The following is a 144,179-nucleotide window of genomic DNA, read 5'->3' as shown; positions in this document are numbered from 1 at the left end:
TTTTTGGGTGGTGTTTTTTGTTTTTTTTGTCAATTTTTTATTTTCAATTTTCAAAACAAACACAACACAAAGAATCCTCCTTCTTTGCATACTGTAGAAAGTGTATCAGTTGGTTACAAAAGGCTTTCGTGCATCTCTTCCACAGTCATCAAGCATAGTTCATATTAACTCAAGTATTTTAACTTGTCAAGAAAATACAATGGTCATAGCAAACACTCTTTTCCAACAACCCAAGAGATGACTCTGCACTTGGTCATCACCAGATGGTCAACACAGAAATCAGATTGATTATGTGCTCTGCAGCCAAAGATGGAGATTCACTATACAGTCAGTAAACTTAAGACCAGGAGCTGACTGTGGCTCAGATCATGAGCTTCTCATTGCAAAATTTGGGCTTAAAATGAAGAAGATAGGGAAAAGCATTAAGCCACTCAGGTATGAACCAAATCATATTCCTGATGAATGTACAGTAGAGGTGACAAATAGATTTAATGAATTAGATCTGATTTCTTAGATCTATGGACTGAGGTTCACAACACTGTACAAGAGGTAGCAACTAAAACCATCCCATAGAAGAAGAAATGCAGGAAAGCAAAATGACTGTCTGAGAAAGCTTTACAAATAGCTGAAGAAAGAAGGGAAGTGAAAGGCAAGGGAGAAAGGGGAAGATACACCCAACTGAATATCAGAATTTCAGAGAATAGCTAGAAGAGATTAGAATGCCTTCTTAAATGAAGAGTGCAAAGAAATAGAAAAAACAACAACAATAGAATAGTGAGGACCAGAGATCTCTTCAAGAAAGTTGGAAATATGAAGGGAATGTTTCATGCAAAAATGTGCATGATAAAGGACCAAAATGGCAGGGACCTAACAGAGGCAGAAGAGGTTAAGAAGAGGTGGCAAAATTACACAGCAGAACTATACAAGAATGAGCTTAACATCCCTGAAAATCACGATAGGATGATTACTGATGTTGAGCCAGATATTTTAGAATTTGAAGTCAAATGGATCTTAGGAAGTCTGAGCAACAACAAAGCTAATGGAGGCGATAGTATTCTAATTGAACTATTCAAAATCTTAAAATAATGCAGTAAAAGTGCTACACTCATTCTGCCAGCAAATTTGGAAAACTCAACAGTGGCCATAGGATTGGAAATGGTCAATTTACATTCCAATCCCAAAGAAGGCCAATGGCAAAGAATGTTCAAACTACTGCACCATTGGACATCATTTCACATCCTAGCAAAGTTATGCTCAAAATCCTACAAGCTAGGCTCCAGCTGTATGTGGACCGAGAACAGTGGTGGGTTTCAAAATTTTTAGAACCTCTTCTGTAGGTGTGGTCTGCTTTGTGGGAGTGACTTGATGGCCATGTGACCGGGTGGGAGTGGGTTGCCTGCCATGTGACCGAGTGGGAGTGGCTTGGCGCTTAGCAACAAAAATGTTGGCTCAGAAACTCTGGCATTTGAAGCACCCAAGTCGTAAATCTGTGAAGTTATAAGACCGTTGTACCCCTAATCCCTTAGGAAAAAAAACCCAGGGGTGTTCAAACTTGACAGCTTTAAGACTTGTGGACTTCAACTCCCAGAATTCCTCCTCTCACTCTTCATCTTGATGTTGTGCGGAAAGGTGGGGGGAGGGAGCTGGAACCGGTTCTAAATGGCACTGTAGATTTGTGGAACCTCTTCTATAGAAGAGGTTAGAACTGGCAGGAACCCACCCCTGACCGAGAACTACCAGAAGTATAGGTAGGATTTCAAAGAGGTAGAGGAACTGGAGATCAAATTGCCAACATAAGCTGGATCATAGAGAAAGCTTGGGAGTTCCAGAAAAACATCTACTTCTGCTTCATTGACTATGCTAAAGTCTTTGATTGTGTGGATCACACCAAACTGTGGCAAGTTCTTAAAGGAATGGGAGTAACCGACCATCTTATTTGGCTCTTGAGAAACTATATGCAGGTCAAGAAGCAACAGTGAAAACCGGACACGGAACCACTGATTGGTTCAAAATTAAGAAGAGTTTAGCAAGGCTGTATACTGTCGCCCTGCCTATTTAATTTATATGCAGGACACAGCAGAGGTGGGTTTCTGCCGGTTCATCCCAGATTGGGTGAACCGGTAGTAGCGGTGGCTGGAGTCTCCGCCCATCTGCCCCTATGCTCCCCCCCCACAGATCCTGCCCTGGGTCTCCACAGGAACTCCGTCTTCTTTAAAGTGAGATTATTAAACCAACTTCTGCATTTCAAATGTCTGAAAGAAATTCAGCCAATTAAAGAGTTTATATAGAAATATTTGAAATAAATTATATGAAGGAAGACAATGAAATAATATACCAATATTAAACAATTTCATCACTGAGGGTTTTCAAAAAGAGACAGGACAGTCATTTGTCTGAAATGGTATTGGGTCTCCTGCTTGAGGAATAGAGCAGGAGTGTCATTTGATTTCATTGAGGGCTGCATCAGGGTTGTGTTTGACTTTTGGGGGGAGGTGTGGCCAAGGTGGATGTGGCCAGCATGATGTCGCTTCTGTCAGGGGGCGCCTATGGTAGCCCAAATGCTCTGCCAGCAGAAATGGGTTCACAAGCTCCGTTTTCAGATGGGACAGCCTCCTGCAACCCTCTGCCAGTGAAAACAGAGCTCGGGTGGGGGGGGGCACGCTCTAGCTCCTTTTTTGATGGCAGAGGCACTGTGTGCTATTTTCAGGTCAGCCACACAGGCCAGTTCTAAGTACCCTGCAGGCCGGATCTGGGCCTTGAGTTTGATACCCCTGGTCTAAGGTCTCCTGCTTGACTAGAAGACTCCCCAGCTCTATTCTGATTGACTAATGGACTGAGTGAATGGGCGAGATATAATGTGAGCTGAGGGGTACTCTATGAGGACCACCCATGAACCTTGCCCACAGATAATTCAGAGCTCCCTGGTTTCAAAGGGAGCATAAACGGCAAAAATACAGGACATCAAGGGAACTAGCAAAATTCATGCAGTTGTTGTTTGAAACTTCTCTCAGCCGTGGAGAAAGGCCCTTAGATTTACTATCTGACTTTTATCATTAAAACTGGCACAAACTACCAATACCTTCTCTTTTAACTTTAGATCAACTACAGTGTCATCAACCAGGTGGCTGAGCAAAATCATCATTTGCCTTTTTCATATCGGCTGACCCCAAACCAAGAACCTCCTTACTCAGCCATTGTCCAGCTGCTACTGCATTTCCAATGGACGTGGATTGGCCTCCTTTCTCAGGACAATGAAAAAGGAGAAAAATTCAAAAGACGTTTAGAAATTCTTGCTCTAAAAAATGGGATTTGCATTGTTCTCTCAGGAACCGTCCCAGAAGCAAATATACAGTCAAGTGCTGGAGACACTCTCATGCAAGAAAAAAGGAAAATGTTCATTTCTCTTATCAAGAGTCAAATAAAAATTATAGTATGCCAACTGGACTTTCAAGCCTCAGGAACGTTAGCAGTAATAATACAAAAAAATGATATGACTAATACATCCACTGTGGGAAGGGTGTGGATTGCAACAACTTTGTCAGTTTTCAGTGTAGGTATTTTTGACATCTTCGTTGATCTCCAAAATAAATATGCTTTGTTTTCCTTCCTCATCCAGAGAAAGAGAAGGACTCAGTATTATGACTATAAATCTTATGTACCTATGGTCATATCATATGGAAAGGAAGCATTCCAGTGTTCCTATTCAAGTCCTCTGTTATCTAAGAAAGTTTGGAAAAAATGCAGAGAAAAAGAGAACTGGGAATTCCCACCCCATGATGTGATTGCAAGAATCCTGTCTCAGGATTCCTCCAGTATTTTCCAAATAATTCAAGTTGTGGCTTGGATCCTCAGTGCTGCCTCTTCCTCCCAAAGGAGTAAGAGGAGAATGCAAGTTGGATACCATCAATCACCCCAGATTGTACAGCCATGGCAGGTAAGTCTTCTCCTTTGAGATTCCATTGATTTTCCATTTCAAGTTCCACAATATTAAATTAGATGTAGAAAGGGGTGAGATATTCCAAAGAGCAGTTGCTCAATTTGTGGTATTTGAGAGGGAGTGTCAACCCTGAAGCTGGCCTGACTGAGGCCATTTTGAAGGTTCAGTGTTTCCACACTGGAGTCGAGGGATAAGGAATGGGGAATGGATATAGGTGGGGTTTTGTAGCCAAAACAAAATATTTTCTCCTGGGAACCAAGGACATTCCCAGCGATGGATGGAGGGATGATGGGTCTAGTTATCAGGCAACCACATGACACCATGATTGGAGCATGTGACTGATTGTTGGGGAAGGAGATGAAAACTTTTACTTTTAATTAGGTGAAAACTGCAGGAGCATTTAGAGTCAAGTGTCACCAGCCTATATGCTTATATCGTATGTCCAATAAAACTGATATTTGAGGAACTTGCTTGCCTCAGAGTCCTGTATTATGGGCATATTATTTGGAACCCTGACATTAAACTGACTCTAAAAAATGTTCCCTAAGTTTTTTTATGTTTTAATTTTTTACAAACATATCAATGTGTGAACAGTGTGGCACCTGAGTGTCTTACATTTTGATACAAGTAAAATAATATTCATCATAGTTACTACAGTTGACAAGCTTATATAGTTCTAGTAATAATACACATATTTATGTTGTTATAATCTTCCATTATTTAGTTACTCAATATTTCAATACGTTATTTTTATGCCAATAATCATGTTCTGGGTATTGTTCCTTTTACTATCAATAGAATATTGATAATCATATTTGTTACATTTCCCAAATTATATTATTCCAATAATAATATACAGATTTATGTTAGGTTATAATCTTCCATTATTTAATTATTCAATATTTCAATTCAATTCAATTTATTAGATTTCTAGACCGCCCCCTCTCCCAGGAGGGACTCGGGGCGGTGTACAGGAATAAATTTAAAAACCATATAAACAGTCATATATATAGCTAAAAATGAATTTAAACAACCCCTGTACGAATTTATAAAAAAAAAAAAAAAAACAGACCCTAAAACCAATCCTAAAAATTTAGAGATAAAACTGAGGTGGGAAAGGTGGAATTAGGCCAAGCCGGCTAGCTGGAATAGGTGGGTTTTAAGTTTCTGACGGAAGGAGCGGAGATCCATAGTCATTCTAATGTCGGGGGGGAGGTCATTCCAGAGGGTTGGGCCCATCACAGAGAAGGCCCTTCCCCTAGGCGTCGCCCGCTGGCACAGCCTAGTGGACGGCACCCGGAGGAGTTCCTCTCTCTGTGAGTGAATTGGCCGAAGGGATGTATGGGGCAGGATACGATCCCACAAATAACTAGGTCCTGTGCCATGGAGCGCCTTAAAGATGATGGTCAACACCTTGAAACGCACCTGAAAAGCCACAGGCAGCCAGTGTAGCCTGCGCAGGAGAGGTGTTACGTGGGAGTAGCTAGAGACTCCTGAGACTGCCCGCGCGGCCGCATTCTGTACCAGCTGTAGCCTTCAGGTGCATCTCAAGGGGAGCCCCATGTAGAGAGCATTACAGTAGTCTAGCCGGGACGTCACAAACGCATGAGTGACTGTGCGAAGGGCACCCCGGTCCAATAGGGGACGCAATTGGCACACAATTGGCACACGTAATTGAACCTGGTGGAACGCCCCCCTGGCCACGGCTGTCACATGGACAGCCGGGTATCCAGAAGGACGCCCAAATTGCGTACCCAATCCACGGGGTCCAGACGTTCGTCCCCAATGGCCAGTGATGGAGTAAGCTGGTTGAACCGGCGCACCGGAAGCCACAGCCACTCAGTCTTGGACGGGTTGAGCTTGAGTCTGTTACTTCCCATCCAGATCCGTACGGCTTCCAGACACCGGGACATCACTTCGATAGCATCGTTTGGGTGGTTTGGGGTAGAGATGTACAGCTGGGTATCATCCGCGTACAGATGGTAATCTACCCCAAACCCACGAATGATCTCGGCCAGTGGCTTCATATATGCATTGAACAGGAGAGGCAAGAGGACCGATCCTTGTGGCACCCCACAAGAGAGCGGCCTCGAGGTCGACCTCTGCACCCCTGCCAATACAAATTGCACTCGGCCAGAGAGGTGGGAGGAGAACCACCGCAAAACGGTGCCCCTCACCCCCAACCCCTCCAATCGATGCAATAGGATACCATGGTCGATGGTATCGAAAGCCGCCGAGAGGTCTAATAGGACCAGGATGGAGGAACAACCTCCATTTCTGGCCCTCCAGAGATCATCCACCAACGCGACCAATGCCGTCTCCGTGCTGTGGCCAGGCCGGAAACCGCACTGGCGCGGGTCCAGATAATCATTTTCCTCCAAGTGGCGTGGAAACTGTTGTGCCACCACACTCTCTACAACCTTCGCCAGAAAGCAAAGGTTGGAGACAGGACAGTAGTTGGCTAACAGAGCTGGGTCCAGGGAAGGCTTCTTGAGGAGGGGCCTCACCACCGCCTCTTTCAGGGCGGCCGGCAGAAACCCTTCACTCAAGGAAGCGTTGACTAACTCCTGGAGCCAGCCTCGTGTGACCTCCCAGGATGCCAGTACAAGCCAGGAGGGACACGGGTCCAATAAGCATGTGGTGGCTCGCAGTCGCCTACGCAACCTGTCCATATCTTCGGAAGCAACAGAGTCAAACTCCTCCCAGAATGGGACCTCACGACCCGCCTCCGACGTCCCCTCCAGACCACTGGTAAGGACCAACTCGCTTCGAATCTGAGCGGTTTTGTCCTGCAGATACTCCCCAAATTCCTCTGCTCTGCCCTGCAGAGGAGCTTCCCGCGGACACTGTTGGAGGAGGGAGCGGGTCACCCCAAACAGGGTGGCAGGGCGGTTATCTGCAGATGCAATAACAGTGGCACAATACTGATGCTTGGCCACTTTTAACGCCACAAGGTAAGTCCGTAAATGGTCTCTCACCTGAGTTCGGTCAGATTCGGAGCGTGATGATCTCCATCTGCTCTCTAGGCGTCTCTTGTGGTGCTTCATCACCCTCAGCTCCTCAGTGAACCAAGGGGCCTGAGTGGTTCGCTGCCACAAGAGAGGCCGCAAAGGCGCCACCCGGTCCAAGGCCCCAGCGGCCGCACTATTCCATGCAGCCACTAGGTCCTCCGACCGGGTGTGGGTCAGGGCTACAGGAAATAGCCTGAACTCTGTCTGGAACCTGTCAGGTTCCATCAGGCGCCTGGGGCGGAACCATCTTGGGCAATCTGGTTCCGCCTCCCCGCGGTGGGGAGTAGCGGCTGGAAAGTCGAGCCGGAACAGTGAGTGATCAGACCATGACAGGGGGGTGATAGCTAAATCCCCTACTCCCAGATCACTCCTCCATTGGCCAGAGACAAAAATAAGATCCAGTGTGTGTCCTCCCTCATGTGTGGGGCCCTGAATTATTTTGGTCAGGTCCATGGCTGTCATGGAAGCCATGAACTCCCGAGCTGCTTCGGATGCCTCCCCTACCGATGGCAGGTTGAAGTCACCCATGACCAACAGTCTAGGCGTTTCAACTGCCATCTCGGCGATCACCCCAAGGAGCTCGGGCAGGGCTGCTGATGCATAGCGAGGAGCCAGGTATACAATTAGCAAGCCCAACTGCTTCCCTAGACCCCACTTCACACACAGGGACTCACAACCGGTTATCTGTGGCACAGTGGTCTGTCTCGGCTCAAGACCTTCCCTCACAATGGCCACAGGCACTAGGCAGGGGTGGTGGCTGATGAAATGTGAGGTAACCTGGCGGGCACATTTCCACGAGAGGGAGGCCTCCCTCGTGGCCCAGCCAGGTCTCCGTAATTCCTGCCAGGTCTGGCTCCCCCTCCGACACCAGGTGGTTAATGAGGGGGGCTTTGTTGACAACGGACCTGGCATTGCATAGCATCAGCCTCAGGCCCTGGCTCTGTAGGTCCTGACAACCTAGATTGCGGGGGTTGGGATATATGACCGGCCGTACCCAGAGGCCACGGTCTCCCAACCGGTGATGCGATCTCTGTCTACCCTCGCACCTGCCCCTCCCCACGACCGTTGAAATGAAAAGACCCTCTTCTGGAGTATCACTACTCCCCCCCTTAATGGCTCCGCTCCTTTCCTTGCTAACTCCACCCGCCGGCTTGGCACTGGTCCCTCCCTCAGCTTGGCTAACCCCTCCCCCCACCCTAGAACCCCCTAAAAACGAATTAAAAATTTAACTAAGAACCCCCTGAGGCCACGCCTCGCCCACCTCTCTGGATTAATGTATCCCTCATCGAGGTGGGCCCTCGTAAGAGCGGAGGGGCAGACCTGTGAGAGGGGGGACTCCCGCAATAGAATTAGGTCTGCCCTTGAGTACATGGCAGGAACGTACATGCTTGACCAGTCAACCTAAGACCACAGCTTCAACCCTTGAAGGTCCAGGGGCAGTCAGGGTTGTTCTCCAGGTGCTGCTTGATGGTACCCCTACCCCTCGGCTGCTTGCTGATTTTATGATAGTCCTGCCATTGGGGTTCACATTCTGAGGCATCCCCGCTGCCCATGCCCTGCTGTCGCCGCCGTTTGCTCGTCCTGCTCTCTCCCGGGAGGGACCCGTTGCAACCGTCGCCGCCGCCGTACCCTCGGGGGAGCTCCCCACCTTGTTGGGCTCGCGAGGGAGGGGGCCGCTGCATGGTCTTGTTGTCCCGCCTCCTCCCGTCGCTGGCCTGGCCGTGGCCGCCACAAGAGGAGCCGGGGCCACGGCGGTTGGGGAGGGCTCCACGGCAGCGATGCCCGAAGAAGCCAAAAATGCCGGAAATGCTGGTCCTATAGTCCCGTCTCCCCCTGCCACTGGCCGTTGCCGGCCCGTTGCTGGCCGCTGTCCTGTCCCGTGTCCTCCCGTTGACGGCCGCCGCATGGGGAGCCAAGGCCGTGGCGCCAGGGAAGGCCCCGCAGTGGCGGTGGCCGAAGCACCCGGGCGGAAGGCCCCGCGGTGGCGGTGCCCAAAGCAGCCGGGCGGGAGAAGAACGGCGATCCCCAAAGTCCTGAGGTCCGGAAAATTCCACCGCCACTCTCCCGCCTTACCCCTCGGGCTCTCAGCTGGCTGGTGTGGTTACTTTTGCCGCTCGGGGAAGGTAGGAAGCGTAGGAAGCGTTTCTCTCACCGTCTCTCTCGTGTCTCTCGCCGCCTTTCCCCTCGGGCTCTCGGCCGGCTGGTAGGAAGCGTTTCTCTCGCCGTCCTCGCTATAGCAAACCATGGTGAGCGATGTTAGTTCGCGTAGAGCGAGCGGGATAAAGGGCTCCGGAGGTAGCGAGCGGGGCCAGACCACATCCTCCTAAAGGGCTCCGGAGGTAGCGAGCGGGGCCAGACCACATCCTCCTCCTCAGCAGCCACAGCGAGACAGCCACAGCAAAATGTTATTTTTATATTATTCTTTTGAGATTGTCTTCTGGAGTGTTGGCTATTCCTGCCAGCTTAGTGTTGGATGCAAATGGGATGAGTTCCCCTTCAATTCCCTCGCCTAGACCTTTTTTGAAGATATTAAAGAGTGCTGGGCCTAAAATTGAAGCTTGGGGTACCCCATTGCTTATTTCCCTCCAAGTGGATGAGGTTCCCCAGAGGACTTCATGTTGAATGTAATTTGTCAGCCAGTTACAAAGCCACCTGATGGTGGTGTTACCTATTCCATGTTTTCAAGAATGGTTTGTTTATTTATGTATTTGTTTGTTTGTTTGCTTGCTTGCTTACTTACTTAATTATTTGCTTACTTAAGTCTTTAAGAAGATGCTGGATAGCCATCTGTTTGAAACAGTATAAGGTTTCCTGCCTAGGCAGGGGGTTGGACCAGAAGACCTCCAAGGTCCCTTCCAACTCTGCTATTGTTTTGTATTGTATTGTAATACAAATAAATGGGGACAGTAGGACAGGGATGGTAGGTATGCTGGTGCACTTATGCATGCCCCCTTTACAGACCTCTTAGGAATGGGGTGAGGTCCATGGTAGACAGTTTAAGGTTGAAGCTGTGAAGGTTTGAGGTTGTAACAAAGGAGTCAGGTAGAGCATTCCAGGTGGTGACCACTCTGTTGTTGAAGTCGTATTTCCTGCAATTGAGTTATGAGCAGTTTACCTTGAGTTTGTATCGATTGCTTACCCGTGTATTGGTAAGGTTCAAATAGGTGGGGACAAAGGAGACCCAAACACTGCAAAAAACCAACATGCTGAAGGTGATCAGTTTGGCTTCATTGGAGGTTCAAGCTGAAGAAGTTGTTCACAGGTAAGATGTCGTAGCCTACAATTTTGTCTACTATGCTTAGTTCAGACTGCTACTGGTGCAGTTCCAGAGCTGTAAATTCCTGGGGAATGACTGAAAGAAACTTCCCATGAAATACTGAATCAATGTTTCAGATGGCAGTGGTGATTTGAAGAGGTTGATTATTCAGAGTACCGCCATTCCAGAATAATAGCAAGAATAACATTGAATAAAGGCTCAAATTGTCATGTTTTTTTTCTATGTTTCTGCAGCTTCATAGCTTCCTGAGAAACTTCCAACATCACAATATTTCCAGAGATGGTATTTCTTTTGAAGAAAATGGAGTTTCTGTTGGTGACTTCGATATCATGCAGTGGACATCACTTTTGAACAAATCAGATGTGGGGTTGAAAATTGGGAATGTAGAAAGACAAGCCTCCTCGGAAGTCAAGATTTCTGTCAATCAAAGTACCATCCAATGGCCAACATTATTTAACAAAGTAGTTGAGGCTGCTTATATTTTGCTCCTCTATTTATCTCCATATGTAGAATTTTTTTCTCCTCAATAAGAAATAATTTTTATTGAGGCCAATTAAGATACACGATATTGCCAAAAGTATTCGCTCACCCATCCAAATAATCAGAATCAGGTGTTCCAATCCTTCCACGGCCACAGGTGTATAAAATCAAGTACCTGGGCATGCAGACTGTTGGGACAAACATTTGTGAAAGAATGGGTCACTCTCAGGAGCTCAGTGAATTCCAGCATGGAACTGTGGTAGGATGCCACCTGTGCAACAAATCCAGTCGTGAAATTTCCTCACTCCTAAATATTCCACAGTCAACTGTCAGCTGTATTATAAGAACATGGAAGTGTTTGGGAATGACAGAAACTCAGCCACAAAGTGGTAGGCCACGTAAACTCATCCAACATCAGTGTGTGATCTCACAAATGCGCTTGTGGAAGAATTGTCAGAAATTTCCATAAGCACACCTCTATACTTTGTGGACAGCCTTCCCAGAAGAGTTGAAGCTGTTATAGCTGCAAAGGGTGGACCAACATCATATTGAACACTATGAATTAGGAATGGGATGTCACTTACAATAAGTTCATATGCGAGTAAAGGCAGGTGAGCGAATACTTTTGGCAATATAGTGTAACATCCAAATAAGAGAACTTAAACCCTCATTAATTTATTAGATATTGTCAGAGTTTGTTGCACAAATTCAAATCCACAAAGCACACACAGATAACTGATTTAGCTGGATTCATTAATTTCTTTATATACATAAGTATAGATGAATAAATGTACAATACCAACAGGTGGTTCTTCCAAGTAAACACAAGGCAGGAGAGTTACAGGCAAACACAAGCAGTTAGTTTCATATCACCAGACAAACCCAGATAGACTGATAGTTTACTTCACAAAGCAGCAGACTACTTAATACTGCTAAGCCATACCCAGATTTCTTACTTAAGTTTACTTACTTATTATACGGATGCAGATTCAGCAATTGCAAGAAGGTTCCACACCTATTTGCACTATTCAGGTGACCCTGATGGCGGAGATAAATTCCAAGTGGCCTCAACAACTTTCAGAAAGGCTGCTAACTACCAGATGACTGCAAAGACTATAAATCTTTCCATACTCCACCATTCAGTCAGAACAGAAGAAGCTTCTGGAACTGAGAAGCACCAATTTGCCCTACATGTGTCTGCTTGCTTCCTGGGCGCCCCTTCTACGCATGCACCTGGCCTTGTGTGCTAGCACTTTGCTTGAATGCATGTGCCCAGCCACAAAAACGTGCCTAAATAGTATGGCATAGAGCCAGGGCAGGTGGGCAGGGGTGGTGATTTCCCCCCATGATTTTCGCTACCGGTTTGGGCGAACCAGTCTGAACTGGCTGAATACCACCTCTGATTTACATATGATGATACAATGGTCAGTTGTAGAAGAGAAAGATGGGGACTCTAGAGAAAGCTAGATGTTGGAGGTTTCCTGAGAAAGCAAAGATGGAGACAATATATCTATATCTATATATGGTATAGCATTATCATACCTGCTCTAAGGAGAAACACCTTTTGCAATGGAGCTACTTTCCTTTGGAAGAAAGAATAAGGAAATGAATCTGTTTTGGGATCTACAATGAAGATTGATAGAGAAAGAGAATGGCCTTTCATTTGCCCCTTGCTAGTAGAGTAATTAAAGTTCATGCCACCACTTTTTGACTGGTTTTGCTCAATGTGCTCCTGGGCTTCTGGAACCAGTTGATTTCAGTAAAACCTTCAAAGTTATATATTGCTCTGAAATAACCTTTCTATTTATGTTTAGATGGTGCCTTATTCAAGATGTACAGAAAGTTGCTCTCCAGGTTACACCAAGATTGTGAGAGAGGGGGCCCCAGTTTGCTGCTATGAGTGTTCTCTGTGTATGGAAGGAACATACTCTGGGCAAGAAGGTAGAGTAGGTGGCTCCAAAAATATCAAAAAAATCAGGATTCTATCAAAATTCTCTATTGCTTTTTGGGGGTATTTTATCAAGAAGCAAGAAAAACATTTCATTTCTTGAAGGCATCCACAAACTTTTCAAACATTGGGCACTATCAGCAAATTTGAATGAATGTGAGCATTAAAATAAATAATGAAATATTGCTGCTATCTATTGACTTGCTTGCTTGGTTTTAAGAAAGAAGTTTTGAGAGCTGATAATCACATTCATCTTCAGCCTTGCAAAAGAGTGTTGATAAATATAACTAATGTTGTGTCATATGAATATCCTTAGGCAGAATTATTATGTTATTCCTTCAAAATGAAGTAAATCATTTCTGATGTGGTTTTCATGCTCCTACAGTTGTAGAAACAGATACAGGCTAACCAATTTTTTTCCCAGATGCAGCCCATTGTGAAAAGTGTCCAAATGACCAGTATTCCAATAAGAAGCGAGATCAGTGTGTCCCCAAAAATATAAGCTTCTTATCCTTTGAAGAATTGTTGGGATTCACCCTGGCTTTCATTTCCATTGCTTTGTCCCTAACCACCGCCTTTATTTTGGGAATCTTCATTAAATACCGAGAAACTCCCATAGTCAAAGCTAACAACCGGGACCTCACCTACATTCTTCTGATCTCCCTCTTGCTTGCTTTCTTGACCCCCCTTCTGTTTATTGGTCATCCCAAGAAAGTGACTTGCCTTCTTCGGCAAGTCACCTTCAGTTTTGTTTTCTCAGTTGCCGTCTCTTCCTTGCTGGCAAAGACGATTATGGTGGTAGTTGCATTTTTGGCCACAAAGCCAGGAAGTAGGATGAGAAAATGGCTAGGGAAGGGCCTAGCCAACTCTATTGTTTTATCCTGCTCTGGTATTCAAGTATGTATCTGTATCATGTGGCTGGCAATCTTTCCCCCATTCCCAGATTCTGACTTTCATTCCCAAGCAGAAAATATCCTTCTTCAATGCAATGAAGGCTCTGTAACCATGTTCTACTCTGCCCTTGGCTACATGGGTTTACTGGCTGTCATTTGCTTCTTTGTGGCATTTCTGGCTCGAAAGCTGCCTGGTTCCTTCAATGAAGCCAAACTGATCACCTTCAGCATGTTGGTTTTTTGCAGTGTTTGGATCTCCTTTGTCCCCACCTACCTGAGCACCAAGGGGAAATACATGGTGGCTGTGCAGATCTTCTCCATCCTGGCCTCCAGCCTGGGTTTACTGGGCTGCATCTTTATCCCCAAATGCTACATTATTATCCTGAGACCTGCCCTGAACACCAAAGAACAACTGATGATGAAAACTCACTAAGGCTCCTCATGTTGGTGTTTATTTTTGTTCAGTTTACATCACATACTTTGAACTAATGTTTTATGTATTGTCGTTTATCTTTCTTCATTCCATGTGAATTTTGAATTCTAATAATTGAGTGAAATGTTGCTAAAACAACTCAAACTCTTTGAAATAACCATATCCTTTCATCAGATGAAAACTCATTAAGGTTCCTTATATATAAATGTAATTGTATATACTTTATGCAATGTCTATGTAATTATATATGCTTTTAACTTCCGATTGTACACCGCCCCGAGTCCCTTTGGGGAGAGGGAGCGGTTTAGAAATGCAATAAATCTAATCTAATCCTTATATTGGGTTTTATTTTTGTTCAGCTTACATTCAGCATTAAATCACATAGTTTGAAGTAATGTTTTATGTGTTGTTGCTTATCTTTCTTCATTCCATTTGAATTTTGAATTATAATAATTGAGTAAAAAGTTGCTTAAACAACTCAAACTATTTGAAATAACCATATCCTTCAATTGTCATAATCTGAATTCATATTAAATTATAACAATCACCAATGACATTAATAAAATTTCTAAAACCAGGCCAGATAAACTGTTACCAGAGATGTTCTGATAAGACTTTATATTAAATCAAAGACTATGGCTAATAATGGTGTCTGGTGTTTGTTCTTATGCATTGGTGTGCTGGTGTTATATATTATTTTCTGGGATGATGTTCTGACTTTTTTTTTCAAAAAATAGTTAATTTCCAATACTGTATATATTTGATTGATCTCTTCTGGCTGAATAACGTTAGATCACTCATAGTTAGATAAATGAGATAGATAGATACATGTGAGAGATCAGGAAAGAGAAAAATAGAGAAACAGATAACGTTCTATATATTAAGAATAGATAAAATATCAAAATGAACTTAAGAGCAACTTTAACCCCAGAGGGGTTTGCAAAGGTAGAGGGGAAGCCCCAAAGACTATATGGAGAAAGGCAATCTCCTGATAGAACATAGGGAAACCCCTTGGAGCCAACTGGAGAGAAGATGGTCATCATGGCCAAACCAAAGTTGTGACAGTTTGGCGAGAGACAGGAAGATAAAAATCAAAGAGCAACTTGGCTTCCCTGGGTGAGAAATCTCTAATCTTCTGCAAATGAATTTACCCTGATATAGCACTAGAAAACTGCTTCGCTATTTGCTTTCGGCTGCCATTGAAATGGGGAGGGGGGGCTTGGTGTTTGGGAGGGGAATATTAGGACAGGAGAGATTGTAAAAAGGGAGTTTTGTTCTCACTGACTACTGTGCATGCTGGAGACCGGTGCTTGGTGTTGGTCAAGGCCAACCATCCTGCATACCAACCTGATGGTGCTCCTTGAAGATGAACTCACATGACACCTTAGGGATTTGCAGATTGGACAGTGTGATGAGGGCTACTGGGGGGAGGGGGTTGGACACATATTGTTATGTATGATTTCACGCGCTTTTGCCTCAGACCTTGCTTTGCTTAGCTGCTATCTTTTCATAACTAGTAAAATTACTCTTAATTCTGCAAAATGGAGTTAAGTGGTTTCTTTCTTGGTTTCTGAGTGAGGCCAGTTTGACATTGGGACTTAAAAAAAGGGGTGGAGCAGGATTTTTGCTCCACAAGAGTAGCAGCAACTAAGCTTTCAGAGCTATTGACATGTCTGGAAAAGATTAACAGAGTGACTGTAAAAAAAAAAAACGGAGACTGAGCTAGAAAAAAGCCTAGACTAAGTTTTTTTAAAGAACTTTTAAAAAATCAAAGACTGCTAGGAATATGCTTCCTATTATTGTTGTTGGACTAATGTCGGATTTAAAACACTTTAGGAGAAGCCTTTCCAGCATTTAAAAAAGAACAAGGTCACCATCTATACTGACCAGAAAAGTGCATACAAAAGGGAAGTGACTGATGCAATATTTATAAATACTCCATAAAGACCCTTGTGATATTCAGAGAGGACATTAACCAATTTGAATGTGGAAGATATTCTTGGTGAACGTAGAAACTATACATCTATCTAGATATTACTTTGGGGGAAAGCTTAGGGAGCTGATGGGTTTTGGGGCCTCGATGGATTATGAACTTTAATTTGCAAAAAGACTCCCAAAGGACTACAATAGTAACAGTGTGGATACATTTAATGTGGACTATAAATTTGACTGCTGAAGGAAGAAGAAATGGAGGAAGCACTTACTCTTATGGTACATGAGTAATTGATTATCAATGATTAACACTTAATTATTAATTATTAAGTTTGAGATTGTGGGCTTATATTTACTGATATTTTTGCTAATATAATATTAGAGAGTTGAAGGTGATACACCAGGGAGTATGGGAAATAATTTTAAACTGTGTAAAAATAATTACTGTGTTTGCAATTTTGGAGAAGTACTTTTTGATTATCAGAGATGACAAGTACATTAAACCAGAGGTGGATTCCTTCTGGTCCTGTCTATTATGCCAGAAGAGGTAGTGAAAATCTGGTATACTGGACCAGTCCAGTAGTAATGGTGGCTTGGCCACACCCCAGAACCTCTGTCAGAAGCTTTTTTTAAGCCCCTTTTCCCTGCCAGTTCAGGCAAGGAAAAAAAGGGTTTCAAAACTAAAAGAGGGGGGGTGAGAGGGAGGAAGGAAGGGAAGGGGGAAATAAAAAGAAAGAAGGAATCTCACTTTTTAACCGGGATTCAGCAAAGTAGAAAAAAATGGTGTTGCTTTAAATCGGAACTGAGCATGCCTGGCTGTGGAATTCTGGGAACTGAAGTCCACAAGTCTTAAAGTTGCCAAGGTTGCTTTGCTGGCTGTGGAATTCTGGGAGTTGAAATCCACAAGTCTTAATGCTGCAAATTTTAAATTGAAACCTGCTTTAAATTGAAAAGCTCAAAAAGAAGTTTGCAAAGAGACATTCAGCAGTTTGTTTCGGAGGTCAACAGAACAAACTGGTTGTTTCTCTTTCTGAATGTATTCAGCCAAAATACTTGTCATAATGTCCCTTATATCTTCATCATCTGTCTCCACCACATTTTGAAATCTAAGGTAAAAGGACATTCTCTCAAATTCTATTTTCATCTGTTGGGTGTCAAGTTCTTTGTTCCCCTTCTGCACCCCTTCCATCCCCTCCCTCATCTCAGCCGTCCCACCCTCCAAAAGATCCAGTCTCTGTGAGTTTTTATTAATTTGGGCCTGGTTCTCTTTGATTTCTTCTTTCATCTCTTTTAATTGTCTTTTTATTTCCTCTTGTCCCTGTAGAAGTTGTTGAAACATTTGTTGGAATTCAGTCTCTGTGGTTCTAGGTTGCATCAAAGCTGTTATCGTTGATTGTGTACTTGGACTGGATGTTGTAGATGTTGAGGCAGAGGCAGCAAAGCCAGGCTTCCCAGGTGGTGGTTTTTTACGAGACATTGTTTGTGGAATAAAGAGTTCAGTCGGTACAGAGAGTGATCAGTCAGATAGGTAGAACAGCCAGGAGAGTCCAGGAGATTAAAGGTCCAAGCAGAAGGTGATTTTTCTTGTTACACTGGCAGTAAGATAAAGTTTTTCACACCAGGGAGTCCAAAAAGTAGCAATCAACAAGAGATTTATCTGAGTAGCACGGAGACAAAGACCGGAAACCTGAAGTTTTAAAGGTGGAGTCAATTTTCACAGTTCATAAAGACAACGGAAGTGTGCCATCTTGCCCTGGCAGCTTCGGGTTTAGAGGCATAACAAAGTTTTCAAAGTTTCCAAAATTTCCAGATCATCATTGCATTGTGGAATTAAATCCAAAATTTGCTTTTAGTAAGACCGTGACATCATTAGTTGGCTCTCCCCCTCCTCCTTCCCCGAGGGCTGAGAGCAAAATTGTTTCAAGTTGCCTGTCCGAGGGGGGGGGATCCCCCTCCCTCCAGCCGCGCTTCTCCGAGGCAAGCCGAAAGAAAGATTTAAACTGCTGGCAATTTCTCCAGATTAATAAAGGGAATGAAAGGGAGTTTTCGCCTCACCGCACTGCAACCGCGTCCTTCTGCTCGTTTATTCTTCCGACAGCCTCGCAGCGAAGACGCCGGTGCGTCTCCCCATCATGCTCCCCAGTGCCTGGAGCGATGCGGGGGGGCCCCCGGCCGCCGCCGATCCAGGGGATCCCCTGGGGTGCTGCCCCTCCGGCAGGAGCCTCTACGGGGCGTCCTGTGCCCCCCAAGGAGTGGGGAGACCACCGGGAAAGCGCGGGGCGAGCAAAGCTTGCCCGTCACCGTCAGCTGCCGGAACCGGAAACAACAGATGTGGTGGGAACTAGATCTGGTTTATAGAGTGAACTCAGCCTATGCTATAACACCATCTGGAGGCTTCCCTGAAGCCTGGCGGGGAAGTCTCTTTTCACCCTCCCCAGGCTCTTATAAAGCCTCTGGAGCCTGGGGAGAGCAAAAAAATCATGTAAAATGGGGGGAAGCGCTTGTAGTGCGCGTATGCGCACTGGGGGGTTGCACATTGCGTTATGGGTGCAGCATGCCCCCCCTGCGCTCCCCCCACTTGTGACACGTGAGCCAAAAAAGGTTTGCCGTCGCTGCTATATATAGTTAAAAGAGACTTGATACAGACCGTAGCCTGTCATTTCAGAAATGGAAACATGATTTATAATAAAGAAAAATGCATAATACAAATTATATTTTAAAAAAGAAAGAAAAGACCAGGCTTTATGACAATGAGACAACCTTTAAAATAAATCTTAATGATATATCGATACCACACTAAAAAATTGTGGGATTTGTGGGTTGCTTGTGTTTTTCAAATGCAGCCCATTGTGAACAGTGTCCAGATGTTCAGTATTCCCAATGAGAAGCAAAATAAACATGTCTCTGAAATTATAATTTTCTTATCTTATAAAAAAATTCTGGGTGTCATCCTGACTCTCTTTGTCATTGCTTTATCCATAACCATAATTACTGCCTTTATTCTGGGAATCTTAAATACCGTGTTTTCCCGAAAATACAACCTGCCCTGAAACTAAAGCCTTGCCACATTTTTCGCATGGGCAAAAATATAAGCCCACCCCCGAAAATAAGCCCTCCGGACAATCCCCCCCCCTCCGGCCAGGCAGAGCACCCCTCGCTGACTTAGTGGTATCCCGAAGGCGCCAAGCCACGGGAATGAGGTGGGGGCAAAGGCAATTGCGTTGCTTGGTGCTTTCGGGGTACCGTTAGGTAGGTTAGGGGCACTGTGCCCAGCTGAAGAGGGGGGCTGCCGGGTGGCTGCTCCCTTTCGACTGGGTTCCCAAAGAGCTGGGCACAGCCTCAGGGTCGAATGGCTGTGTTGCGCTGCCTCAGCAGCAACACAACAGCCAAGAGGTGACCAAGCTTACAAGCAGCCGCCCGGCAACCCCCCCTTTGCAGCCGGGTACAGCGTCGCTGACCGACCTAGCGGTACCCGGAAGGCACCAAGCAACGCGAGCGCCTGTTCGCCGCCCTCCGCCTCCCGCGGCTCGGTGCCGTCCACCGCTTGGTTTTTTTTTTCAAAGCACGGAGGATGGATGCTACTCTGGAAGTACGCTCTATGGTTGTGGGCTGCCCACCCACGGGTCACCATTAATGCTTTAGCTGAACCAGTCTGAACCAGTTGAATACCACCTCTAATCTAACCATTGAGAGAGATAGCCTCAATCACATCAGACAGAATAAGAAAGAAATATAATGGTTCATTGCCTAGTTCAAGAATATTGAACTGTTTTTCCACATTTGAAGCTTTAGAATCTCAAGAATAAGTTTTCAGATTAAGAAAACAAACAAACTTTCCCAAATTGTTCCTTTCTTGACTCTCAAATTGGGATTATTCTCCTGAGTCAAACAAAACTCTTTTCTCCAACTGAACACTTTTGTGGCAATGCTCATTCCCAATTCCCCTTCTAATTTTTACAAGCATGTATTATTTATTCTACTTTGGAATTTCCACCACCACAATTAGTTGTCAATCAATTTGATGACAAATGGGATAGACAGCACCTGATACTCTGATTTGTAACAGCCTCCTTCTGTGATGAGAGCAGAGGTTGGGGTAAAGCTGGGCAAATACTGTAGCAATCTGAAATTGCAGATATAACTTCCAAATCTGGGGGCAAACTGGACCTTCTTCGCTTTAATTGTAGACTCTGAGATTTAACTCTGTGCTGAAGAAAGAACTATAGGAAGGATCTCTTGGAGTGCATGTCAAATGTTGTTGCATATACAGCTTTTTCTGCTTCAGCTTCTGTCTCAAATTCCCTGTGCCAGTATGCTGGTGAAATGCCCATTTACGGTGATAATAGAAGAAAAGGAATGGTTCCATTACTACAAACCAGGAGACTACTGGATTACTGGAATAATGTCTGGAATCGGAGCTCGATTGTATGAATTTTCATTCTCCAAGTCTCCAACCCACCAACTGAAAAGGTAATTGTCAACACGTCCAGGATTCTGGTGATTGAATTTACCTGCTCCAATGTCTTTTCTAGGAATGATTTCCATTCCCCGATTCCTCACCTTGAGAAAGGCAAATTCATTATTGCTTTTCCCAATTTCCTTTAGAGGAAAGGCTACTGGGGAACATGGTGATTTTGTAAAAGTTCCTTTTATGTTCTTCCACAAGTGTCAGCCTCAACTCTGGGCACTGCCAACACTGTCCCACGATGACTCTTACCTGGATGGGGTTCTGTCTGCTTTCAGAATGATTACCTTGAGACTGTGGAGAGTCAGCAACCTGTTTATTCATATATATTTTATTTATTTATTAACAATAGTTAAACATTAAGTCCTAATAAAGTGATTGAACGAATACCTGAGAATAGAGGGAGATCTCGTGTATTTTCTCCCCACTGTTTCTTCCCCTTCCTTACATTTACTCTATCATTCCTACCACCCTCTCCGCTCTTTCTTTCCACCCTTTAACACTCTTGCCACTTTTGTGGCTTTCCTGTTCCTTTTGGTTTAAATAAAAGGGATACCTTAGAGTGGCAGAGTTGGAAGGGACCTTGGAGGTCTTCTTCGTTTTCCAGAACTGAATCAAATGCTTTCCTATATTCTATCCAAGCCATGAACATGTTGGTTCATCTTTTCTTTGAATTCTTTAGGATTAGCTTGTCAATCAGTAGTTGATCCTTTGTTCCTCTTGAATTTTTGCAGCATCCTTTCTGTTCTATAGGAAGCAAGCTATTTCTTTTCTTTATCAGCTTTTCATTTGTGGTTACTCCATCTCCACTTTCTAAGCTCTTATAAAATTGGGGCTGATTTGCCCTGAACTGTGAGTTTTCCTTGAACTGAGTTACTCGATTTTCATATTGTTTAATCTTTTCAGCAATGGCAACAACCCTCTGCTTCAGCTCTTCAATTACTACCGCAATCTCCTTGTTCTCCAAATTGCATCTTGCTTCCAGGCTGCTTTTGACCTGCTTGTTCTTCAGCTGACTTTGCCTTAGGTTCTTCAAGTTCCTCAAGTCTCCACGAAATTATCTTCAATTTCAACCAAATTTTCCACTTAGGCTTCCCCTTCTTGCCTTTTTGGTTCCTTTGTATTTTCAAACCCAATTGTTTGGTGGTTATGAAGACTGTTGCATACATCAGCTGGTTAGTTTCAGCTAATGTAGTGGTTTGAATGGTGTGCACAGCCTCATTGACCGTTTTTAATACATTTCAAATTCTTTCTGGTTCACTTGGTTCAGCTTCGGCAAATGTGCTCTTTCAGCATCTTCCATTTGATGTTGTTGTTGTTGTTGTTGTTGTTGTTGTTGTTATTATTATTATTATTATTATTATTATTATTATTATTATTATACGATTGTATCACAGCGGCCAGTTGATTCGCCGGATTTGGCATTGATTGCTAGTCGGGCCCCACCCAGGGGCCTAGGACGTCGTAACGTATTTTCGTAATATACGTGCAGATCCAAGCAGTGCAGCTTTTTGCATTTGACTGATGGTGATTTTGTCAAGTTTTAACTGTTTTAAATGTAATCCCAGTGCTTTTGGAATAGCACCCAGTGTGCCGATTACCACTGGAATTACCACTGCTGGTTTGTGCCATAATCGTTGGATTTCAATTTTTAAGTCCTGGTATTTCGTGACTTTTTCATGTTCCTTCTCCTCAACCCTGCTATCACCTGGTATTGCAATGTCTATGATTGTAACCTTCTTTTTCTCAACCAGTGTGATGTATGGTGTGTTAGGCGCTAGTACTTTGTCTGTTTGTATACGAAAATCCCACAGGATCTTGACTATCTGATTTTCGGTGACTTTTTCAGGCTTATGTTCCCACCAGTTTGTTGTTGTTTTAATATTATAATTTTTGCACAAATTCCAGTGGATCATTTGTGCTACTGAATTGTGCCGCAATTTATAATCAGTCTGCGTGATTTTTTTACAGCAGCTGAGTATGTGGTCAACAGTTTCATCAACTTCTTTGCAGAGTCTGCATTTAGCATCATCAGAGGATTTTTCGATTTTGGCCTTAATGGCATTTGTTCGGATAGCTTGTTCTTGCGCAGCCAGGATTAGTGACTCTGTTTCTTTCTTTAATGTACCTGTTGTTAACCATAACCAAGTTTTTTCACTGTCCACTTTATCTTTTATTTTTTCCAGAAATTGACCATGTAAGGCTTTGTTCTGCCAACTCTCCATTCTTGATTTTATCACATCTTTTCTGTATTCTTGTTTCGTCTGTTGGGCCTTCAGTAGATTTTTGTTCTTTACTTCGATTAATAGATGTTCTTGACTTTCTTTTAAATAATCAGCTAGTGCATGTTTTTCTTCTTCAACTATTTGCTTCACTTGTAATAATCCTCTGCCACCTGATTTTCGGGGCAGGTATAGTCTATCAGTGTCACCGCGTGGATGTAAACTGTAGTGCATTGTCATTAGTTTCCTGGTTTTTCAGTCCAAAATGTCCAAATCAGCTTGTGTCCAGTTAACTATACCAGCTGTGTATCTTATAACTGGTATTGCCCAGGTATTTATGGCCTTGATTGTATTTCCACCATTTAATTTGGATTTCAAAATTTTCCTAACTCTGTTGGTGTACTCTCTCCTGACAATATTTTTTACTTGTCCATGTTTGATGTTATCCAACTGCAAAATGCCTAAGTATTTGTAGGCTTCATTTTCATTGCATTTAATTAGTTGGCCATTGGGCATTTCAATTCCCTCACATGTAGTGATTTTGCCCCTTTTTATGGATACAGTGGCACATTTTTCCATGCCAAACTGCATTGAAATATCAGTGCTGAATACTCGGACTGTGTTTGTCAGTGATTGGATTTCTATTTCTGACTTTCCATAGAGTTTCAAATCATCCATATATAATAAATGTGAAATTTTTTCAGCTTCTTTGGTTGTTTGGTAGCCTAATTTCATTTTTTTTAAGATTACTGATAGTGGGATCATCGCGATGATGAAGAGAAGAGGTGAAAGTGAATCACCCTGGAAAATTCCTCGCTTGATATTAACCATTCCATAGTTCTCATTCCCTACTGCCAACTCAGTTCTCCATTGTTTCATCGCCTTTTCAGTGAAGGATGTAATATTTTTACTAATGCCAGTTGTTTGTAAGCATTTTATGATCCAACTATGTGGCAATGAGTCGAATGCTTTTTTATAATCAATCCAGACCATATTCAAGTTCGTTTTTCTTTTCTTACAATTTTCTAATATCATTTTATCAATTAGGAGCTGATCTTTTGTGCCCCTACTCCTTCTTTTGTTGCCTTTTTGCTCTACTGGCAAGATGTTGTTTGTTTCCAAATAATCCATAATGTTATCTGCAATAATGCCTGTGAGTAATTTAAAGGTTGTTGGCAAGCATGTTATTGGTCTGTAGTTTTCAGGTATTGTTCCTTTAGTTGCATCTTTCTGAATCAAGTATGTTTTTCCAGTTGTCAACCATTCATCAATTTGACCATTTTGTAAAATTTCATTCAGTTGCCTGGCCAACATTGCATGTAAACTGGTCAGATATTTGAGCCAGAAACCATGTAATTGGTCATTTCCAGGTGATGTCCAATTCTTTACTTTTTTTACTCGATTTTTGACCATCTCAGTTGTTATTTCTAATACTTGCATTTGTTTGTTACCAATGCTTTCCTCAAAGTCATGTATCCACTTTGCTTCCTTATTGTAGTCCTTTGCATTTCCCCACAATTCTTTCCAGAATTCAGCTGTGGCCTGCTTTTCTGGTTTTTGACTTTTGGTGCCACCATTCACATTAAGATTTTGATAAAAACGCCGTTGGTCTGATCGAAATTGTTGATTTTGTTTATACTGGATGATTCGTGCCTCATATCTTTCAATTTTTCTAGCTGTTGCTGTTATCTGCTGTTTTACAATCTCTACAGCTTCATTCATGTTTCTTGTATCCAATCTATATCTTCTGATTAGCTGATCTATGATTTTTCTGTTTTTAAGCCGTTGCTCATGCATGTTCTTTAAGTTGCTAGCATCTGCCCTTAATTTTTTGACTTTTTGTTCTAATCGGATTTTCCATTTTGGCTTTGATGCTTTTTCCATTGTGTGATTAGGTACTTTGATTTTAATGCCTAGTTCATTAGTGACTATTACAGCTGCACTGTACGTTAACTGATTTGTTTCCAAGATGGATCCCGATTCAATTGTTGAAAGCACTGCATTAACCCTTTTCATGATAGGACCCAAAATTTTCTTAGAAAATTTTTAAGAAAATTTTTAATTTTCTTAAAATATTATTATTATTATTATTATTATTATTATTATTATTATTATTATTATTATTATTATTATTATTATTATTATTATTATTATTATTATTATTATTATTATTATTATTATTATTATTATTATTATTATTATTATTATACGATTGTATCCAAGCAGTGCAGCCCTTTGCATTTCACTGATAGTGATTTTGTCAAGTTTTAACTATTTTAAATGTAATTCCAGTGCTTTTGAAATAGCACCCAGTGTGTCGATTACCACTGGAATTACCACTGCTGGTTTGTGCCATAATCGTTGAATTTCAATTTTTAAGTCCTGGTATTTCGCGATTTTTTCATATTCCTTCTCGGCGACCCTGCTATCACCTGGTATTGCAATGTCTATGATTGTAACCTTATTTTTCTCAACCAGTGTGATGTCTGGTGTATTATGCGCCAGTATTTTATCCGTTTGTATGCGAAAATCCCACAAGATCTTGACCATCTGACCGTCGACAACTTTTTCAGGCTTATGTTCCCACCAGTTTGTTGCTGTTTTAATGTTATAATTTTTGCACAAATTCCAGTGGATCATTTGTGCCACTGAATTGTGCCGCATTTTATAGTGAGTCTGCGTGATTTTTTTACAGCAGCTGAGTATGTGGTCAACAGTTTCATCAGCCTCTTTGCAAAGTCTACATTTGGCATCATCAGAGGATTTTTCGATTTTGGTCTTAATGGCATTTGTGCGGATAGCTTGTTCTTGCGCAGCCAGGATTAGTGACTCTGTTTCTTTCTTTAATGTACCTGTTGTTAACCATAACCAAGTTTTTTCACTGTCCACTTTATCTTTTATTTTTTCCAGAAATTGACCATGTAAGGCTTTATTCTGCCAACTCTCCATTCTTAATTTTATCACATCTTTTTTGTATTATTGTTTCGTCTGTTGGGCCTTCAATAGATTTTTGTTCTTTACTTCGATTAATAGATGTTCTTGACTTTCTTTTAAATAATCAGCCAGTGCATGTTTTTCTCCTTCAACTATTTGCTTCACTTGTAATAATCCTCTGCCACCTGATTTTTGGGGTATTATTATTATTATTATTATTATTATTATTATTATTATTATTATTATTATTATTATTATTATTATTATTATTATTATTATTATTATTATTATTATTATTATTAACAACTTTATTCATTAAACCTGAAACTCAGCCAACTGAACATTCAAAAATGCATTACAAATACCAGTGACTGGTGCTAATGGTTGATACGGTTTGCTGCCAGCGTCCTAGGTATCACCAAGTACCAATTTGTTGATGTATCTTGTAAAATTATTGGACATGGTGCCAAGTGCCCCGATGACAATGGGTATCACTGTTACATGCTTCCTCCCTAGGTGTGTAGTTTTGATGGCCAGGTTGCGATATTTCATGATTGTTTCTAGTTCTTTTTCTTCGACTCTGGCATCTCCAGGAACAGCAATATCATTAAACTGTACACTTCATACTTTTCTGCTTTAATCCATAAAGAATAGTCTCAGATAAGGAGAAATGAGACTTCCCCCTGTGCTCTCCCTTTTAGTTGTTAATTTTTCTTCACTTCCAAATTTCAGAAGACAAAATCCTCTGAAGCTTTGGTGCTTAACCTCCTCTGCTTCCTTTTTTCAATTTTTCAATAACATTCCCCGAATACCAGTTAGCCACTAATTCCGCTCCGGGGCCTTTTTAAAGAATAAGATCAGTTTTTCTCTTTCTCTGTGAGTTGGTCAATCACTCATCCAGTTTCAACACTCTGTTCCCAGCATCGCTCCTGCACAATAACTTAGTCCAGTTGCCCCAGCTTTGTAGCAGTCATTCAATTATGGCTGCTGCCCCCAATGCCAGTTTGAAGGTTTTTTCTCTGCCCTCCCAAGAAACTGCCGGTTCCTCTAGGTCATCAGAGCTGTCCCTTCTTCTCCCATGTCCCTCAAGGACAGGTTTTCAGTCCGAAGACGCCCCCCCCCCCAAACAGCATTTTTTCTGGCTGGGTTTCTGCAAGGCTCAGCAGAGCCTGCTTTTTTCCCAGCTGGTTTCATGGCTTCTGGCTTCGCCTATTTATCTTTTTATTGGAATTGGTCAAACAAAAACAAGAACAAGAATGAGAGAATAAAAAATACAATGACAGGGACTATATGCCTGTTGGTGCACTTATGCACACTCCCTCTACTGACCATTTAAGTATAAAGTAAGGTCCACGGAAGTCAATTTGTGACTGAAACTGAAAATTTGTAGCTGAAACAACTGAATCAGGTAGAATCATGCCTCACTTTGACAACTCTGTTACAGAAATCATATTTTTTACATTCAAGTTTAGAACAATTTACATGGAGTTTAAAGCGGTTGTTTGCACTCATATTATTGCGATTAAAACAGAAAAAGTCATTCACAGGTAAAACATTACTATGTATAATTTTCTATGCAATAACTAGGTCTGACTGCAAGCGATGCAGTTCTAAGTTATCAAAGCCGAGAATTTTGAGCCTAGTAGCCTAAGGAATTCTATTGTGTAGAGAAGAGTGTAAGAAGTGTAAGAGCACAGAAGAGTGCAAGATTTTTCTCACAAAGTACTTCTGAACCCGCTCGATTGTACTGATGTCAGATATATGGTGGGGTTTCTAAACAGTTGAACAATACTCTAAAATTGGTCTAGTGTAAATTTTATAAGCTCTAATTAGCAATACAATGTTTCCAGAAAAAAGCTTTGCAAAATTAAGTTTACAACTCTTAATGCTTTTTTTTTAGCAATGCTGTTATAGTGAACTTTGGAGCATAAATCATCAGTGATAAGTACACCTAGGTCCTTGACAAAGTGATCGTATTCTGCTAGATCAATGACACTTAGCTTATACTTGACATTCTGATTACATTTACCAATATGTAAGACAGAGCATTTATTAATCAAAATTTGAAATTGCCAAATAGATGACCATTCAGACACAGAGTTGAGATCACTTTGCAAAACAACAGAATTTTCTGTAGAATTGAATAATTTTATGTCATTGGCAAAAATAATGCAATTGCTTTTAAGTTGATCACATAAATCGTTGATATAGAGCAAAAAAAGATGATGAAATTTCTTACCTTGCAGTGACAACAACTTCTACTATATTCTTCCCTTCTTGTTGGCTGTTCATGAAGTCAACCAGAATCCTTGGCTCTTACCCAACATCACCCTGGGCTACAACATCTATCAGAACTTTTTCAGTGCAAGAATGACATATGAGGCCATGCTGGATGTGCTGTCTACAGGGCAGGAGAACGTCCCAAACTACAGATGTGGAAGACAAAAGAACCTGCTGGCAGTTCTTGAAGAGATGGATTCCGAACTCTTTGATCATATATCTAATGTCATGAGCATCTATAAAATTCCACAGGTATGAAGGCAAATGGAATTAATTCTAAGTTGTAAATTGTTCAGATTTGCCTAGAAGGCAGCACTTGTCCATATTTCTCCAAAATAAATTTCTCCAAATAAATTGAAAGTTAGAGAGTAAATATTAGAAGAGCTGAAAGATTTTAAATTCACAAAGTATGTGAAGTGTGTGCGTCTGTGTGTGTATTTACATACATATGTAGTTATGTAGTTCCTGTGATCAGTTGCCCCCCCCACCTGCCCCCACCCTATCCTGTCCTAAATTTCTGCATTTTTCAGCTCAGCTGATTCACGCAGCACAATGGATTTCTGTGCCTCAGCTGCTTTAGTTACCAGCACTGCTCAAACGGTAAGCTGTAGAGCTTGAAATTGGGGCAGTTTGTACTAGTACTACAGACTCAGCAGAGGGCTAGTACTAGTAACACCAGAAAGAGTGAAGCAGCTGGGTCAAAGGCAAAAGGACACTCAGCTGTGGATGTATCTGGTGTTGAAAGGAAAGTCTGATGCTGTAAAGATCTATACTCCATAGGAAGCTGGAATATAAGATCCATGAATCAAGGCAAGCTGGATGTGGTCAAACAAGAGATAACAAGACTAAACATCGACATCTTAGGAATCAGTGAATTAAAATGGACATGAATGGGTGAATTTAATTCAGATGACCATCAAGTATACTACTGTGGGCAAGAATCCCTCAGAAGAAATGGAGTAGCCTTCATAGTCAATAAAAGAGTAGAAAAAGCACTATCCCCAAAATGACAGAATGATCTCAGTTCGAATCCAAGGCAAACCATTCAACATCACAGTTGTCCAAGTCAATGCCCCAACCACTGGTGCTGAAGAGGATGAAGTTGACCAGTTCTATGAAGCACTACAGTACCTTATAGAAATAACACCAAACTGATCTCCTTATCATCATGGGGAGTTGTCAAGTAAGAAGGTCAAAAGATAACTGTAATAACAGTTTGGCCTTGGAGTACAAAATGAAGCAAGGCACAGGCTACAAACACTCTTTTCCAACAATCCAAGAGATGACTCTACACTTGGACATCACCAGATGGTCAACACAGAAATCAGATTGACTATGTTGTCTGCAGCCAAAAATGGAGAAGCGCTATGCAGCCAGTAAACATAAGACCAGGTGCTGACTGTGGCTCAGATCATTAGCTTCTCGTTGCAAAATTTAGGCTTAAAGTGAAGAAGATAGGGAAAAACACTAAGCCGCTCAGGTATGAACCAAATGATATCCCTGATGAATGTACAGTAGAGGTGACAAATAGATTTAAGAAATTAGATCTGATTCCATAGATCTATGGACGGAGGTTCACAATATTGTACAAGAGGTAGCAACTAAAACCATGCCATCGAAAAAGAAATGAAAGCAAAATGACTGTCTGAGGAAGCTTTACAAATAGCTGAGGAAAGAAAGGAAGTGAAAGGCAAGGGAGAAAGGGGAAGATACACGCAATTGAATGCAGAATTCCAGAGAATAGCTAGAAGAGATAAGAATGCCTTCTTAAATGAACAGTGCAAAGAAATAGGAAAAAACAATAGAATGGGGAGGTCCATCGAACTTTTTGAGAAAATTGGAGATATGAAGGGGACGTTTCATGCAAAGATGGGCATGATAAAGGACCAAAATGGCAGGGATCTAACAGAGGCAGAAGAGGTTAAGAAGGGGTGGCAAAGTTGCACAGCAGAACTATACAAGAATGAGCTTAACATCCCTGATAATCACAATAGGATGATCACTGACCTCGAGCCAGACATTTTAGAATGTGAAGTCAAATGGGTCTTAGAAAGTCTGAGAAACAACAAGGCTAGTGAAGGCAACAGTATTCCAGCTGAGCTATTCAAACTCCTAAAAGGTGATGCAATAAAAGTGCTGCACTCAATTTGCCAACAAATTTGGATAACTCAACAGTGGCCACAGGATTGGAAAAAGTCTGTTTACATTTCAATTCCAAAGAATGGCAATGGCAGATAATGTTCAAACTACTGAACTATTGCACTCATTTCACATGCTAGCAAAGTTATGCTCAAAATCCTACAAGCTAGGCTCCAGCAGTACGTGGACCAAGAACTTCCAGAAGTATAGGCAGGATTTCAAAGAGGCAGAGGAACTAGAGATCAAATTGCCAATATAGGCTGGATCATAGAGAAAGCTAGCGAGTTCCAGAAAAACACATCTATTTCTGTTTCATTCACTATGCTAAAGTCTTTGAGTGTGTGGATCACACCAAATTGTGGCACATTCTTAAAGAGATGGGAGTACCAGACCATGTTGTTGGTCACTTGAGAAATCTATATGTGGGTCAAGAAGCAACAGTGAGAAGTGGACTCGGAACCACTGATTGGTTCAAAATTAAGAAAGGAATTAGGCAAGGCTGTATACTGTTGCCCTGCCAACTTAACTTATATGCAGAACTCAGCAGAGATGAATTTTTGCCAGTTCGCCCCAAATCGGGCAAACTGGTAGTGGCAGGGGCAGGAAGCTCTGTCTACCTGCCCGGACACTTCTTTGCATGCTCAGAAGCCTCACGTGTGAGCACATGTGTGCATGTACAAGTGAACCGGTAGTAAAATAAATTGAAACCCCCCACTGGAACACTTCATGAGAATGGTGGGACTAGATGAATCACAAGTTGGAATTAAAATTGCCAGGGGAAATATCAACACCCTCAGATATTCAGATGATACCACTCTAATGGCAAAAAGTGAGGTGGAACTAAAGAGCCTCTTGATGCGGGTGAAGGTGGAGAGTGCAAAAGTTGGCTTGAAACCTAACATTAAGAAAAGTAAGATCATGGCGTCCGCCCCCCTCCATTCCTGGCAAATAGATGGGGAAGAAATGGAGGTAGTGACAGATTTAATTTTCCTGGGTTCTATGTGTTCTCCAACTCATCAGCTTCTTCTCTCCATTGCTGCTCTTGCTGGGAGAGCATCTTGAGCATTTTAGCAGGTGTGAGCTGCATCTTTTCTCTAAGTCCCAACTAGAAAGCACTGTGGCACAGAGAAGCAGCAGCCATGTTGAATGCTATTTCTCCCAGCCACAGCACTTTCCAGATGGGACTTAGAGAAAAGAGTCAGCTCACAGCTGCTAAATTGCACAAGACGCTCTCCCAACAGTGCAGAGAGAAGCATCCGTTGCCCCAGAGAGCAGAGATGGAGGGGAGCAGGCCCCAAAAGGCTGCTCGGCCAAGCTTTACGCATGATGGAAGCACACACACTAACATTTTTGATGAACCGGTGGTGGAATTATTTGAAACCCACCACTACTGATACCTCATGCTCATTTACAATCCATTGGGGTCTCCATAGTTCCTCCCCCCCAAATCCCGCCTTGAGCCTCCACAGGCACTGGGTCTGCTTTAAGGCTAGGTTATTAAACCAACTTCTGCATTTCAAATGTCTGAAAGAAATTCAGCCATTTAAAGAGTTTATATAAAAATATTTGAAATCAATTATATGAATGAAGACAATGAAACAATATACCAATATTAAACAATTGCTGTGGGGGAAGAGTATAACAAAAAATATTTCAAGCCCAACATATGAAAGAATCAAATAATCTATGAGAAATTAATGTGTTTGTCAGTTTAAAAAGATATTCCATGCGTGTATAGTAGAATTCTAGTGTTTGAGTGGCTGCCACAAAGAGGAGGAGGTCAATTTATTTTCCAAAGCACCAGATGGTAGAACAAGAAACAAAAGATGGAAACTAAGCAAGGAGGGAAGAAACCTGGAAATAAGGCATTGAGGGAAATTAACCATTGGAACAGCTTCCCTCCAGAAGTTGTGGTTGCTTCACCACTAGGGTTTTTTTAAGAATAGACTGGACAGTCACTTGTCTGAAATGGTATTGGGTCTCCTGCTTGAGCAGGGGGTTGGAATAGGGCAGAAATGTCACTCGATTAAATTGAGGGCCGCATCAGGGTTGTGTTTGACCTTGGGGGGAGGTGTGGCCAAGGTGGGTGTGGCCAGAATGTCATCACTTGTGTCAGGGGGCACCTGTGGTAGCCCAAATGCTCTGCCAGCAAAACCAGGCTCTGGAACTTAGTTTTCAGCTGGGATGGCCTCCTGCAACCCTCTGCCAGCCAAAGCGGAGCTTGAGGGGGCATGCTCTAGCTCCCTCTTCACTGGCAGAGGCACCATGGGCTGGTCTTTTGTTATTTACAGGGTCTAAGCACCCTGCAGGCCGGATCCAGCCCCTGGGCCTTGAGGTTGATACCCTTGGCGTAGGGTATCCTGCTTGACAAAAGATTTCCCAGCTCTATTCTGATTGACTAATGGACGGAGTGAATGGGTGAATTATCATGTGACAACGAGGGTGTGCTCTATGAGGACCACCCATGAACCTTGACCACAGATAATTCAGAGCTCCCTGGTTTCAAAGGGAGCATACAAGACAACAGGACAGAACGTCAAGGGAACTACCAATATTCATGCAGTTATTGCTTGAAACTTCTCTCAGCCATGGGGAAAGGCCCTTAGATTTACCATCTGACATTTATCATTAAAACTGGCACAAACTACCAATAACTTCTCTTTTATCTTAAGATCAACTACAGTGTCATCAACCAGATGGCTGAGCAAAATCATCATTTGCCTTTTTCATATCGGCTGACCCCAAACCAAGAACCTCCTTACTCAGCCATTGTCCAGCTTCTCCTGCATTTCCGATGGACGTGGATTGGGCTCCTTTCTCAGGAAAATGAAAGAGGAGAAAAATTCAAAAGACGCTTTGAAGTTCTCTCTCTAAAAAATGGGATTTGCATTGTTCTCTCAGGAACCGTCCCAGAAACAAATATGCCGACAAGTGCTGGAGACCCTGTCCTCCAAGAGAAAAGGAAAATGTTCATTTCTCTTATCAAGAGTCAAATAAAAATTATAATATGCCAACTGGATTTTCAGGCCTTTGTAATGTTAACCATAATAATACAAACATTTGATATGACTAATACATCCCTTGTGGGAAGGGTGTGGATTGCAACAACTTTGACAGCTTTAAGTGTAAATATTTTTGACCGCTCAGTTGATCTCCAAAATAAATATGCTTTGTTTTCCTTCCTCATCCAGACAAAGAGAAGGGCTCAGTATTATGACTTTAATTCTTATGCATCTATGGTCACATCGTATGGAAAGGAAGCATTCCAATGTTCCTATTCAAGTCCTCTGTTATCTAAGAAAATTTGGAAAAAATGCAGAGAAAAAGAGAACTGGGAATTCCCACCCCATGATGTGATTGCAAGAATCCTGTCTCAGGATTCCTCCAGTATTTCCCAAATAATTCAAGTTGTGGCCTGGATCCTCAGTGCTGCCTCTTCCTCCCAACGGAGTAAGAGGAGAATGCAAGTTGGATACCATCAATCACACCAGATTGTGCAGCCATGGCAGGTAAGTCTTCTCCTTTGAGGTTCAATTGATTCTCCCCTTCCAATTCCTCAATATTAAATTAGATGTAGAAAGTTGTGAGATATTCCAAAGAGCAGTTGCCCAGTTTGTGGTATTTGAGAGTGTCAACCCTGAAGCTGACCTGACTGAGGCCATTTTGAAGCATCAGTGTTGCCACATGGGAGTCGAGGGATAAGGAGAGGGGAATAGAGATAGCCTGGGTTTTGTAGCCAAAACAAAATATTTTCTCCTGGGAACCAAGGACATTCCCAGCGATGGCTGGAGGGAGGATGAGTGCAGTTACCCGGCAACCAGATGACACCTTGATTGGATCATGTGACTGATTGTTTGGAAAGGAGAGGAAAACTTTAAATTTTAATTAGGTGAAAACTGTTGAAACATTTAGAGTCAGTTTTCACCAGCCTATATGCTAATATAATATGTCCAACAAAACTGATATTTGAGGAACCTGCTTGCCTCAGAGTCTTATTTGCTAGGGGCATATTACTTCCTTATTTAATGATTCAATATTTCAGTATGCTATTTTTATGCCAATTATCAGGTTGTGAGTATTGTTCTTTTTACAATTTTTCCTTGTTCCTATTGTTTCTATAGAATATTGATCGTATTTGTATTTCACAAACATATATTTCAAATAATAATACACATATTTATGTTAAGTTATAATTTTCCATTATTTATTAATTAATTTAATTATTCAATATTTCAATATGCTATTTTTATATTATTCTTTTTGGATCTTGAGTTTGTCTTCTGGGCTGTTGACTATTCCTGCCAGGTTAGTTTTGTCTGCAAATTTGATGAGTTCCCCTTCAGCCAGTTACAAGGCCACCTGATGGTGGTGTTATCTATTCCATGTTTTCAAAGATGCTTTATTTATTTATTTGTTTGTTAGTTTGTCGAACATGTACAAGATAGCAAGTATAATTATGAACATGGACATGAACGAAGGAAATAAATACAAATAAATGGGGACAGTAGGACAGGGACGGGAGACATGCTGGTGCGCTTATGCACTCCCCCCTTTAGGAATGGGGTGAGGTTCACCGTAGACAATTTACAGTTTCAGGCTGTAACAACGGAGTTGGGTAAAGAATTCCAGGCATTGACCACTCTGTTGCTGAAGTCATATTTTCTGCTATCAAGTTTGGAACGGTTTACTTTGAGTTTGTATCGAATGCTGACCCTTGTATTATTGAGATTGAAGCTGAAGAAGTTGTTGACTGGTAAGACGTTGTAGCAGTCAATGTTGTGTACTGTGCTTAGTTCAGACCACAGGTGGTGCAGTACCAAATTAGCCAAGCCCCAAATTTCAAGCCTGTTCTAAGTATTCTATTGTGAGTAAAGGAGTGGAGTACTTTTCTCGTGAAATATCTCTGGACCCCTTCAATCATATTAATGTCTGATATACAGTGTGTATTCCAGGCAGATCAGCTGTATTCGAGAATTGTCTGGCAAAGGTTTTGTAAGTCCTAGTTTGAAGTACAATGTTACCAGAGGAGAAGCTTCGCAAAATTAGGTTAACAACTCTTAACACCTTTTTGGCAATGCTGTTACACTGAGCTCTGTGGCTTAGATCGCTTGAGATGAGTCCTCCTCGGTCCTTGATGGAGTGAGAGTCGTGTACGAGATTGTTTCCGCCCAACTTGTAATTTGTGCTCTGATTTTTATTGCCAATGCGTAGGACAGAGCATTTGTTAGTTGAGATTTGGAGTTGCCAAATGCGTGACCATTCTGACTCATGGTCAAGGTCACTTTGTAGGGCGACCTTGAACATATGAGAGAAATTTTTGAAAAAGAGCTGTAAATTCCTGGGGAATGACTGAAAGAAACTTCCCATGAAATGCTGAATCAATCTGTTTCAGATGGCAGTGGTGATTTGAAGAGGTGGAATTATTCAGAGCACCTCCAATCCAGGATAATAGCAAGAAAAATATTGAATAAAGGCTCAAATTGTCATATTTTTTCTATATTTCTTCAGCTTCATAGTTTCCTGAGAAGCTTCCAACATCACAATATTTCCAGAGATGAGAATTCTTTGGAAGCAAATGGAGTTCCTGTTGGTGACTTTGATCTCATGCAGTGGACATCACTTTTGAACAAATCAGATGCGGGGGTGAAAATTGGATATGTAGAAAGACGAGCCTCCTCGGAAGTCAAGATTTCTGTCAATCAAAGTACCATCCAATGGCCAACATTATTTAACAAAGTAGTTGAGGATGCTCGGATTTTGCTCTTCTGTTTATCTCAATAAGAATTATTTCTTTTGGAGCAGAAAAAAAATAATTCTTATTGAGGCCAATTGAGATAACTTCCAAATGAGTGAACTTAAAGCCTCATTAATTTATTACATATTGTCAGAGTTTGTTGTATAACTTCAAATCCAGAAGGCACACACAGATAACTGATTCAGCTGGATTCATTAACTATACATAAGCATAGATGAATAAATGTACAATACCAACAGGTGGTTCTTCCAAGTAAACACAAAGCAGGAGAGTTACAGGCAAACACAAGAAGTTAGTTTCATATCAGCAGACAAACCCAGACAGACTGATAGTTTACTTCACAGAGCACCAGACTGCTTAATACTGTTAAGCCACACCCAGACTTCTTACTTACGTTTCTGTATCCAATTCTTTGCACACACTCAGATCTCTTTAAGCTCCAATTGGCTGAATTAGTTGCTATGGCTATTCATTGGCTAACCTTGTTCCCATGTCTCTCCCAGTCATGAATATTTTAATAGATATCATTTTACTTTAGAGGTTTTACAATAATCCATCACACACTGGAACCTACTGCATTGCATTTCAGGATTTGCAATGTACATTATTAAACTGGAATATGTTGCTATTATTTATAGTACATCAAATTATCTTTTTTTCGGTAAGAGAAAATCCAGAATGTCTATGTAGATTCTCAGTCATGCAGGTCATGGATGTGCAAAAGGTGCTTTTTCAAAAGGCACCTGGACTTTGTTTTCCCTTGAAGATGTTTCACTTCTCATCCAAGCTTCTTCAGTTCTGACTGAATGGTGGAGGTTGGAAAGATTTGGAACTGCTGAAAAGACAGTGTTGTAAACAGGATATAGATTCAGCAATTACAGGAAGATTCCACCACCATTTGCACTATTCAGGTGACCCTGAGGGCACAGATAAATTCCAAGTGGTCTCAACAACTTTCAGAAAGTCTGCTAACAACCAGATGACTGCAAGAAATATAAATCCATCCATACTCCACCATTCAGTCAGAACTGAAGAAGCTTCTGGAACTGAGAAGCGAAACGTCTTCAAGGGAAAACAAGGATCAGTTGTCTGGGAGACAATCCAGAATATGAAGGGTTTAGTCCACTGAACTGCATAAGAGAAAGATATGATTAAGGATGTGGTGAGGAAAATGAGGGCAGCTTAAAAAGTCATTTACATGATACATACATATATGCATACATACATACATACATACATACATACATACATATATAGATATAGATATAGATAGTATAGATATATCTATATATATATCTATCTATACTACTCTCCCTTTATTTATTTATCAGCACAAATACAACATACACACACACACACACACACACACACACACAGATAAATTCCAAGTGGCCTCAACAACATTCAGAAAGTCTGCTAACAACCACATGACTGCAAGAAATATAAATCCATCCATACTCCACCATTCAGTCAGAACTGAAGAAGCTTCTGGAACTGAGAAGCGAAACGTTTTCGCAGTCGCCATCTTCAGGCTGGGTTTTGACCTTAAAGCGTGGTCAGAGCTGCTGTCTTTCTATAAATCATGGTGGGGTGTGTGGAGTGCTGGCTTTGTTTCAGTAAGTGGAATGATTGGTCGTGTGGTTGTATCATGATTGGTAGATTGGTGCTGATTGGTGCTGGCTGTGTGTCCATTGTTGTTTCGTGTTGTAATGGCCTGGGTGTTGGGTGGGGCTCATTTGTTGACTAGGGCTGGTTTCCAGATGTCTGCTATGCGGGAGGTAAAGTCATGTATATTCATGTTGTGGGGGTGTTTCTCTATTTTAATAGCTTCCAGAATTATTCTCTTGTTGAAGTGTTCAGTTTTGGAGATTAACCTCATTCCTTCAAAATTAATTTCATGTCTTGTAGCTTTAAGGTGCTGGAAAAGGGAGGCAGTTATTTCTTTGCTTTCTTTTTTACTGCGTTCTTGTGTTTTGTGATGCATTTATTCTCCTGTTTCTTTGTCCTATGTATGTTGCAGGGCAGATTTTGAATGGGATTTTGTAGACTCCTTGGTTTTCTAGCTGGATATTGTCTTTGTGGTTTCTTAAGATGTTGGCTATTTTTGGACAGTGTTGAAGGCTATCTTGATATTGTGTTTGTGGAGAATTTTGCTGATTTTATCTGTGGTGCCTTTGATGTAAGGGAAGAGGGTGATGCCGTTGTCCTGTTCTGTGTCTCGGTTTTTGGGGGGAGTCTCCCTTTGGATTTGGTTGGTAATTGTTTTTCTTTGGAATCCTTTGGAGATTAATATGTTTGTGAGTGTCACGATGTTAAAAAGTTTGCTAAGCCTGAACTGCCTAAACTGACACTCAAGAGTTAAACTAAGAAAGCTTTATTGCGCAGGTCATAAAACAAAGAAGGTTCTTATCTGAAAGTGATTTATTGCGCACGCGTTACACATTCCAAATTCCTCTCTTCTTTGTTCGGCAGCCAACTTTTGGCTGACGAAGCTTTTCATTATCAAAATGTAACCAATTAGTTATTTTCTGTTTCATTTACTTTTATTATTTTTTTATTTTATTATTAAAGTTTGTTTATTAATTAGAATATTTTCTTAAAGACTATTTCTTTTCTAAATATCTCAAAAGATATGCGGAAGGGAATCAGCCACGGTCCATCGATCTCCAACAGGGTGTTTTTTTTTCCCCTGACAACTTGGTAGCAGAGTTTTGGTTTTGATACCAGCTGAGATGGTTACAATTTATGGCTGTATTTTCCCTTCATGCTATCTAAAGATAACCGACTAAGCCTAATTAGCCATGTCGAAGAAGAGAAAGAAAAAGAAAGATGGGGCGAACACAGATGAATCAGCTTCCTCTGACAAAGAGGCTCCCTCGGACACAGAGAAGCAAGATCAAAACGTATTCCAGGAGCAACAAAGTGCCGAGCCAGAAATGGGGGAAGGAGTTACAGAAGGCAAGATCTACGGACTGAGGTCAGTAAATGTCCCTCATTATCAAGATACAATTAATGAACGGCAAAAGTCTAAACGGCAACTGCCGGCAGAGGAAAAATCCTCCCACGCAGAAAGCAAAGTTTATGAAATCTCCCCAGATGAGCAAGAAATGCAAAGCTATCTATATCAAATAGAACGTTTAGAAAGATATGTTAGGGAGGCGAGAGTGTGTTTTAACGAAATAAAGCGAAGTAGGAGAAGCTCCCCCACTCCCAAAATGTCTGAGGACGCCATCTTGTCTTCTTCAAAACAACAGCCTAAGACACACCCCACAGAGTTCACTGGTCAATTAGAACAAAGAGACATGTACACGTCACCGAGGTCACGTGGTCCCTTTGAGTCAATTGAACTTCAGGCCATGTATAGAGGGCTGCAGCCAAGAAGTGAAGCTGCACTGCCATCTGCTGGCGGAGAAAAATCATTACAGCAAAAGATGATGAGGTTTAAAGAATTAGCTATGAGTTTTACAGAAGCCCAAACTTTGCCCTCAAAGGTTAAGTCTTCAACACCCCCTGGCGGTGCGGAATTCTCCCTAGATGGAAAAAGGCAAAGCCAAAGGCGAATTCGAGGAAGCCAATTTGATGTTGCCACGCAAAGGCCAATGATGCAACCCCAGCATCCCCTGGTTCAACAACCAGCTTTGCAACCAGAGCAACAAATTGTTCCTCAGCAGGTATTCACAGTCACCCCCTTGACTGGTGAGTCCAAATTAAAGGAGTCAGGAGAGAATTATAAAGCCTGGGTCAGTGAAATTGCGCTCTTGCTTCGAAGAGAAGGCACATATTCCATGGTTTTTGATCCTCCCCGTCAACCCTGGACACCTGCAATAAGAAACCTCGAAAACAGAGCAATCACGACTTTACTCATGTCAATGGAAATTGAGATCCAAGGTATCTTTCCACCTGATGCAACTGCCCAAGAAATATGGGCTATTTTGGAAGATTGCTACAGGCCCTTTTCAATTGAATCTTCATGTTTGCTCATGTCTGAGTTCCATGGTTCGAAGTTGAAACCTGGTGAACGAATTGGTGGACATTTGACCAAACTGAAAAGAATGAGAAGTGAATTGAGACAAAATGGCCATGTAATCGATGATATCCAAATGATTAGCATCATCATTAACTCATTGAATTATGAATGGAAAGATGCTGTTGCAAAGATTAACTACGTGCCTATTGCTCAATGCACAGTTAACCACGTTTGCAGACTTTTAGTGGAAGACGAAGCTATCAGGTTAGCTACCCCACATCTGCAACGGCCTCCAGCATCAAAGGCTCCAGCCAGACGTCCCTTCCGAGGAAGAGGCTACGCTCCAAGGATGCCAAAATGCTACACCTGCAACCGTGTGGGACATGACACCCGGGATTGTCCCCAACGAGTTCCAGCTCCCGCCACGTACCAGCCCAGAGGAACAGATTCCAGAGGCAGAGGTAGAGGCGGAAGACAAGGTCGTCGTGGTCCAAGGCGTGATCCACAAGCTCCACTTGCAACACTGGCCATAACCAACGTTCCACAACCTGATCCAAAGTTCGACAGACGTCTTTTGTGGACTTTAGATAGTGGAGCAGCTGTGCACGTTACCCACAGAAGGGAACTTTTCACAGAGATGGGCGAACCAGAGCCCGAGTATCGAGAACTGTATTCCTTCACCAACCACACTTGCAAGGTTATGGTAAAAGGAACTGTTTACATTGAAGAGCTCGATACACACATCCCTGATGTTTATTACATACCTTCAGCAACCAGTAATTTGCTTAGTCAAAGTCACTTATCTAGAGAGTTAAAGTTCCAGGTTCACCACCTCGAAAAAGCAAGTTACTTAGTTAAAGATGGTGATATTGTTGCTGAAACCATGCTGATTGGTGGTGTTTATTACTTAAAGCCAAAGCCTAAAGGGCAAGCACAGGCAAGTATGCAAACTCCAAAAAGGCACAACGCAGACCCAGAGAGAGTTGTCCCAGAGAGAGAAAGCGTTACTGTGCCAAAGGCTCCTAAAGCCAACAAACAAAGAAAACAGCAACAGATTGCTCAAAGCAAGCCTGAGGGTCCTCATGAAACTGTTAATGTTGAGAATTCACTAACTGGTAAACCTTTGCATTCCAGGTGTATTCACAAGTGGCACAGAAGATTGGGGCATGCCAGTTTCCGTGTTCTTAGAAAGATGCCGGAGTTCGCAAAAGGTTTGGATCTAAAGGGGTGTAAGGTGTTTTTGGATTGTGCGGTTTGCAAAAAGGCTAAATCCAAGGCGGCTGCAGTTCCCAAACACGCTACACGCCGGTCAACACGCATTTTTGATTTGGTACACACTGACATAGTGGGTCCTTTCCCACCAACACTTGGTGGCAGAAAGTATTTTTTAACAATTGTAGATAATCATTCTAGATATGGATTTGTATATCCTATGAGAGAGAAATCTGAGACCTTTCAGATCTTTAAAGACTTTGCAGCGTTTGTTTCTACACAATACCAAGTTCGCATCGCCAGAATCCAGAGTGACCGTGGTGCAGAATTCATGTCTCAGCATTTCCAGGACTGGATGCGTAAGAATGGAATTCTTCATCAGACATCTGCTCCATATACACCGGCTCATAACGGAGTCGTAGAAAGAAGACAAGGGGTTCTACAAACCATGATGCGTTGTCTTCTAGAAGATGCCAATCTCAGTAACGCATACTGGGGTGAAGCAATCAAATATGCAAATTACATTGTCAACCGTACTTGGAGCAGTGTAATCAATCAAACTCCTTTCTACATGCTGTATGGCTACAAGCCTGATCTCAAGAACCTCCACATTTTTGGTTCATATGCTATGGTGAACACTCCCTTAAGTCAAAGGAGAAAGGGAGGTACAGTAGCAAAGAGACTGAGATTTATGGGTATTGATGATAATTCAAAATGGTACAAATTCATTGATACTAAACATGTGATTGTCATTTCACAATCTGCTAATTTTGAGGAAGACATTGACTGGTCCAGGATTCATTCCAATGATCCTGAAGTTTATTTTCCTAGAGATGGTGTTCCAGATGCCACGCAGCCTGATGACAATTCGCAGGCAGATGTTCCTTCTACCAGCTCTTCACAACCTGATGTTCCGTCTTCGCAAGCCGCGGATGCTGATGCTAGCGACGAACGTGAGGACGAGGATGATGATGAAGAAGAAGAAGAAGACTGGTCTGTTGTTCCTAGACGCTCCAAGAGGGCCACAAAAGGAATCCCTCCACAACGTTATTCATGGCAACTGACAAAAACACCAGTACCTATGATTTGCAACGTTACTCTTCCTCCAGAGACATTCACACAAATCAAACAGCTTCCTGATTCAGAACAAGACAAATGGTATGATGCAATGCAGGATGAAATGGACAGTTTGAAGAAACTTAATGTATTCACACCTGCAAAACCTCCAGCAAACAAGAAAGTCATTGGCACCCGATGGGTCTACAGAATCAAGAAGAAACCAAATGGTGAGTCTTTATACAAAGCCAGACTTGTAGCTCAGGGTTTCGCTCAACGTTATCCTGAGGACTACACAAACACTTACTCACCAACAGTCAGAACTGAAAGTGTAAAAATTGCTTTAACCACTGCAACTATTCTTGGTTTAGAAGTTTTTCAATTTGATGTGGACACAGCTTATCTACATGCAGACCTAGATGAAGAGATCTACGTGAGAAGCCCTCCAGGATTCCGAAAGCAAGAAGGGGATACCTGGTTCCTGAACAAAAGTCTTTATGGTCTGAAACAGTCAGGTTTAATGTGGTATTTATGTCTTACTGACAAACTAAATTCAATGGGCTTTATTAAGTCCGAAACTGATGAATGCGTGTTCACAAAAAGATCTAACAATGCATATGAGATAATTCTTGTTTATGTTGATGATATTGTTTATATTGGTCCAAATAAGAAAATGAGTGAGATTTTTGCTAAAAGTTTGCAGAGATACTTCACACTAAAATCTTTAGGACACATTAGCACTTATTTAGGTGTTCAAATTGAAAAGACACAGAAGGGGTTTAGTCTTTCACAAGAGGAGAAAATTGACCACATTCTACATCATTGCAACATGAAAGATGCTAGCACAACAAAGACACCCATGCAAACAGATTTTCACAACTTAACACATGAACCAAGTCCTGAGTTCGAGGATCAAACACTTTATCGTTCAGTCATTGGTTCACTATTATACATTAGTAGTTGGACCAGACCTGACATCGCACTTAGTGTTAATCTTTTATCACGACACGTAGGTAAGGCAACACAATTTTATTGGTCATGCATTAATAAGTTGTTGAAATACCTAAAACACACTAAACACATGAAGTTATTGCTAGAACCAACACACACTGATCAACCAAAGTTGATTTGTTTTGCCGACGCCGACTGGGCGAGCGACAAGAAGTCACGCAAAAGCACTTCTGGTTACATGATGTTCCTAAATGGTTGTCCTGTTTACTGGCAAGTGAGAAAACAGAGTTTTGTTTCATGTTCATCTACTGAAGCTGAATATGCTTGTGTTTCAGATGCTTGTAATTCTCTAACGTGGTTTGATGCTTTGATCACAGATATCTGGACACGTCCGATTCGACCAATCACCGTGATGGAAGATAATGTATCTGTTGTTTATATTTCTGAGTCACATTTTACAGGTTCTAGGTCCAGACACATTGACATTCGTTATCAAAACACAAAGCAATTAGTTAAGCAAGGTTTTGTTAAATTGCAATATGTTTCTACACATGATCAGATCGCAGACATGCTTAACAAACCACTCGCCGCAAATCAACACGAGTATCTGCGAAGGAAGATGTGCCTTAATTGATGATTTGATGATGTCAGCCCAGACTAGCAAAAGAAGGGGTGTCACGATGTTAAAAAGTTTGCTAAGCCTGAACTGCCTAAACTGACACTCAAGAGTTAAACTAAGAAAGCTTTATTGCGCAGGTCATAAAACAAAAAAGGTTCTTATCTGAAAGTGATTTATTGCGCACGCGTTACACATTCCAAATTCCTCTCTTCTTTGTTCGGCAGCCAACTTTTGGCTGACGAAGCTTTTCATTATCAAAATGTAACCAATTAGTTATTTTCTGTTTCATTTACTTTTATTATTTTTTTATTTTATTATTAAAGTTTGTTTATTAATTAGAATATTTTCTTAAAGACTATTTCTTTTCTAAATATCTCAAAAGATATGCGGAAGGGAATCAGCCACGGTCCATCGATCTCCAACAGGGTGTTTTTTTTTCCCCTGACAGTGAGAGTGTGTAATTCAGTTTTCGGGTGGTCTTTGTCAGCTAGGCATTTGGTTCTGTAGATGAGGGTCTTGGCTACAGAGTTGATCTGTGGAGGGTGGTGATGGGATTGTGCGTTTAAGTAGCGATTGGTGTTTGTGTTTTTCTGGTAGATGGTGTGTCTTAGGGAGCCATTGGGTTTTTTGTAGATTAGGACGTCCAGAAAAGGAAGTTGGCTGTTTGTTTCTATTTCCATAGTGAATTGTATTTTGGGGTGTAGGCGGTTGAGATGTGTGAGTAATTTGTCCAGTTTTTCTTTCCCGTGTGGCCAAATCACGAAAGTGTCATCAACAAACCCAAACTCTGGCTTAGATATGTTGATGACACTTTTGTGATTGTGTGTGTGTGTGTGTGTGTGCGCGCGTGTGTGTGTATCCTTATATATCTCCATATATGTATATATGTTTATGTATGTATATGTATACGTGTATATGTGTATGTATGTATGTGTGTGTGTGTGTATGTATGTATGTATGTATGTATGTATGTATGTATGTATGTATATATATGTGTGTGTGTATTGTGTCACAACCCCTGGTATGCCCAAATATGGGAGAGAGCATACTGCTTCCCTTTTCTGTCTATCGATTCACCCTAGGAGCCATCCAGGCAGAAAGCCATTTTTTTATGTTGCCTTGTTACATTTGTGTTGCATTTGGCAACAGGCAAATAGGCAACATACCTATTTCCCTGGCTTAGCTGATAAAGGAGGAGAGCCTGTGGCTTAGTGGCTAATACAACTGCCTAATATGTAATACAGCCCAGGTTAAATTCCCAGTAAGGGTATGGCTAGTTGATGAGAGCTAAATAGCTTGAAATAGAACTATACTAGTCTCCCTTTATTTATTTATCAGGACAAATGCAACGTGTGTGTGTGTGTGTACGTGTGTGTGTGTGTGTGATAGCATTCTCATTCATGCATTAAGGAGAGACACCTTTTGCAATAGAACTATTTTCCTTCGGAAGAAAGAATAAGGCAATGTTTTGGGATCTACAATGGAGATTGATAGAGAAAGAGAATGGCCTTTCATTGCAAGTAGAGTAATTAAATTTCATGCCATTACTTCTTGACTGATTTTCTCAATGTGCTCCTGAACTTCTGGAAGCCAGTTGATTTCACTAAATCCTCTAACTCATACATTACCCTGACTAATCTTTCTGTTTATGTTTAGATGGCACCTTATTCAAGATGTTCAGAAAGTTGCTCCCCAGGTTACACCAAGATTGTGAGAGAGGGAGCCCCAGTTTGCTGCTACGATTGTTCTCTCTGTATGGAAGGAACATACTCCGGGCAAGAAGGTAGAGTAGGTGTCCCCAAAAACAGAAAAAAAACCCCAGGATTCAATTAAAATTCTCTATTGCTTTTTGGGGGTATTTGATCAAGAAGCAAAAAAAAGCATTACATTTCTTGAAGGCATCCACAAACTTTTCCAAGATTGGGCACTATCAGCAAATTTGGATATGATGTGAGCATTTAAATAAATAATGGAAGATTGCTGATTTCTATAGACTTGCTTGCTTTGTTTTTGGAAAGAGGTTTTGAGAGCTAATAATAACATTCACTTCAGCCTTTAAAAAGAGTGTTGATTACTTTAACTAATGATGTGTCATATGGATATCTGGGCAGAAATATTATATTACCGAGTTTTCCCGAAAATATGACAGCGTCTTATTTTCTTTTGCCCCACGAAAGATGGCCTTGGGCTTATTATCAGGGAGGGCTTATTGTTTTGGGGTTACCGGCCGCTGCTCCCTTGCGAACTGACTCTCGAAGAGCCAGGCACAGCCTCAGGGGCGAAGCAGTTATGAGGTAAACATGCTCATGAGCAGCCACCCGGCAAATCCCCTCTCCAGCCGGGCAGAGCGCCATTCACTGACCTAGGGGGTATCACTAAGACACCAAGCCACGTGACGCTCTGCCCGATCACCAGCTTTCACGGCTTGGCACATTCGGGATTCCCCCTAGGTCAGTGCATCGAGCTCTGCCCGGCTGGAGAGGTGGGGTGCGTGAGCGCCTGTTCCACCCCAAGCCTCACCAACCCCTTCCGCAGCTCTCCCAGGGCACTGCCGCTGGCCACCACCATCTGCCGCCACCCGCCGCTGCCATGGTCTGAGCATAACTTCCAAACTCCAAAACTCAGGGCCCAGTCTTCCTGCATCGGCCGCTCTAGGAGTGTTCTCTATGGTGGGCCGGCTGCCAGACAGAGAGTCTTCCAGACAGAGAGTCTTCCAACAGCTGGGCCACTATAGGGAGCACTCCTAGAGCGGCTGATGCTGGAAGACTCGACCCCGAGTTATGGAGTTTGTAAGTTATGCTTGGAGCGTGGCGGCGACAGGCGGTGCTGGGTGGCGGCGGCCAGCCATGGTGCCCTGAGAGAGCTGCGCAAGAGCTTGTTGAGGCTTGGGGCAGAAGAGGCACTCGCGCAACCCCCCTCTCCAGCTGGGCAGAGCTCAATGCACTGACCTAAGGGGTATCCCGAATGAGCCAAGCCATGTTAGCTAGGGGGTAGGCAGAGCACCACGTGGCTTGGCACCTTAGTGATACCCCCCTAGGTCAGTGAATGGCACTCTGCCCGGCTGGAGAGGGGATTTGCTGGGCGGCTGCTTGTGAGCATGGTTACCTCATAACTGCTTCACCCCTGAGGCTGTGCCCGGCTCTTCGGGAGCCCACTCGCAAGGGAGCAGCCGGCCGGTAACCCCAAAACAATAAGCCCTCCCTAATAATAAGCCCAAGGCCATCTTTCGTGGGGCAAAAGAAAATAAGACGCTGTCATATTTTCGGGAAAACTCGGTAATATAATATTTCTGCCCAGCCAGGCAGAATGCCAGTCCTCAACCTAGCGGTATCCCGAAGGCAGGAAGCAACATGAGCGCCTTCCCCCCTCCCAGCTCTCGCGGGTTGGGGCCTTCGGGATATCGCTAGGTTAATGAGCGGTGCTCTGCCTGGCAGGAGGGGGGGGTTGTCCAGGGGGTTTATTTTGGGGGGTGGGCTTATATTTTTGCCCACGTGAAAAATGTGGCAAGGCTTTAGTTTCAGGACAGGTCACATTTTCGGGGAAACACGGTAGTCCTTTAAAATGAAGTAATCGATTTCTGATGCAGTTTTCATGCTCCTACAGCTGCAAAAACAGATACATGCTAACCATTTTTTTCCAGATGCAGCCCATTGTGAAAAGTGCCCAGATGACCAGTATTCCAATAAGAAGCGAGATCAGTGTGTCCCCAAAAATATAAGCTTCTTATCCTATGAAGAGTTGTTGGGATTCATCCTGGCTTTCTTTTCCATTGCTTTGTCCCTAACCACCTCCTTTATTCTGGGAATCTTCATTAAATACCGAGAAACTCCCATAGTCAAAGCCAACAACCGGGACCTCACCTACATTCTTCTGATATCCCTTTTGCTTGCTTTCTTGACCCCCCTTCTGTTTATTGGTCATCCCAAGAAAGTCACTTGCCTTCTTCGGCAAGTCACGTTCAGTTTTGTTTTCTCAGTTGCCGTCTCTTCCTTGCTGGCAAAGACGATTATGGTTGTAGTTGCATTTTTGGCCACGAAGCCAGGAAGCAGGATGAGAAAATGGCTGGGGAAGGGTCTGGCGAACTTTATAGTTTTATCCTGCTCCGGTATTCAAGTAGGCATCTGTATCATATGGCTGGGAATCTTTCCCTCATTCCCAGATTCTGACTTTCATTCCCAACCAGGAAACATCCTGCTGCAATGCAATGAAGGCTCTGTCACCATGTTCTACTCTGCCCTTGGCTACATGGGTTTCCTGGCTCTCATTTGCTTCTTTGTGGCATTTTTGGCTCGAAAGCTGCCTGGTTCCTTCAATGAAGCCAAACTGATCACCTTCAGCATGTTGGTTTTTTGCAGTGTTTGGATCTCCTTTGTCCCCACCTACCTGAGCACTAAAGGGAAATATATGGTGGCTGTGCAGATCTTCTCCATCCTGGCCTCCAGCCTAGGTTTACTGGGCTGCATCTTTATCCCCAAATGCTACATTATTATCCTGAGACCTGCCCTGAACACCAAAGAACATCTGATGATGAAAACTTTATTATAAGCAATAATAAAGTATATTATTTTATTTCCCTTAATATATTTATTAATATTGCTTACTGATGCAATATTTATAAATACTCCATAGAGATTCTTTTGATAATCACAGAGGACATTAACCAATTTGAATATGGAAAAGTAAATTAAGAAGAAAAATATGAATTTGGAAACTATACATCTGTCTAGATATTATTTTGTGAAAAAGCTAAGTGACTTGATGGGTTTTGGGGCCTCGGTAGATTATGAACTTTAATTTGCAAAAATACTCCCAAAGAACTACAATAGTAACAATGTGGATAAATTTAACGTGGACTATACATTTTATTTCTGAAAGAAGAAGAAACATAGGAAGCGCTTACTCTTAAGATTTATGAGTAATTGATTATTAATTATTAACTGTAATTATATATATATGTCTGTGTGTGTGTGTATGTATGTATGCATGTATGTGTGTGAGTGTGTGTGTGTATAGTATGCTGATATTTGTACTAATATAATATTAGACAGGTGATACACCAGGGAGTGTGGGAAATATTTTTCTTTTTTAAAAAAAAAGTTTTTTATTTTTCCTTTCAAATTCATTCTTAAATATACATTCTTATAATTGCTATTTAACATGTGTCAATTCATATCATTTTTCCGCCTGTATATTTACATTTTCAAACTGTCTGATTTCCCCTTCCTCTGATTTAATAATGTGTCATATGAGTTATTTGTTTTGTGCTTTATTCCTTTCTCTTTCTATTTGAATCTTTTTTCAAGCCAATCATAAAATTGCCCCCATGTCCTGTAGTACACTCCTTGTCCTTTATTTGCAATGTCAACCTATTCATTTCTGCACAATCCAATATCTTCTTTATTGTCTCTCCTTCCATGGGATTTTGTCTGCTTTCCAATTTTGAGCAAATGCAAATCTAGCTGTTGTTATTATTTGTACAATCAAATACGAGTCTTCTTTAGTATATTTCTCTGGTAGAATACCCAATAAGAATATCTCTGGCTTAAATTCTATGGGCTGATGTATCCTTTTCTCTAACCATGATTGTATTTTAACCCAATAGCTTTTTGCGTCTCTACATGTCCACCACATCTGATAATATGTTCCTGGTAATTGGTGACATTTGCAACATTTAGCTGATTTATCCTTAAACATTTTTGCTAATCTTTCCGGTGTCATGTGCCATCTATAAAACATTTTATGTAAGTTCTCTTTGTATGCTGTTGCCATTGTCATTTTATAGTTCCTTTCCCATAGTTGTTACCATTTTTCTAGTTCTATTGTATATCCAAAGTTTTTTGCCCATCTTATCATTGTTTCTTTAACCTTTTCTTCTTCTAAATTTATTCTAAGTAAATAACTGTACAATTTTTAAATCATTTTTTCATCCATTCCCATGAGTATGCTCTTTAATTCTGAATCTTCCATATTAAAACCATACTCTTTAACGTCTTTCTCAAATCTTGTTTCTATTTGCATTTGTTTAAACCATCCTATATCAATCCCTTGTTCTTCTAATTCTTTCTTTTGTCTTAGTTCTCCCTGTGCTGTTAGTATATCTTTGTACCTTATAAACTTTTTTGTACTACTAATATTCGGATGTATCAAAGCTTCTATCGTTGAAAGCCACATTGGTACTTCCATATGGTGTTTTTCTTTTACTTTTTCCCATGCTGCATATAAACCATTTCTTACATAGTGTCTCTGAAAATAACCATGTATTCTATTTTTCCTACAGCACAAAAATGTGTGCCAACCCAGTTGCATATCGTGTCCCTCCAAGGCTAATAACCTTGCATTTCTTAATAATATCCATTCTTTTATCCATGTTAAAGCGGCTGCTTTATAATATAATTCCCAATTCGGTGCACCAAATCCACGTCTAATCCTTGAATCTTGTAACATTCTTATATTAATTCTCGCTTTCTTTCCTTGCCAAATATATTTTATTATTATTTTATTTAGTTTTTCGAAGTACTTTTTTTCCAGTTTTATCAGTATTGTTTAGAATAAAAATAATATTCTTGGTAATATATTCATCTAAATTACCGCTATTCTTCTCATTGGTGATAACTGTAAGTTTTTCCATTTCTCTATATCCATTTCAATTTGATTTCTTAATTTATAGTAATTATCTTCTTTAATTGTTACACATCTCAAAGTCAACTGTATTCCCAAATATTTCAGTCTTTTTACTATTTGAATAGCTAATTTCTCCATTGTTTCTCTTTTCTGTTTTTCTGTTATGTTTTTCACTAACATTTTGGTTTTGTCTTTGTTAATTTTCAATCTTGCCACTCCTCCATACTCATCTATTTGTTCTAATTTGTTGTTCCTTATAGATGGTTTTAACCTCCCCAAAATCCATCATTTGCTCTTGCATTATCATAAATTGCCAATTTACATTATCAAAAGCTTTCTGTGCATCCAAAAATAACAATGCCATTTGTTTCCCGGGATGTACTTCATAATATTCTAATGCATTCAATATAATTTGTATATTATCTCTAATTTGTCTCTTAGGTAAAAAAAACTATTTTGATCTGAGTGTACAAATTCATTTAACAATCTTTTAAGTCTTTCCGCCATTATTGATGCAAAGATTTTATAATCCACGTTTAATAAAGAGATTGGTCTATAGTTCTTTATTTGTCGCAAGTCTGTTTCTTCTTTTGGGATAAGAGTTATATAAGCCTCCGACCAGGAATCCGGTACTTTTGCTTTCAAAAACAGCTCATTAAATACTTCTAACATTATGTTGCTAGTACATCTTGTAGCATTTTGTAATAGTCTGCTGGTAGTCCATCTGGACCTGGTGTTTTCCCTTTTTTGTCTTTTTATTGCTTCTATTACTTCCATCTTTGTTATTCTCTCTTCTAGTGCTTTTTTAATTTTTTTTGGAATCTTAAGTATTTCTGCACTCTCTAAATACTGTTTTATCTTTTCCTCTGCTGTTGTAGCTTGCTGGTAAACAAAAACAACCAACAAAAAACCCCACCAAATTCCTACAAAGAGAGCAAAAGTAATTTTACAAAATGACCACAATTGTAAAATAAAAATATATCTTTAATCCCCCTTATTCCCTCCAACTCTAACAGTAGGAGAGTCAAGGAGGAAAGAAGAAGGAGAAAAAGGAGAGAGAAAAATAAAAATAATAATGAAAAGTAAAAATCCAATAAGTACCCATTAGGTGGAAAGTTACAAGTTAAAATAAAAAAAGAAGTTGATTTAAAAATGGAAGCAAGTACAGATTCACCTGAAGAAAATAGCTTCTATTCTTAATATAAACAAAACCTCCACAGTTCCAAACATTTCCAAAACAATTCCAGAGTTTCAAAGTTATAATCAGAATAATGGAGAAACAAAACACCCAGGATGAATCCACAGCTGGTATTTTGTCTTAGATAATCAAAAAAAGTGTTCAAGATAAAGTGTTCAAGGTTATTTTTCCTCTCTCTCTGTTGTCACTAGATGGCTCTGTTGTTTCTTAGAAGAGTAGCTAGGAAGTGGGGGAAAAGGTTCAAAAAAGCAATCTCAGAGATCAGTTCTTTAAATATCAGTTTTTAAAATATCAATTTCAAAATTAAAGTTTTTTACTTTTTGACAACTCGCTGTGACTGTCTTCCTTCCCATCTAGGTCAAAAGCTGTTGCAGAAGTTCGGGGGGGGTGTTGCAACCCCCTTCCTCACTGCCCCTCCAAGACAGTTTCTAACTCAAAACAAGCCACCCAGGACGATAGGATATCGCCGCTCCTCCAGAGCTCTGAAGATTGCGTGCAAACCGTTGAGACGCTGGCTGATTCCTCCTGGAAATATTTTTCAACTGGGCAAAAATAATTACTGTGCTTGCTATTTTGTAGGAGTACTTTTTGATTATCAGAGATGACTAGTACATTGAACATATAAAAGATAGGAAAGAAAATCTAATCTACATCCACATCAGCAATATCATCAGAGGCATCAAGCCCGTCTAATCAACAATCGATAGAAAGCATGTTAGGCCTGAAGAAGTCAAGCTCCATGCGGAGTATGTAAACAATGCTATTATCGATCCAAGAAGCCATGAGCAAAAGTCAGGAAGTTATGTCAAAAAACTATGATGAGATCAAAAATGAAATGGGAGAGATGAAGGGGAATATACATAAGATGGACAAAAAGATAAGGAACTTCCAGCAAATGATAGTGAAGAGGATACAGAAAATAGAAATGAGGGCTGAGCAAACAGGAAAAAGAATGGAAGAAATGGACCAAAAGCTACCACAGGCTAATAGAAAATTAGAAGAGACACTTATCTTTCTTGAGATGTAAAAGGCAGCTTACTATCTGAGATTTCAGAATATTGTAGAAGAGAAAGAGGAAGTCCTGCTTGAAGAGTTGCTGGCTGGAGTATTACAGAAAAAGAAGCATGATGTACAAAGCGAAATAGACAAAATATTCAGAATCCATACGAACTATGCAAGAAGGCAAACATTACCAAAAGAGGTGCACATGAGGTTTACCAAGAAGATGCTGGGAGATTAAATATAGAAATGAACTAGAGATGAGCCTATGAAGTACAAAGGGAGTGAAATTCTGACCTTAAAACAAATACCTAGGAGAGTTAGAGAGGAGAGGAGAGCAGAGGAGACAGCATCAATGATGTCAGAAATTAGAACAGATCAGAGGTGGGTTGCAAATCTCCAAGGCTACTGGTTTTCTCATGCTCGCTCGCTCGCGTGCACGTGATTCTTCTGCGCATGTGCAGAAGCATCCGAGTGGGTAGGCAGAGCCTACCACCACTACCGGTTTGCCCAATCCAGGCCGAACCAGGAGCACCTCATCTCTGAAACAGACGTGCAAGAGGTAGACATAGCAACGAACATATGGGCAGATCAGAACCTCATAAAAGTTACATGGAAGGGACAAAAGAAGAAACTGAGATGGACAATAAATCAAACTATTTTAAAAGACAAGGAGTTCACACAAATGATGGAAAAAGAAATAGAATCCCTGCAAAAAGTCTGGGATATGGCAAAAGCATACATGCGAGGATTAGCGATAACATACTGTATTTTTCAGAGTATAAGACAAATCTTTTTACCCCAATTAAGAGGGTGAAAATCTCGGTGTGTCTTATACTCTGAATGTAGCCCCACCCACCCGATCATTGCGTCGCATTTTCAGGTGGTTCCAGGCGGTGGGGATCCTCACTTCTATTTGAATTTTGGTAATGAGCCTTTTATACATTTAAAACAAACCCTATCACCCTATGTGTATTTAACTGGAGGGGGGTGGGGTGGGGTATGATTTTCATGGGGGCAGAAGAGGGACATGGCACTGAAGGCTCTACTCCCGAGATGCCTCGTTTTCCTACCTATGACCGTAGGCATTGAAAGCCTGGCTTTCTCTCAGCAAGCCCGATAGAGAAACAGCACTTCAGTCCTTCTGGATGCTGCCATCTCATAAACACATTGCCTGGCTTCCCAGCAATCCCCCTGCACCTTTGCTCCTGAGGTCAGAGCCCAATTCCTGAAGTGTCCCTGGGAAGTGCGGGGGTCTGGACTCGGTTGGTGAAGCGGGCACTGAGCAGGAGGCAAAAGGCAGTTGCCGTGATCTACACCACCTGGAATGCCTTCTTTTCAGATCAGCCACCATCTACATGTCTGGTTGAAGATCCATCACCCTCTTCCCTACATATTCATACAATAGGATAGATTTATCATGACAGCCATTTGAGTGGACAGTGAACTGCCCCCGATTCTGATCATGCTTCAACTGGATGGGGAAGCCGCTACCGCTAGGCTCCAGCAGGTTGAGCGGAGCCACCTGTACCATGGAGGAACCCCCCGTGCCTTCCCCCCTCTTCCCCACCACTGGCTGCTTTGCCTTTGTCCATGCATGGTGGGAAAGTGCTTGGAGGGGAGCCCAGGTGGGGGGGGGGCAGAGTGTGGAATGGGGGGATCCATCTCCTCATATCTTGATCAAGCAGTCCTTGCAGGCCAGCTGTCAGGGGAGCAATCCATGGGGTTCTCCTACCAGGAAACTTTATAATGGGAAGAGTGGGGGGGAACCCCTCTGGTTGCCAGGCCCACACTTGGTGACAGGAGCCAAAGCAGCCTTCCACATGCCAGGTTTTTGGTATTGGGAAGGAAAGCATTTTCAGGTTCATGATTCCCTCCCCAATTGCAAAAACGGTACATGTAGAAGGGGATGGATCTGAAATGAAGGCGTTTGAGGCCAGGAGGAAAGAGAAGGTAAATCTGCAGTGCCCACCATACTTATAAGTGTGTAGAGTGTTATGGTATAACTATGAGATTAACAGTTATAACTATGACGTTCAATATTTTGTATATTTCAAAGAGACTACATTGTATGATTATGAGAACAATGGTTATAATTAGAGTGCATAATACTATACATACTTTAAAAAGACTTGATACAGACTGTACACTATTGTTGCAGAAATGGAAATATGATGTATAATAAAAAATGCACAATATAAATATATTTTAAAAAAGAAAGAAAAGACCAGGCAGTATGACAATGAGACAACCTTTAAAATAAATCTTTAAGGTTATATCTATACCACATTACAAAATTGTGGTGTTTGTGGGTTGCTTGTGTTTTTCAGATGTAGCCCATTGTGAATAGTGTCCAGATATTCAGCATTCCCAATAAGAAGCAGAATAAACATGTCCCCAAAATTATAATTTTCTTATCTTATAAAGAAATTCTGGGTACCATCCTGACTCTCTTTGTCATTGCTTTATCCATAACCATAATTAATGCCTTTATTCTGTGAATCTTCATTAAATATTGAGAAACTCCCATAGAAAAAGCAAACAATCAGAAACTCACCTATATCCTCCTAGTTTCACTCCTGCTTTCTTTCTTGACCTCCCTTCTCTTTATTGGTCACCCCATGAAAATGGCCTGTCTCCTTCAACAAACCATTTTCAGTTTTTTTTTCCAGTTGCCGTGTCTTCCTTGCTGACCAAGACTGTAATGGTGATGGTGGCCTTCCAAAGTACAGAGTCCATTGTAGTAATAATTGTGGGAATGATTTTGTCATGGCATGCATGGTTTTCTATCAGTTGTGGGTGACACCTGTCTTCAAACCTGGCAGAAGTCTCATAGCATAAGGATCACCAGTGGATTCTGTCAGGACCCACAGCTGGCCCATATCTTTGGAGTCCATACTTTGGAGCCTACACCTTTGGAATCAGAGCTTCAGATTCATGTTCATCCTTGAACCAACTGATTGTCCAGGCAATATATGTAACTAATTAACTTACACTCCATTAAATAGTTTTAGAGGATGCAATGGAGAAAGGTCTCAGATGCAGACTTAGCAGAAGAACTCATACCTGCACATCACCTAGCAATGGCTATGGGCTCAGCTCCTCAGATTTTGTTTAACCCTTCACCTTCAGCCAATGTCGTATTGTACTGCTATAGCATCATCTCTTGGTTCCCTATTAGATCACCTATGTTAGAGGCAGCAAATATCACCACTTCATAAATAAGTCAGTAACAAGCTATTTTTCAGTTTAATTCCCCAGGGAATTTTGACTAGATCTTCTTTGCAGCCATGAAGATTGATAGTCTTCCACATTAGGAAAGACACAAGACATTTAACAGGTGCCTCCAATAGATTGTTCGATATATCATGATCTGGAGTATCGAACCCACAGGTGGGTTTCACATAAATTTACCACTGGTTCGCCCTGCGTGTGCATGCTCGCTTTGTGAACATGTGTGCCTTCCACCCATGTGCACGACGTTCCATGCATGTGCTTTGCTCACGCACGTGGCTTAAAAATGTGGCTAAATAAGATAGCATAGAGCCAGGTGTGTGGGCAGGGCGGGGTGCGGCAGGGTGGGGTGGGCCCGGGCCCACCTGGCCCACCCACAGGTCACCATTAATGGTTAGCCTAAACCGGTCTGAAACAGCTGAATATCACCTCTCATCTAACAATTGAGAAAGATGACCTCATCCACATCAGATGACCCAGATCTTTGGAGTCCATACTTTGGAGCCTACACCTTTGGAGCAGAGGTTCATATTAATGTTCATCCTTGTAGCAACTGATTTTCCAGGTAATATATGTAACTAATTAATGCATACTCCCTTAAATGGTTTTTGAGGGTGCAATGGAGAAAGGTCTCAGATAGCAGAAGAACTCATACCTGCACATCACAAAGCAATGGCCCTGGGCTCTGCTCCTCAGATTTTGTTTAGCCTTCACCTTCAGCCATTGTGGTATTGTACTGCTATAGCATCATCTATAGATCAAATATATAAGAGGCAGCAAACATCACCACATCATGGAGAAGTCAGTAACAAGCTATTTTTCAGTTTAATTCCCCAGGGAATTTTGACTAGATCTTCTTTGTAGCCATGAAGATTGATAGTCTTCCACATTTGGAAAGATACAAGACATTTAACAGGGGTCTCCAATAGGTTGTTCAATATATCATGATCTGGAGTTAACCATTCTGGAGTATCTAACCCAGAGATGGGTGTCACATAAGTTTACCACCGGTTCGCCCAGCGTGCGCACATCTGTTTTGTGAGCGTGTACGCGTTCCACGCATGTGCGTGAACTACCATGCATATGCTATACCCGTGATGGCGAACCTATGGCACGGGTGCCAAGTGGAACGCGGAGCCATTTGTCAGGGCACGTGAGGCGCTGCCCTTTCAGCTGGCCAGCGCGCATGCGCGCGCTGGCCAGCTGAGTTCACCTTTTTAAAAGCTATTTTTCGCCTTCCCCAGGCTCCAGAGGCTTTATAGGAGCCTGGGGAGGGCGAAAAGAGCCTCCCTGCCCCTCCCGGAGGCTTCAGGGACCGTCCATGAAGCCTTCGGAACGCTTAAAACCACCCTCCGAGCAAACCGGAAGTGACTTCCGGTTTGCTCGGAGGGTGGTTTTAAGCACTCCGAAGGCTTCAGGGACCGTCCGAGGCTTCCCTGATGCCTTCGGAGCGCTTAAAACAACTCTCCGAGCAACCCGGAAGTCACTTCTGGTTTGCTCGGAGGGTGGTTTTAAGTGCTCCGAAGGCTTCAGGGACCATCCGAGGCTTCCCTGATGCCTTCGGAGCACTTAAAACCACCCTCCAAACAACCCGGAAGTCACTTCCGGTTTGCTTGGAGGGTGGTTTTAAGCACTCCGAAGGCTTCAGGGACCGTCCGAGGCTTCCCTGATGCCTTTGGAGGGTCGTTTTAAGTGCTCCGAAGGCTTCAGAGACCGTCCGAGGCTTCCCTGATGCCTTCGGAGCACTTAAAACCACCCTCCAAACAACCCGGAAGTCACTTCCGGTTTGCTTGGAGGGTGGTTTTAAGCACTCCGAAGGCTTTAGGGACCGTCCGAGGCTTCCCTGATGCCTTTGGTGGGTCGTTTTAAGCACTCCGAAGGCTTCAGAGACCGTCCGAGGCTTCCCTGATGCCTTCGGAGCACTTAAAACGACCCTCCGAGCAACCCGGAGTCACTTCTGGTTTGCTCGGAGGGTGGTTTTAATCACTCCGAAGGCTTCAGGGAAGCCTCTGGACAGTCCCTGAAGCCTCTGGAGGGCCTCCGGGGGGTCGGGGGAGGCTCTTTTCACCCTCCCCAGGTTCCTATAAAGCCCCTGGAGCATGGGGAGGGCAAAAAAACATGTAAAAATGGGGGGGGGGTTCGTGCATTTTGCGCGCATGTGCACTGGGGGGGGTCACACATTGCATTATGGGTGCGGCACACCCGCACTCGACCCCCCTGCGCTCCCCCCACTTGTGGCACGCGAGCCAAAAAAAGGTTCGCCATCACTGCGCTATACTCATGCACATGGCTTAAAAAATATGGCTTAATAGGATGGCATGGAGCTGGGGCATATGGACAGGTCACCACTAATGGTTTGCCTGAATCGATCTAAACCGGCTGAATACCACCTCTGATCTAACCATTGAGAAAGATGGCCTCTCATCTACATGAGACAGAATAAGAAGGAAATATAACGGCCCGTTGCCTAGTTTAAGAATATTGAACTGTTTTTCCACATTTGAAGCTTTAGAATCTCAAGAAGAAGTTTTCAGACTAAACAAAACAATCAAACTTCCCCTAATTGTTCCTTTCTTGATTCTCAAATTAGAATTATTCTCCTGAGTCAAACAAAACTCTTTTCTCCAACTGTACACATTTGTGGCAATACTCATTCCCAATTCCCATTCTAATGTTTATAAGCATGTATTATTTATTCTCCTTTGGAATTTCCACCACCACAATTAGTTGCCAATCAATGTAACGACAAATGGGATAGGCAGCACCTGATACTCTGATTTGTAACAGCCTCCTTCTGTGATGAGAGCATAGGTTGGGGTAAAGCTGGGCAAATACTGTAGCAATCTGAAATTGCAAATAAAACTTCCAAATCTGGGGGCAAACTGGACCTTCTTCGCTTTAATTGTAGTCTCTGAGATTTAATTCTGTGCTGAAGAAAGAACTATAGGAAGGATCTCTTGCAGTGTATATCAAATGTTGTTGCTGATGCATATACAGCTTTTTCTGCATCAGCTTCTGTCTCAAATTCCCTGTGCCAGTATGCTGGTGAAATGCCCATTTAAGGTGATAATAGAAGAAAAGGAATGGTTCCATTACTACAAACCAGGAGACTACTGGATTACTGGAATAATGTCTGGAATCGGAGCTCGATTGTACCAATTTTCATTCTCCAAGTCTCCAACCCACCAACTGAAAAGGTAATTGTCAGAACGTCCAGGATTCTAGTGATAGGATTTCTATGCAACAATTTCTTCTCTAGGAACGATTTCATTTGTCCTATTCCTCACTTTGAGAAAGGCAAATTCACTATTGCCCATTCCAATTTTCTTTAGAGGAAAGGCTCCTGGGGAACATGATGATTTTATAAAAGTTCCTTTATATACCAATACCTTGGCCTGACTGCAAGCAACACAGTTCTAGGTTATCCAAAGAGAGAATTTCGAGCTTAGTAGCATAAGCAATTCTATTGTGTACAGAAGCGTACAAGACTTTTTTGGTGAAGTACTTCTGAACTCACTCGATTGCACATATGGTGGGGATTCCAAACGGTTGAACAATACTCTAAAATTGATCTAGCACAAGTTTTATAAGCTCTAATTAGCAATATAATGTTTCCAGAAAAAAAGCTTTGCAAAATTAAGTTTACAATACAATAATACAATACAATAGCAGAGTTGGAAGGGACCTTGGAGGTCTTCTAGTCCAACTCCCTACCTACAACTCTTAATGCTTTTTTTAGCAATGCTGTTATAGTGAGTTTGGAGCATAAATAGTCAGCAATAAGTACACCTAGGCCCTTTACAAAGTGAAGGTCATCTGCAAGATCAATGCCACCCAGCTTATACTTGACATTCTGATTACGTTTACCAATATGTAAGACAGAGCATTTATTAATCAAAATTTGAAGTTGCCACATAGATGACCATTCAGACACATAGTTGAGATCACTTTGCAAAACGACAAAATTGAAATTTTTTTATGTGATTGGCAAAAACAACGCAACTTATTTTAAGATGATCACATAAATTGCTGATATAGAGCAAAAAAAAAGATGTTGAAATTTCTTGCGTTGCAGTGAGAACACTTTCTACCACCTTCTTCCCTTCTTGTTGGCTGTTCATGAAGTCAACCGGAATCCTTGGCTCTTACCCAACATCACCCTGGGCTACAACATCTATCAGAACTTTTTCAGTGCAAGAATGACATATGAGGCCATGCTGGATGTGCTGTCTACAGGGCAGGAGAACGTCCCAAACTACAGATGTGGAAGACAAAAGAACCTGCTGGCGGTTCTTGAAGAGATGGATTCTGAACTCTTTGATCATATATCTAATGTCATGAGCATCTATAAAATTCCACAGGTATGAAGGCCAATGGAATTAATTCCAAGTTGTAAATTGCTAAGATTTCCCTAGAACGCAGCACTTGTCCATATTTCTCCAAATGATTTTCTCCAAATAATTTGAAAGTCAGAGAGTAAATATTGGAAGAGCTGAATTTTTAATTCACAAACTACGTGAAATTTCTTTCTGTGTTTGTATGTGTGTGTGCATACATATGTAGTTTTGTAGTTCCCACCCACCCCCGTCCTATCCTGTCCTAAATTTCTGCATTTTCCAGCTCAGCTGATTCACACATCACAGAGGATTTCTGTGACTCAGCTATTTAACTTACCGGGGCTGCCCTAGAAGGTAGGCTGCAGAGCTTGAAATTGGTACATTTTGAAGGCTGCATGTGCACGCAAAGCACACACTCAAAGAACCAGTTTATTAACTGATTGCAGCTCACCACTGTATGTTCACACACACACACATATGTATTGTATATATGTGTTTATATAAATATATCCCCCTCATGGATTACTGCCTTGTCATGGTAAAGGGGCTTGCATAGCTCAATAAAGTTATGAGCTATGTCGTGCATGGCCACCCAAGACAGCCAGGTGATAGCAGAGAGATCTGACAAAATCTGATCCACTAGAGAAGGAAATGGCAACCCACTCCACTATCTTTGCCATGGAAACCCCATGGACCATACCAAAAGGCACAAAGATATGACTCTGGAATATCAGCCCCTAAGGTTGGAAGGTGTCCAATATGCTACTGGGTAAGACCAAAGGGCTAATTCTAGTAGTGCCAGAAAGAGTGAAGCGGTTGGGTCAAAGCCGAAAGGACGCTCAACTGTGGATGTATCTGGTGGTGAAAGGAAAGTCTGATGCTGTAAAAATCCATACTCCATAGTTAGCTGGAATATAAGATCCATGAATCAAGGCAAGCAGGATGTGGTCAAACAAGAGATGACAAGACTAAACATCAACATTTAAAAATCAGCGAGCTAAAATGGACATGAATGGGTGAATTTAATTCAGATGAACATCAGGTATACTACTGTGGGCAAGAATCCCTCAGAAGAAAAGGAGTAGCCTTCATAGTCAATAAAAAGTAGGAAAAGCAGTAATGAGATACAATTCCCAAAATGACAGAATGATCTCAATTTGAATCCAAGGCAAACCATTCAACATCACAGCAGTCCAAGTCTATGCCCAAACCACTGGTGCTGAAGAGGATGAAGTTGACCAGTTCAATGAAGGCCTAGAGCACCTTATAGAATTAACACCAAAAAATGATGTCCTTATCATAATGGGGGATTGGAATGCTAAAGTACGTAGGCAAAATTAACTGGAAAAACAGGTAAGTTTGGCTTTGGAGTACAAAATAAAGCAGGTCACAGGCTGGTAAAATTTTGTCAAGAAAATACAATGGTCATAGCAAACACTCTTTTCCAACAACCCAAGAGATGACTCTACACTTGGTCATCACCAGATGGTCAGCAGAGAAATCAAATTGATTATGTGTTCTGCAGCCAAAGATGGAGAATCACTATACAGACATTAAACATAAGACCAGGAGCTGACTGTTGCTCAGATCATGAGCTTCTCGTTGCAAAATTTGGGCTTAAAATGAAGGGAAAAACACTAAGCTGCTCAGGTATGAACCAAATCATATCCCTGATGAATATACAGTAGAGGTGACAAATAGATTTAAGAAATTAGATCTGAATCCTTAGATCTATAGACGGAGGTTCACAACATTGTACAAGAGGTAGCAAATAAAACCATGCCATAGAAAAAGAAATGCAAGAAAGCAAAATTGCTGTCTGGGGAAGCTCTACAAATAGCTGAGGAAAGAAGGGAAGTGAAATGCAAGGGAGAAAGAGGAAGATACACCCAATTGAATGCAGAATTCCAGAGAATAGCTAGAAGAGATAAGAATGCCTTCTTAAATGAACAGCAAAGAAATAGAAAAAAACAATAGAATAGGGAGGACCAGAGATCTCTTCAAGTAAATCGAAATATGAAGGGAAGGTTTCATGGAAAGATGTGCATGATAAAGGACCAAAATGGCAGGGACCTAACAGAGGCAGAAGAGGTTAAGAAGGGATGGCAAAATTACACAGAAGAACCAAAGAAAAATGAGCTTAACATCCCTGATAACCACGATATGATGATCACGGACCTCAAGCCAGACATTCTGGAATGTGAAGCCAAAGGGATCTTAGGAAGTCTGAGCAACAACAAAGCTAGTGGAGGTGATAGTATTCCAGCTGAGCTATTCAAAATCTTAAAAGATGATGCAGTAAAATTGCTACACTCATTCTTCCAGCAATGTTGGAAAACTCAACAGTGGCCATAGGATTGGAAATGGTCAGTTTACATTCCAATCCCAAAGAAGGGCAATGGCAAAGAATGTTCAAACTACTCCACCATTGCACTCATTTCACATCCTAGCAAAGTTATGCTCAAAATCCTACAAGCTGGGCTCCAGCAATATGTTGACCAAGAACTACCAGAAGTATAGGCAGGATTTCTAAGAGGCAGAGGAACTAGAGATCAAATTGCCAATATATGCTGGATCATAGAGAAAGCTAGCGAGTTCCAGAAAAAACATCTACTTCTGCTTCATTGACTATGCTAAAGTCTTTGATTGTGTGGATCACCACAAACTGTGGCAAGTTCTTAAAGAAATGGGACTGCCAGACCATCTTATTTGTATCTCGAGAAACCTATATGCAGGTGCTTCTTGCAACAGTGAGAACAGGACATGGAACAACTGATTGGTTCAAAATTAAGAAAAGAGTTTGGCAAGGCTGTATACTGTTGCCCTGCCTATTTAACTTACATGCAGGACACAGAAGATGTGGGTTTCTTCTGGTTTGCCCCAAATCTGGTGAACTGGTAGTGGCGGTGGCTGGAGGCTCCGCCCATCTGCCCGTATGCTTCCCCCCCCCCACAGATCCTGCCCTGGGTCTCCACAGGAACTCGGTCTGCTTTAAAGTGAGGTTATTAAACCAACTTCTGCATTTCAAATGTCTAAAAGAAATTCAGCTAATTAAAGAGTTTATATAAAAATATTTGAAATCAATTATATGAATGAAGACAATGAAATAATATACCAGTATTAAACAATTGCTGGATGGGAGATATAACAATATTTCAAGCTCAACATTAGAAAGAAGAAAAAAAGCAATATCTTTGAGAATAATCTATGAGAAATAAATGTGTTTGTCAGTTTTAAAAGATATCCCATGAGTATATAGCAGTATTTCACTGTTTGAGAGGCCGCCCATAAAGAGGAGGACTTGGGCAGGCGTGTCACTCGATTTCATTGAGGGCTGCATCAGGGTTGTTTTTGACTTTTGGGGGGAGGTGTGGCCAAGGTAGACATGGCCACCATGATGTCACTTGTGTCAGGGACACCTGTGGTATCCCAAATGCTCTGCCAGCAAAAATGGGCTCCCAAGCTCTGTTTTCAGATGGGGACAGCTCCTGCAACCCTCTACCAGTGAAAACAGAGCTCGGGGTGGTGGTGCTCTAGCTCCCTTTTTGCTGGCAGAGGCACTGTGGGCTATTTTCAGGGCAGCCCCAAGGAACAGATCTAAGCACCCTGCAGGCCGGATCTGGGCCTTGAGTTTGATATCCCTGGTCTAAGGTCTCCTGCTTGACTAGAAGACTCCCCAGCTCTATTCTGATTGACTAATGGACTGAGTGGATGGGTGAGGTATAAAGTGACCAGGAGGGTGTGCTCTATGAGGACTGTCAGGGTGTGAATTCCGCCCTGAAATTAACGAGGTGTGAATCTTGGCATTCCTTGAAAGCATACCTTTGAAGTAAGTGAAATAAACCCAAGGCATAATCTAATAAAACATTTTAATTGTAAATACACCTGGAATGCAAAGGCTTACCAATTAGTGAATTTTCAACATTAACAGTTTTATGAGGAACCCCAGGCTTGCTCTGAGCAACCTGCTTCTTTATTTTCTGTTTGTTGGCTTTAGGAGCCTTTGGAGTAGCAACAGGATCTCTCTCTGAAGCATCTCTCTCTGGGCCTGCGCTTTCCTCTTTTGGAGTTTGTATACTAGCCTGTGCTTGCGGTTTAGGCTTTGGTTTTATGTAATAAACACCACCAATTAGCATGGTTTCAGCAACAATATCTCCATTTTTAACTATGCAACTTGCTTTTTCGAGGTGGTGAACCTGGAACTTTAACATTCTAGACAAGTGACTTTGACTTAGCAAATTACTAGTTGCTGAAGGTATGTAATAAACATCAGGGATGAATGCATCGAGCTCTTCAACATAAACAGTTCCTTTTCCCATGACCTTACAAGGATGATTGGAGAAAGAATAAAGTTCACGTAGATAAGGTTCAGGCTCATGCATCTCTGTGAAGATTTCCTTTCTGTAGGTAACATGCAAGGCTGCTCCACTGTCCAAAGTCCACAGAAGCCATCTGTCATACTCTGGAGCAGCTTGTGGATCGTTGGTTAAGGCCAATGTGACGAGTGGAGCTTGCGGATCACGCCCTGGACCACGACGACCTTGTCTTCCACCTCTACCTCTGCCTCTGGAGTCTGTTCCTCTGGGCTGGTATGTATTGGGAGCTAGAACTCATTGGGGACAATCCCGGGTATCATGTCCCATATGGTTACAGATGTAGCATCTTGGCATTCTTGGAGTGTAGACTCTTCCTCGGAAGGGACGTCTTGCTGGAGCTCTCGACGCGGGCAGCCCTCGCAAATGTGGTGTGCCTAAAAATAAAGCTTCCTCCTCAATTAAAAGTCTGCAAACATTATTGACTATGCATTGAGCAATAGGCACGTGGTTAATCTTTGCAATGGCATCTTTCCATTCAAAATTCAATGAGTTAATGATAATGCTGATCATTTGAACATCATCAATAAAATGGCCTCTTTCTCTCAATTCTCTTCTCATTCCTTTCAGGTTGGTCAAATGTCCACCAATTTGTTCACCAGGTTTCACTTTCAAACTATGGGACTCAGATATGAGCAAACATGAAGATTCAATTGAAACGGGTCTGTAGCAATCTTCCAAATGGGCCCAAATTTGTTGGGCTGTTGCATTAGGCGGAAAGATAACCTGCAGTTCAGAATCCATGGACATTAATAATGTTGTGAAAGCCTTAGTCTCTAAGTCTCTTATTGCAGGAGTCCATGGCTGGGCAGGAGGATTAAGCACCATACAATGGGTACCTTATCTGCGAAGCAAAATTGAAACCTCACTGACCCAGGCTTTATAATTTTGTCCTGACATTTTTAGTTTTGACTCACCAGTCAATGGAGGAACAAAAAATGCCTGTTGAGGGATGTGCATTTGAAAAGCTTGCTGTGCACATAAAAATGCTTGTTGTTGAACCTGGGGTCGCTGTGATCTAGCTGGGGCTGGTGCTTGAGCTGGAATAAAAGCATGGCTTGCTGGAGACTGCATTAAGTACTGTTGTGCTCCATCTGAGAAGGCTCCAAAACCCCCAGGGGGCGCTGAAAATTGGGCCTGTGGAGGTACTTGTTGCTTTGCAGCCTGAATATCTGAGTAATCTGCTCTCTGTAGTAAATTATTTCTGCCAGGAGAGGGTGCTGTGGTTACATCTTTTGGCTGTAATATTTCTGCCTGCGTGGCATGTGCAATTGGAGAACAAAGGAGATCACATGGCAATTTTAACATGTGCACAGCTCTCTGTTCTGATTTGCCTGACACAATATCCTCCAGGGGATGTGTCTTAGGCTTTGGAGAAGGCAAAATGGCGTTTTCAGAAATTTGAAAAGCATGGGAATCCCTCTTCTCTGACTTGAGCATGGAATAAACATTTTTGGCCTGGAACAACTGGCGTTCGTAATATTCTATTTGATTACAATAGCTTTCCATGCCTTGCTCAGAGCTTTGGAGAGAATCATACATTTCTCCCTCTCTGTGGGAGTGAAATTGCTCTGGCTATGAAAGCCTTGGCCTGGCACCGAGCGTTTCAAAATCTCTAGGAGATGGTTGGGAGCATGCATAATTAGGAAAACACATTACTGACCTCAGTAGGGATACGTCATATCCAGAAGCAGTCCCATCTTCTTGAGATCTGTGTGAGATCTGTCCCACTTCTTCACCCCGTCCAGTTGCATCAAGAGTTGTAAATCTTTGTAAAATACTTTTCACCTCTTCATTGGAGAGACTAAAGCCATCAGAATGCCTCGCAGAAAGTTCTTTTATTTTTTTTTCTTCTTAGGCATCTTAGAAGCGTTGCTCAGTCGCTATAAATCATTTGTCTTAATTAGCCTAGGCGTTTATCTTCAAAAAATAACAAAGCAAGGAAAAACATCAACCATCCTCTGGTTCCATTTGTCAGGATGTGAATTCCACCCTGAATTAATGAGTTGTGAATCTTGGCATTTATTGAAAGCATACCTTTGAAGTAAGCAAAATAAACCCAAGGCATAATCTAATAAAACATTTTAATTGTAAATAAAGTAAAAATACAAACTTACCAACTAAATTAATTACATCTTTGGCAGAGCCTCTGTCTGCCTGGCATGCAGACAAATGAAGGAAGGAAGAAGGAATATGATGTAATGACATGCGCAGTAAATCATTGCTGATAAGAAGACAGTTCATTGCTGCACAGAATGTAGGCACAGCTGGCAAACCAAATAATCACAGTGACAAGGACCACCTATGAAACATATCCACAGATCAGTGACGTGCGGTGAGGTTTATGACTGGTGAGGCACTGACACAGTGCTGAGTTTCAAATATTTTTAGACTTGTGGACTTCAACTCCCAGAATTCCACAGCCAGGCGTGCTCAGTTCCAATTTAAAGTGACAGCATTTGTTTTTCTCCTTTGCTCCTTCTTTACAATACAATATAATATAATAGTAGAGTTGGAAGGGACCTTGGAGGTCTTCTAGTCCAACCCCCTGCCTAGGCAGGAAACCCTATACTGTTCCAGACAAATGGCTATCCAACATCTTCTTAAAGACTTCCAGTGTTGGGGCATTCACAACTTCTGGAGGCAAGCTGTTCCACTGATTAATTGTTCTAACTGTCAGGAAGTTTCTCCTCAGTTCTAAGTTGCTTCTCTCTTTGATTAGTTTCCACCCATTGCTTCTTGTTCTGTCCTCAGGTGCTTTGGAGAAGCTGCCCCTGCTGCCTTTCCCAAACACCTCCACAATTGCAAATGCAGCCTGCTGTCTGGGTGGGAAATGCCTGGAACACAATAAAGCCCACCCACCACCTCCTGCTGGCAGGCTGGGGTGAGAGGAGAGGCAGAGAAGCCAGAGGGGAGCCGAGCCTTCCAAAAGAAAGAGGCTGGGGGGAAGTGTGTGTACTACAGCATGGCTCTTTGCCTGGCTTCCTGCCTCCTCCTGTGGTCTCCTCAGTGCTTGCTTGTGCTCTCCCTCCCCAAGTGTAGTTTGATTGCAGGTGGAGCCACGTTGCCTTTTCAAACTTGTAATCAGTGAAGCTGGGCTAGATTTTTATATAGTTTTATCCAGCTGTGTGTGTGTGAGAGAGAAATGAATGGGGGCCTGGGGAGGAAGTCACTACACTTGGGGAGGGAGAGCACCAGTGAGGTTAAGCAGAGTCATCCACGGTGAGGCAGCAACTAGCTCAGCTTTTCCTTTTACTTTTTTTTCATGATGAGAGTGGTGAGGCTATGCCTCACTTGCCTCACCTGACTGCACGTCACTGCCACAGATAATTCAGAGCTACATGGTTTCAAAGGGAGCATACAAGACAACTGGACATAATGTCAAGGGAACTACCAATATTCATGCAGGTATTGTTTGAAACTTCTCTCAGCCGTGGGGAAAGGCCCTTAGATTTACAATCTGACTTTTATCATTAAAACTGGCACAAACTACCAATAACGTCTCTTTTATCTTTAGATCAACTACAGTGTCATCAACCAGATGGCTGAGCAAAATCATCGTTTTCCTTTGTCATATCGGCTGACCCCAAACCAAGAACCTCCTTACTCAACAATTGTCCAGATGCTCCTGCATTTCCGATGGACATGGATTGGCCACCTTTCCCAGGACAATGAAAAAGGAGAAAAATTCAAAACAAGTTTGGAAGTTCTCGCTCTAAAAAATGGGATTTGCATTGTCCTCTCGGGAACCGTCCCAGAAGCAAATATGCAGTCAAGTGCTGGAGAAACTGTCATGCAAGAAAAAAGGAAAATGTTCTATTCTCTTATCAAGAGTCAAATAAAAATTATAGTATGCCAACTGGATTTTCAGGCCTTTGGAATGTTAGCAATAATAATACAAGCAATTGATATGACTAATACATCCCTTGTGGGAAGGGTGTGGATTGCAACAACTTTGACAGCTTTAAGTGTAAGTTTTTTTGACCACTCGCTTGATCTCCAAAATAAATATGCTTTGTTTTCCTTCCTCATCCAGAGAAAGAGAAGGACTCAGTATTATGACAATAAATCTTATGCATTTATGGTCACATTGTATGGAAAGGAAGTGTTTCAATGTTCCTATCCAAGTCCTCTGTTATCTAAGAAAGTTTGGAAAAAATGCAGAGAAAAAGAGAACTGGGAATTCCCACCCCATGATATGATTGCAAGAATCCTGTCTCAGGATTCCTCCAGTATTTCCCAAATAATTCAAGTTGTGGCCTGGGTCCTCAGTGCTGCCTCTTCCTCCCAAAGGAGTAAGAGGAGAATGCAGGCTGGATACCTTCAATCACCCCAGATTGTACAGCCATGGCAGGTAAGTCTTCTCCTTTGAGGTTCCATTGATTTTTCATTTCAAGTTCCGCAATATTAAATTAGATGTAGAAAGGGGTGAGATATTCCAAAGAGCAGTCGCTCAATTTGTGGTATTTGAGAGTGAGTGTCAACCCTGAAGCTGGCCTCACTAAGGCCATTTTGAAGGTTCAGTGTTGCCACACTGGAGTCGAGGGATAAGGAGGGGGGGGGGGAATAGAGATAGCTAGGGTTTTGTAGCCAAAACAAAATATTTTCTCCTGGGAACCAAGGACATTCCCACTGATGGCTGGAGGGATGATTGGTCTAGTTACCAGGCAACCAGATGACACCTTGATTGTACTATGTGACTGATTGTTTGGAAAGGGGAGGAAAACTTTTACTTTTAATTAGGTGAAAATTGCAGGAGCATTTAATCAAATCAAATCAAATCAAATTTTATTTGATTAGCCGCACCCTCTCCAGAAGGACTCGGGGCGGCGTACAATTAAAACACATAAAATATACAAATATAAACAGTACATAAACATATACATATACATGGAGGAGGTAAACAGATGAATAAAATAGACTTAAAATTTCAATTTAAAATCCCCTCAATTAAAAAATTTATTTAGAGTCAGTTTTCACCAGCCTATATGCTTATATGATATGTCCAAAAAACTGATATTTGAGGAACCTGCTTGCCTCAGAGTCCTGTAATATGGGCATATTACTTGGAACCCTGACATTAAACTGGCTCTAAAAAAATGTTCCCCAAGTTTTTTTATGTTTTAATTTTTTACAAACATATCAATGTGTGAATAGTGTGGCACCTGAGTGTATTACATTTTGGTACAAATAAAGTAATATTTTCCATAGTTACTACAGTTGACAAGATTATATAGTTCTGGTAATAATACACATATTTTGTTGAATTATAATCTTTCATTATTTAGTTACTCAATTATAATCTTTCATTATTTAGTTATTCAATATTTCAATACATTATTTTTATGCCAATAATCATGTTCTGGGTATCGTTCCTTTTACTACCAATAGAATATTAATAATCATATTTGTTACATTTCACAAACTTATATTGTTCCAATAATAAAATACATATTTATGTTAAGTTATAATCTTCCATTATTTAATTATTCAGTATTTCAATATGTTATTTTTATATTATTCTTTTTGGATCTTGAGATTGTCTTTTGGGGTGTTGTCTATTCCTGCCAGCTTAGTGTTGTATGTAAATTTGATGAGTTCCCCTTCAATTCCCTCTCCAATAACTTTTTTGAAGATATTGAAGAGTGCTGGGCCTAAAATGGAAGCTTCCGTTACCCCATTGCTTACTTCTGTCCAAGTGGATGAGGTTCCCCAGAGGACTACATGTTGAATGTAGTTTGTCTGCCAGTTACAAAGCCATCAGATGGTGGTCTTATCTATTCCATGTTTTCAAGAACTATTTATTTATTTATTTGTTTGTTTGTTTGTTTGTCAAACATGTGCAAGATAGCAGGTATAAATATGAACCTGGACATGAACGAAGGAAATGAATACAAATAAATGGAGACAGTGGGACAGGGATCGTAGGCATGCTGGTGCGCTTTGCACTCCCCCCCTTATGGACCTCTTAGGAATGGGGTGAGGTCCATGGAAGACACTTTAAGGTTTAAACTGTGAAGGTTTGAGGATGTAACAATGGAGTCAGGTAGAGCATTCCAGCTGGTGACCACTCTGTTGCTGAAGTTGTATTTTTGAGTGGTTTACCTTGAGTTTGTATCGATTGCTTACCCATGTATTGTTGAGGTTCAAGCTGAAGAAGTTGACAGGTAAGATGTTGTAGTTGACAATTTTGTCTACTATGCTTAGTTCAGACTGCTGCTGGTGCAGTTCCAGATTATCCAAGCCCAAAATTTAAAGCATATTCTAGGGATTCTATTTTGAGTACAGGAGTGGAGTACTCTTCTGATGAAATACCTTGGGACCCACTCAATCATATTAATGTCTGATATACAGAGTGGACTCCAGGCAGATGAGCTGTAGTCTGGCAAAGGTTTTGTATGCCCTAGTTTGCAGTACAATGTTACCGGAGAAGAAGCTTCGCAAAATTAGGTTAACAACTCTTAATGCCTTTTTTGTAATGCTGTTACAGTGAGCTCTGGGGCTTAGATAGTTAGAGATGAGTCCTCCTTGGTCCTTGATGGAGTGAGAGTCGTGTACCAGGTCATTTCCGCCTAACTTGCATTTGGTGCTCTGATTTTTATTGCCAATGTGTAGGACAGAGCATTTGTTAGTTGAAATTAAGAGTTGCCAAATGCACAACAATTCTGATGCATGGTCAAGGTCACTTTGTAGGGCGAGCTTGACCATGTGACATAGTTTTTTGAAAAAGAGCTGTAAATTCCTGGGGAATAACTGAAAGAAACTTCCCATGAAATACTGAATCAGATGGCAGTGGTGATTTGAAGAGGTTGAATTATTCAGAGTACCCCCAGTCCAGAATTTTAGCAAGAATAACATTGAATAAAGGCTCAAATTGTTTTTTTAAAAAAAGTTTTATTGGTTTTTACAGATTTTTTCAGGGAAAAAGGGTTAAAAAGGGTATAAAAATTTTTGACAGCTACATCCTTCGGGGGAGAGCAGTCCCACCCAAGTCTCACAGCTTTTACAGACAAGAATAAAAATACATCAACATTTGAGTAGAGATTAGCAGTTTTAAGTTTAACACTAAGTCATCAGTATATTTCAATCATTTTTTGTATCACTTCCATAAAGGTACATTATAACAACAATTGCAATAATGTTTCAAGTCACTTTTGTGATCTGAGTCTTCTAGTTGTTGCATCCTCCCCCTGTCCATTGGCAGAGCCTCAGCCCCTCCCTCCCTCATCTCTTGTGTACCATCCCCCATTTCATCTAGGAGAGCACTGTGTTTTTTAGTGAAAGCCTCCACCTCCACAACTGTATTGATTCTAATTCTGCTGCCCTCCCAGAAAATCAACATGCCTTCTGGTAATAACCACCTAAACCAGACCCCTTTATTATATATTTTTTTTGCTAAAGAGGAATATTTGTTCCTCTTATCTCTTACTTTCTTTGGAATCTGTTTAAGAATGGTTATTTCTTTAACTTTATATTTTCGTGGTCCTCCCCTTTGAGCTCCTAGAACCTCGTCTCTTGTAGTCTTTCTAAGAAATTTAACATGAACTTCCCTTGGAACATTGTGTGTTCTTGCATATGCGGAATTAACCCTATAAATCAAGTCTATATCCCACCACAGCTGTTGTTTATCTCTATTAATGTATTCTGCTAGTATTTTGGTCATAATCTCCTTAAGATCTTCGTTCTCAACTTCTGGCAAGTTTTGGAACCTAAGGAAAAAAGACATCCTTTCAAATTCCATTTTTATCATGTGGTTTTCAAATTCTACATTCCCCCTTTGGATTGTCTTAACCTCATCCCTCATCCCGACCGCATCCTCCTCCAGTACATCTATTCTCTGTTCATTCCGTGTGGCTTGTTGTTTCGTTTCTCTGAGCTGATCATTTAAGTCTTTCAGTTGTTTTTTAATTTCGTCCTGTCCCTTTAAGATAGATTGAAGCATCTGGTGAATAGATAAGTCCTTTGTACTCTCTTCAGGGGCTTTAGGTTGTAAAAATGACCCCAGTTGTGATTGCTGAGTAATTGGACTAGACGTAGAAGATGTCGGGGCCGATGAAGCCTTGCCAGGCGGTAATTTCTTTGAACCCATCATAAAGTTCAGATATAGTTATTAATCTGTGCAAAGAAATGGCGTCTGCAAATCCAAGGGAGAATAAATCTTCTAATACAGGACTAAATCAAACACATGAATCAAAATATTCCAAATCCAAAGGAAAAGCGTATTTAGAGAGGCTCCTGGAGATCTCTGGGGTGGAGACTAGTTCAGAGCCATAAAATCTTCCAAGGGAGGAATTTCATTCATAAAGACAAAGAAGAAGGAGGAAGTGGCCATCTTGGCTCAGCCTTTACAGGTGGTCAGGAAACAACAAGTCCAAAGTTCCCATATATAGTTTAGAGAAGAGTCACTTCAACCATCCTTTCTCTCGCAATTGTGGTCAAAAATTATTTTTCCATTGTTTAGGGGAAGTGAAAATTAGTTTTTAACTCTCTCTCTCTCTCCTATTAGAGGGAGAGATTTTGCAAGAGCCGCTTTTCCGAGGGGGGTGGAAATCCCCCCCTCCAATCTTAACTCTTCCAAAGGTTGAAACAAAGTTTAAAAAAAAAAAAACAACACCTGCAGTTCATCAATTGAGTAAAACAGTAAAAGACTTGGGGAGATTCCCCACCTCACCGCCCTTCAGCTGCGTCTTTCAAATCCCTTCCAGGCTCCGTTCGGCGAAGGTGCGCGGTGGCATTCCACGCACCCCCCCCCACGCTTTCCAGCTCCTGGGGCAAAGCTAGAGACCCCCCCCGCAGCCTCAGCCATTCCAGGGGGTCCCAGCAAGCCGCCGCTATGTCAGGGTGCCCCTCCAAGGCAACCTGTGATCCCCCTAGACTTAAGGGGAGCCCGAAAAAACAGCGAACAGCAGACGCACGCGTCCGTCACCTTCGGATACCGGAAGTCATCTCAAGGCTCAAATTGTTATATTTTTTCTATGTTTCTGCAGCTTCATAGGTTCCTGAGAAACTTCCAACATCACAATATATCCAGAGATGGGATTTCTTTTGAAGCAAATGGAGTTCCTGTTGGTGACTTTGATATCATGCAGTGGACATCACTTTTGAACAAATCAGATGCAGGGATGAAAATTGGGAATGTAGAAAGACAAGCCTCCTTGGAAGTCAAGATTTCTGTCAATCAAAGTGCCATCCAATGGCCAACATTATTTAACAAAGTATTTGAGACTGCTGGGATTTTGCTCTTCTATTTATCTCCATATGTGGAATTGTTTCTGCTCAGTAAGAAATAAAACTTGTTGAGGCCAATTGAGATAACCTCCAAATAAGAGAACTTAAAGCCTCATTAATTTATTAGATATTGTCAGAGTTTGTTGCACAAATTCAAATCCATAAAGCACACACAGATAACTGATTCAGCTGGATTCATTAATTTCTTTATATACATAAGAATAGATGAATAAATGTACAATACCAACAGGTGGTTCTTCAAAGTAAACACAAGGCAGGAGAGTTACAGGCAAACACAAGCAGTTAGTTTCATATCAGCAGAGAAGCCCAGATAGACTGATAGTTTACTTCACAGAGCAACTGTGAGCTACTTAATACTGCTAAGCCATTCCCAGATTTCTTACTTAAGTTTACTTGCTTACTATAAGAATGCAGATTCAACAATTGCAGGAAGGTTCCACACCAATTTGCACTATTCAGGTGACCCTGATGGCGGAGATAAATTCAAAGTGCCCTCAACAACTTTCAGAAATCACCAGATGACTGCAAGGAATATAAATCCTTCTATACTCCACCATTCAGTCAGAACTGAAGAAGCTTCTGGAACTGAGAAGCAAAACCTCTTCAAGGGAAAACCAAGATCACTTGTCTGGGAGACAATCCAGAATATTAAGGGTTTAGTCCACTGAATTGCAAAAGAGAAATATATGATTAAGGATGTGGTGAGGGAAATGAGGGCAGCTTAAAAAGTCATTTACATCAGTGGTGGGTTTCACATTTTGTTATCACCATTTCCCTTCCTGTGTTCGCTTGCTTCGTGGGTGCCCTTCCAGGCATGCACCCAGCCTTGAGGGTTAGCTGTGCGCTAGCTCCCGGGCCCAAAAAATGTGCCTAAATAAGATGGCATAGAACTGGGGCAATTTCCACTACTGGTTTGGCTGAACTGGTCTGAACCAGCTGAATACCACCTCTGATTTACATATGATGATACAATGGTCAGTTGTACGAGAGAAAGATAGGGACTCTAGAGAAACCTAGTTGTTGGAGGTTTCCTGAGAAAGCAAAGATGGAGAAAATATATATCTATATCTATATATGGTATAGCATTACCATTCATGCCCTATGGAGAAGCACCTTTTGCAATGAAGCTACTTTCCTTTGGAAGAAAAAATAAGGCAATGAGGTTTTTTTGGGATCTACAATAAAGATTGATAGAGAAAGAGAATGGCCTTTCATTTGCCCCTTGCAAGTAGAGTAATTAAAGTTCATGCCACTACACTTGACTGGTTTTGCTCAAGGTGCTCCTGGGTTTCTGGAAGCAGTTGATTTAAGTAAATCCTTCCAATTCATACATTGCCCTGAAATAATCTTTCTATTTATGTTTAGATGGTGCCTTATTCAAGATGTACAGAAAGTTGCTCCCCAGGTTACACCAAGCTTGTGAGAGAGGGAGCCCCAGTTTGCTGTTACGACTGTTCTCTGTGTATGGAAGGAACATACTCTGGGCAAGAAGGTACAGTAGGTGGCTCCAAAAATAGCAAAAAACACTATCAGCAAATTTGAATGATGATGTGAGGATTAAAATGAATAATGAAATATTGCTGATATCTATTGACTTCCTTGCTTGTTTTTAAGAAAGAAGTTTTGAGAGATGATAATCACATTCATCTTCAGCCTTTCAAAAGAGTGTTGAAAAATATAACTAATGTTGTGTCATATGAATATCCTTAGGCAGAATTTAAAAATAAAATTATTAAAAATAATTTTAAAAAATCAGAATATAATAAATATTCTCTATTGTTTTGGGGGAATATTGGATAAAGAAGCAAGAGAAACATCAACTTTCTTATAGCATTCCCAAACCTTTCAAAGAAACCAAATTTTGTATGATGATGTGAGCATTTAAATAAATAATGAAGGGTAACTGATTTCTATTGACTTTTTACTTTCTTGTTTGGTTTTAGGAAAGAGGATACGTTTTGAGAGCTGATAATCACATTCATCTTCAGCCTTTAAAAATAATGTTGATTATTTTAGTTAATGTTGTAGAATGTGGACATCCCTGGGCAGAATTATTATGTTATTCCTTCAAAATGAAGTAATTGATTTCTGAGGTGGTTTTCATGCTCCTACAGTTGCAGAAACAGATACATACTAACCAATTTTTTCCAGATGCAGCACATTGTGAAAAGTGTCCAGATGACCAGTATTCCAATAAGAAGCGAGATCAGTGTGTCCCCAAAAATATAAGCTTCTTATCCTTTGAAGAATTGTTGGGACTTATCCTGGCTTTCTTTGCCATTGCTTTGTCCCTAACCACCGCCTTTATTCTGGGAATCTTCATTAAATACCGAGAAACTCCCATAGTCAAAGCTAACAACAGGGACCTCACCTACATTCTTCTGATCGCCCTCTTGCTTGCTTTCTTGACCCCCCTTCTGTTTATTGGTCATCCCAAGAAAGTGACTTGCCTTCTTCGGCAAGTCACCTTCAGTTTCGTTTTCTCAGTTGCCGTCTCTTCCTTGCTGGCAAAGACGATTATGGTGGTAGTTGCATTTTTGGCCACAAAGCCAGGCAGCGGCATGAGGAAATGGCTGGGGAAGAGTCTGGCCAACTCTATTGTTTTATCCTGCTCTGGTATTCAAGTATGCATCTGTATCATGTGGCTGGGAATCTTTCCCCCATTCCCAGATTCTGACTTTCATTCTCAACCAGAACACATCCTGCTGCAATGCAATGAAGGCTCTGTCACCATGTTCTACTCTGCCCTTGGCTACATGGGTTTCCTGGCTGCCATTTGCTTCTTTGTGGCATTTCTGGCTCGAAAGCTGCCTGGTTCCTTCAATGAAGCCAAACTAATCACCTTCAGCATGTTGGTTTTTTGCAGTGTTTGGATCTCCTTTGTCCCCACCTACCTGAGCACTAAAGGGAAATACATGGTGGCTATGCAGATCTTCTCCATCCTGGCCTCCAGCCTGGGTTTACTGGGCTGCATCTTTATCCCCAAATGCTACATTATTATCCTGAGACCTGCCCTGAACACCAAAGAACATCTGATGATGAAAACTCACTAAGGCTCCTCATGTTGGTGTTTATTTTTGTTCAGTTTACATCACAAAGTTTGAACTAATGTTTTATGTGTTGTTGTTTATCTTTCTTCATTCCATGTGAATTTTGAATTATAATAATTGAGTAAAATGTTGCTAAAACAACTCAAACTCTTTGAAATAGCCCTATCCTTCAATTGTCACAATTTGAATTCATGTTCAATCATAACAATCGTCAACGACATTAATAAAACTTCTGAAACCAGGCCAGATAAACTATTACCAGAGATGTTTTAATGTGGTTTTATATTAAATCAAAGACTATGGCTAATGATGGTGAGTGTTTTTATTATATAGGTTGGTGTGCGGGTGTTACATATTATTTTCTGGGTGATGTTCTGACTTTGTTTTAAAAATATTTAATTTCAAATACTGTATATATTTGATCTCTTCTGGCTGGATAATGTAAGATCACTGACAGTTAAATAAATGAGATAGATAGATAGGTAGATGGGAGAGATCAAGAAGCAGAAAAACAGAGAAACAGATAACATTCCGAATATTAAGAATAGATAAAATATGAACATGAATTTCAGAGCAGCTTTAACCCCAGGGGGATTAGCGAAGGTAGAGGGGAAGCCCCAAAGACTATATGGAGAAAGGCAATCTCCTGATAAAACATAGGGAAACCCCTTGGAGCTAACTGGAGAGAAGATGGTCATCATAGCCAACCCAAAGCTGTGACAGATTGGTGAGAGACAGGAAGATAAAAATCAAAGAGCAACATGGCTGAACTGGGTGAGAACTCTCTAATCTTCTGCAAATGAATTTACCCTGTTAGAGCACTAGAAAACTGTGAAAGTGGGACTCAAAAAAAGGGGTGGAGCAGGAATTTTGCTCCATGAGAGTAGCCCAACTAAACTTTCAGAGCAATTGACATATCTGAAAAAAATTAACAAAGCGACACTAAAAAAAACAGAGACTGAGCTAGAAAAAAGCCTAGATTAATTTTTTTAAAAGAACTTTAAAAAATCAAAGAGTACTAGGAATATGCTTCCTATTATTATTTTTGGACTGATGTCGGATTTAAAGCACTTAAGGAGAAGCCTTTCCAGCATTTAAAAAAGAACAAGGTCATTATCTATACTGACATCTATATACATCTATACTGACCAGAAAAGTGCACACAAAAGGGAAGTGACTGATGCAATATTTATAAATACTCCATAAAGACTCTTGGGATATTCATAGAGGACATTAACCAATTTGAATGTGGAAAAGTGAAAAAAGAACAGAAATATTCTTGGTGCACTTAGAAACTATGCATCTATCTAGATATTATTTTGGGGGAAAGCTTAGGGACCTGATGGGTTTTGGGGCCTCGATGGATTATGAACTTTAATTTGCAAAAAGACTCCCAAAGGACTACAATAGTAACAGTGTGGATAAATTTAATGTGGACTATAAATTTGACGGCTGAAGGAAGAAGAAATGGAGGAAGCACTTACTCTTAAGATATATGACTAATTGATTATTAATGATTAGTACTTAATTATTAACTTTGTAATACACACACACACACACACACACATTGTTGAGATTGTGGGTTTATCTTTACTGATATTTTTACTAATATAATATTAGAGAGTTAAAGGTGATACACCAGGGAGTGTGGGAAATAATGTTAAACTGTGTAAAAATAATTGCTGTGTTTGCTATTTTGGAGAAGTACTTTTTGATTATCAGAGATGACAAATACATTGAACCAGAGGTGGATTCCTTCTGGTCCTGTGCGGTATGCCAGAAGAGGTAATGAAAATCTGGCGTACTGGACCAGTCCGGTAGTAATGGTGGTTTGGCCACGCCCCCAAACCTCTGACAGAAGCTTTTTTAAAGCCATTTTCCCTGCCAGTTCAGGCAAGGGAAAAGAGGTTTTAAAGCTAAAAGAGGGGGGGGGAGGGAGGAAGGCAGGGAAGGGAGAAATAAAAAGAAATAAAAAGAAAGAAGGAATCACACTTTTTAACTGGGATTCAGCAAAGTAGAAAAAAATGCTGTTGCTTTAAATTGGAACTGAGCATGCCTGGCTGTGGAATTCTGGGAGTTGAAGTCCACAAGTCTTAAAGTTGCCAAGGTTGCTTTGCTGCAGGGATGTGCTGTCAGGTGAGGTAGGGGAGGCAGAGCCTCACCTCTCTTCATGAAATAATATATTAAATATATAATAATAATATATATTTCCTCCCATCGCTTTTACACAGCTCCTGCTAAGTTCCGGTAAGGAGAAGAGCTTTTGGGGAGTGAAGAGGAAGAGGAGGGAGGAGGAGGAGGAGGTGCGCGCGCGGGGCGGTGCCAACTGGGCAACCGGCGGAGGCAGGAGGGTTCTCGGAAGCAGCAATAACCTTCCTGCCTCCACTGTACTTTGTGTGCTCCTCGTGACTGCAATAGATGTCCAGAAGTGGCAGGGGCTGTTGGGCTGGAAGCCCAAACCCCATTAGCCACAAAAGCCACTTCTGGACGTATATTGCAGTTGCGAGGAGCGCGTGAAGTCCAGGCAGGAAGGTTCTCGTCATTCCACAGTCGCTTTCGTGGCTTCGTCATCCGGGAGCGCCAACAACATTTCTGCCTCCCCAGCTCCCGGGCACAGCCAGACGGATGTAGCCAGAGCGACACCGAGGTGGTCCGGGCGGACAAAAGAGCGAGCAAGCGAGCGATGGAGGATCAGGCAGCCTGATCCTCGGTCACTCGCCCACCGGACTGCCTCGGCACCACTCTGGCTACCTCCATCCGTCCGCGCCCAGGAGCTGTGGAGGCAGAAATGTTGTTGGCACTCCTGGATGACGAAGCCATGAAAGCGACTGGGGAATGCCAAGAACCTTCCTGCCTCTACTGGACTTCGTGCGCTCCTCGCGACTGCAATATACGTCCAGAAGCGGCTTTTGTGGCTAATGGGGTTTGGGCTTCCAGCCCAACAGCCCCTGCCACTTCTGGACGTGTATTGCAGTTGTGAGGAGTGCACAAAGTCCAGCAGAGGCAGGAAGGTTCTCGTCGTTCCCCAGTCGCTTTCGAGGACTGCGGAGCGCGAGCCGGCGGAGCACGCTCAGGAAGGCAGGGAATGGGATCACGTGTGTTGGAGGCTGAGGCAGCCTCAGCCTCCAGCACTCGTGGTCCCATTCCCCGCCTTCTTGATGATGTCACCAGCCTCACCAGCCATAAACCTCACCGCACGTCACTGCTTTGCTGGCTGTGGAATTCTGGGAGTTGAAATCCACAAGTCTTAATGCTGCAAACTTTAAATTGAAACCTGCTTTAAATTGAAAAGCTCAAAAGGAAGGTTGCAAAGTGACATTCAGCAGTTTGTTTCTGGGTCAACTGAACAAACTGGATAAAAGGTAGGATTCTTATATGGTTCTATGTTTTTGAAGTTTAGGGATTTGTGCAATATGGGTTTTGCGTTTCTAAAAGGGTTTGGATACCTATGTGGGGGGGTGCCCAGACACGCTATAGATAACATAAGTATAGAACAAAAACAAGATGTAACTACATATGCAGAACTTCTCAGTATGGATAGAGGTGTACCACAGTTAAAATCTTTGAATGCATTAAGAGATGAAAGGGTAATTCAAACCTGGTTTCATATGGTCAGTTACAGGCTAGATGGAAAAAAGACCAGAAATCTGGTATTATCCAAAATGAGGATAACTTGATAAAACAAATTAGAGACCAGGGTCAAATGCACATAAAAAGCATGTATAATGTATTGATAGAAATAGACTCAGAAACAGAATTAGTTAAAGATTGTACAAAATTTTGAAGAACCAATAGTGATGGAAACATGGGAAGAGATTTGGGTAAGAAATGTAAAATTTACACAAGCTCAGAACTTGAGAGAGAATTTTTACAAGATGTTGTACAGATGGCATTTAGATCCAAAAAGGCTAGCCTGTATGTATCCGAATCTACAATCTAAATGTTGGAGATGTGACTGTGTTGGTGCCACGTATTACCATATTTGGTGGACTTGTAAAAAAGTTAAAGCATTTTGGATAAAAATATGGTGGGTTATTCAAATTATTTTGAAAAAGAGGATAAAGTTCACACCCCAGTTGTTTTTGTTAGGCATAGTTTCAGATTGTACTGTTATAGAGACTAATTTGATTTTGAACCTAACAATGGCAGCAAGATTGTTGGTGGCGCAATATTGGAAGAAGGAAGAGTTGCCCACTATCCAAGAATGGATGTTAAAAGTAGTAAACTTAACAGAGATGCCCAAAATTTCAGCTTATCTGAAGGACCACTCAGATGAGAAGTACAAGCTGGACTGAAGAAGATGGATTGACTATATTCAAAACAAATACCGGACTAAAAAAATTCAGTTAGTTTATGAAAGAAGGCATAAGGAATGCTACAATTTATTCAAAGCTAGTTTAATAAAGGGGGAGTTAAAGCACAAGAATAGTAACATGTTAAAATTAGTTAGCTTATGTTAGCATATGGTTGTTAAATGTTTATACCCTGTATTTTGCTCTGGGAGGTTGGGTGGAGGGAGGGAGGGAAGAGGGGTAGGGATGGGGGAGAGGGAAGGGTAAGGGGGGTAATATTTGTGAAACTTATTAAAAAATTTAATTAAAAAAAGGGAAAAAATAAGAAAGATGTACTCTATCTAATTATACATGTACTAACTGCGGGGCGCATAACCTATGCACAATATTGGAAAAAAAGAAAATACACCATCAGAGCTAGATATAATCAGAAAAGTGTTGGCCTGTCGGAAGCAGATTGGCTCACTCTTAGGTTGTTCAATATGTCAATAGGTTGTTCAATATGTCATGATCTGGAGTTAACCATTCTGGAGTATCTAACTCAGAGATGGGTTTCACATAAATTTTCCATCCGTTCGCCCCACTTGTGCATGCCTGCTTTGTGAGCATGTGCGCCTTCCACACGTGTGTGTGAACTTCTACGCTTGTGCTTTGCTCATGCACATGGCTTAAAAAACGTGGCTTAATAAGATGGCATAGAGTCAGGGTGTGTGGGCAGGACACCATTAATGGTTTGCCTGAACCAGTCTGAACCAGCTGAATACCACCTCTGATCTAACCATTGAGAAAGATGACCTCATCCACATCAGACAGAATAAGAAGGAAATATAATGGCTCATTGCCTAATTCAAGAATATTGAACTGTTTTTCCACATTGTAAGGTTTAGAATCTCAAAAATAAGTTTTCAGACTAAGAAAACAATCAAACTTCCCCTAATTGTTCCTTTCTTGACTCTCAAATTAGGATTATTCTCCTGAGTCAAATAAAACTTTTTTCTCCAACTGCACACTTTTGTGGCAATGCTCATTCCCAATTCCCCTTCCAATTTTTACAAGCATGGTTGTTTATTCTCCTTTGGAATTTCCACCACCACAATTAGTTGCCAATCAATGTGACGACAAATGGGATAGACAGCACCTGATACTCTGATTTGTAACAGCCTCCTTCTGTGATGAGAGCAGAGGTTGGGGTAAAGCTGGGCAAATACTGTAGCAATCTGAAATTCCAGATAAAACTTCCAAATCTGGGGGCAAACTGGACCTTCTTCGCTTTAATTATAGTCTCTGAGATTTAACTCTGTGCTGAAGAAAGAACTATAGGAAGGATCTCTTGCAGTGTATGTCAAATGTTGTTGCATATACAGCTCTTTCTGCTTCAGCTTCTGTCTCAAATTCCCTGTGCCAGTATGCTGGTGAAATGCCCATTTAAGATGATAATAGAAGAAAAGGAATGGTTCCATTACTACAAGCCAGGAGACTACTGGATTACTGGAATAATGTCTGGAATTGTAGCTCGATTGTATGAATTTTCATTCTCCAAGCCTCCAACCCACCAACTGATAAGGTAATTGTCAGCACGTCCAGGATTCTGGTCAGTTTACCTGCTCCAATGTCTTTTCTAGGAATGATTTCATTTCTCCTATTCCTCACCTTGAGAAAGGGAAATTCATTATCGCTTCTCCCAATTTCCTTTAGAGGAAAGGCTCCTGGGGAACATGGTGAGTTTGTAAAAGTTCCTTTTAAGTTCTTCCACAAGTGTCAGCCTCAACACTGGGCACTGCCAACACTGTCCCACGATGACTCTTACCTGGATGGGGTTCTGTCTGCTTTCAAAATGATTACCTTGAGACTGTGGAGAGTCATTAACTTGTTTATTCATATTTATTTTATTTATTTATGAACAATAGTTCAGCAGTAACTCCCAATAAAATGATTGAATGAATACCTTGGAATAGAGAGAGAGATCTCTTGTGTTTTCTCCCCACTGTTTCTTTCCCTTCCTTACATTTACTCCATAATGTATACCACCCTCTCCAGTCTTTCTTTCCACCCTTTGCCACTTTTGCCACTTTCATCTCATAGAAATTTCAGAAATTTCTATCCATTGCAAAGTCCAAAGAAATTGAATACCTTAATTGAATAATGCGTACCTGATTATCTTTTGGCTTTGCACCATATAGATATAAAGCTACAGTAAATATGACATGTTTTCATGAAAATCCAAACTTAAGATTTATTTATTGGAATTTGTCAAACAAAAATGAGAACAAGTACAAGAGAATAAAAATACAATGAGAGGGACAATAGGCATCTTAGTGCACTTATGATGTAAGGTCCATGGAAGTCAATGTATGACTGAAAGTGTGAAAATATGTAGCTGAGACAACTGAGTCAGGTAGGGCATTCCAGACTTTGACAACTCTATTACAGAAATCATATTTTTTACAGTCAAGTTTAGAACGATTTACATGGAGTTTAAAGTGGTTGTTCACAAATATATTATTGCGATTAAAACAGAAAAAGTCATTTACAGGTAAAACATTATTATGTATAATTTTGTATGCAGTATCTAGGCCTGACTGCAAGCAACACAGTTTTAAGTTATCCAAGCTGTGAATTTCGAGCTTAGTAGCATAAGGAACTCTATTGTGTACAGAAGTGTGCAAGAATTTACTCATGAAATATTTTTCTACCTGCTTGATTGTACTGATATCAAATATATGGTGGGGATTCCAAACAGTTGAACAAAACTCTAAAATTGGTCTAGCATGTTTTATAAGCTCTAATTAGCAATATAATGTTTCCAGAAAAAAAGCTTTGCAAAATTAAATAACTCTTAATGCTTTTTAGCAACGCTGTTACAGTGAGCTTTGGAGCACAAATCATCAGTAATAAGTACACTTAAGTCCTTGACAAAGTGAGGGTCATCTGTTAGTTCAATTCCACCTACCTTATACTTGAAATTCTGATTACATTTACCAATATGTAAGACAGAGCATTTGATAAATCAAAATTTGAAGTTGCCAAATAGATGACCATTCAGACACATAGTTGAGATCACTTTGCAAAACAACAGAATTATCTGCTGAATTGAATAATCTTATACTTGACATTCTGATTACGTTTATCAATATGTAAGACAGAGCTTTTATTAATCAAAATTTGAAGTTGCCAAACAGATGACCATTCACAGTCGAGATCGCCTTGCAAAAAGCAAGAGAATTATCTGTAGAATTGAATAATTTTATATTATCGGCAAAAAGAAAACAATTTCTTTTAAGTTGATCACATAAATCATTGATATAGAGCAAAAAAAAAAAAAGATGATGAAATTTCTTACATTGCAGTGAGAACACCTTCTACCACCTTCTGCCCTTCTTGTTGGCTGTTCATGAAGTCAACCGGAATCCTTGGCTCTTACCCAACATCACCCTGGGCTACAACATCTATCAGAACTTTTTCAGTGCAAGATTGACATATGAGGCCATGCTGGATGTGCTGTCTACAGGGCAGGAGAACGTCCCAAACTACAGATGTGGAAGACAAAAGAACCTGTTGGCAGTTCTTGAAGAGATGGATTCTGAACTCTTTGATCATATATCTAATGTCATGAGCATCTATAAAATTCCACAGGTATGAAGGCAAATGGAATTAATTCCAAGTTGTAAATTGTTCAGATTTGGCTAGAAGGCAGCACTTGTACATATTTCTCCAAATAAAGTTCTCCAAATAATTTGAAAGTCAGAGAGTAAGAAAGAATTTTTAATTTTCAAAGTAAGTGAAGTGTGTGTGTGCTTGTGTGTGTGTGCACATACATATGTAGTTATGTAGTTCCTGTGATCAGTTGGCTCGCCCACCCACCCCAACCTATCCTGTCCTAAATTTCTGCATTTTTCAGCTCAGCTGATTCACGCAGTACAGAGGATTTCTGTGACTCAGCTGTTTTACTTCCCGGGGCTGCCTTAGAAGGTAAGCTGTGGAGCAGCGATGGCAAATCTTTGTTGGCTCATGTGCCATAAATGGGGGGAGCGCAGGGGGGGGTCGTGTGTGAGCGTGCCGCACCCATAATGCAATGTGCTCCCCCCAGTGCGCATGCACGCACTACAGGCACTCCCCCACATTTTTTGCATGCTTTGTTTGCGTTCCCCAAGCTCCAGAGGCTTTATAAGAGCCTGGGGAGGGCGAAAACAGCCTCCCCGCTCCCCCTGAAGCCCTCCGGAGGCTTCATGGACCTTCAGGAGGCTTCCCTGAAGCCTCCGGAGAAGTAAAAATGACCCTCCGTGCAAAGTGGATGTCACTTCCAGTTTGCTTGGAGGGTTATTTTAAGGGCTCCGAAGGCTTCAGGAACCTGAAACCACTGGAGCAGTCAAAACGACCCTTCGAGCAAACTGGAATTCCGTTCCTGAACTTCTGGTTTGCCCATAGGGACGGTTTTTTGCACTCCAGAGGCTTCAGGGAAGCTCATGAACCCTCTGGAGGGCCTCCGGGGGGGGCAGGAGATGCTCTTTTCGCCTTCCCCAGGCTCCTATAAAGCCTCTGGAGCCTGGGGAGGGCGAAAAATGGCATTTTAAAAGGGTTAACTCAGCTGGCCAGTGTGTGCATGATCGCTGGCCAGCTGACAGGGCAGCGCCTCGCTTGCCCTGACAAACGGCTCCACGTGCCACCTGTGGCACATGTGCCATAGGTTCGCCATCACTGCTGTACAGCTTGAAATTGGTGTATTTTAAATGCTGCATATGGGTGCAAATTGCACGCTAACAGAACTGGTTGTTAAACTGGTTGCAGCTCATCACTGTATGCACACACACACACACACACACACACACACACACACACACAAAACACACACATTGTATATATCCCCTTCATGGATTTCTGCCAATTCGTGGCAAAGGGGCTTGCTTATCTCAATGAAGTTATGAGCTAGGTCGTGCAGGGTCACCCAAGATGGGCAGGTCATAGCAGAGAGATCTGACAAAATGTGATCCACTGGAGAAGGAAATGGCAACCCACTCCACTATCTTTGCCCTGAAAACCCCATGGACCATACCAAAAGGCAGAAAGATATGACTCTGGAAGATGAGCCCTTCACATCAAAAGGTGTCCAATATACTACTGGTGAAGAGCAAAGTGCTCATTCTAGTAGTGCCAGAAAGATTGAAGTGGTTGGGTCAAAGCTGAAGGGATGTTCGACTGTGGATGTATCTGGTGGTGAAAGGAAAGTCCAATGCTGTAAAAATCGATACTCGATAGGAAGCCGATTGTAAGATCCATGAATCAAGGCAAGCTGGATGTGGTCAAACAAGAGATGACAAGACTAAACATCGACATCTTATGAATCAGTGAACTAAAAAGGGCATGAATGGGTGAATTTAATTCAGTTGACCATCAGGTATACTACTGTGGGCAAGAATCCCTCAGAAGAAATGGAGTAGCCTTCATAGTCAATAAAAGATTAGGAAAAGCACTAATGGGATACAATCCCCAAAATGACAGAATGATCTCAATTTGAATCCAAGGCAAAACATTCAACATCAGAGCAGTCCAGGTCCATGCCCAAACCACTGGTTCTGAAGAGGATGAAGTTGAGCAGTTCTATGAAGCACTACAGCACCTTATAGAATTAACACCAAAAATGATGTCCTTATCATCATGGGGGATTGGAATGCTAAAGTAGGAAGGCAAAACATAACTGGAAAACAGGCAAGTTTGGCTTTGGAGTAGAAAATGAAGGAGGTCACAGGCTGTTAGAATTTTGTCAAGAAAATACGATGGTCATAGCAAACACTCTTTCCCAACAACCCAAGAGATGACTCTACACTTGGTCATCATCAGATGGTCAACACAGAAATCAGATTGATTATGTGCTCTGCAGCCAAAGATGGAGAATCGCTATACAGTCAGTAAACTTAGGACCAGGAGCTGACTGTGGCTCATATCATGAGCTTGTTGTTGCAAAATTTAGGCTAAAAATGAAGAAGATAGTGAAAAACATTAAGTCACTAAGGTATGAACTAAAACATATCCCTGATGAATGTACAATAGAGGTGACAAATAGATTGAAGAAATTCGATCTGATTCCTTAGATCTATGGACGGAGGTTCACAATATTGGACAAGAGGTAGCAACTAAAACCATCCCATAGAAGAAGAAATGCAGGAAAGCAAAATGACTGTCTGAGGAAACTTTACAAATAGCTGAGGAAAGAAAGGAAGTGAAAGGCAAGTGAGAAAGGGGAAGATACACCCAACTGAATATCAGAATTCCAGAGAATAGCTAGAAGAGATAACAATGCCTTCTTAAATGAACAGTGCAAAGAAATAGAAAAAAAAAAACAATAGAATAAGGAGGACCAGAGAACTTTTTGAGAAAATTGGAGATATGAAGGGAATGTTTCATGCAAAGATGTGCAGGATAAAGGACCAAAATGGCAGGGACCTAACAGAGGCAGAAGAGGTTAAGAAAGGGTGGCAAAATTACACAGAAGAACCAAAGAAGGATGAGACTTCCGATTCCGGCGGCGACCAGCGACGAGCAAGTGTTTGCTCGCTCCGCCTCCTCGGTGGGCTTCCCCACTCCTTGGGGGGCACAGGACACCCCGAAGAGGCATCCTGCCGGAGGGGCGGCATCACGGGGGATCCCTGGATCGTCGTCGGCCGGCGGGAGGTCCCCCGCTTTGCCCAAGGCACCGGGGAGCAGATCGGAGGACGCGTGGGCGTCTCGCTGAATGCTGCGTGGAGAATGAACAAGCAGAAGGAAGCAGCGGCGGTGCGGTGAGGCACATACCCCCTCCACTCCCTTTGTTGAATTGAAGAACCTTTCAGCAGTTTAAAAACTTTTTCTTTCGACTAACTTGGGAGGCGCGGCTGGAGGGAGGGGGATTTTCCCCCCCCTCAGATAGGCGGCTTGGAACAAATCTGCTCTCAGCCCCAGGGGAAGGAGGAGGGGGGAGAGCCAATGATGCCACACCCTTGCTTAAAGTGATTTTCTTTGAACTTAACCCCATAATATACTGATGATCTGAAAACTTTGGGAACTTTGAAAACTTTGTTATGCCTCTAAACCCGAAGCTGGCAGGGCAAGATGGCACACTTCCGTTGTCTTCATGAACTGTGAAACCTGACTCCACCTTTAAAAATTCAGGCTTCCGGTTTTTGTCTCCGTGCTACCCAGACAAATCTCTTGTGGATTCCTACTCTTTGAACTCCCTGAGGTGAAAAACTTTACTCTACTGCCAGGCTGATTAGAGAAACTCCCTCCTGCTTGGACCCTCTGCCTCCTGGACTCATCTGGCTGCCCTGCCGCCCTAGCTGTCCATTCTCTACACTGACTGAGCTCTTTATTCTATAAACAATGTCTCCTAAAAGACCACCTCCTGGAAAGCCTGGCTTTGCTACCTCTGCCCCGACATCAGCAACTTCCAGTCCTGCTACACAATCAAAGATAACAGACCTGATGCAACCTAAAAGTACAGAGATGGATTTGCAACAAATGCTTCAGCAACTTCTACAGGGACAAGAGGAAATTAAGAAACAATTAAAGGAAATGAAAGAAGAAATTAAAGAGAATCAAGCTCAAATTTATAAGAACTCACAGAGACTGGACCTTGTGGAGGGTGGGGTGGCAGAGATGAGGGAGGGGGTGGAGGCGGTGCAGAAGGGAAACAAAGAACTTGATACCCAACAAATGAAAACAGAATTTGAGAGAATGTCCTTTTATCTTAGATTTCAAAACGTGATAGAAGCAGATGATGAAAACATAAGGGACATCATGATAAACATCTTGGCCGAATATACCCATAAAGAAAAACAACAGATGGAATGGGAGATAGATCTGGTTTATAGAGTGAACTCAGCTTATGCCAGAACACACAACGTACCCAGGGAGGTACATATTAAATTCCTTAGAAAAAGCACAAGAGACGAAATTCTGGGTGTACAAAGGGGGCAAGCCCTGACATACCATGATAGGGAAATAACCATCTTGAAGCAGATCCCCAAGAAAGTTAGGGAAAAAAGGAAAAATAATTTGCAATTAGCGAATAAATTATACCAGAAGGGGGTGTGGTTCAGATGGTTGATGCCTGAAGGTATGTTAATATTCTGGGAGGAGACAAGAATTAGAATCAACACACCCATAGAGGCACAGGCCTTTATGGAAAAAAACAAAACACACCTAGAAAAAACTGAAGATCCTATAACGGATATGCAGGACACGGGGGGGGGGTGCGGAGCCCTGCCGACGGGGGGAGATGGGGCAATACCAAGAAAGCTCAGATCACAAAAATGAATAAGAAAATCCTTTTGACATAAACTGATCAAAAGTTAATGGAATTAACATGTGGACTATATACTACTATGTATTAAATTGATTGAAAATACCATAGAATTAATATGCTGACTGTTCTGACCCCCCTTCCTCCGTTGCCCACCCAGCACACACACTCCAGAACAGTACAAGGGAACAAGGTTTATTACACCAACAGACAAGAGGTTTTGTGGCAGCAAGCCACCAAGACAGAACTCACAGAGACAGAACACACAAAAGCAGCTATCCAGCTTGCCAGGATCCCAGACTAGAGTTGCTGGCTTAAGTCCTTTGTTGATTGCTACGCAGAGCCTCTCCAGAGTCAACCCTTTTATAACCTAAAAAGGGCGTCTCCCAAACAGCATCTGAGAGCTCTTTACTGCCTATAATTACGCCCACGCTCCTTGCGTCTATGGGCGCGCCGGAAACGGGCATCTAGAAACGCCCTACTAAGTCCTGAGTCACTGTCCTCTCCGCTGCTCCAAGGCAGGGCATCGGGAGTCCTCCTCCTCCTGCTCAGCCTCCGAATCCTGTCCAGGATCGCCCATCTCCTCTGGAGCTGACTCGTATGGAGTATCACACTCGGAGTCTGGTGACAACGGCACCGGCTGGGCCACAACACTATCCCTCACCGCAGGGCCCTTCCCCCGGGCCTGACGCTCGGGATGCGGTCGGGAGGATAATCGTCCATGATAGGCCCGAACCAAAGCTGGAGCATGCACAGCCGTCGCATCGGTCCAGGTCCCCCCGTCCGACTCCTCGTCCGCCCAGTCGACCAAATACTGGAACCGACCCTTGAGCCATCTCGAGTCACGGATCTGGGTTACTCTGTGCGATGGCCGTGCGTGCACCTCAGGCGACGACGGCAGGGGCGAAGAGGGATGTCGGAGAGGACAATCCGACCGCTCAGGGATCAGGAGCGAGCGATGGAACACCGGGTGTACTCGCATCGAGCGCGGGAGGGTCAGGCGATAGGCCACCGGATTGATAACGGCCTCCACAGGGAACGGCCCCAGATACCGGTGGTCCAACTTCCTCGTAGGCCGGTGAGATGGAAGATGCCGCGTGGACAACCACACGCGATCACCAAAGGGCAATTCCGGCACCGCACGGCGAGACCTGTCCGCCACCCGCTTGTAATCTTCCTTTGCCTGATTCAAGTAGCGGCGCACCATCTGGTGAACCTCCTGAAGCTCAGAGAGGAAATCCTGTGCTGCGGGGACGGGAGAGTCCACGGGGATGAGAGGGAAAAAACGAGAGTGGTACCCGACATTCGCCATGAAAGGCGTCGTCCATGTGGAGGAGTGCTGCGAGTTGTTGAACGCAAACTCCGCCACGGCGAGGTACTCCGCCCAATTGTTCTGCTGCTGGTTCACGAAGCAGCGCAGATATTGTTCCAGAATCCCAATCACCTTCTCCGTCCCTCCATCGGTTTCGGGATGGTGCGCCGAGGACAGACAAACTTGAACGTCAAGAGCGGCCATCAGCCCTTTCCAGAACTGGGCCGTGAATTGTGTACCACGATCGGAGACGACCCGGTCAGGTAGGCCGTGCAGCCGGAACACGTGCTGGATGAACATGTGGGTGGTGGCGCGGGCTGTCGGCAATCTCTGGCAGGGGATGAAATGTGCCATCTTGGTGAGCATGTCCACCACCACTAGGACCGTAGTGAAACCGGACGACGGAGGCAGTTCCGTCAAGAAGTCCATGGACACAGCTCCCCAGGGTCTGTCCGGGGTCGGCAATGGCTGTAGCAAGCCTGGAGGAGCTCCCGTCGCTGATTTGGCCTGTCGACACTGCACACATGACGTGACATACGTCTGCACGTCGTGTCGCAGGGGAGGCCACCAAAACTTACGGGAAACCAGGTGCAAAGTTTTGAACAGGCCAAAGTGTCCCTCTGCCGGAGTGTCATGACATTGGGAGAGAACCAATCCACGGAGCGGTCCTGCAGGCACGTAGAGCTGATCCCGATACCTCAAAAGGTCCTCGTCAAAGGTCCACGGGGATGTCGGCCCTACCTCTGCCCACCGTTGTTCCACCCACTCATCGTTTCGCTGCGCATTCCGTATCAACGACCGTAAATCCACGGGTTCCTGGATTGCAGGGAAGGACTCGACAGGTAGGACCGTCCGGGGGGGGCAGTGAGTCAGCAGGGTCTGAGTACTCCGGCTTTCTGGACAGGGCATCCGCCCTCTGGTTCAAGGCACTGGGGATATACGTGACCTTGAAGTGGAACCGGGCAAAAAACAGAGACCACCGGATCTGGTGTTGATTGAGCTTCCGCGCTGTTGTCAAAAACTCCAGATTCCGATGGTCTGTCTGGACTTCGACCTGATGCCTGGCCCCCTCCAGGTGATGTCGCCAGGCTTCGAACGCCACCTTGATAGCCAGCAACTCCTTCTCCCAGATGGTATAATTGCGCTCGGAAGGATTGAGTTTCCGAGAGTAATAGGCGCAAAGGAAAAGGGTGCCATTAGGGGCGTGAGCCTGCAATAACACCACCCCCACCGCGATGTCAGACGCATCCGCCTCGACTACAAAGGGGCGATGGGGATCAGGGTGTTTCAAGATCGGCTCCTTTGTAAAAGCGCGCTTCAAGGCCACGAACGCTTGTTTTCCGTGGACCCCCAGTGAAACGGCACTTTCTTTTGCAGGAGCCGAGTGAGGGGCGCGGTCAAGAAAGCAAAGCCGGGGATGAAGGACCGGTAGTAGTTGGCAAACCCGAGGAGTCTCTGAACGTCTTTCATCTGTCGAGGAGATTGCCAACTTCGTAATGCCTCCACCTTGCCTGGCTCCATCGCAATTCCTTCAGGGGATATACGGTGCCCCAGGAACTCGATGGTGGTCTGCCAGAACTGACACTTCTCCAGCTTGGCAAACAAGCGATGCTTTCGAAGGCGCTGCAAGACCTGACGCAAGTGCTGTTGATGATCCTTCCGAGACGTAGAGTAGATCAAGATGTCGTCCAGGTAGATGACGACAAACTGATCCAAAAGGTCTCAAAAGATATCGTTCATAAAATGTTGGAAGACAGCTGGGGCATTGGTCAACCCAAACGGCATGACCATATACTCAAAATGTCCGTATCGGGTGCCAAAGGCTGTCTTCCATTCGTCCCCCGCCCTGACTCGGACCAGATTGTAAGCTCCACGTAAGTCCAGTTTTGTAAACACCGCGGCCTCCCGGAGCCGCTCCAACAACTCGGGAATCAGAGGCAACGGGTAGCGATTACGGATCGTGATGGCGTTCAAGCGCCAGTAATCGCAACAAAGTCTTAGATCCCCGGTCTTCTTTTTGACGAACAAAACCGGGGAAGACAAGGGCGAAGACGAAGGCCGGATAAAACCCCAGGCAAGGTTCTTGTCAAGGAAGTCCTGCAATGCGGCCAACTCCGGTTCAGACATGGAGTATAGGCGGCCCGTCGGGAGTTTCGCATCAGGTACCAGGTCAATGGGGCAGTCGTAAGGCCGGTGTGGTGGCAGTTGATCCGCCTCCTGCTCGCTAAACACGTCCGCGAACTCTGCTAAATCCGGCGGCACTGTCACCTCGGCCGAACTGGGCACCTGAGCCGCGCAAACATGACGGGTGTGGTCCACGCATTGCAAGGACGGGAACGAGATGCGGTTCTGCAACCAGTGGATCTGGGGATCGTGCGCCCGCAGCCAAGCCAAGCCCAACACCATGGGGAAATGCAGACCCGAAGCCACGTAAAATTGAATGGCCTCCTCATGCTCCCCGAGGATCAGGCACAAAGGCTGCGTGGCGTTCTTGATGGGCCCAGACAGAAGCACCCGGCCGTCAATGGTCTCCACTCGCATCGGAGGGTCTACCGGGCACAGAGGGACGTGATATTTCGTGACAAACGCTGCATCCATAAAATTTGTGGTAGCCCCGGAATCGACCAAGGCATGGGCTGGAATTCCCTGCGGACTACCCGACAAGAGAATGTGTGCTGCAAGAATCAGATGTCGTGGAGGCCCCTCCGCCTCTGTTCCGGCCTGTGCCCGACCCGAAGTCTCCCTCAGATCGGGCTTTCCCCGTTTCCCGAGACGGAGGTCCGTCATTGAGGGGAGGCCGTAGATCGTGCAGCCCCTCTACCTCCCTTCTTGTGGCAACCCGTAGCCAGATGTCCCAGATCCCCACAGTAAAAACACAACCCCCCTGCACGCCGTCTCTCCATCTCCGTGCGTGACAAGCGGGGTCTGGCTGCACCCAACTCCATGGGCTCCTCCCGTGGGACAGGAGTCTCTCGTGGAACTGGCACTCTCAGAACCTCCCGAGACGCTCAGCGAGGCCTCCGCCTCTGCAGCCGGCCATCAATCCAGAGGCATAGATGAACCAACGCGTCAAACGTTGGAGGCCTGTCCACTCTCACCAGCTCATCCTGCAGGTCCTCTGACAGGCCATCCTGAAAAGCATCCATAAGGGCTGGCTCATTCCACTCAGAGTCCTGACTGAGCAGCCGGAACTCGGTAACGTAGTCCAGTAAAGAACCACGCCCTTGGTGCAACTCTTTCAGGAGTCTGGTGGCTGTTTCTCCTTTGATGGGGTCCTCAAACATCAGCCGAAGATGAGTGCAAAAACCCTGGAAGTCATCCAGCAGGGGGCTCGGCTGAGACAGCAAAGGCGTAGCCCACCGTGCTGCTGTGCCTGAGAGCAAGCTTATCACAAAGCCCACCTTCGTCTGGTCGATGGGAAAGTCCTCCACTCTCAAGGCAATGAACAACCGGCATTGACCCAGGAATGCCGAGAAAAGTTTCGGACTGCCATCAAACTTATCTGGCATGGCCACTGGGCATTTCCTTCGTTGCTGCTAGGGGGGTGGGGGGTTGGCAGGAGCAGACAGCTGTGCAACTTGCGCTGTTAGCAAGGCAAGTTGCTGTGCGAAGAGAGCATTCTCCGTCTGAAGTTGCTCCATCATAGCTGAATGGAGATACGTTTGGGGTAGCAATCAATCTGTTCTGACCCCCCTTCCTCCGTTGCCCACCCAGCACACACACTCCGGAACAGTACAAGGGAACAAGGTTTATTACACCAACAGACAAGAGGTTTTGTGGCAGCAAGCCACCAAGACAGAACTCACAGAGACAGAACACACAAAAGCAGCTATCCAGCTTGCCAGGATCCCAGACTAGAGTTGCTGGCTTAAGTCCTTTGTTGACTGCTACGCAGAGCCTCTCCAGAGTCAACCCTTTTATAACCTAAAAAGGGCGTCTCCCAAACAGCACCTGAGAGCTCTTTACTGCCTATAATTACGCCCACGCTCCTTGCATCTGTGGGCGCGCCGGAAACGGGCATCTAGAAACGCCCTACTAAGTCCTGAGTCACTGTCCTCTCCACTGCTCCAAGGCAGGGCATCGGGAGTCCTCCTCCTCTGGCTCTCACTGCTGCTCCATGCTTCTGGCGTCACCTGGTGGCCGACCAGACTCTCGGATTCCTGCTCAGCCTCCAAATCCTGTCCAGGATCGCCCATCTCCTCTGGAGCTGACTCGTATGGAGTATCACTCTCGGAGTCTGGTGACAGCGGCACCGGCTGGGCCGCAACAGCTGACTATATATGACTATGTATTAATGACTTTTACACAGATGTATACTATGAGTTTGGAGGGAGGGGGCGCCTACCACACTTTGCAACTGCCAAAATTTGTATACTTTTTCCACTACCTTTTCCCTTGTAAATCTTAAAAAAACCAATAAAAATTTGTTTTAAAAAAAAGAACCAAAGAAGGATGAGCTTAACATCCCTGACAACCACGATAGGATGATCACAGACCTCAAGCCAGATATTTTAGAATGTGACGTCAAAAGGATCTTAGGAAGTCTGACCAACAACAAAGCTAGTGGAAGTGATAGTATCCCAGCTGAGCTATTCAAAATCTTAAAAGATGATGCAGTAAAAGTGCTACACTCATTCTGCCAGCAAATTTGGAAAACTCAACAGTGGCCATAGGATTGGAAATGGTCAGTTTACATTCCAATCCCAAAGAAGGGCAATGGCAATGAATGTTCAAACTACTCCACCATTGCACTCATTTCACATGCTAGCAAAGTTACTCCCAAAATCCTACAAGCTAGGCTCCAGCAGTATGTGGACTGAGTACAGTAGTGGGATTCGAAATGTTTAGGACCTCTTCTGTAGGTGTGGCCTGCTTTGTGGGAGTGACTTGATGGCCATGTGACCAAGGGGGAGTGGATTGGTGCTTACCAACCAAAATGTTGGCTCAGAAACTCTGGCATTTGAAGCACACAAGTCTTAAAGCTGTCAAGTTACAAGACCCCTGCACCCCTAACCCCTTTAAAAAAAAACACCCAGGGGTGTTCAAACTTGACAGCTTTAAGACTTGTGGACTTCAACTCCCAGAATTCCTCCTCTTGCTCTTCAATGGTCAGTTTACATTCCAATTCCAAAGAAGGGCAATGCCAAAGAATGTTCAAATTACTGCACCATTGCACTCATTTCACACGCTAGCAAAGTTATGCTCAAAATCCTACAAGCTAGGCTCCAGCAGTATGTGGACCGAGAACTAACAGACGTATAGGCAGGATTTCAAAGAGGCAGAGGAACTAGAGATCAAATTGCCAATATACGCTGGATCATGGAGAAAGCTTGGGAGTTCCAGAAAAAACATCTTCTTCTGCTTCATTGACTATGCTAAAGTCTTTGATTGTGTGGATCACAACAAACTGTGGCAAGTTCTTAAAGAAATGGGAGTGCCAGACCATCTTATTGTCTCTCGAGAAACCTATATGCAGGTGCTTCTGGCAACAGTGAGAACAGGACACAGAACCACTGATTGGTTCAAAATTAAAACTTTTAAAATTAAAAAATTTGGGGGGGAGGTGTGGCCAGTGAAAACACAGCTCGCGGGGGGGGGGGCATGCTCTAGCTCCCTTTTTGCTGGCAGAGGCATTTTGGGCTATTTTCAGGTGAGGCCCAAGGACCAGGTCTAAGAACCCTGCAGGCCGGATCTGGGCCTTGAGTTTGATACCCCTGGTCTAAGGTCTCCTGCTTGACTAGAAGACTCCCCAGCTCTATTCTGATTGACTAATGGGCTGAGTGGATGGGTGAGTTATAATGTGACCAGGAGGGTGTGCTCTATGAGGACCACCTATGAACCTTACCCACAGATAATTCAGAGCTCCCTGGTTTCAAAGGGAGCATATAAGGCAAAAATACAGGACATCAAGGGAACTACAAATATTCATGCAGTTGTTGTTTGAAACTTCTCTCAGCCGTGGGGAAAGGCCCTTAGATTTACTATCTGACTTTTATCATTAAAACTTGCACAAACTATCAATGCCTTCTCTTTTATCTTTAGATCAACTACAGTGTCATTAACCAGATGGCTGACCAAAATGATCGTTTTCCTTTTTCATATCGGTTGACCCCAAACCAAGAACCTCCTTACTCAGCCATTGTCCAGCTTCTCCTGCATTTCCAATGGACGTGGATTGGCCTCCTTTCTCAGGACAACGAAAAAGGAGAAAAATTCAAAAGGCGCTTTGAAGTTCTCTCTCTAAAAAATGGGATTTGCATTGTTCTCTCAGGAACCGTCCCAGAAGCAAATATGCCGACAAATGCTGAAGAAACTGTCATGCAAGAAAAAAGGAAAATGTTCTATTCTCTTATCAAGAGTCAAATAAAAATTATAGTATGCCAACTGGACTTTCAAGCCTCAGGAATGTTAGCAGTATTAATACAAAAAAATGATCTGACTAATACATTCACTGTGGGAAGGGTGTGGATTGCAACAACTTTGACAGCTTTAAGTGTAGGCATTTTTGACCTCTTTGTTGATCTCCAAAATAAATATGCTTTGCTTTCCTTCCTCATCCAGAGAAAGAGTAGGACTCAGTATTATAACAATAAATCTTATGCATCTATGGTCATATCATATGGAAAGGAAGCATTCCAATGTTTCTATTCAAGTCCTCTGTTATCTAAGAAAGTTTGGAAAAAATGCAGAGAAAAAGAGAACTGGGAATATCCACCCCATGATGTGATTGCAAGAATCCTGTCTCAGGATTCCTCCAGTATTTTCCAAATAATTCAAGTTTTGGGCTGGGTCCTCAGTGCTGCCTCTTCCTCCCAACAAAGTAAGAGGAGAATGCGGGCTGGATACCATCAATCAGCCCAGATTGTAAAGCCATGGCAGGTAAGTCTACTTCTTTGAGAGTCCATTGATTCTCCATTTCCAATTCCGCAATATTAAATTAGATGTAGAAAGGGGTGAGATATTCCAAAGAGCAATTGCTCAATTTGTGGTTTTTGAGAGGGAGTGTCAACCCTGAAGCTGACCTGACTGAGGCCATTTTGAAGGTTCAGTGTTGCCACACTGGAGTCGAGGGATAAGGAATGGGGAATGGATATAGGTGGGGTTTTGTTGCCAAAACAAAATATTTTCTCCTGGGTACCAAGGACTTTCCCACCAATGGCTGGAGGGATGATTGGTCTAGTTACCAGCCAACCAGATGACACCTTGATTTGACCAGTGACTGGTCCCATTGTTTGGAAAGGGGAGGAACATTTTTACTTTTAATTAGGTGAAAACTGCAGGAGCATTTAGAGTCAGGTTTCACCAGCCTATATGCTTATATCATTTGTCCAGTAAAACTGATATTTGAGGAACCTGCTTGCCTCAGAGTCCTGTATTATGGGCATATTACTTGGAACCCTGACATTAAACTGGCTCTAAAAAAATGTTCCCCAAGTTTTTTTTTTATGTTTTAATTTTTTACAAACGTATCAATGTGTGAACAGTGTGGCACCTGAGTGTATTACATTTTGGTACAATTAAAATAATATTTACCATAGTTACTACAGTTGACAAGGTTATATAGTTCTGGTAATAATACACATATTTTGTTGAATTATAATATTTCATTATTTAGTTACTCAATATTTCAGTACATTATTTTTATGCCAATAATCATGTTCTGGGTATCGTTCCGTTTACTACCAATAGAATATTGATAATCATATTTGTTACATTTCACAAACTTATATTGTTCCAATAATAATACACATATTTATGTTAAGTTATAATCTTCCATTATTTAATTATTCAGTATTTCAATATGTTATTTTTATATTATTCTTTTTGGATCTTGAGCTTGTCTTCTAGAGTGTTATCTATTCCTGCCAGCTTAGTGTTGTATGCAAATTTGATGAGTTCCCCTTTAATTCCCTCTCCAAGAACATTTTATTATTATTATTATTTCATTTTTTGAATAGACACAAACAAGACACAACAAACACCCTAAAAACATATTCCATTACAAATTATAAAACGTGTCTCAATTGGTTACAAGGAACTTTCATGCATCCCTTCCACAGTCATCACCTATAATCCATATCAAATTATATATATTACATCAAATGAATTTATATATATATTACTATCGTCATACCTCATCCTTCATATGACTATAGTTGTTTTAACATCCCTTTATAACAAATATTCCAAAATTCAATGCAAAACCACATAATGGCATTCCATTGTCTATTTTCAATACCATCCATCAACACTCTATTTTTGTGAAACGTTCTAAATAAAAATTAATTATGTTTGATAACATTTCTAAGGTTTCTAAACCTTCTTTTTAAATCACTGTTTACAATTTATATCCAATTTCAATATTATAGGCTTTCATACATAATTAAGTTTCAAAACTTCCTTACCATTTAAAATTTATACCAACTTTCATCTTATCGAACCAATATATATGTATACATTATATCATTATCAATTATTTATCTAACTATATCCATGATCAATCCAATTTCAATATTATAGGCTTTCATACATAACAAAATTTCTAAACTTCCTTTCATGGTCACCATTTTAAAAAGTATACCAAATTTTCTCTTGTCAAACCAATACATATGTATACATTATTCACCGTAGACAATTTAAGGTTTCAGGATGTAACAACGTAATTGGGTAGAGCATTCCAGGCATTGACCACTCTGTTGCTGAAGTTCTATTTTCTGCAATTGAGTTTGGAGCGGTTTACCTTGAGTTTGTATCGATTGCTTACCCGTGTATTGTTGAGGTTCAAACTGAAGAAGTTGTTGACAGGTAAGATGTTGGAGCAGACTATTTTGTCTACTATGCTTAGTTCAGACTGCTGCTGGCACAGTTCCAGATTATCCAAGGCCAAAATTTCAAGCCAATTCTAGGGATTCTATTTTGAGTAGAGGAGTGGAGTCAGTGACGTGCGGTCAGGGGAGGCAGAGCCGTACCGCTCTCTTCATGAAAATTTTTAAAAAAGGGAAAAGGCCCTGAGGAGCCTTCTGCACATGTGGTCAGGAATGGGAGTGCTCCGTGGTCCCTCCACGATCCCTCCAGCCTCCCTCCTGCGCACGTCCCATTCCCCGCCTTCCTAAGTCAGCGCGGTTTGCGGTCCCCTTCATGTTGACTTAGGAAGGCGGGGAATGGGACGTGCGCAGGAGGGAGGCTGACGTGGTCCCATTTCCCTCCTTCCTGAGTCAACATGAAGGGGACCGCGGCTCACGCTGATGATGTCACCAGCCTCACCAGCCGTAAAGCTCACCGCACGTCACTGAGTGGAGTAGTCTTCTCATGAAATACCTTGGGACCCGCTCAATCGTATTAATGTCTGATATACAGAGTAGATTCCAGGCAGATGAGCTGTATTTGAGAATTGGTCTGGCAAAGGTTTTGTATGCCCTAGTTTACAGTACAACGTTACCGGAGAAGAAGCTTCACAAATTAGGTTAACAACTCTTAATACCTTTTGGGTAATGCTGTTACAGTGAGCTCTGGGGCTTAGATAGTTAGAGATGAGTCTTCCTTGGTCCTTGATGGAGTGAGCATCGTGTACGAGGTCATTTCCGCATAACTTGTATTTGGTGCTCTGATTTTTATTGCCAATGTGTAGGACAAAGCATTTGTTAGTTGAGATTTAGAGTTGCCAAACACACAACCATACTGATGCATGGTCAAGATCACTTTGGAGGGCAAGCTTGACCATGTGACATAGTTCTTTGAAAAAGAGCTGTAAATTCCTGGGGAATGACTGAAAGAAACTTCCCATGAAATACTGAATCAATGTTTCAGATGGCAGTGGTGGTTTGAAGAGGTTGAATTATTCAGAGTAGCCCCAGTCCAGCATAATAGCAAGAATAACATTGAATAAAGGCTCAAATTGTCATGTTCTTTTCTATCTTTCTGCAGCTTCATAGGTTCCTGAGAAACTTCCAACATCACAATATTTCCAGAGATGGGATTTCTTTTGAAGAAAATAGAGTTCCTGTTGCTGACTTTGATCTCATGCAGTGGACATCACTTTTGATCAAATCAGATGCAGGGGTGAAAATTGGGAATGTAGAAAGACAAGCCTCTTCAGAAGTCAAGATTTCTGTCAATCAAAGTGCCATCCAATGGCCAACATTATTTAACAAAGTAGTTGAGGCTGCTTAGATTTTGCTTTTCTATTTATCTCCATATGTGGAATTGTTTCTGCTCAGTAAGAAATAAAACTTCTTGAGGCAAATTGAAATAACTTCTAAATAAGAGAATTTAGAGTCTCATTAATTTATTAGATATTGTCAGAGTTTGTTGCACAAATTCAAATCCAGAAACCACACACAGATAACTGATTCAGCTGGATTCATTAACTTCTTTATATACATAAGAATAGATGGATAAATGTATAATACCAACAGGTGGTTCTTCCAAGTAAACACAAGGCAGGAGAGTTACAGGCAAACACAAGCAGTTAGTTTCATATCAGCAGAGAGGCCCAGACAGATTACTAATTTACTTCACAGAGCACCAGAATGCTTAATACTGCTAAGCCACACCCAGATTTCTTACTTAAGTTTACTTGCTTACTATAAGTATGCAGATTCAGCAATTGCAGGAAGGTTCCACACCCATTTGCACTATTCAGGTGACCCTGATGGCAGAGACAAATTCCAAGTGGCCTCAACAACTTTTAGAAACCACCAGATGACTGCAAGGAATATAAATCCTTTCATACTCCACCATTCAGTCAGAACTGAAGGAGCTCCCTGAACTGAGAAGCAAAACGTCTTCAAGGGAAAATAAAGATCAGTTGTCTGGGAGACAATCCAGAATATGAAGGATTTAGCCCACTGAATTGCATAAGAGAAAGATATGATTAAGAATGTGGTGAGGGAAAGGAGGGGAGCTTAAAAAGTCATTTACATCAGTGGTGGGTTTCACATTTTGTTACCACCAATTTGCCCTACACGTGTCCACTTGCTTCCTGGGCGCCCCTTCCACGCATGCAACTGGCCTTGCACGCTAGAACTTTGCTTGCACGTATGTGCACGGCTACAAAAACGTGCCTGAATAGTCAGTGTTACGAGAGAAAATAGTGACTCTAGAGAAATCTAGATGTTGGTGGTTTGATGAGAAAGCAAAGATGGAGAATATGTATGTATGTATGTATGTATGTATGTATGTATGTATGTATGTATGTATGTATGTGTCTTACAACCCCTGGTATGCCTAAATATGGGAGGAAGGTCACTACTCCCTCTTTCTGTCCTTCGGCTCATCACAGAAGACCATGCAGGCAGAAAACCATATTTTTATTTTTAATGTTGCCTTTTTTATGTTGTATTTGTACTGATAAATAAATAAAGGGAGACTAGTATAGATCTGTTTCGAGCTAATTAGCTCTCATCAGCTAGCCATACCCTTACTAGGATTTGAACCTGGGCTGTATTATATTTTAGGCAGGAGTCTTAGCCACTAAGCCACAGGCTCGCCTCCTTATCAGTTGAGCCAGGGAAATAGGTATTTATTTGTGTTACAACCCCTGGTATGCCTAAATATGGGAGGAAGGTCACTGCTCCCGCTTTCTGTCCTTCGGCTCATCACAGATGACCATGCAGGCAGAAAACCATATTTTTATTTTTAATGTTGCTTTTTTTCTATTTGTGTTGTATTTGTACTAATAAATAAATAAAGGGAGACTAGTATAGATCTATTTCGAGCTAATTAGCTCTCATCAGCTAATTTGAACCTGGGCTGTATTATATCTTAGGCAGGAGTCTTAGCCACTAAGCCACAGGCTCGCCTCCTTATCAGCTGAGCCAGGGAAATAGGCTTAGTGGCTAAGACTCCTGCCTAAGATATAATACAGCCCAGGTTCAAATCCCAGTAAGGGTATGGCTAGCTGATAAGAGCTAATTAGCTCGAAATAGATCTATAGTAGTCTCCTTTTATTTATTTATCAGTACAAATACAACACAAATATAAAAAAAGGCATTAAAAATAAAAATATGGTTTTCTGCCTGCATGGTCTTCTGTGTTGAGCCGAAGAACAGAAAGAGGGAGTAGTGACCTTCCTCCCATATTTAGGCATACCAGGGGTTGCAACACATATACATACCTATTTCCCTGGCTCAACTGATAAGGAGGCGAGCCTGTGGCTTAGTGGCTAAGACTCCTGCCTAAGATATAATACAGCCCAGGTTCAAATCCCAGTAAGGGTATGGCTAGCTGATGAGAGCTAATTAGCTCGAAATAGATCTATACTAGTCTCCCTTTATTTATTTATCAGTACAAATACAACACATACATACATACATACATACATACATATATATAGTATAGCTTTATCATACAGATATATAGATATTATAGATCTCTCTCTCTCTCTCTCTCTCTCTCTCTCTCTCTCTCTCTCTCTCTCTGTGTGTGTGTGTGTGTGTGTGTGTGTGTGTGTGTGTGTTATAGCATTCCCATACATGCCTTAAGGAGAAACACCTCTTGCAATGGAATTACTTTCCTTTAGAAGAAAAAATAAGGCAATGAGTTTGTTTTGGGATCTACAATGAAGATTAATAGAGAAAAGAATGGCCTTTCATTTGCCCCTTGCAAGTAGAGTAATAAAAATTCATGCCACCACTTTTTGACTGATTTTGCTCAATGTGCTCCTGGGCTCATTAAAGCAGTTGATTTCAGTAAATCCTTCTAATTCATAAATTGCCCTGACATATTCTTTCTATTTATGTTTAGATGGTGCCTTATTCAAGATGTACAGAAAGTTGCTCCCCGGGTTACATCAAGATTGTGAGAGAGGGAGCCCCAGTTTGCTGCTATGACTGTTCTCTGTGTATGGAAGGAACATACTCTGGGCAAGAAGGTAGAGTAGGTGGCTCCAAAAATATCAAACAAAATCAGGATTCAATCAAAATTATCTATTGACTTTTTGGGGCTATTTGATCAAGAAGCAAACAAAACATTACATTTGTTGAAGGAATCCACAAACTTTTCAAACATTGGGCACTATCAGGAAATTTGTATGATGATGTGAGCATTAAAATAAATAATAAAGATTGCTGATTTCTATTGACTTGCTTGCTTGGTTTAGGAAAGAAATTTTGAGAGCTGATAATCACATTCATCTTCAGCCTTTCAAAAGTGTGTTGATAAATATAACTAATGTTGTGCCATATGAATATCCCTGGGCAGAATTATTATGTTATTCCTTCAAAATGAATTAATTGATTTCTGATGTGGTTTTCATGCTCCTACAGTTGCAGAAACAGATACATGCTAACCAATTTTTTCCCAGATGCAGCCCATTGTGAAAAGTGTCCAGATGACCAGTATTCCAATGAGAAGCGAGATCAGTGTGTTCCCAAAAAAATAAGTTTCTTATCCTATGAAGAGTTGTTGGGATTCATCCTGGCTTTCTTTGCCATTGCTTTGTCCCTAACCAGCGCCTTTATTCTGGGGATCTTCATTAAATACCGAGAAACTCCCTTAGTCAAAGCTAACAACCGGGACCTCACCTACATTCTTCTGATTTCCCTCTTGCTTGCTTTCTTGACCCCCCTTCTGTTTATTGGTCATCCCAAGAAAGTGACTTGCCTTCTTCGGCAAGTCACCTTCAGTTTCATTTTCTCAGTTGCCGTCTCTTCCTTGCTGGCAAAGACGATTATGGTGGTAGTTGCATTTTTGGCCACGAAGCCAGGCAGCGGCATGAGGAAATGGCTGGGGAAGAGTCTGGCCAACTCTATTGTTTTATCCTGCTCTGGTATTCAAGTATGCATTTGTATCATATGGCTGGGAATCTTTCCCCCATTCCCAGATTCTGACTTTCATTCCCAACCAGAACACATCCTACTGCAATGCAATGAAGGCTCTGTCACCATGTTCTACTCTGCCCTTGGCTACATGGGTTTCCTGGCTGCTCTTTGCTTCTTTGTGGCATTTCTGGCTCGAAAGCTGCCTGGTTCCTTCAATGAAGCCAAACTGATCACCTTCAGCATGTTGGTTTTTTGCAGTGTTTGGATCTCCTTTGTCCCCACCTACCTGAGCACCAAGGGGAAATACATGGTAGCCGTGCAGACCTTCTCCATCCTGGCCTCCAGCCTCGGTTTACTGGGCTGCATCTTTATCCCCAAATGCTACATTATTATCCTGAGACCTGCCCTGAACACCAAAGAACATCTGATGATGAAAACTCACTAAGGCTCCTCATGTTGGTGTTTATTTTTCTTCAGTTTACATGCAATGTAAAATCACATACTTTGAAGTAATGTTTTATGTGTTGTAGCTTATCTTTCTTCATTCCTTATGAATTTTGAATTATAATAATTGAGTAAAAAGTTGCTTAAACAACTCAAACTATTTGAAATAACCATATCCTTCAATTGTCATAATCTGAATTCATATTAAATTATAACAATCATCAATGACATTAATAAAATTTCTAAAACCAGACCCGATAAACTGTTACCAGAGATGTTCTGATAAGGCTTTATATTAAATCAAAGACTATAATAATAATAATAATAATAATAATAATAATAATAATAATAATAATAATAATAAATTTAATTTGTTAGCCGCTCCCTCTCCACAAGGACTCGGGGCGGCGTACAATAAAAGCACATACATATATACATATACACATACACGCATACACATACACGGAGGAGGTAACAGTCATTAAATACATACAATAATAGTAATAAAATTAGCAATTAAAATACCCCAAATTAAAAATTACAAATTTAAAAAGACTGTCAGGAGGAATAGGATGAAACTACGGTTGAGCCAGGCCAGATAATTGAAAAAGGTGGGTCTTGAGCTTTACACGAAAGGAGCGGAGATCGGAGGTAATCCTAATGTCAAGGGGGAGGTCATTCCAAAGGGCTGGGCCCATCACAGAGAAGGCCCTGCTCCTGGGTGTCGCCCCCCGACACTGTTTAGTGGACGGCACCTGGAGAAGTCCCTCTCTGTGCGAGCGGATTGGTCGTAGGGATGTATGGGGCAGGATGCGATCCCGCAGGTAACTAGGTCCTGTGCCATGGAGCGCTTTGAAGATCGTAATCAAAACCTTGAAACGCACCCGATAGACCACAGGAAGCCAGTGCAGCTTGAACAGGAGAGATGTTACATGGGAGTATCTAGTACTCCCCATAATCACCCGCGCGGCCTCATTCTGGACCAACTGTAGTCTCCGAGTGCATCTCAGGGGAAGCCCCATGTAGAGAGCATTGCAGTAGTCTAGGCGAGACGTCACCAGCGCATGGGTGACTGTGCATAAGGCATCCCGGTCCAATAGGGGGCACAATTGGCGCACCAGGCGGACCTGGTGGAACGCCCCCCTTGCCACGGCTGTTACATGGTCATCCATGGACAGCCAGGCATCCAGGAGGACACCCAAATTGCGCGCCCGCTCCATGGGGGCCAGTTGCTCGCCCCCGATGGCCAGAGATGGAAGCAACTGGTTGAACCATGGGGGCGGAAGCCACAGCCACTCCGTCTTGGAGGGGTTGAGTTTGAGTCGGTTGTCACCCATGCAGACCCGTACGGCTTCCAAGCACCGGGACATCATTTCGACGGCCTTGTTGGGGTGGTTCGGGGTGGAAATGTACAGCTGAGTATCATCAGCGTACAGATGATATCCCACCCCAAAGCCACGAATGATCTCGCCCAGCGGCTTCATGTTTGTGTTGAACAGGAGTGGCAAGAGGACCGACCCCTGTGGCACCCCACAAGTGAGGGGGCTCAGGGTCAATCTCTGCTCCCCTGCCAACAAACGTTGCATCCGGCCGGAGAGGTAGGAGCCGAACCACCGTAAAACGGTGCCCCTAACCCCCAACCCCTCCAGCCGGTGCAACAGGATACCATGGTCGATGGTATCAAAAGCCGCCGAGAGATCTAACAGGACCAGGATAGAGGAACAACCCCTATCTCTGGCCCTCCAGAGATCATCAACCAATGCGACCAAGGCCATCTCCGTGCTGTGCCGGGGTCGGAAGCCGGACTGGCGCAGGTCTAGATAATCATTTTCCTCCAGGTGACGTGGAAACTGTTGGGCTACCACACTCTCTACAACCTTCGCTAAGAAGGGAAGGTTGGAGATAGGACGATAATTGGCTAGCTCTGTTGGGTCCAGGGAAGGCTTCTTGAGTAAGGGTCTCACAACCGCCTCTTTCAAGGCGGCCGGCAGAGACCCCTCGCCCAACGAAGCATTCACTAGGCCCAGGAGCCAGTCGCGTGTAACCTCCCAGGATGCCAGTACAAGCCAGGAGGGACACGGGTCCAATAAACATGTGGTAGGTCGTAGACGTCCACGTAACCTGTCCAAATCCTCGATGGCAACGAGTCAAACTCCTCCCAGAGTGGTCTCTCAAGACTCGCCTCGGGCGTCTCCACTAGCCCACTGAAAGGGACCCATTCCCTCCGGATTTGAGCGATTTTATCCTGCAGATATTTCCCAAATTCCTCTGCCCTACCCTGTAGAGGGGCTTCCCGCGGCCTCTGAGACAGAAGGGAGCAGGTCACCCGGAACAGGGAGGCAGGGCGGTTATCTGCGGACGCAATAAGAGCGGCACAATGTCGACGTTTGGCCGCTCTTAATGCCACAAGGTACGTCCTTAAGTAGGTTCGTACCTGTGCTCGGTCAAATTCGGAGCAGGAGGATCTCCAACGACTCTCTAGGCGTCTCTTGTGGCGTTTCATCACCCTTAGCTCCTCGGTAAATCAAGGGGCCAGGGTGGTTCGTTGCCGCAGGAGAGGCCGCAAAGGCGCCACTCGGTCTAGGGCCCCAGCAGTCGCACGATTCCATGCGGCTACCAGGTCCTCTTCCCGGTGGGCGGGTCAGGTCTACAGGAGGTGGCCCAAGCTCCGTCTGGAACTTATCCGGTTCCATCAGGCGCTTGGGGCGGAACCATCTAATGCCTTCCGGCTCCGCCTCCCCGCAGCGGGGGATAGCACCAGGGAAGTCAAGTTGGAGAAGTGAGTGATCTGACCATGACAGGGGAGTGATAGTTAAATCCCCTATTCCCAGATCACTCGTCCACTGGCCAGAGACAAAAATGAGGTCCAGCGTGTGGCCTCCTTCGTGTGTAGGGCCCTTCGTGTCTAGGGCTAATAATGGTGTGTGGTTTTTGTTACTATGTATTGGTGTGCTGGTGTTATATGTTATTTTCTGGGATGATGTTCTGACTTTGAAATAGTTAATTTCAAATACTGTATATATTTGATTGATCTCTTCTGGCTGGATAATGTACGATCACTCATAGTTAGATAAATGAGAGAGATCAAGAAAGAGAAAAACAGAGAAATAGATAACATTCCATATACTAAGAATAGATAAAATATGAAACATGAGCATTAGAGCACCTTTAATTCTGGTGGTGATAGCGAAGGTAGAGGGGAAGCCCCAAAGACTTCATTGATTAAGATAATGTCCTGCTATAACATAGGGAAGCCCCTTGGAGCCAACTGGATAGAAGGTGGTCATCATGGCTGATCAGAAGCTATGACACCTTGGTGAGAGACAGGAAGATAAAAATCAAAGAGCAACATGGCTGCATTAAGCTTTCAGAGCTATTGATATATCAAGAAAAAATTAAGAGAGTGACTGTAAGAAAAACAGAGACCGATCTAGAAGAAAGCCTAGACTAACTATTTTGAAAGAACTTTTTAAAAAATCAAAGACTATTAGGAATACGCTTAGTATTAATATTTATTAATATTGCTTACTGATGCAATATTTGTAAATACTCCATAAAGACACTTGTGATATTCAGAGAGAACATTAACCAATTTGAATGTGGAAAAGTGAAAAAAGAAATGTTCTTGGTGAACTTGGAAACTATACATCTATCTAGATATTATTTTGGGAAATGCTTAGTGACTTGATGGGTTTGGGAGCCTTGGTGGATTATGAAGTTTAATTTGCAAAAAGACTTCCAAAGTACTACAATAGTAACAGTGTGGATAAATTTAACGTGGACTATAAATTTGACTGCTGAAGAGAAAAGAAATGGAGGAACCGTTTGCTCTTAATATTTATGAATAATTAATTATTAATTATTAATACTTATTAATCAAATTATTAAGTATTAATTATTAACTTTGTAAATATATATACTGTACATCCTCATCAGCAACATCATCGGTGGCATCAAGCCAGTCTAATCAACAATTGATAGCAAGCACGTTAGGCCTGAAGAAGTCAAGCTCCATGCAGAGTATGCAAGTGATGCTACTATCGATCCAAGAAGCCATGACCAAAAGTCAGGAAGTTATGTCAAAAAACCATGATGAGATCAAAAATGAAATGGGAGAGATGAAGGGGGATGTATGTAAGATGGATGAAAAGATTGGGAACTTCCAGCAAATGATAGCGAAGAATGAACAGAGGTACAGAAAATAGAAATAAGGGCTGAGCAAACAGAGCACAAAATGGAAGAAATGGACCAAAAGCTACTATAGGCTATTAGAAAATTAGAAGAGAAAATTAGCTATCTTGAGATGAAAAGGCAGTTTATTATTGTAGAAGGTAAGAGGTAGATCTGGTTGAGGTGGTGATGCAGCTGCTGGCTGGAGTATTGCAGAAAAAGAAGTGCAATGAGAAATAGATAAAATATTCAGAATCCATACGAACTGTGCAAGAAGGCAAACATTACCAAAAGAGGTGCATGTGAGATTTACCAAGAAGATGTTGAGAGATGAAACATAGAAAAGAACAAGAGATGAGCTTATGGAGTACAAAGGGAGAGAAATTCTGACTTTAAAACAAATACCTAGGAGAGTTAGAGAGGAGAGGAGAGCAATGGAGACAGTATCAATTCTTGACAGCACAACTGATTAAATATAATGTGACGATCAGTTTGCTGATACAAGAAGAAATTCTGGTTAACTGACGAGACAAAAAAAGTATGGTGGGTACCATGGAAAAAAACACATGAAGGGGGAGGGGAGGGGATGGACGAAGTGGATCAAAAGCTACCACAGGCTAATAGAAAATTAGAAGAGAGTTACCTTTCTCGAGATGGAAAAGTTGGTATTTTATTGCTATAGCATCATCTCTTGGTTCCCTATTAGATTACCTATGTAAGAGGCAGCAAATATCACCACATCATGAAGAAGTCAGTAACAAGCTATTTTTCAGTTAAATTCCCCAGGGAATTTTGAATAGATCTTCTTTGTAGCCAAGAAGACTGATAGTTCACACCAAGACATTTAACAGGGGTCTCCAATAGGTTGTTCAATATGTCATGATCTGGAGTTAACCATTCTGGAGTATCTAACTCAGAGGTGGGTTTTACATAGGTTTACCACCCGTTCGCCCCAGTTGTGCATGCCCGCTTTGTGAGCATGTGCGCCTTCCAAACGTGTGTGCAAACTTCCACACTTGCGCTTTGCTCATGCACATGGCTTAAAAACGTGGCTTAATAGGACAGCATAGAGCTGGGGCATGTGGGCAGGTCACCACTAATGGTTTGTCTGAATCGATCTAAACTGGCTGAATACCACCTCTGATCTAACCATTGAGAAAGATGACCTCATCCACATCAGACAGAATAAGAAGGAACTATAATGGTTCATTGCCTAGTTGAGGAATATTGAACTGGTTTTCCACATTTGAAGCTTTAGAATCTCAAGAATATGTTTTAGACTAAGAAAACAATCAAACTTCCCTGAATTGTTCCTTTCTTGACTCTCAAATTAGGATTATTCTCCTGAGTCAAACAAAACTCTGTTCTCCAACTGCACACTTTTGTGGAAATGCTCATTCCCAATTCCCCTTCGAATTTTTATAACCATGTATTATTTATTCTCCTTTGGAATTTCCATCAACACAATTAGTTGCCAATCAAGGTAACAACAAATGGGATAGACAGCAGCTGATGCTCTGATTTGTAACAGCCTCCTTTTGTGATGAGAGCAGAGGTTGGGGTAAAGCTGGGCAAATACTGTAGCAATCTGAAATTGCAAATAAAGCTTCCAAATCTGGGGGCAAACTGGACCTTCTTCGCTTTAATTGTAGACTCTGAGATTTAACTCTGTGCTGAAGAAAGAACTATAGGAAGGATCTCTTGGAGTGCATGTCAAATGTTGTTGCATATACAGCTTTTTCTGCTTCAGCTTCTGTCTCAAATTCCCTGTGCCAGTATGCTGGTGAAATGCCCATTTAAGGTTATAATAGAAGAAAAGGAATGGTTCCATTACTACCAACCAGGAGACTACTGGATTACTGGAATAATGTGTGGCACTCTAGCTCTATTGCATGAATTTTCATTCTTCAAGCCTCCAACCCACCAACTGAAAAGGTAATTGTCAGAATGTCCAGGATTCTAGTGATAGGATTTACATGCTCCAATTTCTTCTCTAGGAAGGATTTAATTTGTCCTACTCCTCACTTTGAGAAAGGCAAATTCATTATTGCTCATTCCAATTTCCTTTAGAGGAAAGGCTCTTGGGGAACATGATGATTTTATAAATGTTCCTTTATATACCAATACCTAGGCCTGACTGCAAGCAACACAGTTCTCAGTTATCCAAAGAGAGAATTTCGAGCTTAGTAGCGTAAGGAATTCTATTGTGTACAGAAGCGTGCAAGACTTTTCTCGTGAAGGACTTCTGAACCCACTCGATTGTACTGATGTGAGACATATGGTGGGGATTCCAAACGGTTGAACAGTACTCTAAAATTGATCTAGCATAAGTTTTATAAGCTCTAATTAGCAATATAATGTTTCCAGAAAAAAAGCTTTGCAAAATTAAGTTTACAACTCCTAATGCTTTTTTTTTAGTAACACTGATACAGTGAGCTTTGGAGCCTAAATCGTCAACGATAAGTACACTTCGGTCTTTGACAAAGTGAATGTCATCTGCTAGATCAATGCCACCTAGCTTATACTTGATATTCTGATTACGTTTACCAATATATAAGACAGAGCATTTATTGATCAAAGTTGCCAAACAGATGACCATTCATAGTCGAGATCGCCTTGCAAAAAGCAAGATAATTATCTGTAGAATTGAATAATTTTATATTATTGACAAAAAGAACACAATTTCTTTTAAGTTGATCACATAAATCGTTGATATAGAGCAAAAAAAAGGCTGTTGAAATTTCTTATGTTGCAGTGAGAACACTTTCTACCACCTTCTGCTCTTCTTGTTGGCTGTTCATGAAGTCAACCGGAATCCTTGGCTCTTACCCAACATCACCCTGGGCTACAACAACTATCAGAACTTTTTCAGTGCAAGAATGACATATGAGGCCATGCTGGATGTGCTCTCTACAGGGCAGGAGAACGTCCCAAACTACAGATGTGGAAGACAAAAGAACCTGCTGGCAGTTCTTGAAGAGATGGATTCTGAACTCTTTGATCATATATCTAATCTCATGAGCATCTATAAAATTCCACAGGTATAAAGGCAAAGGGAATTAATTCCACGTTTTATATTGTTCAGTTTTTCCTAGAAGGCAGCACTTGTACATATTTCTCCAAATAAATTGAAAGTCAGAGAGTAAATATTAGAAGAGCGGAAAGAATTTTTAATTCACAAAGTAGGTGAAGTGTGTGTGTGTGTTTGTGCATACATATGTAGTTATGTAGTTCTTGTGATCAGTTTTATTTTCAAAACAAACACAACACAAAGAATCCTCCTTCTTTACATACTGTAGAAAGTGTATCAGTTTGTTACAAAAGGCTTTCGTGCATCTCTTCCACAGTCATCAAGCATAGTTCATATTAACTCAAGTATTTTAACTCAGATGTTTATACATGTTACCATCATCATACCTCCATTTTTATTTGACTGCAATTGTTTAAACGTCCTTCATCATAAAATATACCAAAATTTAATACATAACCACATACTGGCATTTCATTTGCTATTTCTAACATCCTCCAATAACACTGAATCCTTATATCCTATTCTAGCTAAACATTTATAATATTTAAGAACAAAATATTCTAATCCTCCTACACACACACACACACACACAATTGTATTATATATAGGTATGTGTGTATATACATATATTCCCTTCAGGGATTACTGCCTTGATGTGATGAAGGGGCTTGCATAGCTCAATGAAGCTCTGAACTAGCCATGCATGGCCATCCAAGACAGACAGCTCATAGCAGAGAGATCTAACAAAACGTGATCCACTGGAGAAAGAAATGATAACCCACTCCAGGATCTTTGCCATGAAAACCCCATGGACCGTACCAAAAGGCAAAAAGATATATCTCTGGAATATGAGCCCCTCAAGCCGGAAAGTGTCCAATATGCTGCTGGGAAAGAGCAGAGGACTAATTCTAGTACTGCCAGAAAGAGTGAAGCGGTTGGGTCAAAGCTGAAGGGATGATCAACTGTGGATGTATCTGGTGGTGAAAGGAAAGTCCAATGCTGTAAAGATCAACACTCCATAGGAACCTGGAATGTAAGATCCATGGATCAAGGCAAGGTGGATGTGGTCAAGGAAGAGATGACAATACTAAACATCGACATCTTAGGAATCAGTGAACTAAAATGGACATGAATGGGAGAATTTAATTCAGATGATCAACAGGTATACTACTGTGGGCAAAAATCCCTTAGAAGAAATGGAGTAGCCTTCATAGTCAATAAAAGGGTAGAAAAAGCAATACTGGGTTACAATCCCCAAAATGACAGAATGATCTCAGTTTGAATCCAAGGCAAACCATTAAATGTCACAACAGTCAAAGTCTATGCCCAAACCACTGGGGCTGAAGAGGATGAAGTCGTATGAAGCACTGCAACACCTTATAGCACCAAAAAATGACACCAGGGGGGATTGGAATGCAAAAGTAGGAAGGCAAAACTTAACTGGAATAACAGGCAAGTTTGGCTTTGGAGTAGAAAATGAAGCAGGTCAAAGAAATTTGTCAAGAAAATATGATGGTCATAGCAAACACTCTTTTCCAACAACCCAAAAGATGACTCTACACATGGACATCACCAGATGGTCAACACAGTAATCAGATTGATTATGTGCTCTGCAGCCAAAGATGGAGAATCGCTATACTGTCAGTAAACTTAAGACCAGGAGCTGACTGTGGCTCAGTTCATGAGCTTCTCGTTGTAAAATTTGGGCTTAAAATGAAGAAGATAGGGAAAAACACTAAGCCACTCAGGTATGAACCAAATCATATCCCTGATGTATATACAGTAGAGGTGACAAATAGATTTAAGAAATTAGATCTGATTCCTTAGATCTATTGACGGAGGCTCACAATATTGTACAAAAGGTAGCAACTAAAACCATCCCACAGAAAAAGAAATGCAGGAAAGCTGTCTGAGGAAGCACCCAATTGAATGTAGAATTTCAGAGAATAGCTAGAAGAGATAAGAATGCCTTCTTAAATGAAGAGTGCAACGAAATAGAAAAAAAAAACAATAGAATAGTGAGGACCAGAGATCTCTTCAAGAAAGTTGGAAATATGAAGGGAAGGTTTCATGCAAAGATGGGCATGATAAAGAACTAAAATGGCAGGGACTTAACAGAGGCAGAAGAGGTTAAGAAGTGATGGCAAAATTACACAGCAGAACTATACAAGAATGAGCTTAACATCCTTGATAACCACGATGGAGTGATCACTGACTTTGTGCCAGATATTTTAGAATGTGAAGTCAAATGGATCTTAGGAAGTCTGAGCAACAACAAAGCTAGTGGAGGTGATAGTATTCCAGCTGAGCTATTCAAAATCTTAAAAGATGATGCAGTAAAAGTGCTACACTCATTCTGCCAGCAAATTTGGAAAACTCAACAGTGGCCATAGGATTGGAAATGGTCAGTTTACATTCCAATCCCAAAGAATGGCAATGCCAAAGAATGTTCAAACTACTGCATCATTGCATTCATTTCACATGCTAGCAAAGTTATGCTCAAAATCCTACAAGCTAGGCTCCAGCAGTATGTGGACCGAGAACAGTGGTGGGTTTCAAAATTTTTATAACCTCTTCTGTAGGTGTGGTCTGCTATGTGGGAGTGACTTGATGGCCATGTGACCGGGAGGGAGTGGGTTGCCTGCCATGTGACCGAGTGGGAGTGGCTTGGTGCTTACCAACCAAAATGTTGGCTCAGAAACTCTGGCATTTGAAGCACGCAAGTCTTAAAGCTGTCAAGTTACAATACTCTTGCACCCTAACCCTTTAGAAAAAAAACCCCAGGGGTGTTCAAACATGACAGCTTTAAGACTTGTGAACTTCAACTCTCAAATTCCTCCTCTTGCTCTTCATCTTGATGATGTGAGGAAGGCTGCGGGGGGAGGGAGCTGGAACCGGTTCTAAACGGCACTGTAGATTTGTGGAACCTCTTCTATAGAAGAGGTTAGAACTGGCAGGAACCCACCCCTGACCGAGAACTATCAGAAGTATAGGCAGGATTTCAAAGAGGCAGAGGAACTGGAGATCAAATTCCCAACATAAGCTGGATCATAGAGAAAGCTTGGGAGTTCCAGAAAAACATCTACTTCTGCTTCATTGACTATGCTAAAGTCTTTGATTGTGTGAATCACAACAAACTGTGGCAAAGAAATGGGAGTGCCAGACCATTTTATTTGTCCCTTGAGAAACTATATGCAGGTCAAGAAGCAACAGTGAGAACCGAACACGGAACCACTGATTGGTTCAAAATTAAGAAAAGAGTTTAGCAAGGCTGTATACTGTCGCCCTGCCTATTTAACTTAGATGCAGGACACAGCAGAGGTGGGTTTCTGCCGGTTCATCCCAGATTGGGTGAACCGGTAGTGGCGGTGGCTGGAGTCTCCGCCCATCTGCCCGTATGCTTCCCCCCCCCACAGATCCTGCCCTGGGTCTCCACAGGAACTCGGTCTGCTTTAAAGTGAAGTTATTAATCTGAGTTCTGCATTTCAAATGTCTGAAAGAAATTCAGCCAATTAAAGAGTTTATATACAATATTTGAAATAAATTATATGAAGGCAGACAATGAAATAATTTACCAATATTAAACAATTTCATCACTGGGGTTTTTTAAAATAGAGACAGGACAGTCATTTGTCTGAAACGGTATTGCGTCTCCTGCTTGAGGAATAGAGCAGGAGTGTCATTTGATTTCATTGAGGGCTGCATCAGGGTTGTGTTTGACTTTTGGGGGGAGGTGTGGCTAAGGTGGATGCGGCCAGCATGATGTCGCTTCTGTCAGGGGGCGTCAATGGTAGCCCAAATGCTCGGCCAGCAGAAATGGGTTCCCAAGCTCTGTTTTCAGCCTAGACAGCCTCCTGCAACCCTCTGGCAGTGAAAACAGAGCTTGGGGGGGGGGCACACTCTAGGTCCCTTTTTGCTGGCAGTGGCACTGTGGGCTATTTTCAGGGCAGCCCCACGGGCCAGGTCTAAGCACCCTGCAGGCCGGATCTGGGCCTTGAGTTTGATACCCCTGGTCTAAGGTCTCCTGCTTGACTAGAAGACTCCCCAGCTCTATTCTGATTGACTAATGGACTGAGTGAATGGGTGAGTTACAATGTGACCAGGAGGGTGTGCTCTATGAGGACCATCCATGAACCTTGCCCACAGATAATTCAGAGCTCCCTGGTTTCAGAGGGAGCATATAAGGCAAAAATACAGGACATCAAGCGAACTAGAAAATTCATGCAGTTGTTGTTTGAAACTTCTCTCAGCCGTGGGGAAAGGCCCTTAGATTTACTATCTGACTTTTATCATTAAAACTGGCACAAACTACCAATACCTTCTCTTTTATCTTTAGATCAACTTCAGTGTCATCAACCAGGTGGCTGAGCAAAATCATCATTTGCCTTTTTCATATCGGCTGACCCCAAACCAAGAACCTCCTTACTCAGCCATTGTCCAGCTGCTCCTGCATTTCCGATGGACGTGGATTGGCCTCCTTTCTCAGAACAATGAAAAAGGAGAAAAATTCAAAAGACGCTTAGAAATTCTTGCTCTAAAAAATGGGATTTGCATTGTCCTCTCAAGAACCGTCCAAGAAGCAAATATGCAGTCAAGTGCTGGAGACACTCTCATGCAAGAAAAAAGGAAAATGTTCATTTTTCTTATCAAGAGTCAAATAAAAATTATAGTATGCCAACTGGACTTTCAAGCCTCAGCAATGTTAGCAGTAACTATACAGACAATTGATATGACTAATACATCCACTGTGGGAAGGGTGTGGATTGCAACAACTTTGACAGCTTTCAGTGTAGGTATTTTTGACATATTTGTTGATCTCCAAAATAAATATGCTTTGTTTTTCTTCCTCATCCAGAGAAAGAGAAGGACTCGATATTATGACTATAAATCTTATGTATCTATGGTCACATCATATGGAAAGGAAGCATTCCAATGTTCCTATTCAAGTCCTCTGTTATCTAAGAAAGTTTGGAAAAAATGCAGAGAAAAAGAGAACTGGGAATTCCCACCCCATGATGTGATTGCAAGAATCCTGTCTCAGGATTCCTCCAGTATTTCCCAAATAATTCAAGTTGTGGCCTGGATCCTCAGTGCTGCCTCTTCCTCCCAACGGAGTAAGAGGCGAATGCTGGCTGGATACCATCAATCAGCCCAGATTGTACAGCCATGGCAGGTAAGTCTTCTCCTTTGAGATTCTATTGATTTTCCATTTCAGGTTCCGCAATATTAAATTAGATGTAGATAGGGGTGAGATATTCCAAAGAGCAGTTGCTCAATTTGTGCTATTTGAGAGGGAGTGTCAACCCTGAAGCTGACCTGATTGAGACCATCTTGAAGGTTCAGTGTTGCCACACTGGAGTCGAGGGATAAGGAATGGGGAATGGATATAGGTGGGGTTTTGTAGCCAAAACAAAATATTTAAACCTGGGAACCAAGGACATTCCCAGCGATGGATGGAGGGATGATTGGTCTAGCTAACAGGCAACCACATGACACCATGATTGGACCATGTGACTGATTGTTGGGAAAGGAGAGGAAAACGTTTGCTTTTAATTAGGTGAAAACTGCAGGAGCATTTAGAGTCAGGTGTCACCAGCCTATATGGTTATATCATATGTCCAATAAAACTGATATTTGAGGAACCTGCTTGCCTCAGAGTCCTGTATTATGGGCATATTACTTGGAACCCTGACATTAAACTGGCTCTAAAAAAATGTTCCCTACGTTTTTTTATGTTTTAATTTTTTACAAACATATCAATGTGTGAACAGTGTGGCACCTGAGTGCCTTACATTTTGGTACAAATAAAATAATATTCATAATAGTTACTACAGTTAACAAGCTTATATAGTTCTGGTAATAATACACATATTTTGTTGAATTATAAACTTTCATTACTTAGTTATTCAATATTTCAATACATTATTTTTATGCCAAGCATCTTGTAATAGGTATCGTTCCTTTTACTACCAATAGAACATTGATAATCATATTTGTTACATTTCACAAACTTATATTGTTCCGATAATAATACACATATTTATGTTAAGTTATAATCTTCCATTATTTAATTATTCAGTATTTCAATATGTTATTTTTATACTATTCCTTTTGGATCTTGAGATTGTCTTCTAGGATGTTGGCTATTCCTGCCAGCTTAGTGTTGTATGCAAATGTGATCAGTTCCCCTTCAATTCCCTCGCCTAGATCTTTTTTGAAGATATTGAAGAATGCTGGGCCTAAAATGGAAGCTTCCGTTACCCCATTGCTTACTTCTGTCCAAGTGGATGAGGTTCCCCAGAGGACTACATGTTGAATGTAATTTGTCAGCCAGTTACAAAGCTACCTGATAGTGGTGTTATCTATTCCATGTTTTCAAGAATTATTTATTTATTTATTTGTTTGTTTGTTTGTTTGTTTGTTTGTCACACATGTACAAGATAGCAGGTATAAATATGAACCTGGACATGAACGAAGGAAATGAATACAAATAAATGGGGACAGTAGGACAGGGACTGTAGACACACTTGTGCGCTTATGCATGCCCCCTTTAGGGACCTCTTAGAAATGGGGTGAGGTTCACCATAGACAATTTAAGGTTTCAGGATGTAACAACGTAGTTGGGTAGAGCATTCCAGGCATTGACCACTCTGTTGATGAAGTTGTACTTTCTGCAATTGAGTTTGGAGCGGTTTACCTTGACTTTGTATCGATTGCTTCTCTGTGTATTATTGAGGTTCAAACTGAAGAAGTTGTTGACAGGTAAGATGTTGTAGTGGACAATTTTGTCTACTATGGTTAGTTCAAACTGCTGCTGGCGGAGTTCCAGATTATCCAAGTCCAACATTTCAAGCCGATTCTAGGGATTCTATTTTGAGTAAATGAGTGGAGTAGTCTCCTCATGAAATACCTCTGGACCCGCTCTATCGTATTAATGTCTGATATACAGTGTAGATTCCAGGCAGATGAGCTGTATTCGAGAATTGGCCTGGCAAATGTTTTGTATGCCCTAGTTTGCAGTACAATGTTACTGGACAAGAAGCTTCACAAAATTAGATTAACAACTCTTAATACCGTTTGGGTGATGCTGTTACCGTGAGCTCTGGGGCTTAGATTGTTAGAGATGAGTCCTCCATAGTCCTAGATGGAGTGAGAGTCGTGTGAGAGATCATTTCCACCCAACTTGTATTTGGTGCTCTGATTTTTATTGCCAATGTGTAGGACAGAGCATTTGTTAGTTGAGATTTAGAGTTGCCAAATGAGCGACCATTCTGACACATGGACAAGATCACTTTGTAAGGCGATCTTGACCATGTGAGTGAATTTTTTGAAAAAGAGCTGTAAATTCCTGGAGAATAACTGAAAGAAACTTCCCATGAAATACTGAATCAATCTTTCAGATGGAAGTGGTGATTTGAAGAGGTAGAATTATTCAGAGCACCTCCAATCCAGAATAATAGCAAGAAAAATATTGAATAAAGGCTCAAATTGTCATATTTTTTCTATGTTTCTGCAGCTTCATAGGTTCCTGAGAAACTTCCAACATCACAATATTTCCAGAGATGAGAATTCTTTGGAAGCAAATGGAGTTCCTGTTGGTGACTTTGATATCATGCAGTGGACATCACTTTTGAACAAATCAGATGCGGGGATGAAAATTGGGAATGTAGAAAGACGAGCCTCCTCAGAAGTCAAGATTTCTGTCAATCAAAGTGCCATCCAATGGCCAACATTATTTAACAAAGTATTTGAGGCTGCTGGGATTTTGCTCTTCTATTTATCTACATATGTGGAATTGTTTCTGCTCAATAAGAAATAATTCTTATTGAGGCCAATTGAGATAACTTCCAAATAAGAGAACCTAAAGCCTCATTAATTTATTAGATATTGTCAGAGTTTGTTGCACAAATTCAAATCCATAAAGCACACACAGATAACTGATTCAGCTGGATTAATTAATTTCTTTATATACATAAGAATAGATGAATAAATGTACAATACCAACAGGTGGTTCTTCCAAGTAAACACAAGGCAGGAGAGTTACAGGCAAACAGAAGCAGTTAGCTTCATTTCAACAAACAGGCCCAGATAGACTGATAGTTTACTTCACAGAGCAGCAGATTGCTTAACACTGCTAAGCCACGCCCAGATTTCTTACTTAAGTTTACTTACTTACTATAGGGATATAGATTCAGCAATTGCAAGAAGGTTCCACACCTATTTGCACTATTCAGGTGACCCTGATGGCGGAGATAAATTCCAAGTGGCCTCAACAACTTTCAGAAAGGCTGCTAACTACCAGATGACTACAAAGACTATAAATCTTTCCATACTCCACCATTCAGTCAGAACAGAAGAAGCTCCTTGAACTGAGAAGCACCAATTTGCCCTACATGTGTCTGCTTGCTTCCTGGGCGCCCCTTCTACGCATGCACCTGGCCTTGCGTGCTAGCACTTTGCTTGCATGCATGTGCCCGGCCACAAAAACGTGCCTAAATAGTATGGCATAGAGCCAGGGCAGGTGGTTAGGGGTGGTGATTTCCCCCCATGATTTTCGCTACCGGTTTGGGCGAACCAGTCTGAACCGGCTGAATACCTCTCATTTACATATGATGATACAATGGTCAGTTGTACGAGAGAAAGATAGGGACTCTAGAGAAATCTCGATGTTGGAGGTTTCCTGAGAAAGCAAAGATGGAGACAATATATCTATATCTATATATGGTATAGCATTATCATACCTGCTCTAAGGAGAAACACCTTTTGCAATGGAGCTACTTTCCTTTGGAAGAAAGAATAAGGGAATGAGTCTGTTTTGGGATCTACAATGAAGATTGATAGAGAAAGAGAATGGCCTTTCATTTGTCCCTTGCATGTAGAGTAATTAAAGTTCATGCCACCACTTTTTGACTGGTTTTGCTCAATGTGCTCCTGGGCTTCTGGAACCAGTTGATTTCAGTAAAAACTTCAAAGTTATATATTGCTCTGAAATAACCTTTCTATTTATGTTTAGATGGTGCCTTATTCAAGATGTACAGAAAGTTGCTCTCCAGGTTACACCAAGATTGTGAGAGAGGGGGCCCCAGTTTGCTGCTATGAGTGTTCTCTGTGTATGGAAGGAACATACTCTGGGCAAGAAGGTACAGTAGGTGGCTCCAAAAATATAAAAAAAATCAGGATTCAATCAAAATTCTCTATTGTTTTGTGGGGATATTTTATCAAGAAGCAAGAAAAACATTTCATTTCTTGAAGGCATCCACAAACTTTTCAAAGATTGGGCACTATCAGCAAATTTGAATGATGATGTGAGCATTAAAATAAATAATGAAATATTGCTGATATCTATTGACTTGCTTGCTTGGTTTTAAGAAAGAAGTTTTGAGAGCTGATAATCACATTCATCTTCAGCCTTTCAAAAGAGTGTTGATAAATATAACTAATGTTGTGTCATATGAATATCCCTTGGCAGAATTATGATGTTATTCCTTCAAAATGAAGTAATTGATTTCTGATGTGGTTTTCATGCTCCTACAGTTGCAGAAACAGATACATGCTAACCAATTTTTTTCCAGATGCAGCCCATTGTGAAAAGTGTCCAAATGACCAATATTCCAATAAGAAGCGAGATCAGTGTGTCCCCAAAAATATAAGCTTCTTATCCTTTGAAGAATTATTGGGATTCACCCTGGCTTTCTTTTCCATTGCTTTGTCCCTAACCACCGCCTTTATTCTCGGGATCTTCATTAAATACCGAGAAACTCCCATAGTCAAAGCCAACAACCGGGACCTCACCTACATTCTTCTGATCTCCCTCTTGCTTGCTTTCTTGACCCCCCTTCTGTTTATTGGTCATCCCAAGAAAGTGACTTGCCTTCTTCGGCAAGTCACCTTCAGTTTCGTTTTCTCAGTTGCCGTCTCTTCCTTGCTGGCAAAAACGATTATGGTGGTAGTTGCATTTTTGGCCACGAAGCCAGGCAGCGGCATGAGGAAATGGCTGGGGAAGAGTCTGGCCAACTCTATTGTTTTAGCCTGCTCTGGTATTCAACTATGCATCTGTATCATATGGCTGGGAATCTTTCCCCCATTCCCAGATTCTGACTTTCATTCCCAACCAGAACACATCCTGCTGCAATGCAATGAAGGCTCTGTCACCATGTTCTACTCTGCCCTTGGCTACATGGGTTTCCTGGCTGTCATTTGCTTCTTTGTGGCATTTCTGGCTCGAAAGCTGCCTGGTTCCTTCAATGAAGCCAAACTGATCACTTTCAGCATGTTGGTTTTTTGCAGTGTTTGGATCTCCTTTGTCCCTACCTACCTGAGCACTAAAGGGAAATATATGGTGGCTGTGCAGATCTTCTCCATCCTGACCTCCAGCCTGGGTTTACTGGGCTGCATCTTTATCCCCAAATGCTACATTATTATCCTGAGACCTGCCCTGAACACCAAAGAACAACTGATGATGAAAACTCACTAAGGCTCCTCATGTTGGTGTTTATTTTTGTTCAGTTTACATCACATACTTTGAACTAATGTTTTATGTATTGTCGTTTATCTTTCTTCATTCCATGTGAATTTTGAATTATAATTATTGAGTAAAAAGTTGCTTAAACAACTCAAACTCTTTGAAATAACCATATCCTTCAATTGGCACAATCTGAATTCATGTTACAATACAATACAATACAATACAATACAATACAATACAATACAATACAATACAATACAATAGTAGAGTTGGAAGGGACCTTGGAGGTCTTCTAGTCCAACCCCCTGCCTAGGCAGGAAACCCTATACCGTTTCAGACAAATTGCTATCCAACATCTTCTTAAAAACTTCCAGTGTTGGGGCATTCACAACTTCTGGAGGCAAGCTGTTCCACTGATTAATTGTTCTCACTGTCAGGAAATTTCCCCTCAGTTCTAAGTTGCTTCTCTCCTTGATTAGTTTCCACCCATTGCTTCTTGTTCTACCCTCAGGTGCCTTGGAGAATAGTTTGACTCCCTCTTCTTTGTGGCAACCTCTGAGATATTGGAACACTGCTATCATGTCTCCCCTAGTCCTTCTTTCTCTTAAGCTAAACATACCAAGTTCCTGCAACCGTTCTTCATATGTTTTAGTCTCCAGTCCCCTAATCATCTTTGTTGCTCTTCTCTGCACTCTTTCTAGAGTCTCGACATCTTTTTTACATCGTGGCGACCAGAACTGAATGCAGTATTCCAAGTGTGGCCTTACCAAGGCATTATAAAGTGGTATTAACACTTCACGTGCTCTTGATTCTATCCCTCTGTTGATGCAGCCTAGGACTGTGTTGGCTTTTTTGGCAGCTGCTGCACACTGCTGGCTCATATTTAAATGGTTGTCCACTAGGACCCCAAGATCCCTTTCACAGTTACTACTACTGAGCAAGGTATCACCTATACTGTACCTGTGCATTCCATTTTTGTTGCCTAAATGTAGAACCTTACTCTTTTCACCATTGAATTTCATTTTATTAGATAGTGCCCAATGTTCAAGTTTGTCAAGATCCTTCTGTATCTTAATCCTATATTCTGGAGTGTTGGCTATTCCTGCCAGCTTGGTGTCATCTGCAAATTTGATGAGTTCCCCATTTATTCCCTCATCCAAATCATTGATGAAGATGTTGACGAGTACTGGGCCTAAAACAGAGCCTTGGGGTACTCCACTGCATACTTCCCTCCATGCAGTTGCAGTTCCATTCAGAACTACACGCTGAGTGCGGTTGGTCAGCCAGTTACAAATCCATCTGGTGGTGATGCTGTCTAACCCACATTCTTCTACTTTATCTAGTAGTAGATTATGGTCTACCTTATCAAAAGCCTTACTGAAGTCCAAGTAAACTATATCAACGTCATTCCTCTGGTCCACTAATTTTGTCACATTATCAAAGAATGCAATAAGATTAGTCTGGCATGATCTGTTTTTGACAAATCCATGTTGGCTTTTGGCTATTACTTTGTTTGCTTCTAGGTGTTCGCAAATTCGTTGCTTGATTATTTTTTCCAGAATCTTTCCTGGTATTGAGGTCAGGCTGATAGGTCTGTAGTTTCCATGTTAAATCATAACAATCATCAAGGACATTAATAAAATTTCTGAAACCAGGCCAGATAAATTGTTACCAGAGATGTTTTGATGTGGTTTTATATTAAATCAAAGACTATGGCTAATGATGGTGTGTGTTTTGTTATTATATAGGTTGGTGTGCGGGTGTTATATATTATTATCTGGGTAATGTTCTGACTTTGTTTTTAAAATATTTAATTTCAAATACTGTATATATTTGATTGATCTCTTCTGATTGGATAATGTAAGATCACTCACAGTTAAATAAATGAGATAGATAGATAGATAGGTAGATGGGAGAGATCAAGAAGCCAAAAAACAGAAACAGATAACATTCCATATATTAAGAATAGATAAAATATGAACATGAACTTCAGAGCAGCTTTAACCCCACAGGGGTTTGCGAAGGTAGAGAGGAAGCCCCAAAGACTATATGGAGAAAGGCAATCTCCTGATAGAACATAGGGAAACCCCCTGGAGCCAACTGGAGAGAAGATGGTCATCATGGCCAATCCAAAGCTGTGACAGATTGGTGAAAGACAGGAAGATAAAAATCAAAGAGCAACATGGCTGAACTGGGTGAGAAATCTCCAATCTTCTGCAAACGAATTTACCCTGATACAGCACTACAAAACTGTGAAAGTGGGACTCAAAAAAGGGGGTTGAGGAGGATTTTTGCTCCATGAGAGTAGCGCCAACTAAGCTTTCAGAGCTATTGACATATCTGGGAAAAAATTAACAAAGCAACACTAAAATAAAAACAGAGACTGAGCTAGGAAAAGGACTAGACTAAGTTTTTTGAAAGAACTTTAAAAAAATCAAAGACTGCTAGGAATATGCTTCCTATTATTGTTGTTGGACTGATGTCGGATTTAAAACACTTAAGGAGAAGCCTTTCCAGCATTTAAAAAAGAACAAGGTCAACATCTATACTGACCAGAAAAGTGCATACAAAAGGGAAGTGACTGATGCAATATTTCTAAATACTCCATAAAGACTCTTGTGATATTCAGAGAGGACATTAACCAATTTGAATGAGGAAAAGTGAAAAAGGAAGAGAAATATTCTTGGTGAACTTAGAAACTATACATCTATCTAGATATTATTTTGGGGGAAAGCTTGGGGAGCTGATGGGTTTTGGGGCCTCGATGGATTACGAACTTTAATTTGCAAAATGACTCCCAAAGGACTACAATAGTAACAGTGTGGACAAATTTAATGTGGATTATAAATTTGACTGCTGAAGGAAGAAGAAGTAATTGATTATTAATGATTAATACTTAATACTTAATTATTAATTTTGTAATCTTTTTGTAATCTGTAATCTTTTGTAATTTTGTAATTATATATATATGTACATCTTTGGTTGTTCGGGTTTTCTCCTGCGTAGACTTGGAAGTATCTTCACGACGTTTCGATGAAGTCTCATTCATCATCTTCAGGCTGCTGCTTCCGGCTTGGTGCTTCCAGGAGCAATGTGAGATCTCAGCCGGTTCCTCTTTTTTACTGCCAGTGGGGGTTTGTGCTGATTGGGTGGGAGCTTGTCTGCATTCTGATTGGGTGGAGGTGTATTCTGATTGGTAGGGGGCTTGGCTGTGCTCTGATTGGATGGGAGTTTGGCTGTGCTCTGATTGGATGGGGGCGTGTTCTGTTTGGGTGGGGGCCTGGTTGTGCTTGTGTTAGTCTGAGTTGCAGAGGGATTTGAGCTGGTGAGCTGCGTTACTGTTGTTTGGCTTCGTGTTTGTGGTCGTGCCACATCTCCGTGGTGGGCATCAGTTTGCTTCATGTATGGATTGGAGGGGTTTAAAGTGGCTAATAATGCAGCTGTGGTCTGGCTTCTGGTTTGTGGTCGGGCTTCTGGTTTGTGGTCATTATCGGTGTGGGTTTGGGCTTGCTTTTTGCGTGGATGTGTGATAGTGACATCCTGTGTGGTTTTCGTGAGTGTGGGTCTGGTATCATTCGTAGTGTTAGGGACTCGTTTGTCAGTGAGGGCGGGTTTCCAAATGGCTGGTAGGCGGGAGGTATCATCTCGTTTATTCATGCTGTGTGGTCGTTTTTCTATCTCAATAGCTTCTCTGATTATTCTGTTATTAAAGTGTTCAATTTTGGCAATAGTTCTGGTCTTTTTAAAGTCTATATCATGTCCTGTGGCTTTGAGGTGTTGGACCAGGGAAGAAGTTGGTTCCTCCTTTCTGACTGAGTTTTTGTGTTCTTCAATGCGTGCCTTTATTCTTCTGTTGGTTTGTCCGATGTATGTGGTGGGGCAGGTGGGGCATGGGATTTCATATACTCCTTGATTTTCTAACTCTATTTTGTCTTTGGGGTTTCTCAGGATGGTGGATATTTTTCAGTTAGTGTAGAATGCTGTCTTGATGTTGTGTTTGTGGAGGATCTTGCTGATTCTGTCTGTGGTGCCTTTTATGTATGGGAGGAGGGCTTTGCCGTTTTCTTGTTCACTGTCTTGGATTTTAGTGGGGTTTTCTTTTTGGATTAGGTTACTGATATTGTTTCTTTGGAATCCGTTGGATGTTAGTACGGTGAGAGTGTGTAGTTCGGTTTTGAGGTGTTGTTCGTCAGCTAAGCGTTTTGTTCTGGAGATGAGTGTCTTGGCTACAGAGTTGATCTGTGCTGGGTGGTGGTGTGAGAGTGCATGCATATAGCGGTTTGTGTGTGTTTTCTTCTGGTAGATGGTGTGTCCTAGGGATCCAGTGGATTTCTTATAGACTAAGACATCCAGGAAGGGGAGTTGGTTATTGGCTTCTGTTTCCATGGTGAACTGTATTTTGGGGTGTAGGCTGTTGAGGTGTGTGAGGAAGTTGTCCAGTTTATCTTTCCCGTGTGGCCAGATTATGAAGGTGTTATCTACGTATCTGAGCCAGAGTTTGGGTTTGTGATTGGATTTTTCTAGAGCTTGGGTTTCAAAGTGTTCCATGTAGAGGTTAGCAATGACAGGTGAGAGGGGTGATCCCGTGGGTGCTCCTTCTATTTGTTTGTATTTTTGTCCGTTATAGATGAAGTATGTGTTGGATAGGCAGTGGTTGGTCAGATCTAGGATATGTTTGGGGGGGTTGTATTTGTTTTGGATTGCTGTCAAGGCTTCTTTGATTGGTACTTGGGTGAAGAGGGATACGACATCAAAGCTCACGAGTAGGTCGCTGGGCTGTAAGTTTTGTTTCTTTATGATCTCTATCAACTGGAATGAGTTTTTTACGTGTGAGGTGACGGATTCTGCATAGGGCTGTAGTTGTTTGGCGAGAAATTTGGATAGGTTTTGTAGAGGTGAGCCTATGGAGCTGACTATGGGTCTGAGTGGGGTTCCTTCTTTGTGTATCTTGGGGAGACCATAGAGCTTAGGGCATCTGGATGATTTTTCTCTGGGAATATATATGTGTGTGTGTGTGTGTGTGTGTGTGTTTGTTTGTTGTATTTGTACTGATAAATAAATAAAGGGAGACTATTTATCAGTACAAATACAACACAAATATAAAAAGACAACATTAAAAATAAAAATATGGTTTTCTGCCTGCATGGTCTTCTGTGATAAGCCGAAGGACAGAAAGAGGGAGTTGTGACCTTCCTCCCATATTTAGGCATACCAGGGGTTGTAACACAAATACATATATATATGTATTTGAAACCAACGCCTTAGACAAATCTGAACACAAACCCAAACTCTGGCTTAGATATGTTGATGACACTTTCGTGATTTGGCCACATGGAAAAGAAAAACTGGACAACTTCCTCACACATCTCAACAACCTACACCCCAAAATACAATTCACCATGGAAATAGAAGCAAACAACCAACTTCCCTTTCTGGATGTCCTAATCTACAAAAAACCCAATGGCTCCCTAGGACACACCATCTACCAGAAAAAAACACACACCAACCGCTACTTAAATGCACAATCCCATCACCACCCTGCACAGATCAACTCTGTAGCCAAGACCCTCATCTCCAGAACCAAACGCCTAGCCGACAAAGAACACCTGAAAACTGAATTACACAAACTCACAAATGTATTAATCTCCAATGGATTCCAAAGAAAAACAATCACCAACCTAATCCAAAAGGAGACTCCCCCAAAAAACCAAGATACAGAACAGGACAATGGCATCGCCCTCCTCCCTTACATCAAAGGCACCACAGATAAAATCAGCAAAATTCTCCACAAGCACAATATCAGGACAGCCTTCACCACTGACCAAAAAATAGCCAACATCTTAAGAAACCCCAAAGACAAAATCCAGCTAGAAAACCAAGGAGTCTACGAAATACCATGCAAAATCTGCCCAGCATATACATAGGACAAACAAACAGGAGAATAAATGCACGCATCACAGAACACAAAAACGCAGTAAGAAAAAAAGAAAAAACTTATTTCCTTTTCCAGCACCTTAAAGCTACAGGACATGAAATCAAATACAAACAAATAGAAGGAGCACCCATGAAATCAACTTTGAAGGAGCCAGGTTAATCTCCAAAACAGAACACCTCCACAAGAGAATAATCATGGAAGCCATCGAAATAGAGAAACACCCCCACAGCATGAACAAACGTGATGATACCTCCCGCCTACCAAACATCTGGAAACCAGCCCTAGCCAACAAACGAACACCACCCACCACCCAAGCTGTTACAATACAAAACAACAATGCACACACAGCCTGCACCAATCAGCACCAATCTACCAATCATGATACAACCACACAACCAATCATTCCACTTACTGAAACAAAGCCAGCACCCCACCCCCTCCCACCAAGACTTACAGAAAGACAGCAGCTCCGTTCCCATTTTAAGCCCACATTTTAAGCCCATGCTTGAAGATGGCAGGTGAGATTCTGCCGAAACGTTGCAAAGACAATCTCAACCTTACACGGGAAAAGACCCAAATACAACAAAACCAGCATATATATGTGTGTGTGTGTTGTATTTGTGCTGATAAAATAAAGGGAGACTAGTATAGATCCATTTCGAGCTATTTAGCTCTCATCAGCTAGCCATACCCTTACTGGGATTCGAGCCTGGGCTGTATTATACACAAGGCAAGAGTTTTAGCCACTATGCCACAGGCTTCTCCTCCTTTATCAGCTGAGCCAGGGAAATAAGTATGTGTTTGTGTTACAACCCCTGGTATGACCAAATATGGGAGGGAGCTCACTCCTCCCTCTTTCTGTCCTTTCGGCTCATCACAGAAAACCATCCAGGCAGAAACCCATATTGTTTTAATGTTGCCTTTTTATATTTGTGTTGTATTTGTGCTGATAAAATAAAGGGAGACTAGTATAGATCCATTTCGAGCTATTTAGCTCTCATCAGCTAGCCATACCCTTACTGGGATTCGAGCCTGGGCTGTATTATACACTAGGCAAGAGTCTTAGCCACTATGCGGGATCGCATCCTCCCACACACATCCCTGCGGCCAATTCGCTCTCACAGGGAGGGGCTTCTCCTGGTGCCGTCCACTAGGCAATGCCAACGGGCGACACCGAGGAGTAGGGCCTTCTCTGTGATGGGCCCAACCCTCTGGAATGACCTCCCCCCCCGACATTAGAACCACTACTGACCTCCGCTCCTTCCGACAGAAATTGAAGACTCACCTGTTCCGACTGGCTGGTCTGGCATAATTACAACATTTTCCTCCTGGCATACACACTTTTATTGGTTTTTAGAGGGATTGTCTCTTTTAAATTTAATTTTACAGGATATTGGGATTTTAAATTTTGTATATCCTGATTTATTTATTCAGCTGTACAGTTTGGCATATCTTTTATCCTCCTCATATATCTATTTATTTAATAATTTTAACTTGTTGTATTTTTGCTACGGACTGTACACCGCCCCGAGTCCCTTTTGGGAGAGGGGGCGGTCTATAAGCGCTAATAAATAAATAAATAAATAAATAAATAAATAAATAAATAAATAAATAAATAAATAATAATATGCCACAGGCTTCTCCTCCTTTATCAGCTGAGCCAGGGAAATAAGTATGTGTTTGTGTTACAACCCCTGATATGACCAAATATGGGAGGGAGCTCACTCCTCTCTCTTTCTGTCCTTTCGGCTCATCACAGAAAACCATCCAGGCAGAAACCCATATTGTTTTAATGTTGCCTTTTTATATTTGTGTTGTATTTGTGCTGATAAAATATATATATGTATTTGTGTTACATTTTTGTGTTACGTGGCTTAGTGGCTAAAACTCCTGCCTAAGATATATACAGCCCGGGTTCAAATCCCAGTAAGGGTATGGCTAGCTGATGAGAGCTAATTAGCTCGAAATAGATCTATACTAGTCTCCCTTTATTTATTTATCAGTACAAATATAACAATAACATATATATATATATGTGTGTGTGTGTGTGTGTGTGTGTGTGTGTGTGTGTGTGTGTGTTGTATTTGTGCTGATAAATAAATAAAGGGAGACTAGTATGGATCCATATCAAGCTGTTTACCTCTCATCAGCTAGCCATACCCTTACTGGGATTTGAACCTGGGTATGGCTAGCTGATGAGAGCTAAACAGCTTGAAATGGATCCATACTAGTCTCCCTTTATTTATTTATCAGCACAAATACAACACAAATATAAAAAGGCAACATTAAAAATATGGGTTTCTGCCTGCATGGTTTTCTGTGATGAGCCGAAGGACAGAAAGAGGGAGGAGAGAGCTCCCTCCCATATTTGGAAATACCAGGGGTTGTAACACAAACATACATACATACATACATACATACATACATACATACATACATACATACATACATACATACATATATATATATATATATATATATATATATATATTTGTTTTCGTAGATTTTCACGGGTGTAGGTATGCTGGTTTTGTTGTATTCGGGTCTTTTCCCGTGTAAGGTTGAGATTGTCTTTGCAACGTTTCGGCAGGATCTCACCTGCCATCTTCAAGCTGTGGGCTTAAAATGTGATCGGAGCTGCCGTCTTTCTGTAAGTCTTGGTGGGAGGGGATGGGGTGCTGGCTAGTTAGAAAACCAAGGAGTCTACAAAATACCATGCAAAATCTGCCCAGCAATATACATAGGACAAACAAACAGAAGAATAAATATATATATATATATATATTTGTTTTCGTAGATTTTCACGGGTGTAGGTATGCTGGTTTTGTTGTATTCGGGTCTTTTCCCGTGTAAGGTTGAGATTGTCTTTGCAACGTTTCGGCAGGATCACACCTGCCATCTTCAAGCTGTGGGCTTAAAAATTTTAAGCCCACAGCTTGAAGATGGCAGGTGTGATCCTGCCGAAACGTTGCAAAGACAATCTCAACCTTACACGGGAAAAGACTTTTGAGATTGTTGGCTTATCTTAATGATATTTTTACTAATATAATATTAGAGAGTTGAAGGTGATACACCAGGGAGTATGGGAAATAATTTTAAACTGTGTGAAAACAATTACTGTGTTTGCTATTTTGGAGAAGTACTTTTTGATTATCAGAGATGACAAATACATTGAACCAGAGGTGGATTCCTTCCGGTCCTGTCTGGTATGCCAGAAGAGGTAGTAAAAATCTGGCATACTGGACCAGTCCGGTAGTAATGGTGGTTTGGCCACACGCCAGAAACCTCTGTCAGAAGCTTTTTTAAAAGCCCTTTTCCCCTGCCATTTCAGCCAATGGAAAAGAGGTTTAAAAACTAAAAGAGGGGGGAGAGGGAGGAAGGAGCAGGAAACCTTACATTGTCTGGATTATTATGGTGCCTCTAACAGACAGGAAAATTGCCAGAAAGGAGAAGGAGGTGACTAGCACAAGGCTGCCATGCAGAGGAAGGCAGAGATAGTCCTTGACATATGACTACAACTGAGCCCAAGATTTTGGTTGCTAAGCAAGAGTGTTGTTAAGTTAGCTTCACCACATTTTACCCAATCCATGATATCTCCTGGTGAGTGACATCAAGTTGGCCATGCCCACATGACCACTAAGCCACGCCCACAAAATAGGCCATGCCCACAGAACAGGTAGTAAAAAAATTTGAAACCCACCTCAGCATCGAACATATCAAAGATAGGAAAGAAAACCTCATCTACATCCTCATCAGCAACATCGGAGGCATCAAGCCCATCTAATCAACAATTGAGGCCTGTTAGTTAGGCCTGAAGATGTCACGCTCCATGCAGAGTATGCACGCGATGCTACTATCGATTCAAGAAGCCATGACCAAAAGTCAGGAAGTTATGTCAAAATACCCTGATGAGATCAAAAATGAAATGGGGGAGATGAAGAGGGATATATGTAAGATGGATGAAAAGATAGGGAACTTCCAGCAAATGATAGTGCAGAATAAACAGAGGATACAGAAAATAGAAATAAGGGCTGAACAAAAAGGGGGGGAAATGGATGAAATGGACCAAAAGCTACCACAGGCTAATAGAAAATTAGAAGAGACTCTTATGTTTGTCGAGATGGAAAAGGCAGGTTACTCTTTGATATTTCAGAATATTGTGGAAGAGAAAGAGTAAGCTCTGGTTGAGGTGATGATAGAGTTGCCAGCTGGAGTATTACAGAAAAAGAAGCATGATGTACGAGAAATAGACAAAATATTCAGAATCCATACAAACTATACAAGAAGGCAAACATTGCCAAAAGAGATGCATGTGAGGTTTACCAAGAAATGCTGAGAGATGAAATATAAAAGAACTAGAGATGAGTCTGTGAAGTACAAGGGAGAGAAATTCTGATCCTAAAACAAATACCTAGGAGAGTTAGAGAGAAATGGAGAGCAGAGGAGACAGTATCAATTCTTGACAGCACAAATGATTAAATATAATGTGATGTTCAATTGGCTGATACCAGAAGGAATTCTGGTTACCTGGCAAGACAAAAAAATTAGGGTGGATACCTTGGATAAATTGCATGAATACCTGGGATAAATTGCATGAATTGCAAGTAGAAGAAAAAGCTTTAGATCAAGAAGAAAGAGTGAGGTTGGGAAAAGGAGCGGGCAGAATGAGAAGGTGCAAGAACAAAAGGACAGAACGGACAGGAAGAGATAAGAACAACTAGAACCGTAAGACTTATATATAAGTGAACAGAAGCCTGAAGAGAAAAAGCCTGAGAAAAACAGCTCAACGCTGTTCCCAAACTTCCATTTTGCACATTGGGCAGTTTTTCTCCCTCCGGACGCTTCAAGAGGCTTCCCTGAAGCCTCAAGAGGGTGAAAAACATCCAAACGCACAAACCGGAAGTCCATTCCCGAACTTCCGATTTGCACATTGGGCAGTTTTTCTCCCTCTGGAGGTGTCAGAAAGCTTCCCTAAAGCCTCTGGAGGGTGAAAATCAAGATCAAAATCAGCTGGCTAGCGCACACATGCATGGTGGAGCTGCCAGAGCAATGCCTCACGTGCCCTCAAAAATGGCTTACCGTGCCACCTATGACACACATGCCATAGGTTTACCATCATGGATATAGAGTGATAAATGTACATAGAGTGTTATGGTATAACTATGAGGTTAATGGTTATAACATTGAATATTCTGTATATTTAAAATAGACTACATTGTATGACTATGAGAATGATAGTGATAATTATAGTGTATAATACTATATATAGTTAAAAGATACTTGATACAGACTGTAGCCTGTCATTGCACAAATGGAAACATGATGTATAATAAAGAAAATACATAATACACAATATATTTTAAAAAAGAAAGAAAAGACCAGGCAGTATGACAATGAGACACCCTTTAAAATAAATCTTTAATGTTATATCTATACCACTTTAAAAAATTGTGGGATTTGTGGGTTGCTTGTGTTTTTCAGATGCAGCCCATTGTGAAAAGTGTCCAGATGTTCCATATTCCCAATAAGAAGCAAAATAAACATGTCTCTAAAATTATAATTTTCGTATCTTATAAAGAAAAAAATAAGAAATAATCTTATAAATTATGGGTGTCATCCTGACTCTCTTTGTCATTGCTTTATCCATAACAATAATTACTGCTTTCATTGTGGGAATCTTAAATCATTAAATATTGAGAAACTCCCATAGAAAGAGCAAACAATCAGAAACTCCCCTACATCCTTCTGGTTTCACTCCTGCTTTCTTTATTGAAGTCCATTCTCTTTATTGCTCATCCCATGAAAATGGCCTGTCTCCTTCAACAAACCATTTTCAGTGTTGTTTTTCAGTTGCCGTGTCTTCCTTGCTGACCAAGACTGTAATGGTGGTGATGGTGGCCTTCCAAGTACAGAGTCCATTGTAGTAATAATTGTGGGTATGATTTTGTCATGGCACGCATGGGTTTCTATACATTTTGGGTGACATCTGTCTTCAAACCTGGCGGAAGCTTCATAGCACAGGGATCACCAATGGATTCTGTCAGGACCCACAGCTGGCCCACATCTTTGGAGTCCATACTTTGGAGCCTACACCTTTGGAATCAGAGCTTCAGATTCATGTTCATCCTTGAGCCAACTGATTGTGCAGGCAATATAGGTAACTAATTAATGCATACTCCCTTAAATGGTTTTTGAGGGTGCAATGGAGAAAGGTCTCAGGTGCACACTTAGCAGAAGAACTCATGCATGGACATCACATAGAAATGTCGCTGGGCTCAGCTCCTCAGATTTTGTTTAATCCTTCACCTTCAGCCATTGTGGTATTGTATTACTTTAGCACAGGGATCACCAGTGGATTATGTCAGGACCCACAGCTGGCCCATATCTTTGGAGTCCATACTTTGGAGTCTACACCTTTGGAATCAGAGCTTCAGATTCATGTTCATCCTTGTAGCAACTGATTTTCCAGGTAATATATGTAACTAATTAATGCATACTCCCTTAAATGGTTTTTGAGGGTGCAATGGAGAGAGGTCTCAGATTGCAGAAGAACTCATACCTGCACATCACATAGCAATGGCCCTGGGCTCAGCTGCTCAGATTTTTGTTTAGCCCTTCACCTTCAGCCATTCTTGGCTGTATTGCTATAGCATCATCTCTTGGTTCCCTATTAGATTACCTATGTAAGAAACAGCAAATATCACCACATCACGAAGAAGTCAGTAACAAGCTATTTTTCAGTTCAATGCCCCAGGGAATTTTGACTAGATCTTCTTTGTAACCATGAAGACCGATAGTCTTCCACATTCTGAAAGATATAAGACATTTAACAGGTGCCTCCAATAGATTGTTCAATATATCATGATCTGGAGTATTGAACCTACAGGTGGTTTTCACATAAATTTACCACCGGTTTGCCCCACTTGTGAATGCCCGCTTTGTGAGCATGTGTGCCTTCCACACGTGTGCGAACTTCCACGCTTGCGTTTTGCTCATGCGCATGGCTTAAAAAACGCGGCTTAATCGGATGGCATAGAGCCGGGGTGTGTGGGCAGGACACCATTAATGGTTAGCCTAAACCGGTCTGAACTGGTTGAATACCACCTCTGATCTAACCATTGAGAAAGATGCCCTCTCATCCACATCAGACAGAGTAAGAAGGAACTATAATGGCCCATTGCCTAGTTCAAGAATATTGAACTGGTTTTCCACATTTGAAGCTTTTGAATCTCAAGAATAAGTTTTCAGACTAAAAAAAAAAACAATTAAACTTCCCTGAATTGTTCCTTTCTTGATTCTCAAATTAGGATTATTCTCCTGAGTCAAACAAAACTCTTTTCTCCAACTGCACACTTTTGTGGCAATGTTCATTCCCAATTCCCCTTCTAATTTTTACAAGCATGGTTATTTATTCTCCTTTGGAATTTCCACCACCACAATTAGTTGCCAATCAATGTGAGAACAAATGGGATGGACAGCACCTGATACTCTGATTTGTAACAGCCTCCTTCTGTGATGAGAGCAGAGGTTGGGGTAAAGCTGGGCAAATACTGTAGCAATCTGAAATTGCAAATAAAACTTCCAAATCTGGGGGCAAACTGGACCTTCTTCGCTTTAATTATAGTCTCTGAGATTTAACTCTGTGCTGAAGAAAGAACTATAGGAAGGATCTCTTGCAGTGTATGTCAAATGTTGTTGCTGATGTATATACAGCTCTTTCTGCTTCAGATTCTGTCTCAAATTCCCTGTGCCAGTATGCTGGTGAAATGCCCATTTAAGGTGATAATAGAAGAAAAGGAATGGTTCCATTACTACAAGCCAGGAGACTACTGGATTACTGGAATAATGTATGGAACCCTAGCTCGATTGCATGAATTTTCGTTCTCCAAGCCTCCAACCCACCAACTGAAAAGGTAATTGTCAGAATGTCCAGGATTCTAGTGATAGAATTTGCATGCTCCAATTTCTTCTCTAGGAAGGATTTCATGTGTCCCATTCCTCACTTTGAGAAAGGCTCATTATTGCTCATTCCAATTTCCTTTAGAGGAAAGGCTCTTGGGGAACATGATGATTTTATAAAAGTTCCATTATATACCAATACCTAGGCCTGACCGCAAGCAACACAGTTCTAAGTTATCCAAAGAGAGAATTTCGAGCTTAGTAGCATAAGGAATTCTATTGTGTACAGAAGCGTGCAAGACTTTTCTCATGAAGGACTTCTGAACCCACTCGATTGTTCTGATGTCAGACATATGGTGGGGATTCCAAACAGTTGAATTGTACTCTGAAATTGATCTAGCATAAGTTTTATAAGCTCTAATTAGCAATATAATGTTTCCAGAAAAAAAGCTTTGCAAAATTAAGTTTACAACTCTTAATGCTTTTTTATAGTAATGCTGATATAGTGAGCCTTCGAGCATAAATCGTCAACGATAAGTACACTTTGGTCTTTGACAAAGTGAATGTCATCTGCTAGATCAATGCCACCTAGCTTATACTTGACATTCTGATTATATTCACCAATATATATAAGACAGAGCATTTATTAGTCAAAATTTGAAGTTGCCAAACAGATGACCATTCATAGTCGAGATCGCCATGCAAAAAGCAAGATAATTATCTGTAATTGAATAATTTTATATTATTGACAAAAAGAACACAATTTATTTTAAGTTGATCACATAAATTGTTGATATAGAGCAAAAAAAAAGGATGTTGAAATTTCTTACATTGCAGTGAGAACATGTTCTACTACATTCTGCCCTTCTTGTTGGCTGTTCATGAAGTCAACCGGAATCCTTGGCTCTTACCCAACATCACCCTGGGCTACAACATCTATCAGAACTTTTTCAGTGCAAGAATGACATATGAGGCCATGCTGGATGTGCTCTCTACAGGACAGGAGAACGTCCCAAACTACAGATGTGGAAGACAAAAGAACCTGCTGGCAGTTCTTGAAGAGATGGATTCTGAACTCTTTGATCATATATCTAATGTCATGAGCATCTACAAAATTCCACAGGTATGAAGGCAAATGGAATTAATTCCAAGTTGTAAATTGTTCAGAATTGCCTAGAAGGCAGCACTTGTACATATTTTTCCAAATAAATTGAAAGTCAGAGAGTAAATATTAGAAGAGCTGAAAGAATTTTTAATTCACAAAGTACATGAAATGTGTGTGTTTGTGTGTCTTTGTGCATACATATGTAGTTATGTATTTCCTGTGATCAGTTCACCTCACCCACCCGCACCTGCCCTATCCTGTCCTAAATCTCTGCATTTTTCAGCTCAGCTGATTCACGCGGCCCAGAGGATTTCTGTGACTCGTGTTTTACTTACGAGGGCTGCCCTGGATGGTGAGCTGCAGAGTAAATAGCTCATATTAACTCAAGTATTTTAACTCAGATGTTTATACATGTTACCATCATCATACCTCCATTTTTATTTGATTGTAATTGTTTAAATGTCCTTCATCATAAAATATACCAAAATTTAACCTTCATAGTCAATTAAAGGGTAGAAAAAGTAATACTGGGTTGCAATCCTCAAAAAGACAGAATGATCTCAGCTTGAATCCAAGGCAAACCATTAAATGTCACAGCAGTCCAGGTCTATGTCCAAACCACTGGGGCTGAAGAGGGTGAAGTCGTATGAAGCACTGCAACACCTTATAGCACCAAAAAATGACATCAGGCGGGATTGGAATGCTAAAGTAGGAAGGCAAAACATAACTGGAAAACAGGCAAGTTTTGCTTTGGAGTAGAAAATGAAGCAGGTCACAAACTGGTAGAATTTTGTCAAGAAAATACGATGGTCATAGCAAACACTCTTTTCCAACAACCCAAGAGATGACTCTACACATGAACATCACCAGATGGTCAACACAGAAATCAGATTGATTATGTGCTCTGCAGCCAAAGATGGAGAATCGCTATACTGTCAGTAAACTTAAGACCAGGAGCTGACTGTGGCTCAGATCATGAGCTTCTTGTTGCAAAATTTTGGCTTAAAATGAAGAAGATAGGGAAAAACACTAAGCCACTCAGGTATGAACTAAATCATATCCCTGATGAATATACAGTAGAAGTGACAAATAGATTTAAGAAATTAGATCTGATTTCTTAGATCTATGGATGGAGGTTGACAACATTGTACAAGAGGTAGCAACTAAAACCATCCCATAGAAGAATAAATGCAGGAAAGCAAAATGACTGTCTGAGGAAGCTTTACAAATAGCTGAGGAAAGAAAGGAAGTGAAAGGCAAGGGAGAAAGGGGAAGATACACCCAACTGAATGCAGAATTTCAGAGAATAGCTAGAAGAGATTAGAATGCCTTCTTAAATGAAGAGTGCAAAGAAATAGAAAAAACAACAACAATAGAATAGGGAGGACCAGAGATCTCTTCAAGAAAGTTGGAAATATGAAGGGAATGTTTCATGCAAAAATGTGCATGATAAAGGACCAAAATGGCAGGGACCTAACAGAGGGCGAAGATGTTAAGAAGTGGTGGCAAAATTACACAGCAGACCTATCCAAGAATGAGCTTAACATCCCTGAAAATCACGATAGGATGATCACTGACCTCGAGCCAGACATTTTAGAATTTGAAGTCAAATGGATCTTAGGAAGTCTGAGCAACAACAAAGCTAATGGAGGCGATAGTATTCTAGTTGAGCTATTCAAATTCTTAAAATGATGCAGTAAAAGTGCTACACTCATTCTGCCAGCAAAGTTGGAAAACTCAACAGTGGACATAGGATTGGAAATGGTCAGTTTACATCAAATCCCAAAGAAGGGCAATGGCAAAGAATGTTCAAACTACTCCACCATTGCATTCATTTCACATGCTAGCAAAGTTATGCTCAAAATCCTACAAGCTAGGCTCCAGCTGTATGTGGACCGAGAACAGTGGTGGGTTTCAAAATTTTTAGAACCTCTTCTGTAGGTGTGGTCTGTTTTGTGGGAGTGACTTGATGGCCATGTGACCGGGTGGGAGTGGGTTGCCTGCCATGTGACCGAGTGGGAGTGGCTTGGTGCTTAGCAACCAAAATGTTGGCTCAGAAACTCTGGCATTTGAAGCACCCAAGTCGTAAACCTGTGAAGTTATAAGACCGTTGTACCCCTAACCCCTTAGGAAAAAAAAACCAGGGTTGTTCAAACTTGACAGCTTTAAGACTTGTGGACTTCAACTCTCAGAATTCCTCCTCTTGCTCTTCATCTTGATGATGTGCCTAAGGGTGGGGGGAGGGAGCTGGAACCGGTTCTAAACGGCACTGTAGATTTGTGGAACCTCTTCTATAGAAGAGGTTAGAACTGGCAGGAACCCACCCCTGACCGAGAACTGTCAGAAGTATAGGCAGGATTTCAAAGAGGCAGAGGAACTAGAGATCAAATTGCCAACATAAGCTGGATCACAGAGAAAGCTTGGGAGTTCCAGAAAAACATCTACTTCTGCTTCATTGACTATGCTAAAGTCTTTGATTGTGTGGATCACACCAAACTGTGGCAAGTTCTGAAAGAAATGGGAGTACCCAACCATTTTATTTGTCTCTTGAGAAACTATATGCAGGTCAAGAAGCAACAGTGAGAACCGGAAAAGGAACCACTGATTCGTTCAAAATTAAGAAAATAGTTTAGCAAGGCTGTATACTGTCGCCCTGCCTATTTAACTTAGATGCAGGACACAGCAGAGGTGGGTTTCTGCCGGTTCATCCCAGATTGGGTGAACCGGTAGTGGCGGTGGCTGGAGGCTCTGCCCATCTACCCGTATGCTTCCCCCCCCCCCACAGATCCTGCCCTGGGTCTCCACAGGAACTCGGTCTGCTTTAAAGTGAGGTTATTAAACTGACTTCTGCATTTCAAATGTCTGAAAGAAATTCAGCCAATTAAAGAGTTTATATAGAAATATTTGAAATAAATTATATAAATGAAGACAATGAAATAATATACCAATATTAAACAATTTCATCACTGGGGGTTTTCAAAAAGAGACAGGACAGTCATTTGTCTGAAATGGTATTGGGTCTCCTGCTTGAGGACTAGAGCAGGGGTGTCACTCAATTTCATTGAGGGCTGCATCAGGGTTGTGTTTGACTTTTGGGGGGACATGTGGCCAAGGTGGGTGTGGCCAGCATGATGTCGCTTCTGTCAGGGGGTGCCTATGGTAGCCCAAATGCTCTGCCAGCAAAAATGGGCTCCCAAGCTCTGTTTTCAGCTTAGACAGCCTCCTGCAACCCTCTGCCAGTGAAAACAGAGCTCAGGGGGGGGGCACACTCTACCTCCCTTTTTGCTGGCAGAGGCACTGTGGGCTATTTTCAGGGCAGCCCCACAGGCCAGTTCTAAGCACCCTGCAGGCCGGATCTGGGCCTTGAGTTTGATACCCATGGTCTAAGGTCTCCTGCTTGACTAGAAGACTCCCCAGCTCTATTCTGATTGACTAATGGACTGAGTGAATGGGCGAGTTATAATGTGACCAGGAGGGTGTGCTCTATGAGGACCACCCATGAACCTTGCCCACAGATAATTCAGAGCTCCCTGGTTTCAAAGGGAGCATACAAGACATCACGACAGAACGTCAAGGGAACTACCAATATTCATGCAGTTGTTGTTTGAAACTTCTCTCAGTCGTGGGGAAAGGCCCTTAGATTTACTATCTGACTTTTAACATGAAAACTGGCACAAACTACCAATACCTTCTCTTTTATCTTTAGATCAACTACAGTGTCATCAACCAGGTGGCTGAGCAAAATCATCATTTGCCTTTTTCATATCGGCTGACCCCAAACCAAGAACCTCCTTACTCAGCCATTGTCCAGCTTCTCCTGCATTTCCGATGGATGTGGATTGGCCTCCTTTCTCAGAACAATGAAAAAGGAGAAAAATTCAAAAGACGCTTAGAAATTCTTGCTCTAAAAAATGGGATTTGCATTGTTCTCTCAGGAACCATCCCAGAAGCAAATATGCAGACAAGTGCTGGAGACACTCTCATGCAAGAAAAAAGGAAAATGTTCATTTCTCTTATCAAGAGTCAAATAAAAATTATAGTATGCCAACTGGACTTTCAAGCCTCAGTAATGTTAGCAGTAACTATACAGACAATTGATATGACTAATACATCCACTGTGGGAAGGGTGTGGATTGCAACAACTTTGTCAGTTTTCAGTGTAGGTATTTTTGACATCTACATTGATCTCCAAAATAAATATGCTTTGTTTTCCTTCCTCATCCAGAGAAAGAGAAGGACTCGGTATTATGACTATAAATCTTATGTACCTATGGTCATATCATATGGAAAGGAAGCATTCCAATGTTCCTATTCAAGTCCTCTGTTATCTAAGAAAGTTTGGAAAAAATGCAGAGAAAAAGAGAACTGGGAATTCCCACCCCATGATGTGATTGCAAGAATCCTCTCTCAGGATTCCTCCAGTATTTCCCAAATAATTCAAGTTGTGGCCTGGGTCCTCAGTGCTGCCTCTTCCTCCCAACAGAATAAGAGGAGAATATACCATCAATCACCCCAGATTGTACAGCCATGGCAGGTAAGTCTTCTCCTTTGCGGTTCAATTGATTCTCCCCTTCCAATTCCGCAATATTAAATTAGATGTAGAAAGTGCTGAGATATTCCAAAGAGTAGTTGCTCAATTTGTGGTATTTGAGAGTGAGTGTCAACCCTGAAGCTGGCCTCACTGAGGCCATTTTGAAGGTTCAGTGTTGCCACACTGGAGTCGAGGGATAAGGAATGGGGAATTGATATAGGTGGAGTTTTGTAGCCAAAACAAAATATTTTCTCCTGAGAACCAAGGACATTCCCACCAATGGCTGGAGGGAGGATGGGTCTAATTACCAGGCAACCACATGACACCATGATTGGACCATGTGACTGATTGTTAGGAAAGGAGATGAAAACTTTTACTTTTAATTGGGTGAAAACTGCAAACAGTTAGAGTCAGTTTTCACCAGCCTATATGCTTATATGATATGTCCAATAAAACTGATATTTGAGGAACCTGCTTGCCTCAGAGTCCTGTAATATGGGCATATTATTTGGAACCCTGACATTAAACTGACTCTAAAAAAATGTTCCCTAAGTTTTTTTATGTTTTAATTTTTTACAAGCATATCAATGTGTGAACAGTTTCGCACCTGAGTGTCTTACATTTTGGTACAAATAAAATAATATTCATCATAGTTACTACAATTGACAAGCTTATATCGTTCTGGTAATAATACACATATTTATGTTAAGTTATAATCTTCCATTATTTAGTTACTCAATATTTCATTACGTTATTTTTATGCCAATAATCATGTTCTGGGTATCATTCCTTTTACTACCAATAGAATATTGATAATCATATTTGTTACTTTTCCCAAATTATATTATTCCAATAATAATATACATATTTATGTTAGGTTATAATCTTCCATTATTTAATTATTCAATATTTCAAAATGTTATTTTTATATTATTCTTTTTGGATGTTGAGATTGTCTTCTGGAGTGTTGGCTATTCCTGCCAGCTTAGTGTTGGGTGCAAATGTGATGAGTTCCCCTTCAATTCTCTCACCTAGATCTTTTTTGAAGATATTGAAGAGTGCTGGGCCTAAAATTGAAGCTTGGGGTACCCCATTGCTTACTTCCCTCCAAGTGGATGAGGTTCCCCAGAGGACTTCATGTTGAATGTAATTTGTCAGCCAGTTACAAAGCAACCTGATGGTGGTGTTACCTATTCCATGTTTTCAAGAATGGTTTGTTTGTTTGTTTGTTTGTTTGTTTGTTTGTTTGCTCTCTTACTTACTTATTTCCTTACTTAAGTCTTTAAGAAGATGCTGGATAGCCATCTGTCTGAAACTGTATAAGGTTTCCTGCCTAGGCAGGGGGTTGGACTAGAAGACCTCCAAGGTCCCTTCCAACTCTGCTATTGTATTGTATTGTATTGTAATACAAATAAATGGGGACAGTAGGACAGGGATGGTAGGCATGCTGGTGCACTTATGCATTCCCCCTTTACGGACCTCTTAGGAATGGGGTGAGGTCCATGGTAGACAGTTTAAGGTTGAAGTTGTGAAGGTTTGAGGTTTTAACAAAGGAGTCAGGTAGAGCATTCCAGGTGGTGACCACTCTGTTGTTGAAGTCGTATTTCCTGCAATTGAGTTATGAGCAGTTTACCTTGAGTTTGTATCGATTGCTTACCAGTGTATTGGTAAGATTCAAATAGGTGGGGACAAAGGAGAACCAAACACTGCAGAAAACCAACATGCTGAAGGTGATCAGTTTGGGTTCTTTGGAGGTTCAAGCTGAAGAAGTTGTTCACAGGTAAGATGTCGTAGCCTACAATTTTGTCTACTATGCTTACCATATTTTTCACCCTATAAGACGCACTTTTTTACTCCAGAAATGAGGGTAAAAATCTGAGTGTGTCTTGTAAGCCGAATGTAGCCACTGGGTCATCTGAAAATGGGGCAGGCAAAGAGGGGGCTGCAGAGATCGTGATGGCTGGAAAGGAGAGAGCTTTCGCTTTCAGAGCTCCCGCTCAGCTGGGCTCCCGGGAGGGCTTAGGTGGTGGTGGCAGTGGCAGCGGCTCCTCACATTGCTGGGGCGCTGCTTTAAGCTGCCCTCCTCCTGCAAACGAAAGGTGCCTCAAGGCTTTGGCTCCTTAGATCGGTGCGCTGCCATCCAAAACGCTGGTACCACGATCGCTGCAGCGCCCGTTTTACCTGCCGCTTCTCGGGCAGTTCCATGCGGCAGAGATCGTAGTAATAGCATTTTGGATGGCAGCGCACCGATCTCAGGAGCCAAAGCATTTGAATCAAGTTTGATTGTGTCCCATTCTAGGTTTTTAACTTCCCAATCTAGCGTTCTCCACCCACCCACCCCCAATCTGCCGGATCTGTCATGCAGCAAAGAGATACAGTAGCTGGGCG

General features: G+C 41.9%; 2 protein-coding genes across 2 annotated transcripts; both read left to right on the top strand.

Moving 5' to 3' along the window:
- Positions 1 to 27,902: 27,902 nt before the first annotated feature.
- LOC309401131 (vomeronasal type-2 receptor 26-like) lies at positions 27,903 to 48,056 on the top strand (the record flags this gene model as incomplete). Its single annotated transcript, XM_081970117.1, has 3 exons — positions 27,903 to 28,064; positions 45,168 to 45,294; positions 47,152 to 48,056. The coding sequence occupies 3 exons, from the start codon at positions 27,903 to 27,905 to the stop codon at positions 48,054 to 48,056; spliced, it is 1,194 nt and encodes a 397-aa protein (XP_081826243.1).
- Positions 48,057 to 58,602: 10,546 nt separating this feature from the next.
- LOC309401065 (vomeronasal type-2 receptor 26-like) lies at positions 58,603 to 122,330 on the top strand (the record flags this gene model as incomplete). The annotated part of the gene is made up of 9 exons (XM_081970004.1): positions 58,603 to 58,760; positions 59,639 to 59,924; positions 67,791 to 68,049; positions 68,567 to 68,627; positions 84,212 to 84,497; positions 110,738 to 110,760; positions 111,581 to 111,866; positions 116,193 to 116,470; positions 121,391 to 122,330. The coding sequence occupies 9 exons, from the start codon at positions 58,603 to 58,605 to the stop codon at positions 122,328 to 122,330; spliced, it is 2,577 nt and encodes an 858-aa protein (XP_081826130.1).
- Between the last annotated feature and the right edge of the window lie 21,849 nt (positions 122,331 to 144,179).

Source organism: Natrix helvetica, assembly GCF_964273705.1.
Source record: "Natrix helvetica genome assembly, chromosome: 1".
NCBI lineage: Eukaryota > Metazoa > Chordata > Lepidosauria > Squamata > Natricidae > Natrix > Natrix helvetica.
The sequence above is the reverse complement of the archived record's forward strand: the minus strand, read 5'-3'. Positions and strand labels throughout refer to the sequence as shown.